The following is a 144,179-nucleotide window of genomic DNA, read 5'->3' as shown; positions in this document are numbered from 1 at the left end:
TTACAATGAACAATTTTAAATTCAATAACCAAAATTATATACAAACTTTCTGGTACTGCAATGGGAACTAGAATGGCCCCATCTTACGCAAGTCTATTTTATGGGCTTATTTGAAAAAGAATTTTTAGATACACAACGCTTAATACCTTTGAAATGGGCTACGTTATATAGACGATGTTTTTTTTTCATCTGGGATCATGGAGTCGATTCATTGACACAATTTCTTAATGATCTTCAAGATTTCTCTTCTTTAAAATTTTCATGGATATATTCTAAAATCTAAAGTTACGTTTCTAGATTTAGATGTTTTTATTGAATCTGGATTTCTCCAAACTAAATTACACATAAAAGAGACTAACACCATGAATTACCTACATTTCTCCCAGCTGTCACCCAATGTACGTCAAAAAATCCATTCCAAAAAGTTTGTCAGTAAGAGCAAAGAAACTATGCAGCAGCCAATCTGATTTTCTTAAACTACATTGAAAAAATGGGTTAAAACCTTCAAAGATTTGGATTATCCCGAAAAAAATTGTCAAAAATCAAATTAATAAACCGAAATGTCCAAAAAATTCATATGATTATTCAAAAGAACCTAAATTTATTACTCAATTCTTCCCTGGTCTACACAAAATTAATTCTATTATAAAAATTGGATTTAATTTACTTCAAAGTTCCCCTGACACTTTCAAATTTTATTTCAAAAAGCACCTCGAGTAATTTTTTAGAAGACCTCCAAATTTGAGAAAAACAAGCTTGTTAACACACTAGTTCCAAAATCTACTATCAAGTATACAAGAAATGGATGTGATCCATGTAAAAAATCACGATGTGGAACATGTAAAATTATGACTTCTTCAAGAGAATTCAATAGCAGCAGTACCGGAATGACCTATCCTATAATTGGCAAAATTGACTGTAATTCAAAAAATGTAATATACCAAATTAATTGTAAGTTTTGCTCCAAACAATATATTTGGCCAAACATCGAACCATTTGAGAATCCGTATGACAGGGCATAGTTTGACATATTCCATAAAGATGAAGATAAACCATTGGCAAGACATTGTCTAGAACACAAACAAGACAAAATTGAAGTGTTTTTAAAATTAAAAGGAAATACACCAACTACCACAATGCCCTGATGAAAACTACAACAGATTAAAATTAAAGCACATGGAGCAAGCTCATCAAATTATGTTTGAAGACAAAAAATCCATATTGGTCTAAATTTAAGGTAAACTTTTTAAATAATTTTAAAAACATTCTCAAAATTCGCCATAAATTACAAGTTGCATTCCACCCTTTATAAAAATCAACTGTTTCCAACAAGATTGAATTAGAAAAATTTCACGTCAGCTGGACTTTGTCAAATGTTATGCACTGTGTTTTACATTTATGTTTTATTAATTTTTGTTTACAATGTTATAGTTCTGTATTCATTTTTTATTTAAAACTTCCTGAAAGACGGGGGTATTAAATCCCCCGAAATATAGAAGTGAAAAATAGTTCTTTTCCTTTTCTTTCTATTCAACACAGTGATTAGTATATATATATATATATATATATATATATATATATATATATATATACCACCATCACGCATAGATGTCGAGTGCGATAACAATATTAAGTACCTCCGAACACAATATTAGCTTGCCTAACACATAAAACTGACTTAGGTTGATTCGTAATTCGTAATGGTAGTATCTCAATCTGTTGCTATTCAAAGTTACATTATATCATTTTTCTATTGCCTTTAACACGATTCCGAAAGCATATGTGTACTTCTTCCCTTTCTAAATTTAAAACAGATTGTACTCTATAACAAAGCTCTAGGTTCTATGTTTTAGGACGATGTACTGTAGTAAGGCATGAATTCACTCTAAAACTGAAGTTTAGTTTTTGGTTTTTATTTGTTAAATCCTTATTAGAATATATATATATATATAAACAAATATATGTAGCATCTAGCTGTTTGTATTGTGACTCTGTGTATTATTGTAAACATGTAAATATCATGTATAGAGATATATGTTTGAAATGTACTGACACCGTAGTATTTATTTAATCTGGACTTTTCAATGCGTACCATTTTTGTTACAGAAATAAGGTACCAATGGAGTAATTTTCATTACTGTCATATAGCATTCTGCTAACTATCACTGTAGTTGTAGCGATGCCCTGGGCAGCTCATGGTAACAAAGGCGATGACGTAAGCAAACCATAGCCGCCGGTGTGTTCTGTCAATACACATGCAAATGTGGCCGGGCATCTGAGCTTCCAATATGCATATTATACATTGGATCTGTTCCATTATCTGGTACCTTTATAACTTTTTATGGCTTTTTAATATCTATCTATGCACTTTGTTATTAGGTATTGTCATATGCATGTTCGATTTACTGCCAAGTATCCAAAATAATAATAAGTTTAATAACCGGCCTTAGTCATTTTCCTCGTCTACAAATAAACTTTGTAATAACATTGATACTGTCCATACCGTGTAATAATGCTACAAGTAAAAGTTTGAGAAAATGTACGTAAAATTCGTTGGTTAATTTCTCCAGATAAAGTTTCCAATTTAGTTGCAAGTAATACAGTTTATTATTTTAATCTGATTCTGTTGAAATTATTTCACTGAGAAGAATAAAATTAATAAGACATTTTTCCATCAAAATATCCTCTTAGGTAATTGATCTCAGAAACTGTTTTGTTGTCATCAAATCAGTTAATAATTATCATCAAATTTTATAGTTTTTATCCGATTTGTCTAACTCTTCACTGTTATCATTATTTCCGAGACGAATATCCTTTGCTGCTATTAAATGTTGTAATATTTATAGAGCCACAAAAACCAAAGGATGCGTTACTTTGGAAAATACGAGACCCAATTTTATACATTTCTAATGAGTAATGTTTTCCTGATAAAGAGAGAACTTTACTGTGATGATTCTGATTGACTTACATTAACAGTTTTCCAAAAACTACTTAAGACTTTATAATCCAGGAGCTGAGAGCACATTTGCATTATGAAAGCACACAACTTGTTCGTCCTTCAAAAAGACAAAGGAGTTTTCCTAAGAAAGCAATCTATCGTCATCAGCACACAAGGTTTTAGTAGAAGTTTAGATGTGACGGTATAAAAAAGATTTAAAATATGAAATAACTTTTGTTACATCAAATTTTTCTTAATTGTATACACCTAAAACTACCCTTCAGACGCTTAAACAATTTGAGAAATCAGTTATTAGTTGAAGGTTGCGTTTATATAAATTTGATCGATTTGCAGTTTAAGTTCGAATTGTTCAACTGTTCAAACTAAGACTACATACTCGTACATATTTACGACCTTTATTAAATACTATTGCTGGTACTAGGCGTACTTTTGAGAACCACCAATGTGCGCTAATATTAATTCCAGCTATCCTTAAGTACCAAAGTTGCAGATCTTGTCTTTGAACTGAGTATGAATACATTTCAGAATGAATTGTACTTGATTTGTAATTATATACAATTAATTACAACTATCATATTTACTTTATTTCCGTCTCTATGTTGATACAAAACATCACTCAAAAGTTACTCGGCCTCAGAGGGTCTACGTATGTTTGACAAACAGCGTCAAACTTGTACTTTATGTTTATGTTGGCTTGTGTGCACCAATAACTTACAAACAAACTTCAATCACTCCACTCTCCGTGGAATCACTTGTAGATTGAATTTAGCGGTAAACTTGGACTCGGTATTGATAACTAATTGGACATTTTAAAACAATATAATCATCATTATGTTACATTTACCAATCGTCTAATTGCTCATCTTGTTAAATTATAATAATATTTATGTGAAACAGTTGAAACGTATTAATTATATTCATAGATGTTTGTCTAGTAGTACTTTATAATGTTTATAAAATATAAGTAATTAATAGCAAATGTGCCTTGAAGGTATTAAGTAGATGAATGCGGTAAATTATATATTTAATTACTAGGGGAATGTTTTACGTCTTCACAGTAATAATATTATTCATGTAAGACAATAATAATGTAACAATTACCGTAAAAGGCTAAGCGTAACCCATATACAGATCTGTTTTGTTATTTGCAAAAACGCTTATTATAAACGCAGATCAAATTATTTATAACTATCAGTAACAATCTGCTTTGCACGGGATTTCCTATTGAATAATAAGTAAATTACAAGCATGTTCTTTTTTAAATGGCTTAGTAAAATAATTAATGGCTGCTGGAGGATACCCCCGTTCCCTCATTCGCTTCAGAATTGGAGTCTATGTTTAAAGTGCAATGTTTTGGGACTATTTGTTTTTGGGGGGGGGGTTTATGAGTACTAATGAAATGCACAAATCTCTCAGCAAAATTCCATAATTTTTAAATGAATAGCTCTAATAATGTTAGTACCACTTGAAATATTTAAGGACAGACTGCAGGAATGTTAAATCCAATGTAGTAATATCAATGAAAGCAATAGTGATATAATGTGATAGACCCCTATAATAATTTTCAATTTGAAGTAGACATATTTATGGTACTTATTATTTCAGAGTTCATTGTTAAGAGGTTCAAAAGCTATGCAAAATTACCACGAACCCTTATTTGAGGTTTAACGTGTGAAGAAGCATTTCTTGTTTGAATGAATTACATTTAACACGCAACAGTAGAGTTTGCTTTGTTGCCACGATTAATAATATATATTATTAGTGTTTTTGCGACTAAGAAAATATATTAAACGTTGGTCTAAAAAGTCTAGTTCGTTCAAAAAGTGTCAAGGTCAAAATTTACTTCCGATGTCTAATTTCCATTGTTGACCCAGTTAAGAAAATATATAATACTTTGTTTCAAATATCACACTACCAATCATTTTAATATACCATTGGTGTAAGATATTTTCAAATACCGTAAGTAGTTTAAAATACCCGGAAGTACTTATTTTGTTATATAAATTCAATTTTCAGACTAACTGTTTATATATTTTTTTATCAGAACTAAAACTACTATGGTGCCAGAAGTATATTACAATACCTGGCATTTCGACCAAAGAAGACTTTCCAGACCTGTGTTTTCTTTGTCTGGCCAACAATTCAAACTCTACTATGCACAAAAAATACCTAAACCGGAAGTAAATTAAAATGATCGAAAGTTGTAACTTTTATACTAAAGCAGACTTTTTAGACCAAAGAATTATATATTTTCTTAATTTGTTCTTAATTTGGGTAACAATTCTTACCAGTATTTTACGTACATGTTTCGTTATACAAACGTTTGGCCCTGTTATGATCTCAAATCCCATACGTCGGATTGGTGGGCGATCTTCCTGATCTCTTACTGAGTTATAACTAGAAGCTGCCTTTATATTTCTGAAGGATAGGATAAATACCCTGCAGTTAATCCTTAGCATCTGTTGAGGCTATCTTAGTCACTTTACTATTATATAAAACAAGTATACAAAGGTTCCTCGTAGAATCTCAAGAAGAATTCCCTACACAAACGTAATGTAATCTCGGGTACTATCAAACTAAACTCTCTTAAGTTCAATAGAACTCGATTTTAATGTTTGTTTTCTTTCCAGATCACTTTGAAGTTAATGGAAAACCTTTTCCAAAATATTGTTGATAATTGGCAAAATATAAATTGAACGGTGATTGCTCCCCAAATGAAAATCTTATTTTTTGAAAATAGCAACAACTTTTGCTGTTTTAAAAGATGTTAGCAACACATTAACCTGAAACAAGAAAATTTACCTATGTCAGAAGACATACACAATTTACATAAAGAATTTTTTAATCAGCCACATTTACATTTCCTTAATGTTGCAAGATCTCTTCATTTCAACCGTAGCAGAATACCAGTCACCCCAACCTGCATGATAATAAATTTAATAATAATGATAGATAAATGACATCGACGTTGTAGGAATGCGGAACTGTGTCCCGTATACCATCAGATGATGGATATGAAATTGATCATCTGATGGTATAGGTCAGATGAAGCTTCAGTAGAGAAATATTTTGTAAACTCGTTTGTATTGTTTAATATGACTTTATTACACATTTTTCTCGTAATTAAAAAAATACTATAAAATCTTCATTTCCTATGTTAGCAAAACTGTAATGATAAAACTTTTTACTGGAAAGGTTTTTACTTGATATAACAATACCATGATACTCAGGTAGATGTTAAAAATGAACTCGAAATATCTAGGTAACAGTCATTAGTTGAGTCATTAGTTGCACTCAACATTTTACTCTGACAATGAAATCCGTTCAGAATATTCAAGTTTTCATTCGCAAGGTTAGGGTATCGTTGTCTAATTGGTTGAGCATTGAAAAAATAAAATTGATTTGTCAGGTTAAGGATCCCATTTTAACAGATTATTTGTGGGCTTGCACACCGGATTATTCTCACTAACCACTACCTCCAGAGCGAAGTTGTCGGTAGTGAGCTGTATCTAACCCAAAAACACCCGAGTGTTAATCTCATTATCGCTGGTCGAGTACGTCGCGTGGTGCATACTCCTGCAGGTGAGTTCGCAGACCATTTTAAATTAAAAGAATGCAAGATATCACACGGCCACCACGTGTGAAGGTCGTTGTGTCTATTGTAGTAATAAGAATCGCTCATTTACATACAAAGTCTAAGCCATGAACCTCGTCTCGTATGAATTTATATCACCACCCTGAAGCATTGTGTACTTGGAGTGATACAATACGATTGTCTAGTATGTGTCTAGGCAGGGCAGTGTCAATATCTCGAGCTGCCTGAAGGATCCTCTATACGACCCTCTGACAGCTAAATTACTGATTATTCTAATGGATTTGATTTAGAACTAATGATCTTTAAAATTATAATTGGCACATTTTCCGCACAGTGTATGCCAAGAAATAAGTACACAATAGGCTATATTTAATATTGGTTACGTACAAAATGTTTAAACATTTGTCGTTAAAAAATATACTCTAAGAACTTTTTGCAAACTTAGTCTACAGTTTTAACTCTAAATTTTCTCAAGATAAATCTCGAGAATATTTACACAACTAGCCTAGCCAGTGGTTTCTTACCAACGAGTGAGTTTGGTTACGAATTTGTACTGATCGAAGTGACTTTAAAACGTTGTTAAAGTTGATTTTCTTTCAATTATCTTTAAATGTTGATATCTTATGATGACATTTTTATCAAACAATTAATAAAATCAATTTTACCATTTCACATGTCAGTAACACAATACGTACGGAGTAGAGGTGACAAGTAAGTAGGTAGGAATACCCATTGGTAGCATGTTCGTCCGGGAAATGGTAGATCCGTGTTCGAGTTATGTCGGAACATTTACTTTTTATGAATCACTGTTTATTGCAATTACATTAGGCTAATAATATTGTAAATTCATGAAAATTCATTGAAATCAGGTATTTGGTCTTCCGAACAATTTAGGTATATTAACTTTGGGTATAGAAACTGCCATAAATAAAATACTGAACGCCAAAAATAGAGGCTCTTTTGGTGTAGTGGTAGCATGCTCCCTCGGCGAGTATTATACTTGTCAGTATCAAACGAGTGAGGTGTGTTGCATATCTACTGACACTGAGAAGACTGTCAGATGTTCGTGGTTCGTGGCCCAACAATGCACAATTGTACTATACAACCAATATTTATTTATAAGTACCAAACTCGTTTTAAAGTTGAGATCTGTACTCGTACTAAAGCAGTCCGCATTAAGACAGTTCTATGGTGGCTTGTGCATCTAAAGCTCCCCTCTACACCCCGCGCCCAACACTGTTGCCAGTTTTACGTGAATGGGAAATTACTGATCGGCCTCATCATTCTGTTGCAGGAAACAAACAATCAGTCGTTACCGTAATCAAAATAAATATGTACGATTGACCAGTCACTGTTTTTCAGACAATATGGAAGTAAGGCAGATATGACAGCTATGTTATAGCGAAAACCGCTGGTGGTCAGTAGCGATTTGGCAACACCGCTTCAAATTTCATAGGACTATTTTCGTGCAGGCTGCTCTACAGAAGAATCATTCAAGTATATTTATAAATACGGTACAAACAATCAACTTATATTTAGTTGGCAAGAGGCATAAGTGTGTGTTCTCGAGCAGCTCATCTTTGTTTTAGTGATCAGTTGTTTTAAACTAAAAAAAAAATACTCTTTAACATTTTAATACAACTTTAGAACCACGTAAGGCAAAGGTCTATAGTCTCAATCCACTCTGATATTCTTATACTTATAAAACTAGTGTCACTGTATAAAACTTAAGCAACAGTAAATAAAGATTTAAAGCCTCGTGTATACCGTACAAAGTCTTTTAAACAATTGACAATGCAGCAATGGAGTGTTTGCCTCGCTTAAATTGACATAAGTGACGGTTGTAACAGCTCCTACAGCTTAAGTCTGTCACATGTATCATCTTGACTTACAGGGGCGCACCTGAGTCCTAACTGCCGACTCCATTTGTTATAAGCAATTTCCTGAAAAATATTATAAATTGCCTAAGTTATAATAGGGGAATTTGTATCCGTCACAAATCTAGTGGGGTTTTCTTGTCATAGTAATATTTTAAAACCATAAACTGACGTATAATATTTAAAATTAAATTATTAATATATTTTGAATGTCCCAAAAACATAGTTTATTACATTTGATGTTTCGCTCCTTGGATGAAATATGTCAGTGAACCTTCACTGGATCAGTTTTATACAAAGCGATGTAACTAAGGTAACACTAACTAATTAGGTACCTACATACATATTTCATTGACTAAAATGCTGTAACAAAAGTCGTTTGTTGTTATTGGGATTTTAAAATAATTCCAAGGTCAAAGGCATGTAACAGTATTCTAGGTTTATTACAGGAATTGATGTCGAGCACTAAGACGTATCAAATAAATATCAATAATTTTGTTTCAGATCAGATTATTTAGCTTACCTTACTTAAGCCAATTAGACACATAAACAAAAGTTAAATCAGCGTCCCTTCCCCAAATAATAGCCGAGTAGTTGGCTGGAAATAGTTACAGTCTTTAGTTATTTTTTGACGCTGATCACTATAACGTAATGAAACGTGTCGGATGGTTGAATCTAAGTATCATACACTTTTAGTTTCTTTTTAATTAAATAACATTTCGCTTTCGACTCAACCAAAACTAGTACGAGTGACGATAAACTTATTTCTTAGAGAAAATTTATCTATTGATTTCACAAAAAGTAAGCTGTGTGTTCGTACGGTGCAAATAGTATCTCGACTCCTAGACTAACGGCTCTCATGTGTTACTTTGTTGAACTTATTGTGCATATTCTCACAATCTTTAATAGTTAACGATCCATACATAAAATCAATTCTTCTTGGTTTAAAGCTCATCTTTAACGATTGAGAATTTGTGAAGTTAAGAGCATTTTTTCGAACTAATGTTGTTATAAAATAAAACTTTCGTTAAAAAAATGTCCCACTACCCTCACAAGTGTCTCCATCTTAAAAAACTACCCATTAACAATAAATTATTATCATATAAATATATAATAATATTTAACATAATCCAAATAAATTCAAAATATTATATTGAATATTTGTTATTGGAAATTTATTAAAATTGATTTTTTTCAACAACATATTTATGGTTTCATAAGATTTCATGAAATTTGACATGATAATTTAGTAAGACTTTTGGAATAAACTAACAAGAACTTCTGGTCTTACAACATAAGTGTTGCCAAGAATCCTATTCATAGCAGAAAAATCAAGGATGTAAGCTAGTAGTAAAATTTGTCGACAACGTTAAAGTCAAATTGTGTGCAATTAAAATTTGTCGAAGGACGAAATAAGTTTGTAATATAAGAAAACAATATGTAAAAATAGCATTCTACTCCGAGATCATATAAGCCTTGTATTGTGTGAGGCCAAGCAGAGGGTAGTAGTGAGTAAATAACCAGGGCCAAACACCTGGGACACGCACCGTTGTGTGCTGAGCTTAGAACATCTCCGCAAACACATACACAAACACACACACACACACACACACACACACACACACACACATATGAGCGTACAGTATACATAGATACACACGCCTTATCTTGTTCATATCACCACGGATCATGGTGTCTTATCTTGTTATCAGGATAAACACAAGAAAGTGTAACTACGTGATTTTCTATCCACGTTATTACATTTCAACAATGCCTTGTATTAAGAACCCGACAAAGCTATCTTCAATAATATTATTATTGCACGTTAATATGTCCGTCTATACGATAACTCTTGAAAGATCCTAGAGACATAAAACTTGGTATATAGGTTCCTCTTGGTCCAGGGAAGAACCCTATTGATTTTGGGATACAAAGTTAAAAAATAGTCCTTCCGTCTGTCTGTTTGTCTGTCCTTTTGCGATGCTTGGTAGAAATACTCTAGAGACTAGAAATTTGGTGCATTTGTTCTTCTTGGTCCAAGAAAGACTGTATTCATTTTTGGAGTCAACATGTGCAAGGGCTCTATAACTCTTTCGTTATATTCTGTCGGTTTAAAAAATATTATACCAATCAAACAAACCTCAACCAACAAAATTCGTACACACACCATGACAGTAAGGTTTAGGACCAAAACATAGGGCCGGAAGCGGCTTGCCCCTAACCTCTTCCCCCTTCTAACCATTGCCTTCCATCCCATTGTTTCAGAAGACACGACGCAGTGCCGACGAAAGACATCAACATTCTTGATAGTATCCCGCTTTAGCCTGTTCTGGTGTGACTTTGATTCTCGTACTCGTGACTTGTGCTCGGGACTAGCAACCTGTGCAGTGACGATACCTGGACTCGACTCCAAGCAGCTTTTTGTTATGTTTTTTACCCCTTTTCTTTTCCTTCTTTACTTCTTTCTGTTCTTTATTTATGTATGTATTAATTCCTCCCTCAACTGACGAAGAAGGTAGATACTAATCCTTGAAACTGTGTGTTATAACTTTTGTAATATATAACGATGGTATATGTTCGTAATCCTGTTATCCTTTCATAATAAATTCTGTACCTTATATATTGCCTTCCATCCCATTGTTTCAGAAGACACGACGCAGTGCCGACGAAAGACATCAACATTCTTGATAGTATCCCGCTTTAGCCTGTTCTGGTGTGACTTTGATTCTCGTACTCGTGACTTGTGCTCGGGACTGTATCAACGAATACATGTTTCTCAAAATAAACTATAATTTTTGTAGTCTATTGCAGGAATAAGGTGGAGAAGGCAAAATTTAATATTTTAGATATGCTTATTAAGTTACAAATCAAAACCTCGCACAAAATTGTGCAACTAAAGGCTTAAATTAAAATAAAAGCGGTACTTTCATTTAGTTGGCACCATGAGAAAACAATCAAACAACAACAGCTGTTTCGGTACATATATTTTTAATTAAACTACTAAAATTTGAATGTGGACAAAGGATGGAATTTTTGTATTTTTCAAACAAGGCCCAGCTATGTGGTATCAAAGATTTATACCGAAAAGGAACTTTCCTCATTCATTCTAAAGGATCAGGCACCGAATGGTCATAAAAAATTATTTAAAATTGCAATTTTCATCCCATTTGCAAAGGTTTTTGCCTTTGTTGAAGTTCGAAAAAAGGTTTTAAAAACTACAAAAGGTTTTATGTTACAATTTTGTGTGTTAAATATTAAACTTTTATTACTCTTGCAATTTATACTAAATTCAAAATTAGAGAAATTTAATCTCAAGGTTTTCGAAACATTTAGTAACTTTGTTTTTCTATTAAAAATGTGGTGTTTTTTCTGCCTTTTTGGATGGGAGCGAAGGGGCAAACAACTCGAGGGGCTGGAAAATAATATCCTAGACTGGAAATTTTACTTCATGCTTCATTTCTGTATAAGCATCACTCCATGAGGTTTGGCTGAGCATTAGCAAAATTTTGTATATTGGTCTTATGGGTAACCATGATGCAACGAGAAAATTGCAGAATAGATATATTTTTAAACTAACTAGTAGTAGCGCATGGAGCATAATAAAATGAGCTTTAGACTTCATGCATCCTCAGCAATGGCTTTTACACGACACGTTGTGTGGTGTACTTTTGCCTTGTATTTTAAAGTGTATAATTATTAGATGGTTTTAAATAGCACCCTCAAACAAAAATTCATTCTTATAGCAGTGAGTTGAAAAGTTCATAGAGGTTTTAAATCTTCCATTGGCCAGTCGGTAGTAGGCATGTACATGTTTAAACTTGTTATGCTATGCTCGACCCGACACGCCATTTAAAGTCAAGGGTGGTACTCATCCCGACATGGTCACGTTCCCGCTGTTTTTTATTTTCTCGTAAGGTCATGGAGGTGCAGAGTTCAAACTTGAATACATCACTTGGTGAGGGCAATTTCAGGAATGTGTCGTACGTGTGTTTAGAGTGTCGGTGAGGGGACGGGAGGGAGGGACCCTTACCGCGAGACCACCTGCTACACGTCTCTTACATATTGGGCGATATGTCAAACCGACTTTTATTGAGGCTGGTTTGCTCTTAGAAACGAGAAACTTAATGTAGTTTACATGTTAACGCGTAACGTGTTTTTACTGCGCTACGTGCGTTTGTACATAAAAGCTGACGTTTATCATCCTTCATTTTAATAAAAGCTAAGTGTCTATGCTTATATAAAAATTGAACACAGAATGTGTTTTCGGTTGTATATAAATTTATACAAACAAACATTGTTTCATAAATCAAAATTTAAGGGTTGTAAAACATGTCAGTGTTTGCTCAACTATACTTACAAGTAGAATCAACATACTGCAACATATTTCATACAATTACTGTACTCCTGAAATCATCGTTTAATTTTGCTACACAACTTAATTTTTTTAAATTCTAAACGTGCAAAATTAAATATATTACAATATTTTACAGTGTTTTTGCACGGGTTTACAAGGTAAATGTAAAAACACTCAACTAACTTTCCTCGAATATGCTGCATTGGCAAATGCTGTTTTGGCTTTAGTAACATTTTAATTGAAAATTCACTATTAAAACGTAAAGTATAACGTAACTACGAGGAAATGGAGCATATTTTCGTATGTAATATAAAATTATAATTTTACTCAACGTCATTAAATTTATGTACATTATTAAGAGTATGAAATATATTAAATTATTGATGAACAGAATAAAAAACTGGTTTGTGCAGTATTGCTGCTTTCTCACGTCTGTAAGTAAAAAATATCTATCGTCTAGTGACCGGGAAAGTGACCTAATGCGTGAACCGTGACTCGTTTATTCGTCTGCTTACGATATCTCTCTAGTTTCATACTGGCAGAGTACAATGATCTCTTCCGTACCTAATCCGTCAACATGAACTTGTAATACTTTACTACACTTATGCTGGTGTACTTATGTTACATGTGATCGCAAGATTAACATCTAGGCGCTTCAGGCAGCGTAGTATAACATATCGCTGATAGTTATTTTTGTAAAATATTCACAGAAGGAGCCCTTGTTTTCAAAGAGAGCTTCGTTATTCTATTAACAAATGAATATGGAATTCCTCTGATCTCTCTACAAACCAGTCACTAAAACGATTGATTTTCCACTATGAGTTAATCAAAGTAAAATAGTTTAGTCAATTAGTTATCCTGTATTTCATTCCATTTCGATGCGCAATGAATTTGCTTTGATACAATTATGCACTTGAGTAGATAAATCTTTTATCTGTAAACCAAACCATCGTTACACAATCGAATTTAAATGTTTCTAAATAGATCCAGACATTGTAAAATGTATTTATCTAGACTAGTTCACAATAATAGCATGTATAATATTAATAATCATATTCCATTTTCAGGTATGATACTAAATCAATCTTGAATACATAAATTAAATTGTTAGCATGAGTATGTGATTTTGAATTGGAATAAAAACATTTTCAAAACATATAAGTGAAATTATTAATATTCGTTTCCACATTTATGCTGTAAGCATAATGCAAGGCTATTTTAAAAATAATTGCACTGTACTTGTAAATATCAAATAAAATAATAATAACATTTATAATAATTAATTTAGTTTAATTTTACAGTTTATCAAAAAAGTGTTTAGGATTTTAATCTAATCTGGTATTCATAAACGAAATCCAAAATATTATATTTTTAATTATGTTACTATTTGATAACTATATAAACAAATATAGGCAGGTATAATTATCGTCTGTTTTTAAATAACCATGGCATAATAATTCGAATGCTTAAAATATTTAAATCTTGATTTGAAACCGCTTGTTAGAATTAAATAAATTACAGTAAATTAGGCTTAATAAGTTAAAAGCAATACACGTACACAATGTATAAATAAATTATTCATTTATTATAATTAAAAAATTAATAAATAGTATTATAATTGTTTCCTGTAAACTACACTAGATAACGAAGATATAGTACTCAAAATGTGTCACCCGATCGGCTTCTAATTCCCCCACGCTCACAAACGTGTGTTAGGATCCTTTAAGGAGTGCAAATATTGTTTCGTAGTTGCGTAAATATCTTACAAAAAGGGTAAAGACGGGAAAATACGGTGGTTATATTACAAAATTAAATTTATAATTTAATGTATTAAAGTTGGGACGACCCTCACCTATTGTAAATATCGTGAAGCTAAATATTGTAAATACAAAAAATAACAGTGGTTTTAATAAAACTAAAATACATCGGCAATATTTATTATTACGAGTAATATTATTTCTAAGAATATATTAATGTTTATTATTATGTATTAAGACAACAAGACAAAGATTTTTTAACGTAAGTATGTTTCAACAAATGAAATATAGCGATGAAGCTATATTAAAAAAGACAATTGTGTGTGTTATAAAATAATAAACATACAGAAGAGTAGAATCGGATTTAATGTAAGTTGTTCAGTTTATTATGAAAACATTCAAATATATCATGGATATCTACTATTCGAGGATTTGTAAATTTGAAATGTATCAAGTTTTATTATAAATTATCATGGTATTGAAGTTTGACACTCGTTAAATTAATTTAAATTTAGAGATGTAATATTTCTTCACTTTGCTTAAGGACTTTTTACATGTGTTTTTGTATCGTGTAAATATATTATTCTGGTAAGCAACAACTACATTTATTAAGAATAGTAAAGAAAACTATTTGTCTTGCAAAATAATTTCGCCACTCTATGATGGATTTCAGCACTATGGATGGATAGTGTTAGTATGCTACACAGAGAACTTAAGCACATAAGTTTCACTGGAACACAATTCACAGAGCGATCGTACGGCCAGAACTAGAACTATAATTTACTGGATATAGCGGAACACTAGTAAACTCTGTTTACTGTTTCTAGTACTAACAACAGTGACTCATCGCGTCAGGACACTATACTCTATAGAACTGTGAATATCATTAAAGAGATATAAATGTTTCAGTTATAGCAATGTAACATATTTTAAAATTCGTATAATCAACAATTAACATTCTTCTAACATATCTCTCTCATATATCTTGGCATAACTTTTGGTTTTTAAATAAAATGACTAAATCAAAGGACATTCTACTTCAATCTAATACAATATTTTATGTAAAATATATAATTCTTATTATGACTATATTTACATACGTACAACAAATGACATACAGTTATAGCAAATATAAAAACAACCTATTTTGTTGAATACCGCTACTATATGGTTGCGGTTAGATCTTGAGTCAAAATCAACACAAAAAGATTAGCTATTACTTCTGCTCTTGTAGTAGACTGACAGACATTTCCGAGATTGTAGATAGGCTAAAGCTGAATACTATGTGTTATTTAGCTATACTATTAGGCGATTTGAAGAATATTATTTTTTCAAAAGCATTATGTAGTGATACCTTTGGAGGATTATTACACTAGATGTTAATCCCGAAAGTTCGAGGGCTATCCAAGAAAGTGACAGACGTTTTGAAATAAAACATTAACCAATTTAAATAGGAACAAATGAAATGTTATTATATACATTTACAAGCTGCACTCTTCAACGAAATCCCCGTTCAAATTGAGGCATTTATCATAAGTTTTTTTATTCTAGCTTTGAATAAATCTGCCGCCTGATATCTTAACCACTGATTAGCGCTAGCGTAAAGTTCAGCGTCACTATCGAAGCGCTGCGTTGCGAGCCAGGTCTTCATCGCTGGAAAGAAGTGGTAGTCTCTTCGTGCCAGGAACGCACTTCACAAGTGGCGGAACTTTCAATTGCAGCTCACATTTTAATTCATCACAGTGGGAAAAGTAAAACATAAAGACCGCGCGACTACAGCTCGATGCGTACTAAACGCCAGAGTATTTTGACACCAAGATGGAGGCTGTAGCCCCACCCACTGCCACACCATTCAAAAACGTCTGTTATTTTCTGGACAGCCCTAGTTTAATGCGTTTATAAATTCCAAAACTTGCTAGTGCATATATCAATTTAATGCTATGTGCTGTAAATTATATTTTAAGATTAAATCAAGTCATTACTCGTATATCTAAAAAAAGTAACATAAAATCAGATTAAAACTGGTATGATGAGCTCTGTACTTTCTTACTGCTACTCCGAGTTGTCTGTACTTGCACATTTGGTGTCTCGCTTATAGACGTACTTTTTTGAACATGCCCTAAATTTATTTTGACGCAAAATATTTACAAGGACTTTTCATTCAAAGTGGTTTAAGACCATTAAAATAGTTCTCTAGAGACAGCAAGGGAGAACATGCACATTGAGAGTTCTTTACCTCAGGTTAAAATCTACAGTCAGGTGTGTACACGACTTATTCATGACTACCTCACCAACAGACATCACTATAAGGCAAATGCTGATTTAATTAAACTATCTTACTAATTTTAACCAGAATTATGATGATCACAATGTTAAACCCATTTACAGAACATCTTAAAAGTTATTATGACAGAATATAACCACGTGTAACAGCAGCAAAGATCATAAATGTAGTATATTTCCGCACTAAAAATATTACAAAACATAAAATTGGGGAATTATTTACGCTTAGTTGAAGGTAAGGATAAAATTAAAGATTACAAATTCTTTTACTCATATGAAGGTGTTCAGGAGAGAACTGTTGACCCAGACTATCAGTTCTACTATTACACCCAAAACTTCTTTAAGAGACATTTCTCAACGTAATGTTATGAAATATGAACTGTTTTCATTCTCTTCAAGTCCATTGAGTGTGTTAAATATCTATAAACCCCAAATATCAGAAGAACTTCTCACGTAACTGAACCAAAAGAAACGAAGAATGTATTGATACTGACTCTATTTCACTAGATAGCTTGTTCTGAGGAACAAGGTATTAAATAAGAAAAAATAAAGGTATATTACGAAAATATATGCAAAATATTAAGACTGCAATAGCCTTTGATGGGTACAAATATTATTTCACAATAAAATATATCAACGAATCACGTCGGTATCATGTAAATAAATCCACCATCTGTAAACTTCACACGTGAAGCAAAGTTTGTTATAAAGACTTTTTCCGTTATAACAAAGAGAACAAACACTAATTTATTTATCTCATCTAAAACAAAATAGAAGAATGTGTTTGAATAGTTATATACGTATTGGATGATGCTGGCATTAATACTGTGCAGTCTGTGAGAGCGTCATATTCTGTTTGCTAGTATATGATAGCGTCGGATTCCAGACGCTGCACAAAGAGGAAAGTAAACCAGAGCTAATATCAACATTCACATTAATATTATAATGTAAAACGTACACAGAATCATTATACGACAGTCATTGGCAAAGAGAGATATGTTATATATTCTAAATTTATTTATCTACCAGTGTAACATAACAACAAAGTACGAGTTGGCAATCGGAAGAGACAAAAACTATCACATAATTTTAATAGTATATAATAGTAATTTATAGTATAAGTAATAGTTTTTCGTTTGAAGAAGCTATATGTAAATCAATTATTATCTATGCAATTTTACAAAGCATGTGCCACAACTAGGATTTTCCAAGTTGGATCGTAACCCGTAGTTAATTGGTCATTGGATATTTGGGGGCTTCATGTCAACTTTCCAATGAGTCCAAAATAAATTAAACTTTTTTTATTGAATTATCGGTTTATATATTCAAAGGATAAACAACCAACCAATAAATACATCTAAGTACAACTATGTTTTCTCAAAATTCAAAAAGGAAAGAAGTAAAATCATTATCAAACCTCAAAAACCACCCTCAGCAGTTTTGCCAAGCAGGTTTCACGATCTACATGACTATTAAAAATGTATATAAGGCAAGAAAAGGACATATGAAACCTACATACTAGTTACAAAATGTAAGTGTCCCTGACATTACTTTACTGATAGTACGCAGTACTATCTTGTTGAAAGTTAACCGATTTAAATTTTAAAAATGTTATAGTTTAGTAAAGCTATAAAAAGTGTCGTGAAGAAGACTGTGGCAGTATTACTTTTTTCAACTTAACCTTAAAAACCTTAAGCTATACCTATATTCTAACCACTTTATTTGAAATTTACTGTAGTTTTATTTCATTAAAAAAAAGTTAGACATCAACTGTTTCAGCAATTTCACTTCAATTCCAACGGTACTTGTTCAACGAAATCCGTCAAGGCGTAAGCGAGCACGACCACTTTAAAGACGCCAAAAAGTGTATATTTATTACCATTGTAATTAATTTCGTTCTGGATATGTTTTGTTCCATAAAAGCTTACTTCTGTCAAAAGACAACTTATATGGGTTTTATAAGAACATTTAATTTATAGTAAAAGATACATAGTCACTGTGTCTTGTATATATCATGCTAAATATGTGCAGTTAAAAGTACATTACCAATTATACTATTTTATTTACGTTTATTTACATCACTAAATTTACTAAACTTAAGAACTGCCATTGGAATGTTAGTTCAAACGCATAGCCCAACAATATTTCACAAGCATAGTTCTTGCATCCTCCTCAAATCAAAAGGTAGTCTTCACAATAAATCCACTCACATCACAGTCATCTAATGTGTTACGACATTTTCTAACTTAGGTTTCTAAGTATATTTCGAAGAAAGAGACACTTACTTCTTAGAGAATTTATATTCTGTAAATGTAAAGAAATCTAAAAATAGTGGTTAAATAATAAAACATATGGTTGCGCTGTCATAAATTAATTTTTACACACATCAGTTCATTACAATTGACAGGGTCTTTCAATCATTACTTCACAACGTAAGAGACCAAATGAGATTTTTCTCTGCTTGAAAGACCCAGTGGGGCGTATCCCGGGGGAATTTTCGAAATATTAATATGCCTATATTCATCCCAGAGACCGTAAGAATGTCCATATAAATTTTAAGTACAATCCGTTAAATAATTTACACATCAAGGCAAAACAAACAACAAATGCACTTTCGTAACTGTAGTATAACTAGCACATACCCGCGGCTTCGACCACAACTTATATGCAAAATTCCGTGTATTTGATTGAATAGCTCCCACAATTTCAGTAACACTTGAACAATATTCATGTTTTTGTTTGTGTAGCGCTGCCACGCTACTTGAAACTGTGGCAGTGTAATTCCTGTCTACAACTCTGTAAAATACCTGTATTTATTCTGGAATAAATCATTATTATCATTATCATTTTAGATCAATGTAGAGAAACTGCAAAGTCTAAATTCATAGTTTTCTTAGTGAAAGCACTTGTAATGTAATATAATAGCTATGATATTTCTAAAGTGGAATTAGTCATATATATATTTATGATTAAGAGGACCAGAAGTTAAGCTAAAGTGTGAATAATTCTTACTTCAGGTTTTACACCTTTAGTTCAAATTAATGATATTTCCAACGCAAAATTGGAGTTTCCCATATTGCTCCGAGAAACAATATAATTCAAAACAGTGTAGTTTTCTTAACTGTACGGATATAGATATTGTTACTGAAAACTAAAAACTAAAACCAACATCAATAATACTAACAGTTTTCATTCCTTAAATTATGACAGTTGCCATTCATATGTAAATATAATACAAGATACTGTAAAGTTATTGCTTCCTTTTATTCATGTTCGCTATATCATACTATTCGGTCCAGTCTAGAACTGGCTCTTTGGATACACATTCGTAGCCCTAGAATTTACGAAATAAGAATATTCCTATCCATGTTCATCCTAGAGATTCTAGGAATGTCCATGTAAAATTTTAGTACAAATTTTAGTACTTTCGCATTTATAACATAATTAGGATTAATTAGTATTACGATATATATTTAAAACTGTACATGGCCTTCTTATGTATGGTTTAATCAATAACTCCTCAGGTATATTACAACTGTAACAAACGTCCTAGAAAGAAAGAGTAGGTGTAAAACTTACTTAATGCTTATATAATACCTATAATTTTGCAATTTTTTAGATAGAACGAACCGCTTCTCAGGTATATATGGCAATATATAAATTCAGCCACATCGTCGCGGACAATTTGAATTTTGGGTTACTGAAAAGGTACGATTGATGCAATGTTTTAAGGAGTTCTTAGCTATAATTGAGAAATAAATTGTTTGAGATGTATTTATGTCAGGATTGCCATTTTTTTATTGATTGAGTACATTAGAAATTAGAGACATAGCTATACGTATACTGGTAGGCTCAATCACAACTGACTAGAGCTATTCAAAACCTAACCTGGGGAATTTAAAATGTTAAAATAGGTAAGAGCATTGACACCTTAAAATTATATTACTGAAATTAATGCTGTGTATTAGAGTATTTTAATTTCAATTTCACTTTAAAAGTAATAGTATAATGAGTAATAGTTCTTGATATATTATAAAAAGATAAATGCACAACACAAGGGCGGTGCATTTTATACAGGGGAAATATATGAGCACCAGTGTACTTGGTCCGACTGTTATAATACAGAGATGAATAATTCAGAGTCCGGAGGACAGTGACGAGCCCCGGCCAGGGGTGTATAACCTGAGAGTGTCCCCAGTCCCTGGGGAGGCGATCGCTGTTTTCCGGCCGACCACAGTCATCCATCCGGTCAGCCATTTGCTCCGTTATATCGCATCCGCTGTGGCTTTCATTGTGCCAATCAGATTTAATGTTTTTCCTTTTCAGTAATCTCGGTACTCACGTTCTTGTTTATTACACAATTTCTTTAGAGTTATGTGTATTTTTTGCAGAATCTTGTCATATTTACTGTTAATATAGCATGTGTGCATATTTTGAGTAGTAACAACACTCACAAATATAAACCTTCTGCTAAAACATATAAATCCAAATTGTTACCCTTCACAAATAAGCAACCACTTACTTACGTTTATGCATGTTTTTAACAAAGAACATAAGTGGCTTATTTTTATACGGAAGCATGTGTAGAGGTTGAGGTTGAGTGGTAGAGAGAGCTAAATAGCCCTCTAACTCCGCCTCTTAAATAAGGTATATTTCATTTCATTTCATGTTTTTTGTATCTCAAACTACTGTAACAGGCCCTGTGTAATGGATGTTAGAAAGTAGGCTATATGCATACAAAAACTATCTTAAGGCAGTTAATCAGGATTTACACTTGATTTGGCATTTAGTTGTTAATATCAAAGATTATTTTGAAAATACGTTTACTGTATTATTAACTTAGAAAAAGTTACCTTCAGTTATATTAATGGCCATCCAAAGATTACCTCTTCATTAAAGGACTTACCTTGTTCCCTCCTTTTTGCCGCCATCTTGTTTCTGCCGTAGCGATTGCCCTTTACTGTTGGCATCTGGTCGGTTCTAGTTAGTTGGTTAGTTGGTAGAGTGCAGGTCTATTGTGATCTGTATTCTTTGGTTCAGTTTTTAATAATTAGTGGTGTTTTGTTTTTATTACGTTGACACACAACATAGTTCCTGTTATTTCTGACTGAGTGTCACAGCGCTCTGGTATGATTTGTTTATTTTATCGTATATTGTTGTTATGAGTTAGTTTAGTTATTCACCCGAGGCTAATATCGATCTAAGGCATCTTGAATCTAAAAATATCGCATCTTCAATTCCTGTCAGCACCATGTTATATCAGTAGTGTACCTCTTCGTAATGTACTGTCCCTCCCCTTACGCTACTTATTGTTTTTTCTACACATGTCTATAGTCTTTGGAGAATGAAAAGATTATGGCTAAAAGGATATTTACCTCTCGTTTGTGGAAAAAATAAATAACAATCATTAACCCAAAAAGTAACAAATAAAGGGTAATATTATACGGGTTCGCCTTAATCAGGTGGTTTACATATTTATAAATCTTAACAAACATCTTAAATCCAGTCTCTGATTCAAAATGTAATCTTTTCAACAACTCTATTGTCAACCTCATCATCTCAAACCATCTTCAATATCTTATGTCGTATCACCTGGACTATAACATCCAGTCAGTATCACTGTTTAGACGTCACTATCATATCATAATTGAATGCATTATCTGAATTCGTTCGGGTCATTCATTTGAAAATACTTTATGATAGGTTTCATTCTCGAATGACTTAAAGTAACTTAATGTGTTTTCATCACCTCCAACGGCAACTTGTCCAGTGAGAAAATATTGCTCACTTCAAAGTTCACGTAAATGTATCACAATCAATAATACAATATTTTTAAAACAAGCAATAAATAAACAGAACGTATAACAATTAATAAAATGTAATTAAAGCCATATAGAAAACCAATATTAATGACAGATAATGTACCTGAATATGTTTATTTTTCCGTTTTTATAGTTTTACTTGACTTCTGAACTAGTATTTCAGCAATAAAAAGCCAGAGTTACTGTTATTGCATAACAATATTCTTTTTTCAGATAATAATATACTACGTAACGTTCACACCCATGTTGTTTGTTTTTTAACTTTATAGCTTGAGGATGCATAAAAACATTACGGCGTGTGTCTGTAAAGCGAGTAACGTCCTCTTACAGCAACTAAAGCCCTAAATCCTGGCTGTGGGATATTTTATCCAGCCCCTTTCCTTCAACCTCTGTTTTTCCCTTGACAAATGAATCTCGTGTCATATCTCTGAGCCATTTTTCTTTGTTAGAGTCATACAAAATGCATTATGAACAAACACTTCACTTTTATATGTATCTTTGAATTATTGTGATTGTTCATGACTATAAAAATGTCTCAATTAGCATACGAAAGGAACTGTTTTACCCAATAACCCTGTTTGCTGTTACTATCTATATGATTAAATAAAAATTAGTTTCTCAAATGTAATGGTTGATCTACAAAGAACCGTAAATCCAAATTATTCAAGAAACAATGTTCTAATATTATGTTATGTTATGTTTTTGACAATTTTTTTGCACGGAATATAGCCCAAAACTGACAAATATTTTAAATGGAATTTTAAATATAAAACACATTGTTTTCAATACGCTTATATTTTTATAAAAACTCGTACATATTATACTTTATGATTACGCAAATATTTATACATTTCAATGTTCATTATCTAGATAAACAAAATATCAATAGTGTACTGTATGTATTTTCCAATATTTTCATCACATTCAAGTGCTTGGAATAAATTTCTATCTTAGTAAGGAGGTCTCTTACTAATTTAAGAACCAGGGAACTATTTCATATAGATATTATAGTTATAGTATATAGATATTAGATTATCACACAAGTAATTAGTTTAAAAATGAAGGTCAACGTGTATTTTTATACTGAAAAATATGCAGCTTACATTAAATTCAGATTAATAACGTCTAAGTTCTAAAAATATACAAAGGCTTAACATTTGGGTAGGCTGAGCACATTCGAATTTTAAATTCTTTAAGTAAACGCTTCACACGTATATGACCGCTACAGTACTTTAGAGAACATCACTTTGACTTATCTTTTAGTGTTTGCTTTAATATGTTCTTAAACAAAAGATATGTTATATTCCAACTATAATTTTTAAAAGCTTTCTGTACAGTCGTAGCGAATGAAGTGGATACCCACTCCTGCAATATACAGTAAACTTTAATATTACTAGCAATGCAGATAACTCGCGTGTGATAATTGTTGAAGTCAGTTGAAGATATACTGAAAATAAGTGGAAGTAACCTATGATCAGGGCTACTATAAATCATAGTGATACAATGACTATGTAAACATATTAAATATTAAAGGGATTTTACACAATTTAGTACATACATTAAAATACTACACATCTCAAAATACAGATTGATAGACAAAGAAGTAAAAATGGCTGTAATATATAAAATACAATAATGATAATTATTTAAATTAGAGGATTGATGAGTAAATAAACTAAATTCCAAAAAGGTGTTTAAATTGAAATGGAAATGGTGTTGTATTTGGGTCCATATAACTAAATGCTTCAATATTTTGTAATATATGATTTATAAATAAAAAGATAAATAGGATATAGATTTGCTAAAAATGATGATGATTTCCAGACTGTTTGTAAAGTGTCTTTGATAGGTGTAATCTCTAAACCTTAAAAGCACACAATGATTAAAATATTATTGTGTCTGGATTTTACAGTGTCTTTTCTTAAGATAAATATATATTCTTAAATTATTGTTACAATTAATAAATGCTCTTAAAGAATTATATTTTGGTAATTAACTTTATTTAGAGTTAATATTTAAATACTTACATTTAGTTACCTAATAAATATTTAAATAAGTGTTTTCATGATAAACAACCAATGGTTGCAATTTACAGTTACATAATTAATTACATAATTAAATCCGAGTTTTCCAAGTGAGTCCATCTAACCTACTTATGATTAGGTATGTAATGTTACATACCGGTGGTTATTTTTGCCTGTCCTTTTTTTTGAAGTAAAGTTTATAGAATCGGAAAAATATGTTGTAAACTTGAGTATCATGCCGATAGGGTTAATCAGTGTTTTGTATACTGCCGCACAGAATAGGATGTGGAATAAGAGAGGGGTAGAAATAATCGGAGACACTCCCTTTCGAGATTTTGAGGTAATCTCAATCTCAACTATAGCTATCTTGAAAATATTAGGGGTATTCCATTCTCCACAAATCTCCAAGAAATATTTATCGTCTCAGATCTAGACTACCAAGTAGTCTCTAACACTGAGAAAAACCCACCCTCTTGAACTGTTATCCTCCGCATTGACCTAGACCTTATGATCAAATCAATCCCTTATCATAGAATCTCTCACGTGAGAAGTGACATACAGTGACATTTAGATACGTGATCGTGTTACGTGGATATAGTTATCCACAGCATTTATATATACGAGTGCATGCTCATCCTTGGACATCGATAGGGTTGCCCAGCCGTATGTGAACTAGGATGTAGATAAGTGCCATTTATTTGTTTGCCCAGACATAGTTAACCATAGAATTTAGATATATGCTAAAACCTATACCTATATGCTGGATATATGTGTCGGGATGTATTTACCAAATACACATGTGTGTGGCAGAATAAACCTATATTTAGAATTGTATCATACTCTTCCATTGAAATTCATTAGATTTGTTTTTGTTGTCATTTAAAACAATGCAATAGCATTATTAATAGCAATGTTCTTGTATTATTAATTTAGTCACTCATAACTTGACTGAAATTAAGTAAGTTTTGGCAGGTGTAATATTATCATTTCCTTATTGAATAATATTCCCCATAAACTACATGGTGGACACAAATATTGAATAATAACTGCCTATATTATTCCCTGAGCCTATCTAAAAGTTTAAAATGAATAATGGATTACAAATCTTCCTAGTCTAATACATACAAGTCTAAGCTAACACTCTATGCTAAACAAAGTAGTCCGTAATCAAACGGTGTAGTTTAAATTTTATTCCTGCTACGCAGCTTAACCAAAATAAATAAATACGTTACCAGGACAGAAGTTTGTCGGATCTTTTATCTTCAACTTTTGGGTACAAGCAGGTGAAATAAAGCATTAGATAAATTACATCACTCTACTTTCCGTTACTTTCCTAAAGGCTATTCAATTTCCACTACACAATAGTGTACTGAAGAATACTGCATTTCCAACACTATAAACTAACCAATAATCACACAATACAAAGTTATAGACACTCATCACGAAATCATATTGCTACGACGACCCAGGTCTTGCAGGTCTGTAACATAAATCAGGGTAGGGGTATTGTCGGGGTATAATCGGTCCGTACTACAAAAACCCTTTGTAGCGGTGTCAGCGAGCCAGGTGTGGGTGTACGGGATGGGGAGGCAGTAATGGTAACTAATGAATGTAAATGGCTCTAATTGCCTGTTAATGAGGATGAATTACGAGCCAGGCTAGAGACACAGATTTACCCTTACTGCCATCGTGCAGCTTTCCCGCTGACTTCACTAAACCCGGTATTTATTTCGTCGCTCCAAGCTTCACTGTAAGATTTTCTAAATAGAGAACGCGAAAAACGCCTAGTATATAACTCAATTAGTAATTCAGTCAATCCATACGAGACACTACATTTTAATGATAGTGTGACACAATAAGAAAGAAGAATTTTTTAGAAAAAAAGACAATATTTTTAATCATATTGTTAGCGATTTAATGAAATATGTTTATTCGGGTAAGGTTTTACGGCATTTGTCAGTGCTCTAATGCATTAGTTAGTGGCAATTAGAATAAGTAAAAATACACCACATTGTAAAACGTAGTATTGTTTATGATATTTTTATTTAAGTTGTATAGTTATTTAACTTAAGTTAAAGTTAAGTTATTTAACTTTACAGCATTTAACTGTTCACGATTAGCCACTATAGGATTTTTTATATATGTCGCCAATATAGTTTCGTTTTGATGAAGATATGTCAAAATCCTCTCTATATTGAAACCACTATCTCATAAACTATCTACTCCTAACGTTATAACCTTTTGTAATTTCCCAAACTCTCTATAGGGTCAATAAATATTTTACTTCGTCTAATTATAATCACAAACTATTGGAAATAATTACATGTCATATCGATAGCTACATACATCTACTGATAAGAGGGAAGGTGTTGATAATTATAATATATTTGTCGAAAAGAATTACAAGAATTTTATTATACGGCAGAATCCGTACTACCCTTTTAATGCTTAGCCACTTTATGCAAAAGCATTGAACATTGAAAGTTGTAATATGCTTAAAAGAATTTGTAAATACAATAATAGCCAAAAAAGTGATCGAAAGTAACTGATTGATAATAAAAACATTATTTAACTAGTAGATAAGGAGCAATGAAAACCAAAGTATATTTAAATAATATAAAATTAAGCAATAAAAACACATGCTTAATATATAATCAAACACTCCAATAAATGAAAGATTTTTATTTTGTGAGGCCTTTCGTGCTCAAAGAACACATCGTCAGATTTTATTACATTTTATTACATTTTATTAAAATGTAATAAAAACACAGTTAATTTAAGCAATGCTACCCTTAATCTTAAATAATATCATAAACATGTAACTACAATTTGTTATAGAACACAGGTATGGTGGAAAGAGTTAATTCAGCGTGAATATTTAGTTTAGCTCCTTCCTCATTTCTCCTTCCGCCCACCCAATGCAGCGTCTGAGATCTAGTGAATGAACGTTTCCCACTTTAGCTGTGTTATGTTTTCTACAACTCGGTTGCTCCGCCGTGCTTTGTGATCGTGTCTAAAACGTAGAGCACCGAATCATGCACCTGTAGAGACAACGAGAACTCCTCTTCATCTAGATTACACTGGATTACTGCTGGGTAAACCAGACGGACAAGTTTTGTCCCTAGGTGCATCTGGTGTAGAAACGATGCAACACGAAACCACCTAAGACCTCATCGTGTTGCCGAGAGTACGTTTTAAAAACTTAACTTATGGTAAAAACTAAGTACTATTGTCAAAATACTGTTCCGGTCTTGCTGGAAGTCTTAAAACAGACGTGGACTTCAGATTCCAGGAGTATAATTTGTGCCAGTTTCAGATCTCAGACACTGCATCCAGGGGAAGGTGAAGTGGAGCTTAACTCAATATTTATAAATTTTTCCAACGTAATATTACAACGTTTCTTAAAATAAAATCTATTTTGAATATAAATTATAAATTAGTAATAACAACAGATACTCCTATTTTTAAAATTCATTAGCATGAGACACTAACATATTCCAGGTGAAACATTTTGGACTTGGTTGAGTTCATATTTATAACACAGTTATAAACTGTAGTGCCTTTTACAAGGCGACCTACCGTGCCCTTTAAATAAAACACGTATAAGTTGTAGTTGTGTTATTCGTTTAAGTTATGATTGCCTTTAAGTACAAATATACAACATCGGAATTATTATTATACCACAAATGATATAATGGATATAATTAATTGTAAATGCAAGTGGAAAAGATGAGGTATATCATTTATCTTCTGAATTTGCCCTTTTTCTATGTCCTGTTCATTTATCGCGATTGTTTTCCTGGTCTTACTGTATTGTTGAACTTTATCATAGTTTACAGCTCGGTGCAGTAACTTTAGCAAAGTTGGGATTCCTCCTTTCAGTTGAAGCTTTAGCTTGCTTAAGCCAAGAGTATACAAATGTTTCCCTATCTAGCTGTCTCCATTCATGAGCAGGATTTAAAACTTGTAATAGACTCTCAGTATTACAGCAGTTACCCAAAACACTAGAGTTGACAATTGCTTGCACTCTGAGTCTCCTTATTGTAACGGCGAGAAACAAGTACTGTAAGTATGTAATATCCTAACCAGTACCTTGGGTAGCTCTTCGGATGTCCTCGTCTCATGGGTATGTGTCTAAACTAATTGCTACGAAGTTATCGCTGGTATGCTGAAGGCAACGTCGACTCGGACATGAAATATCAAATCTGTCAACTCGTCAGAGTGGCAGACATTCTGCAAAAAGTTCTTGGTAAGTTGAGCCCAACGTTTTGACTGCTTCAGAAAATTAACACTACATTTCTCGCCTCATACGATCTGCAATAATTATGAATATGTAGCAGTATTAGCGCGTGATCAGAACTTTACATCAACCTACTCTACGTGTGGGAGTGTGGAGTACATTAGAAGTGGTCAAAGTAACCAATAGAGCAGCAGGTCTTATCCTTCATTCCACTTTCAGTGTTGAAAGGTTAAGTAGATTAAAAGTGGTCAGATTTACCAATAGGGCAGCAGTACTTACAAGTGGTCAAATCATTCTTTCACCTCCACAGTGTAAGAGTTAAGTAGATTAAAAGTAGTCAGATTAATAAATATAAAAGCAGTATTTGCACGTAGTCATAACATTCCATCTACTTAATCTACATCTGGGAGTATTGGGTTGGTGTAAGTGATCAGAGTTATCGAGGGGCAGTATTTTCACGTGGTTAGATCATTCTTTCCACTTTCTTGGTGGACGTGTTAAGTGGATGAAAAGTAGTTAAACTTATGAATAGAGCGGCAGTATTTGCACTTGGTTAGGACAATCTGTTCTCCTACTCCGTGTGTGTGTGAGGTGGGTGCAATTCAAGTGGTCAGTATTCTCGGCATCTGTTCCCTTCCCATCATTACTTTCTTCAACCTTACACGATTCCTTTTTCTGCTCTATTTCTTTTAGGCGAAAATATTACATAAATAGAATTACTCATAGAAGTTTCGTATTTCCATCTCTGATAATCACAATTGTAATGTGATAGGGAGGAGAACATTCTTTGTTTTAATATTGGAAATTTTCTTCTTCCATTATACAATATATGCACATCTATTGCAATTACATTATGTTATTTCTAAAGTTGTATCTTATCCTGTTTTCATGTTAAAAAACCTTTTAAATTTTTTTTAGTTGTTAATCGTCTGATAAAAATTGCGATTCTTTAGAGATGAATAAAAAATATTCCAGATAGTTATGTAAAATACTGAGTTCGGTTGTTAAAAGTATTAATTATATTATAACAATAAAATATTGAATCTTGTGCAAATAAATTGTGATCATAAAGACTATTACAATTTTTACAATTTATTAGTATGCATTTTTCAATCTACAATTATTGTTTAATTTTTCTCGTCATAATATAAATTTTAAAAGTATACCCGTGATCAGCTTTTACAAGTAATCTTATTTTGCATAGATGTCTCAATCGTACCAACAAAGAATATTGCTATCAAGGAAATTGAAAAGCTACTTTTAAAACCAACTGTATAAACATTATTGAGTTATTTTCGTATTCATTTTTCAGATAATGTTTTTTTAAGATTTAGGCTGATCTCATGGTGTTAACGTGAAGGTCAATGAAGTAGTGCTTATTTCACTCTGTAATTGGTTCTTGTTTTTGGTTGAGCCAAACACAAGTTCTTAGTTTGTGTATTAAAGTTTGTGTTAAGTTTGTAGCACGTCGTGAGCCAGTTAAACTAGAGTGGGTGGGAGAGAACATGTGTTCCACAGAAGTGGCAAGCCCACTGGTGCGAGGTTTAACTAACTCCTACTTCAACTTCTTGTATGTTAACTATTTACTAGAATAATGTTTGCAACGTTGGCCACATTCTCTTCTGGGTACAGGTAAAACTTTCAATACAGGTTGAAATTTTTCGAGGAATGATTATTTGGTAATTATTAGTTGGATCGAAATATTTCAATTTACAATTTTAAATGTATCGCTTAGTTTAGTATCAAAAACTGGTTGATAAGAGTAATAAACTAACCACCGGAACCAGAACACGAAAATGAAACACGTGCTGTTTTGTCACTGTTTTGTAAAAGCATCACCAAATTACTGTCAAGACTGATGTTGAGTCCCAGAACGATGTCATCCGTCAGTTGTCATTACAACAGCATCTAACTAAACACTGACAAATGTGTTCATAGTATTAGCATCTTCTTCGCACTTTTAATGAAAACACAAAATTTCTTCTCCTTCTAATGGTTAGCAGTTCTTTACCACTTCATAACAGTTATCATACAAGAAAAAAACTTGTCAAAGTATTAGATAAAACAGTTCATCTGGCTGTCTTGGAATGATGATAATTCAATCTAACGCAATGTATATTTTCTACGCAAGTTTCAACATGAATAGTACACTTCATAACTAGTAACAAAAATAATTTATTTTGCTGGTACAAGTCGTTAAACGAGTACTTTAAAAGATGAGCATTGGAAAGAGACATTTTTTCATGAGTTCTGAACACTATTCTCACGATACCGTATCATAAAATAAGTACTATGATTACTAACCAATATTATATAATTGATTTCAAAACATTAAAATAATGTCATAGGATATCTAGGTTTTGGCGTGATACTCAGCTATTAAATTTAATAAGACAATGAACTAAAAACTTCCCACTAGAAGGGATCACTACATTTCTTTTGTAGAATACACGATAGGAAAATAGTTAATATCCAATTATAAGCAGCAGGTATCTCCCGTTCGACACTCTTTTTAGCGCAAAATACCCTTACACTTTCTACTCACACAATATACTCCACCATCCCTCAGTAGAGTTGAGTGACGGTAAATTTGAGTTATCGGAATAGATTTGTTAGAGTAGTATAGTTTCCGCAAGCCTGTTCGGTGTTCGGTAATGACATACATAAAAATGTTAAAATAATATAAATTAATAGAAGTTCAAACATTATTAGAAAGGTATTGAGAACTGTAATAGAGATGAGATGCTTGGTAGTGTTACGAAGCATAAAAGATTCCTTCTAAAAGTATGACAGGCTTTGTGACCAGCCATCACACTCTTTTCCAGTAGGTATGTCTGCGCCATCAAGGTTTGCCCATCCTCGGGTGACTGGTACGTTAGGATGTTCTGACTGCCAAATGCCTTATTTTCTGTATATCTAGGTACGATATCGTCACGATACCGTAAGTAAAGCAATGCAATTTGGTAGCGGTTATAACCATTTCATGCAACCATGTTCGTGGCTCTCTTGTCTGATTTGCATACTATTAAGGTGTCTGTGTGCCTTGATAATACAAGTTGTTAAGATTGGCTTTGTTTGCGAAACTCATTGTCGAAGATCGTACTAATCCGAACACTTGACGCAGATCATGGTCGCTTCAGAATACAAAATTGTTTATTGGTATTGACGCTTCATTAACGAGAGTTCTGTGAGGCGGTTATATAAAGCTCTATGAGGTAAAGTAGAATAAAATAACCAGGGTTGCGAAATACCAATTCAGGTTTACTGAACCAAGTTGTGTCTATATTGTGAGTGGCAGCACCCGTCATATCTTATCTTTTATAAAGTTTACGTTCAAATTATGGTATTTTGAACAAAAACGTTTTGAGTATTAAAAAAAAACATTTTCTTTCCTCAATAATAAATAACCAGATTAAGAGACGTGCACGCCTAACATGTTCCTTATAAAATGAGCATGAAATAGAATTCGAATGTTCAAAAAACTATTTTTGCCCAACCATTCATATTTATGTCGCATATCTTTTTCGTGTTTCAATGGAACTGTAGGGAAATCCAATTGGGGATAGGGATCTTACACTACTAATCGTTGACTCAAGACCCCCTCTGAGAAAATAATAAATAAGACAGGGTCTTTTAATTCTATGGATTATTGATTACTCAACAAGGATCGTAGCGACAACACCACTTATTACCTATTCAGTTGAATATTTCAAAAGATGGATCGATGTTTCAAATTTGAGTGCTAAATGTTAAAAGTATAGAAAAGTTGTAATAGTAATTAGGAAAAATACTAAATGTTTAACGTAATATATATATATATATATATATATATATATATATATATTTAACTGTAAGTTATACTCAAATATTTATGAAAACGTAAAATTGTTTCTGTTCAAGCGAATTCCTACAACTGAAAACAAATTTTTACACGTTAGTTAGATTCCTTATATATTTTTTAGAAATTCGGTCAATATGTTTATTTTGTAAGATTGAAATTAATCAATACAAATTAAAGTGCTATTAACAGGAAAAATATTTATCTTGTTACACAATCTACGCATACAAATGCATATGAATAGGTTGACGTCATCTGATTTATCGCTGGAAGAACCATCATCTGTTTCAGACACTATTACTCTCCATATCACTATTTCCTGAATTACTAAGAACATTACATTACTAACAAGTTCTCCATAGTTCGTATAGAGGAAACAAACGTTTACAACCTTGACAAAACGAATATTAATAATCTGCGCAGCAGGTAAAGATGACAGCTAAACTAATATACGGAGGGAAATAAATAACTTGGAAAGAACGACATTAGCGCGATCTCTCGGGCCCGCTACTAACTTCTAGAGCGCTCTTAAGGTGTTGCTGTGAACGGGCAAACTTGCAACTAACTAATGGGAGTTCAGTTCGATTTATCTAAAACAGAAAGGGAGATTTGTAGTTCCACGAGTTCACTTAGGTTAATAGTTAGAATTTTGTCTAATAGAATTAATTTACCAGGTTAAATGAAAATAAGCTAGTTAAGGAAAATAAGCTCCTGAAGCCCTTTGTATACACAGAATATGTATTAAATAGCATACACATATTTTGATCGCATTAACAAGATAAACTAAACAATCGTGCTATGATATTGTCCTTTTTTACTACGCAATATACATTAAAATATCCAGTTATTTTATGATAACATAAATTTGTCACCTAAGTTCTAATGATAACAAACTTAAATTAATTATAAATTATTTAAATATAATTAGCATTCATTAGGAAGACTGTTTTAATCTAATATAAACTGCAAAAAGGAAATTTGTTCTAAAGATAATAACATAGTGACAAATCTCAAACTAAGTACAAATTCACAAACAAGGGTAAAATTAAATTTTTGTTTCATAAACGGTGTTCCAAGTATACTTTAAATTGTCTGCAATGATTACTCTAAGGTTCTATGTGTGAAATTTTGCTATTTTACGTATTAATAATTCTATTTTTCTTCTTCTTCCTATTATTTTTTAAAATAAAAAATTGTGGCAATATGTAATAGCATTTTGCTTCGCAGTAAACTTCTTATATTTTAAGATGGAGTTTTGTATGGTTTCTATTATAGCTGTACTTGACAGAGTAGCAGAGTCGATTTTTTCAGTATTAGTTATCCCCGTACATTTAATATTATGAAACAAACCATTTCCAACACCAAAAATCATATAACTCGTAACGGCTGGTCCAGTCAAGAAGAGTTAAATGTATTAGTTACAGAAAAACTTAATCTGTTACTTGATGGAGTATTTTAAATTAAACCTAGATTATATAGAATGTTTAACCGAGATCACCAAAGTAAAGAAGGCATTTGACTTCTTATAAAGGGATCTAACAACTTCTTGATGGGTGTATTAAACAAAATCAAGGACTAAGAAAAATTAGAAAAATTCGGGTAATGTAACATCGTGCGAAGGGTTGAAAGTAAATTTTATTGGAAGTTTAAACCGGAAGGTTGCTGTAAGTAGGTAATATTGAAAAGTCGACTATCTCAAAATAAATTATATGTCTGAGATAACTTTAAAAATTTGTATGTGGTCGTCAAAAGGGTTACAAATAGCTTGGATTACATTTGTCCTATATTGATAAACTTAATAATAATTAGGAACATAAGAAATATTTATATCATCGTCAACGATAAAATAAAGAAACAAGTAAGCTCTTTAGTCAGTATATGGATAGATGACGCACAATTAATATTTATTTACTCCTACATGTATGACGGTTGGTTTTAAGAGTATCAAGCTAAAAAAAACTATCATTTTGTAAATAGTATTTATCTTGAAAAATAATTGTCATTTCATATGTTTAACCATTTTTATTTTATGGTTACAATAACTAGCTGGCTATACATTTTTTATTACAGGAAATTTCTTTATCAATTCCAATAAAACCAGTTGTGTGTTATTACAATAAAAATTGACTCTTGGTTCCGAGAATAGATGGAAAATCAACAACTAATATTAGTTAATGTATGCAAGAACTATATAAGTTGTGAGAAAAACATTGGTGATAAGGCTTTTTTTAATTTACAACTTAAAAATATTTTTATATGTCTTACAATACAATTAAGGTTGAATCTTGATACAAAATTAGCAACATTGACTATATTAATTTGTGATTGGTGTCACACAGTAATTTTAACTTATGTTTTGAGAGTTAAAAATATTAATTCAAAGTACCCCCTTGGTATAAGTACTATTTATCAAAAAGGTAGAAAGCTTGAGGAAAGGATTTTGCAAATATAAAGTGTCTAATGCTTTAAATTTATGTAAATTGTAAGTAAAGACATTAAAACAGAGTAATAAATCTGTTTACACTAATTAAATTTATAATCTAGTAAATATCTTGAGTAATTCCTACTATTTCTGGAATTGTGATTAAAGGCCAACAGATGATGATAAGAATCCAACTGTACTGAAATTGAATGACAGAATGGAGGGGAAGAGTGATAACGGTGGAGTTCGCGGCCTATTTAAATTGATGTATTAGTCCTGTTAGTTGGATAGGAATGGGAATGTTTTAACGCACTCAGCTCACCGATTCTACCTGTTGTATAGTGCCTTGTTTGTCTTAATATCTTGACCAACTAATATTATCTCCTCTTTTATAAATGTTAGACCCAAAAAATATTAATCCGTCTAGATGAACCGTTATTTGGCTTAGTGTTAGCGAATCCTATCACTCAAGGCTTCACATGAAATATCGAGTTCAATGATGATGTATGTCACTCCATGGAATTTAGCTGAGAATTAGCGTCATTCTCACTATATTGCTATATCACTGTACTTAGTCCCATTTTAAATAAACTGAATTCAATAATATAACATTTTAACAAATTAAACATAGTTTCACAAACATCCTAACTAGTAATTATTCGTAAGATATCTCGTGAAGGAATTCCTCTATCAACTTCAAAACTTTGCATGAAACTCCAATTCTAAACAAACAAGCTCTATTATGGTGTGTGTCTAACCACGGAATATGGCTGAGCGTTATTGAAGCCTATCACTTAGTAGGGTGGCAAAATATGTATTTTGTCTGCCAAGGGATATAAAAAATATATTTTCTATATGATGTATGTGTTTCTATCTGCCCATAGGATATCTTGAGAATGAAATTACCTATAGACTTGAAATTTTTAATACAACCTCAGCAAAATTTTTTGTACGATATGTGGTTCTATATTTGTATTGTATTCTAAATCTTGCAACATCTAGTAGGAGTGCGCATACAAAATGGAAGAAAGGAAGCATAATTAATATCATCTCAATAAAGAGGGACTTAACTGAAAATAACCACCAATTTCAATTTGATCCGCTCCTTCCAATCTATTTTTTTATCATAGACTGTTCAATCGTGTTATCAAGTATTACCTTTTCAACATCTGTTTCCAATTAATATTTTCATCTTAATAGGATTTGCATCTACTAAATAATTCAACTTCGAAACAGAATTGCCAAAAAATCAGGCTTCCTGAAAAATAAGATTCTTACTTTTTGTCTCGTTCGTCAACAGTTTACTGATATTGATGATATGGAATTTTTACTAACACTAATAATAAACAACATTGTGCTTATTATTCGAGTATAATTAACAAGAAAACTTCATTATTAAGATTTACGCGTTACTTTTGATTTAAAACATTATATTTTTTTTATCATATTATTTTAATGTGTAGGTCTGATATTTACTATTCCACGTCTTATTTGTAAATTTTACAATATTATCAATCATGGAAAAAATATCAACCAATTATTAGTAAGATCAAGATTTATATATGCTTTTGTTCTCCGGTGCCTCCTAGTAAATTTTTCTGATAGTCTATCTATATAAGTTACAATTAAAACATCACGTAGGTCAAATGGCCTTGAAAGCGTGGCCTCGAAAAATTGTTGATACCGAAAAATTTCAAAATTGTCCACAATGATTGTTAATTTTTATTAATACCCATAAGTTATTTAGAAGTGTCATATACAACTTAGAGCATTTATATAAGTGATTAATACAAGTATATCTAACTAAATGAGCATTTAAATTCACGAATTTATTGTGATCCATATCACAGTTATGTATAATATAGCTACGGTACATTGATTACTTATGATATGATACATACGAGTATTTAGCCAACGCTGGGTTGTCAGCCTGCAGTAATGGCGGCCTAGATAGCATGATCACTTGCATTACATTATTCGAAAGATTTTCACAACTGACCCGTGTTGTTAAAACATCTAATATTCACTATAAAGTGATTTTTACCTATGGTTATACTAGTTGCGCAAGAGATCAAATGGTATAAATTGAGGCAAAGAATAAGTAAGCGCTCGGATTAGCCTCTGTAAAGTGTTCAGGTGGTAAATATTTGAACGGTAATAATCAAAGTGACGTGGCGCAGCTCTAGCGCCGGACCTCAGAACTAACTGAGATAATTCCCGGACCTCAGCACACCTCTTCCGTATGAACGATTTATCTCCAACGTAACCGATACAATTAAAGTTTTTACTGATCTTTTGTTTACTAGTGAAGTACGAAATCAACTTGCTTTATAAGATCAACTATTGAAAACTGATATCATAAATATTCCTACAGGCGACAAAACTTGAAAATATAAACTTCCTTGTAAACAGATTTGTATTTACAGATCCTTTGTATTTACATATTTTTACGAAACTGCAATGAAAAAATAATGTATGATATTTTTGTGACTGGGAAAATTATTCGTGTCAAAAAATGTATTACATTTAAAATACATTTGGCTCAAATCCAGAACTTCTATTCGCTAACGTTAAATTTAATTTCTGTTATAGTTACAAAACAACAAATATCATATTTTTAAGATTTTCACATAACGTTAATCTACCGTCATGTAAGCAAACTGTATCCAAAATCGATTTTAGACCACACCGAGCGTATGACGTAATTTTTTACAACCTTATACCTTATTTTTCTTATTTAAACAATAAGTAACTACTTACTTGATTTGGATTAGGCTTTATGTCTTAGGTGTTATGATTTTCTAAACACACACACACACACACACACACACACACACACACACACACACACACACACACACACACACACACACACACACACATGTTATCTTTCCTGTTGTATTTAGTAACGGAATCAAGTTCAGTGCTAAATGTAAGACTTGATCCTCCAAGGATTATAAATTAATTTTGGACCTGCAAAAATCACGTGTTTGTGTGATACCCTTCTTCTAAAAATTAAGATTAAAAGGATAGATCAGAATTTAAAACATATATGAAATTTATACTTTTAAATTGAGTTGTTCAAAAGTGTTAACACTAATTTAATACAAAGAGAGCAGCAACAGAAGTTTATGTCAATAACTAAGATAAAACTTTTTATCTCAAACCGTGATAAACCTCAAGTCACGCCGAATCAAGCAAACGAAGTATTCTGTGAAAACCATTATTAATCTACCAGTTTCTTTCACGTTGTTATTCACAGTTATTGTTGGCAATAAATTACCGTATCGCGTGATATCGAATCGGATGTTTGATAAACAGGCTATCGTTATGACGATGGCCGAACACGATATGCCACGTGAATTTGAAACGTTATCGTTGTAATCATACAAATTGATGTTGGTTGTTGGTTAATGATGTCATCGTGTTTTGGTACTCCACTTTATCAACTTTTTCCTCCTCCCGATCAGTCAGGTTTTATTCTAAGATAACAGCTCTTTATAGCTAATCTCTAAATAGAATATACCTTACGTATTTATATTTTGTATACATGGTATCGTCATTGTGGAATTCTTTAGTAATGATAGTTCTGGTTTATACTAAGTGTCTATAATATCACACATGTGCACAAAAATGAAATAATAACAACAATAACAATTATTAAACTGAATAAAATTCTTTGCTCTTAAGATTAACCACAATAACAAATATTGTAGTAGCACTAGAAAACTAATGACTAGTAGACTGTAAGATTTTTGAAATTATGAACTGTTTTATATGAGAACCTTCTTTCACAATTTATACCGTTTTAATGTTGTTTTGTTGGAAATGTGTATATGTTTCTTTGTTAGGAAAATTGTCAGAGCTAAGTAGTAAGTAACGTGTTTAAGAGAATCTAAATACAGTTCATTGACAAATCTACATCTCATTGTCACTAAGCCTAAGCCTAAGCCTAAATATGATACTTAGACGTCATTAGATACTGCGTTAATCTGTAAATTATTGTTAAACAGCAAATTTTCGAACTATGTGGGTAATTACCTATGTTATATTAAAATATTAAACAACTACACGTAATATCTATCAGAATATACATAATTTTTCTGTAGAGTAGTTGTAGCTAAAAGGGTGGACAGAAAAAAAATTCCAGCATACATTCAAAACCAGGGATAAATCTTTTGCATTTATCACAGGATTAAAGTAATAGTAAAATCCATATTGGAATGTTTTAAATCATTTAATCCCACTTTAAATTTAGTTAGACCTTTTTTAGCGGAGATGAACTCAAGATGATCTCTGTAGCAGTCCTGGGGTCTAAGAACGCCCGAGGATACAGGCAATCATATCAGCTAGCGGCCTCCAGGCTTGGCTCAGACACCCATTCAATTAGCGCGACAAGGATGGGGAGCTTGCGGCTGTCGAGAAGAGAACGAGACAAGAGATATTGTGTTCAGTCTTCAGATCTGCTCACGCGTGCTCCAATATCTTACTATATTGCTTATTGGAGTCACTTCTTTAAAGTTCAGGTTCTTTTTATATTAATGAAAAATGGAAGTCAATTTCATTTTGTAAAAAAGTAAATTCTAATTTGTTGAATAGACTTTAGACAACAAACTATGAATGATGAGATGAATTTACTAAACACAATAAGTTTCAATTGGTTTTAGTTGCAACGCATCAATGAGACATAAACGCAGTAGGGAAGAAAACTGAGTGAAGAGGTCATTCTAGCAACACGTGGTGAGTTTTTAGTTAGGCTGCGGTTTATTAAATCGACCATATTTTAGAGTGTAATCTTGCCTCCCACTAAGCGTAAGTAAAAAATCATACACACACACAAAAACATATTTAGTTTTAAAACTATTTTTAAATATTAAAAATCAACTAATTTTCTATTCGCCGTTTGATTCACTCAATTTTTGCTTGTGCGAGAACCACAGAAGTTCCCATTTTAAGAAAAGCTTACTCATCCTTCCTCACATATTTTTCTGTGTGGAAATGGCTTTATATAATTAAACACATTTTTATCTGAGTTATTACATACATATGTTTTATTTTATTCTTTAGTCGACAAATGTAACACGACAAATTCCTCTAAATATTCCATTTGATATCAATCCTTCGAATATTCCGCTGTGATTTGCCAAAGTCTTACACTGATAGTTAAGTGCAAATAGAATAGTACTTTTTATCAGTAATTGTAATATTAAAACAATCAATGGCTTATAAATTAATTATAGAAAAACACTGCAACTTTCTCGCTAATTTTAAATTACACTCATTGCTATTTTATAAATCATTTGATTTCACTTAATTGAGTTGATAGTGTTAGCAGGTAGACAGATTACCTTTCAGCCCATGCATTGTTTCTAAACAGGCCCTAGTTGTGTCCCCACAAAATTTAATATTTTGGAGATATCCGTCAAGGGTTAACTTTTAAACAATGCAAATTGTCGAGCACTAAAAGCTTTTGGTTGTTTCGTCCATTAACCTAACAGAGTGTAATTTAGAATTGGGAACAATACCACGGTTCTGTATGATTCAGGCGAGTGTTTCATATATTCATTTTAAATCATTTATAATATTCAACCCATTTGAAACATATAATACATTTGCCTGCTGTTTTTAATTTAGAATTGGGAACAATACCACGGTTCTGTATGATTCAGGCGAGTGTTTCATATATTCATTTTAAATCATTTATAATATGCAACCCATTTGAAACATATAATACATTTGCCTGCTGTTTTTAATTTAGAATTGGGAACAATACCACGGTTCTGTATGATTCAGGCGAGTGTTTCATATATTCATTTTAAATCATTTATAATATGAAACCCATTTGAAACATATAATACATTTGCCTGCTGTTGTTAATTTAGAATTGGGAACAATACCACGGTTCTGTATGATTCAGGCGAGTGTTTCATATATTAATTTTAAATCATTTATAATGTGAAACCCATTTGAAACATATAATACATTTGCCTGCTGTTGTTAATTAAGAATTGGGAACAATACCACGGTTCTGTATGATTCAGGCGAGTGTTTCATATATTCATTTTAAATCATTTATAATATGAAACCCATTTGAAACATATAATACATTTGCCTGCTGTTATTAATTTAGAATTGGGAACAATACCACGGTTCTGTATGATTCAGGCGAGTGTTTCATATATTCATTTTAAATCATTTATAATATGAAACCCATTTGAAACATATAATACATTTGCCTGCTGTTGTTAATTTAGAATTGGGAACAATACCACGGTTCGGTATGATTCAGGCGAGTGTTTCATATATTCATTTTAAATAATTTATAATATTAAACCCGTTTGAAACATATAATACATTTGCCTGCTGTTGTTAATTTAGAATTGGGAACAATACCACGGTTCTGTATGATTCAGGCGAGTGTTTCATATATTCATTTTAAATCATTTATAATATGAAACCCGTTTGAAACATATAATACATTTGCCTGCTGTTGTTAATTTAGAATTGGGAACAATACCACGGTTCTGATGATTCAGGCGAGTGTTTCATATATTCATTTTAAATCATTTATAATATGAAACCGATTTGAAACATATAATACATTTGCCTGCTGTTGTTAATTTAGAATTGGGAACAATACCACGGTTCTGATGATTCAGGCGAGTATTTCATATATTAATTTTAAATCATTTATAATATGAAACCCATTTGAAACATATAATACATTTGCCTGCTGTTGTTAATTTAGAATTGGGAACAATACCACGGTTCGGTATGATTCAGGCGAGTGTTTCATATATTCATTTTAAATAATTTATAATATGAAACCCGTTTGAAACATATAATACATTTGCCTGCTGTTGTTAATTTAGAATTGGGAACAATACCACGGTTCTGTATGATTCAGGCGAGTGTTTCATATATTCATTTTAAATCATTTATAATATGAAACCCGTTTGAAACATATAATACATTTGCCTGCTGTTGTTAATTTAGAATTGGGAACAATACCACGGTTCTGATGATTCAGGCGAGTGTTTCATATATTCATTTAAATCATTTATAATATGAAACCTATTTGAAACATATAATACATTTGCCTGCTGTTATTAATTTAGAATTGGGAACAATACCACGGTTCTGATGATTCAGGCGAGTATTTCATATATTAATTTTAAATCATTTATAATATGAAACCCATTTGAAACATATAATACATTTGCCTGCTGTTGTTAATTTTACTGTTCGTTAATAATTTGAAAAGTAATAAAAAGTTGAGTTATTGTTTAGTGGGTTTTATATCAGACTGTTCCCCAAATATTGCAAGTACAATGAAACTCTATTTTTCATCATGAAACATTGGGCACATTAGTAGATATATCATATATATTACAAAAATATTATACTTTAATGTATGTGAAAATTTTAGAGAAACGTAAAATTACACGTACTAGTATTTGAGCACAGATGATTTATCATTGAGCATTGATTACTCACGTGTTTTAATCGCCCTGGGCGTAAATAAAAATTAAATAACGATACTACTGTAGATATTTTAAATATTCAACCCTTACCCATAATATATTTATCACCACCTCACCACGCATCATCTCTATTGAGCGCAGAAATGCGTATCCTTTTTTATAAAACCCATTTAATGTAATAATTTTATTGGTATTATTTCACTACTTTTTGTACTTCAACGAATTTGTGATTACAATTGTCAAAGTCAGGACACAATCAATAGACCTTTATCACGTTCGCCACGACACGACAGTAAATAATTCTGTTTCATGATGACGCATTGAAAATGACCATAACATGTCGTAAATTCAAAATGTCTTTGACAACATTGTAAGTGTTTAGCAATAAAAGCATTTTACATTGTAACTTTTACAATAATAGTTATGTATTTCATGTAATTATTTTATATTTTGTACATGTATTTTGTAAGTAATATTTGACCCACAAAAAGCATGAAGATTGCTACGAGAGGATGGCAATCGACTACGGGAAAAGATTATTAATAATTCCAAAACAATTCCTGGCGCAAACATTGCTCACTTTTCTACACGTTTTTTACATAAGTCTTAAAGAGTAACTAAGAGTTTACCGATACTAGTAAAGTATTTATTTCGCTTTAGAAATGGGTTTTCTGTCTTCGTTCATCTCAAAAAACCTTGGTAATATTTAGCGTTCAGCAATATCTACAATTGATTGGATTCGGAAAAGTGAAGGTTAATATCTTCAATTATCCAAAAGTAACTCGGTAGACACTGAAGGATAATTGATTACTAAAGGATGAGGTTTGCAGGTATTCAATTATTCAAAATTTTCCGTTCAGCCAACTTAACAAATGGGCTTGGGTTTTATTTGGAAGCCAAGAGTTTACAGTTCCGCTGGAACAATGGCCACTAATGACTATTTTCAGGAATACTTAGGAATATTTTACTCTACCTTCCCATCATGGTTACCCGTAAGACCAATGTAAAAATATTTACTATCGCTCAACCAAATCCCATGGAGTGACATGCACCATTATCGAACTCAGTATTCCTCATTTAGATATAAGCAGTTCGTTAATTAGATATCTTGTGGAAAGACAGGCAGGTAGGCAAACATACAGAAATGAAATGTTTCAGAGTCCTCGTGTGATATGCTGCGCTAACGCTCAGCCAATAATGATTCCTGATGACATTCATTTAAAGGCTTAAAACATACTAATGTGATGCATACATGATGCATACATCATGATGGAGCATGATGATAGTTTCCACCTTCTGTGACTTAAAGGATGTTGACACACGTCACGTGTAATGGTGCAGGAACCCTTGATCTTCTAGGGTAACGCCCGTAAGGATACTTCAAATGAAATTGGCTGAATTCATAGTCTTTCAAATGGTATTCAGATTTTCAGCACTGAACTCTAATTCAACAAACAAGCAATTACCAAAAATACAACATATTTTTTAATTGACTTCAGGTATATATATATATATATATATATATATATATTATATATATATAAAAGATATATATTATATATATATATATATATATATATATATGTATATATCTTATTACTGTTAAAAATATGTATTTCTCGCTATCAGCGATTTTTTATTAATGATTGTCTCTATGTAAATTTAAAATATCAAGTTATTTTATGTAACTGTGTTGAAAAGCTATATAAATCACACTCAAAAATGAAATGTATTCTTCCGATTCCTCCATATAATAAATATTATATTATCAATATCATCCCAAAAATAGTTCCGTTCGCACATATTTTAGTTTTAAATATTTGTATGAAATGCCGTAATAGGATATCATCGTCTAAAACTAAAAGTCTGTCAAGTGTTTCCAGTTGATGCAAGAAAATCAGAAAGTTAACCTATTCCTTTCTGCCGTTGCAAAAGATTTTCGTGTTTTTACTTTTCAGTAACTAATATAGTTACAGGTTATGTTCTGTGATAAGGTTCTCCCTTTTGTGAAGGTTACTTTACTCTGTAATGTTGGCCACACCTCTGATGGTTTTACGGCTTAGTGTAAATCCAGAAAGTTTCGTGCTGCACACAGACCTAAATGCACAGTTATTAAAAGTAGGAATTGTATTTGTAAACATGTTTGGTTTAGTAGTTAAAATTATTCCTATAGCTAAATGTTATTACACAATCTAAATAAGGTATTGTTTAGTTGATTGATATTTTTTTAATGAAATAAGTGTCCGATTCTTTCTGTTGGAACAATAAGTGTGCCAACAGTTCCTAATAAGTACAAATTAATCATTGCTTTCACGCAACTATTAACGACTTTTTATTAATTAACTACTTCCTACTTCAGGATATTTATTTGTTGTGTAACTATTGTTAGTTTAGTAAAAAATCTAAATAATAGCCTGCTCAATTATTAAAACAGTTAATTCTGTTCTCTCTCCAACATATAATAATGTTACTGGAAAAATACTAAATTATGATTAAAAATTGTTAATTCGTTCCTAAAAGACAAAATTTTAAGAACAAAACATCACGTATTTCATAACAGAAAGTAATAGTAAAGGGTTGATAATAATGAAAATAGCCAATTTAAACCAACAAACGAACGCATTTTAAAAGTGTTTAATAGAAGCAAATAAAACAATTCCCTTTCTGAATCTTTCAATCGACTTGAAAAGATACAGAGCTGTTTGTATTGAAGGGGTGCAATATACATTTCACCTGAGGGCCAGGGGGAGGTGGAGGGGGAGGGATGTACAATCAAAGTGGCGCCTGTGTGTCACTGATAGCAGTCGGTGTTCTAGAGAACCGCCACGTCATTCTGTCAGAGTGCGCGGCTCGCTTGATTGCTTGAAAAATGGAAAAAATGCAGTGCTGTGAGCAAAATGTGGAAATTGGATTAGATTTGCATGGGTTAAATAGAAATATTGGCTACAATATGTAAATAATTTTAAATTATATAAACAAATATTTGATAGAAGCATGCTAAAGCTAGTGATACAAAGTAAATATTTCACAACTTTGCATTAATTCAAAGCAATTGCACGTGCAAGTAATATTAATAAATAATTGTTGTAAGATAAATAATTGTAATAAATAATTTGTAAAAAGAAATATAGTCAAAGTACAATGATTAAGTAGAAGATAAATTCATATTTACTATTTTATGTAATTCTTATACATAAAACACTAATGAAATTGAAACTTTGAAAAGTAAAATCGAACGTACTATGCGTACAATAGTATAAATTATTGAATATTATTGTTGTATTATTAAGAGTTATCACAAGATTCATGCACGTGTTTCTTTATTCATTTTTTCTTATTTTGTGTGCTATGATAGTAAATACTAACTAAATGTCTATAAATGATTGCAATTTCAGATCTACAACTAACAATTAATTATTGTTACAACAAACAATTAAATCTACAATTCTTTGCCTATTTTGAATGTTTACCATATGTTATGTTTTGAATTCTAATGTTGATTTAATTAAAAAATAAACATACTTAATAAACATCTAAATTCTTGTCAGTTAATATCAAAAGCTAAATAAATACAGATTAATTCAATGGAATACTGTACATGGCAAAGATGGTATTATGGTTAACGCCTGCAAATACTGTCGGAGCAACCCACGCACATTTCAGTACCGATGTGGTGTACTCAACTGCGACAAAACATCTCAAACTTCAATGTCTCACTGAGTTTTGTTTCGAAGATAAGAGAAATATACAGAATTTGCGGGCGTTTATTTAGATAGTTTATTTTTTTAATGTTCAAAAAACTCACAAAAGGAAGAATTTTTAATTACAACAAGTTATATTTGATAGATTATGTATAGTCAGTTTTAGCCCATAAGCACTGTTAAAAATATTGTTAGCTTGAAGAAAATAAAGTGTAATTAAATATGGCAACTAGAAAAACATTTTTTTTATTGTATTACTTCAAAAATATTAATTATATTTCATTACTTACTATTTTTAGCTGTATTCGAATAGGAATAAACTATCTTAAACTCAGTTTTAATTTTTTTTTGTAAAGATAATCTATTGACTTCGTAACCCAGTACGTAATAGTTTACTATTGAGTGATTAACCTTTGAGTTAAAAGTAAGAAAAGTACGTTTGCTAAATAATATTTTTCATTTCTTAACTTTCTGTGAAATTAGATTATCTAATTCAAGCTTTTTATTTTAAGAATGTTTTATCACATATTAGATTGTTGAGGCATAAATTGTTGAGGGTTTCGAATAACAATTGTAACAAAACATTAAATATTTTCTAGCTTGTAGGAACAAGTGGTTTAATGCTAGATGCAAGCAAACGTCTGACGAATCACGTAATTTACATTGCAGTAAAACTGTGCCCAATTTATGGAATTCAGCATTCTAGTAGATAAACTGCAGGTGGCTTATACCCCTTACCATATATTAATGTGTTTTTGTTGCTACTCTCGGATTCATTCTGTCGTGTTTATAATAGTATAACCACTTTCCTGATTGAGGGCCCTCTGTTTGTTGCCGATGTTATGGATGTTTTGTTGACGACATCCTGTTGGTGGTGCATCCCATTGTCCGAAAAGCTATATTGACCAAACTTCCACTTACAGAACTAATATTTGCCCTGCAATCACGTGGGGGGAGGGCTGTAGCCCCCCTATACCCTGTCCTCCATCCTCCACTGTTCAGACACCCTGCGTATCACTGATGGCAACCGTAGTCAGATAAGGAACACGCCGTGGAGGAGCATCAATTATCATTAAAATCGATAATTTGTTCTCAAGAAACCCTGCGAACATAACGACAAAAAGGCAGAAGAGAAATTTGTCTAGTACTCTTCGTAGTATTTTTTACCGGAGACAATGACACATTGTCAATGAATATTATACTTCTTTTCTCTATTATTTCCATTGCCACACATCACTCTGTGGCTACTCAGTATAAATACATAGTGTAGGTATGAAGTAATACCTATGCGCTACAAGGTAGGAGTACGCCACACAACTTTTCACATAACAGGCTCCGTTCGTTGAGGTTGCACACAGAATTTCAAGTCTATAGATAGTTAATTTCTTTCCCAAGAAGTCTTGTGGACAGATAGACTGACATGCAGAAACTATATCAGCATAAAGTGTGATAGATTTCAATGATGCTCAGCCATATGTTATGGTTAGACATACACCATAATAGAACTTGTCTATGTAGAAATGAAGTTTCATTCAATATTTAAAGCCTACAGATAAATCTTTCTTAACATATATTGCCACATTTTTGTTCATTTATTTAAGTTTCAAAGCAGTATTAAAATACAGTAATAAAAGTTACGGTGAGGTAGAGATGCCACTACAAAGCAATAGTAATCAAATCAAATCTTCTTTTCGACTTTTAACATTGACTTTCCAATATATTATTTCAATTTACTATATAAATAAGTTGCATCTGTCAATATGGCACATGTTAATATCTCATTATGATTGTACTCAGCTTGTTTACAAATTTATTTTTTTCCGTTATTAAAAAAATAAATAAACCCCCGTAATATCAATATAAAAATATAAGCTAACGCTAAACCAAATCCAATTGATTTGTACGCACCATCATAGAACTCATTGCCTATATAGAAATTTCAAATCTATAGATCAGTTCGATTTCGAAATATCGTGATCAACAGAATCAATGTTTTGTTTGAAGTTTGTTTTTGACGATAGAAGGATTTTGAAGGAAACATGATTTTTCTGAACATTTGCCATCGTTCAGTGATACGATTTCCAGTAACCAAAAACTGTGTTGCTGATTTTTTTTTATCACTGAACTATGGCAAATATCCGGAAAATCCTGCTTTCTTCACAGATCGATAGACAGAGAGAAATGAAATTTGTTCAGCTTCTAATTTAAATTGCTGATATTATCTAACACAGTTATCATTGATTATATATTTGTTATCTCTTCCCTGCATTCAGCCACAAGTTTTCTATATGTTGATCGAAAGGTGTAAGGTCTCCAGCAGGAGCGTCATCGAAATATTACTTAGGTAGCCTACAAATGTCACCTGCAACCTCGCACGAAATTTGTGGTAATCATACTGAGGACAACCAAAGATTGACTAAACTCAGAAACTTGAGGAATTTGAAACCAGAAAACTGTGAGACGGACAAAGAAGGAACGGAGAGTCCACAATCTTATGATTGGAATACCGGCTTTCCAAGCTGTAGACAGGAATGAGTTGAGCGCAAAGAAAAGCGTTGAACACATTAACCGTTGGAATTTTGGGAATAAGTGACCACGCAGAGCCTGAGTTTGGAGCTTGAAACCTGGAACATACGGAGTGAACCGTAATACTATAGATGGATCCTGACTTTTGATCGTGAAGAAGAGTGAGAGGTTCCAGAAGCTGAGGAATCCTAAGACTGCACAAATTTGGATTGGTTGAAACAACGATTTTTTAATGCTGACCCAATTGTTTGTACATTAAAAGAATCAGACATTCATCATTTTTAACGTATTTATTTTATAAACTTGAATAGACAAACAACAAACGTATCCTGTAAATTGCAATAAAATCTCAAAGAACATATCAGTTCACAACTATGTAAAGTGATGAATATATTATTACCATACCACATATTAATTCTTGCATTAGTATAATTACAATTTGCATTTAAATTGCAACCGCTTTATTATATATGTAATATTAATAAACCCGTGACACGTATGTACAATACATTACAGCGCATCATAATGAAATTATTGATTTGTTTCAGTTTTTTATATTGTGGATGAAAAATAAACAACTTAACTTTATTTAAAACCTAACTATATGTATTTTTAAATCAACATAAAATATTATTTCACAAAACATTACGTGAGATCTAATTTATTTGACAATATTTAATAAATTGTAGTGGAATACACAATTGCTAGTTTAAATAAGAAGATTCGCGTTTTATTGTAAATGTGTCTAATTACATAGTAGTAAAAATCATAATCATATAAATCTGAAACCTTGCCATATTTTACCTATTTATTTTATACCTCATTTAGTTATATAAAAACTTAAATCATTTTGTACTAAACCAAACGAATTGTAACTATTTTATAAATTTGTATGGATTTATGGATGCAAATTTTGTGTTATTGTAGTTGTGTGTTCTGTATTATTATTTCATTTACACATAGATAGTAACAATTTCCAAAATTTTTTATGGTTATTATGTTGGAAGATGGATTAAAATTTGATCACTAACAAATGCTTGAATTTTTCGGATATAGTAGATATGGATAAATCGGTCTGCATATTAACAAATATTTTCTGAAAACCATGGAACACTTTCTTTTTGCTTAGGAAAACTGTTTATTATTAATAATTTCACCTATAATTATCCTAATCAAAGACCAGTTGAAAGCTAAATAACTTTCTCGGTATTTTTTTATCAAGTGGCAGTTATTAAGATTCTAATCACACTTATTCGATTCTATTATTCTATTCACTCGAACCCGGTATGTTTTGTTTGAAAGTTCAAAATGTAATCAAGTAAGGGCTTTTCGAACAACACACCTGGTTGGAGGCTTATACAGTTTGAAAAACTCTCCAATATCTCGTCACCCTTTGTACATAAGTGTAATGTGTGTAAGCTTTAATTATAATATGTATTACATTATAATATTTTTCAAAGAAACCATAATCATAAACTTTTCTTGGTTTACATTTCTATTTCTATTTATTACTAAACCATAACTAACAAATATACTAAGTACGAAAAACTAAATTAAATATTTATAGTCAATTTATATTTATTACTATGATTGCATCTTGCATCCTTTTATACTAATTTGTAAACAAAAGTTATCGTTTATTTTATATCTCATTTGCTATGTCGATTTGCATGTTTTATTCTGCATCCGTTTATATTCATTTACGATTAATACTAATCGTTTCTTTTACAATATATTCCGGTAAATCATTTAAAATGCTAGTGTCATGCTAGATACCTGTTAAATGTTTCAATATTATGGGCTTTGTTTTATGGATAATATATTAACTACTAGCCAACATGGAATTTTTATAACTAAGTTTTTATAAATTAATACATTTTCATCAGATATATTTCAAGACGATAACTCCACATCAATTTCTTTTCATTGTAAAGGAAGAGATATGAATTTATGTTAAAATTGATTACTTAATAATTAACCAGTGCACTCAATGAACCATTAGGTCTATTAAACGTTACTATAATAAATATCGTACACTTTTCATTTTCCACGAATGCATGGTAAAAAAAATAATATGCATACAAATTACACAGAGAAAGAATCGAGCTGTTTTCAACCTAAGTTGTAAAAGTGATTTGGCGTGCCATATTTAATTTGTTGTTTTTTTTGTAGCCAGAACGCTGCAATTATCAAACAAACATAGATAAGGAAATTGTAGTATTATTGTTTAGAAAAATGTACCAGTGGTCAACCAGTGTCGGTCAGCCAGTGATCGGTCAGCTGCAGGCTAGGAGGCTAGTGACAGACCAGTTACACAGACTGCAGGGCAGGTCCTAATTAATGACGGAACTTTCCGCCAGAACGCGCTGTCGGTCGAAGTCTCGGTGATGAATGTATCAACTTGCAGCAACCCTCTCCATCTGACGTTCCGGGGTAAACGCGGGTAAACCGTCCTAGGTTCCAACAAGGGATTTCCACAGACATTTTCCACAGGGAAATTTTTATATGACTTGAAGGATATGAAAATACATAGATATAGTCAAACATTATGGTTTTAAATAAACTAGAAACCGATACGAAAAAATTAATCACTTGATTAAAATCACAAGTACGAATTCTATAGATAAACAAAAAGTATTTTTTTACACTTCTATTTAATAATGTAAACCGTAAACTAAAAAGCAAAACCGTTAAGCAAAAACAAATGTTCGGCTTCCTCTTAGTGTAGCGCCTAGAGTGTGACGATTTGAATCCTGGAATCTGGAGTGTAGACAAAGAATATTGAAGCATCTTTTATACAGAATTTAGATTTAATAATTTCGTTTACGTAAAAGAAAATTACTTAAAGACTAACTAAACGCATTTCATGGGACAAAAATACATCTAAAGTAAACAGCTCCAAGAAACTTATTTAAACTAAAATAAACATTTATTAAATATTCAATTTGCTTTGTAAATACTAAACAATATATATATATATATATATATATATATATATATATATATATATATATATTGTTGGTATATATAACATCATAAAACATTCGACATGTGTACGAAGCTCTAAAACGAAATGTTAAGTTTACTACGATTTTGAGCATTGTGTGTATAATTTATAATTATTTATTATAAAAAAATTAAGCTGTATTTTCCAAAAATTATACTTCACATAATGTAGATATGGTAGGAAGGTTGATTCAATGTACAGGTTGAGGTTTGATTCAGTTCACCTTCCTCTTTGTGACAATCGTGCACCTGATGAGAGAATGAGAATACTATATCCCTAGATTACACTGTCTAGGTGTCTCTGGTGTCGAAACTACGAAATGAGTTCATTATGTATGAGCTTCTTCGTCGGTGACTATATTTGGATCTGTTTAGACGAACATGACTCCAGATTTTAGGACTCAAGTCTGTGATAGCGTCAGATACCGGACGCTGCACTAAGAGGAGCTAAACTCAACATTAGCATTAAATCAACTCTTCCTACCATATCTACGTTATGTGAAGTAAAATATAGTTTAATTCTTTGACACTAAATAATTGAAAATTATACACATAATGCTCAAAATTGTAGTAGTAAACTATACTTGTCTGATAATATTATTTCTACTTGAAATGTGAAACACTAATAAACATTTTAAAAACCCAGGAACAGAACTAAAAATGTAACGAAAGGATTTGTGTTAAGATACCAAACTCCTCGGTCGTTACTAGAAGGGAATGTTTACGTCCTCCTATGATCCCAGCCGATGTTGACATTGCCGGAGACGTCTGGAGCCTGCTCGCCAAGCGTGCCAATTTAATGGTCCTGATTGTCAATTTGTGATTACAATCGTCACAAAATTGTAACGGTCCTTCTGGAAGTCCCAGAATTCCTCGGTTTGAAAACTATTGACACGTGTTAAGAGCCTGCTGTGCTGGCGGACATGTTGATTCTAGCCCTATAAGAACAATGTTTAATTCACGCGCTTTTACGGCCTTATTTTTAGGCAAATATATCTTATTTTGGAGATATAACCAACACGCATCCCCATACATTTTTTTCGATATTTTTATAGGTTATTCAGAAAACCTCGAACTTTTTTGTACTGCATCGTTCTATATTCAAAAAGTAAACATGGTACCAGGAAAAACTACGTGTGTGTGAATGCGCACTAATATTTATATAATTTACATGATTAAAATGAGACATCTCTTACAAACCTACGATCAAAATAAGGACGTAAAAGTGCAAAGCTTTGTTCTTATGGCGAAAACTCAAGGAAAATTCATTACAGCAGAGATCTTTACAAATACTACTACAGTAACACACATAACAACTAAACATTTATTTAAAATATCAATTACTCACATTTTCTCTCATCCCGACATTTTCAAAGAATAAAAATTAGTTACTTTAAACATAATTTTGAATTAAAAATCACATTGAGTTTAAGAACGCGCAGGTAGCGGACGTATATTTATATAAACTTATAAATAGATGCATGTATAAAATATCTATTTATAAGTAATATCCTGGAATATTCCCAGTTTACGAAAATACTAATAATCACACATAGCAAAGTTAATTTATTGACTATTCAACTAACTTATGAAATCTTTTAAATAAATCTCACGCTTTGCCTTCTTAGGAAATATTTAAAGTGCTCCACCTTTATAAACATACGTACATGCCAGGTGGTGTTCCAAACCTTACATTTCGCGAAATCTACAGAGGCAACGCTTTGTGAAGGAAGAGAAATCTATTCTATTAGTCATTCGGCTTCGAAGTGAGTTCTCCTCTGTTCCTTTACATACAGACAGTGATGTAGATAAATAGTAGCATTAGATCATCAAGATCTGATTTGATAAACCGCTTTTCTTTGTCAGTTAGAGTAAGTTCCATAATATCAAGAGAGAAATATACACACTCAAACATAACTATTTATAGTCTAAAACACTCAAAACGTAATGTGCTGTCCATCCAAATATTCTGTTTTAGTCGAACTTAATTTAGATTTTTAACATTCCAGTTGACATATTATTATTCAATAACAATTTTACTAGTAACAGAATCTCAATAAACTGCCAAATCCTTATTTTGCTATATTTTTATATTACTGTACATTCTATTTATTAAACTAGACAGTTTTGCATAGTAGCCGAATAAATTCTCCGATATTATTAAATGAATACATTTTCAAACATAAAAATTGGGAGAGCAAAAAGAGCTATATTTGAACGTTAATTAATTCCAAAGGAATAATTTGGGAGTTAATTACCATACAAATGTACATTTTTAGCGATATTGGTATTGAATAAATTGTAACATGCTGGGAACAACTCACATGGAAGTTCAGTGTGTTCGATCTAATATTGAATAGCCAATACGGCGTAATCAATGTTCCAATTTTCAGTTAATAAACTATGGGTGCTGTTTGATGACAAATAACACAGTTAGTTTGCAATAGTTTTCACCCTCCGGTAACATATACCAATCACATAGTTCGTATATATGAGTTGGAAACTGTTGTTTTCGCTGGTTTTGAATATTTATTATTTTTCGCTTTGTTCATTAAAGTGTTCTATACAATCAACTAACGTAATTACTACAAAGAATGTTCAACAATACACTATGTAGTCTATACATCACTCTCTCATATTTTATATTAGCTTTATTTCTGACGGTTTCAAAGAAAAAAATATATATTCATTAGTGTTTCTATTAACTGGTTAGCAAATATTCTGGAGGAAAAGTTTACTTAAAATTTGGAAAAAAGTGTTTGGAATCTTAACTAAATCTTAATTAAATTATCAGATTTGGTAATCATACATTATTTCATAACACAAACATTTAAAATGTACTTCAAATCATTGTCTTTGCCTAAAAGTTAGTTTGTTCTGAGAAGGGAATTATGTTATTTTATTTGAGTTCCCCCTCACTTCTACAATCCGTATATTTCCTAATGGACAATTTTAACAAGAGAAATTAGGGCTAAGAAGCCCTCTCTAACACAACCTAGAGACCAACGGCTTAACCGGTGACTTCCGAACCACCACCAACGGCCTGGCAGGCGGGCTGCTTGCAAGGACAGGATCACTTAGCGGTCACCCATCCAAGCAGCAGTCACTCTCGACGTTTTTTGTTCTCTTAGCACAAGAAGCTTATAAATTTCACTTAGTCCTATAAGGACCTTAGCGCCGCTCCCGGATATTCAGGATGGGAAGTTAGGGGGTAGTGGCTGCCTCCTATCGAGATCCATGATGAAGAATTAGGGTACTAATCTCAGTCATGTCACCCCGAAAGAAGGGGAGGCCAGCTCTGAACCAGCCTCTCCAGTCAAAGCAGGCAGGGGTGGCACACCCATGCTGAGGCTTGGAAGAACCTCTGTCACATAGGGAACGAACCCCACCAACTCCAACAGTTATCTCCCGCAGTAGACTAGACCTAACGAATTAGCCTTGCACCCTAGAATCTCAACATTTGCTGTTAGTAATGTGCCGATCCTGGACATCTATAAGGTTGCCCAGATTTAAGTGACACATCGGTTTTTGCTGTACCTAGTGGTAGGTTCAACTGGAAGGTATACATCAGCCAGAAGTGATCCCTGCTGCGTTTCACTCTCGACGTTGCTTAACCTTGGTTATCTTGCGATAACTGTTGTACCCACTACACTGCGACATTGGTAAGTGCATACTGAAGATTGAATACTGTTCAAAACAACCATGAGCACACATATACACTTTATAAATTGAGTCCTAAAACCAGTTGCGTGGGAGAAATCAGCCTTACAGTGATTGCTCATATCCCGTTTTTGAGTTCCTGTCATGAGACTACCCGCCCCGTTAAAGAAACCACCTAAACAATCATGATAATGAAGGAAAAAAGATTTCAATCCCTTAACCTAAATGGATTCTTGAACTCCCGGGGGAAATATAAATGTTTAAAAATGTAATTTCAGAGACTTATATAAGTATGTAAATAAACATTTTATCATCACAATAAGTTCCTTACGCAACTGCTTATCATCAAGAATTTGTAGGTCGGAAGCGAAGTTTACTCCAATATACAGGTATCCTGGAATACATTGGTACCTCGTACAACCCATTAACACCATTAACAAATGAGAATCCTTCTGAATTTGCTCAGTAAATTTTCAAAAGTTAGTCGAGTTAGATAACGAATTAGTATACATTTTCCAGCATGTTTCCTTTTTCAACTTTATGGTTTTAGTTTTACTGTCTTCTCAGGAATATACTTCATTTTGTAGTCGCCCACAGTTCTTGGTGACGTAGTAGGCTAGAGATCTTTATTGATGAACAACGGTTGTTAACTGATAGTGAACCCTTGCATTACATTAAGCCTCTTCTGAATTACGGTCTTCTGAATACTCAAAGGATTCTCAGTCAATGGCACCTGCTAAAGTACTTTTGTTTCAGTGTCAGGCCCAAAATAAGGTCTCTCGGTATTCCATCCCGGGTATGAACATATCACAAACTATTGGAATTTCATCCTCTCTAGCTTTTTGATCATTCAGAAGGTTCACTTGTAAACTCCTGATTAAAAAACTTATATTCGCCTTTTGTAAAATTGAGACATTTAATCTGTTGATTATCATCACTAGAACTCCAAACTATAACGCGATGACTGTTCTATACCTTGCTCTCATACGAAACTCTTGGTTTACTCAGATGTGCTTAGTTTATGAATAACAAAATTAAAAAATGTATCAATAGAATTAAAATATGGGAGCAAAAAAGAGAAACCAACTAAATCTAAACTAATAACAAAAGAGACTATTATCAGTCATAAATTATAGCATTTAGTTGCAATTAGAAATTAATCGTCTTGAAGGCAATAAAGCCATCCTTCAAAGTATCTCGATATATTTATAACCCCACTAAATCTTTAAGATATGAGAGTTCTATAAAGCCAGTCCGTACGAATACAGTCCATTGCCCAAAACCGTTTTGCACGTAGAACGACAGGCAAACAAAAGACAACAAATGACTTCAGCTGACGATCAAGTGGGTGGAAACTGCTTACCTGTGTATTGTGCCTAGATTACCAAGTGTAGTTTGCTCTGTAATACAGAGTGAATTTGGTTACAAATGACAAGACGCGAGGAACAAGTACAGCAAGAGCAATAACATTTGCATGTAGCAATTGCCACAAGCCTATTGACACAGTTATCGGGGCAAACACATTCTCGGTTATTGTTCTTAAACTCCATGTTTACTGTGGCTTTCACAGAACATTATTTTATTTGGCAAACACTATAAACCTGTGTTTCTTTAGTAAGTTGTATTAACCTACTCACTGTCATCTAAGCACCTACTGAACTTACTCCGCATCTTCATCGGTCATAACTCTCGAAATGCCTAAACTACTACTCATCTTAATTGAAGTTTTTAATAAATGTTAGTCTATAAAAAGAAAGTTTTAATTTACTATTAATTAAGTAGGTAAACCAACTTTTCTAAGTTACACGTGTTAAAATAGCTGTTAACTATTAGCTTATATCAGTAAATTTCTAGAGCAAAATATTAAATTTCGACACACCAATAGATAGAATACAGCACTTCTCAAATTTATATCTAGAAAAATATTTTGGCAGATTCTGCCAAAATTCAGGAATCTTCCATCATCTAAGAATTCTCGGGTGCACACGGACTGTAGGCATTTTCTATTCTTTCGGATCCCTCACTAATAGCATCTAAAAGGTTATAGCATATAAACTCACTAAGGACTTCTTGCAGGGCACTGGACACGTTATCCCTCATAAATAAGTGGGTTTTAGAATTCCCAGGCCTTTGACAGCTCTCAGCCTCTATGTCTGGGAAAAAACACGTTTAGAAATTTGTGTGGCAGAATGAATCAACCATTAAGTCTTTCGGACTCTGAGGTGTTTTTTGGAACATTTCGAGTACTGGAAGTGAGCTTCTGGCCTCTGGGAACTTCCTGCTAATGTGAGTTCCCCACCCCTAGGAGCACTATGAAGTTACCCTCTGGGAGCTTTAACAATCTGGGTGCTCACAGTCTCTAGAAACCCGGTCTCTCGGAGCTCCCTCTGAGACTTCTCTGCTTATGAGGGCTCCAGAGGTGTAGATGCTCCTGGTGTTATGATTTGAAACTTTAACTCCAGGAGTTTTGTATCCTTAGAGCCCAATTTACTTCAAATTATTGTTTTAATAGAATTGGAGGAATCGATAACTTCAAAGAAATTAATTACAGCAGTATACTTAATAATTTAAATTATCAAAATCCAGTACTATGTTCTCTATTTTTTGTATTTAAATGAGTAAAAAGAGTAAATTTTATGTTTTATATATATATATATTAAGTAGACTGAGTGTCCTACTTAAAAAAACATATATATATGGTACACTTAATATATATATAACTGTACTGTATAACTGTACTTATATATAAACTTATATATATATATATATATATATATATATATATAAATCGCTAAAAAAGTACTTTGCAGGACTAGTTGTATTTAGCGAATTGTAATAACAGAGTGCCATAACAAAAATTAAAAATATCCTTATAATTCTACAAAACGTTTATTTAAATACATTTCATTGACAATTTAACAATTTTTATCACTACAATAATAAGTAATAACGTATATATATTAGACAATACGTTTGTCAATTTTAATTAATATACGATAACAAATTAAATATACTGCATTCTACCTTACAATACAAATTCAGCATACAATACATACAAATATATAACATTGTATATTTAAACCTATTAAAAATATAATAAACTACAAAATCTCTAATCAAGTAATATATTATTATCAAAAAGGAAATTAAATGAAACCTCAATTTGTAAAGTTAATGTTAGACATTTTGTCATTACACTAATCTATGATTCATGCGATGAATTCATGCAAAAATATTTACAATTTTTTAATCACAAATAATGTGCATGGCACCAAAAACGAACCTTATCATGTTCATAATCTAATTCTACTTTCATAACAAAAGTACACTTGTATCTTATCCATTAAACTCGTTTTTTTAAGTAGGACACTCAGTCTTCGTCGTCAGCGTCATACTCGACGTTGGCCAGGTTGTCTTGTCGGTTCCAGCGACTAAGGCGGTTGCTGCAGTAGTTGTGAGGGCGGGTGCTATTCACTCTTCTTATCACCTCCAGGACCTCGCAGACCGTGGATACAGTGGGGCCCCTCAGGAAAGGAACGTCCTTGTTATGGTACCTCCAGGTGAGGCCAGCAGCTACGTGCTCTTCCTGACTCTTGTAATATATGCTCTCCACAGTACCCTCCCTGATCTGCACAGGAAACAAGTAAAATTCATTTTCAATTATACAATTGTGATATACATTTAGCGCATACACAGAATTATATTAGCTGTGATTTACTTACTCTCATTACTCAAGAATTTCAAATTCAATGCCCACAGATGAGTATAGGAAAAATCTAATTTTAGATGCTTAAACTTGTTTAATGTAAGAGAAATTGGTATCGAAGTTTAGGGGATCTGATGGCCGAGCGGTAGTAGTTGTATTTTATATCTTAGTTATAGATAGCGTGGGTTTTAATCCTGTCTGTGACAGTTCCATCGACCTTATTACGTTATTCTGCTTGATAAGATCCTCACACTAGGCAGTGGGCCATCAAAGATTTTATTACGTTCTTCTGCTTGATAAGATCCTCACACTAGGCAGTGGGCCATCAAAGATTTCGAAGCTATGTTGTTTTAGTAAGCATCAATATTACTCTAAGAGATTTCATTATGAAATGATAATTTAATACGTCATCAAACAGCGACGAACTTGTTAAGACTGCTACGATATAATAAAATGTAAAAATTTGGCTTTTATATATATATATATATATATATATATATATATATATATATATATATATTCTGCACGTTCTTACGATAACTTCACGACGACTTAGGCAATGACGGATTTCGTTGAAACAAGTCTCTTTGGACTTGTAATGTCACTTGTAATTGGTCAAATAGTTAGTATCAAGTAAATTCTCATAACTATTTTTTTTTATTATTTAACTTTAAATATTTTCAATAGACGCCATTTTGTTAATATTATAGAAAATAACACAATTATTGTTTTTATTTTTCATTTATCTATTCAAACATATGTGCCAAATTTGGCTCCCTTGGATTCAATAGCTCTATAGATATTGATTTTAATACAAAATGGCGACTAAACGACACATTTTTAACCTATATCCATAGGACATTTTTTGCCTGATTTGATGAATACCCACAGAAGTTTGTGACACCTTTTTGTGAACACTCTATATGTATAGTAAGTCATTTAGTACTTTTATTTAATGAATGTTAATACAATAGTTGAAAAACTGCAACTTTAAATTTGTATTTTAGCCATTATCAACAGTAAAAGAATTCTAGTATTCCACTTTAAGAGACATATTAAAAACGACCTGTTTACTTTCAATAAAAATCTGACCTTTAAAATTGTATTTTTATCTCTTACCTGAAAACAACGTTAGAAAAAAATGGTTACATCATCTATAGAGATAACAGAACAACGCGACATCGAATTGGCGCTGCCCCGTTTGGGCGTTACCACTTATCTTATCTGTAAGCAGTGCCTAACGATGTTAAATAATCTTATATTAAGTTATTATTAAAGAAGTGTGTGAAATATTGTATTCTTTATGTTTTACAGTATTCCAACCTTATTCTTCATTATTTTAGTCAACGTGCAGAAATAATTTTATACCTTTTCTTTCAGCTGTTTTTGGAGTTTATCGTGGGCGTCTGTCCATCCAAAATAGGGCTTCCAGGGGATTTTTCGCCAGTCAGGATGGAGAAGTTGCGTCCTATTGTCATGACCACATGGGTTATCGTTCAGCTGATTCACATTGATAACCTTCGTATTCTCATTACTGGATGACAAGAAGGCCTTATTGTAGTTATTCTTGGCCTCGACAACGTTCGCTGTCGAAGGTAGTCTGGTTTCGACCAACAACTTGGGTGGCACGGATTCGGACAAAGTGAGTTTTTTCAACTTATTGTTGATGCATGAGAGGTTGTTGGTCTTTTGAGGCGTCTCTTTGTTGTTGTTTCTGTCAGCCTGCCCGAGGACACGAAGACCTCGCTCCTCTCCGTACAGGGTTAGGCTGGTGACCCCCACAGTCAACCGGAGAACATTGGGCCGACATGAGGTCTGCAGATTTTGCAGTTTTCGAGAGTGGGGAAAACTGTGAGGGAAGAATGGCTGCACGTGCAAAGTCGACCTGTAAAAGAAAAACATCTTTCTTACAAATAGACCATACATTATTTCTTCTCAAAAATACTGCATTTAAAAAAAAGGTACCGAATGACAACTCAGAATAAACTATTGTTGCCTCTTGTGTTTTTAGTATGAAAAAGAAGACAATTACTTTTCTCGATTCTAAAGATGAGATTTTTCATATGAAAATCAGCTTTGTTCTTTCAGAGGCAGCCACATTACAACCCTTAAGGGTATTTGATCTTTGTGAAAATACTTTAGTTCTCATAATGAAGTCATGAGACATACGTGTGCCAAATTTAAACTTTCTGTGATATCGAAAAGGTGGAGAATTAGTGTTAAGTGAATGAAGACTACCTTTATATATAGAGATAAATCAGGCCACCACTTATACTAATGTTAATAAAACTAAACAAACATTACACGTTCCAAACGTGTTCTTTCTTATAATAATTTTTATTAACATTTATTCTTTAACATTTAGACCTTAATTCTTAAAACAAAGAGTTACAATTCATTTTACAACAAGCTTGTTTGGTAAGAGCTTAGTTATTACAAATTATTGCTGCAACTAAACACAAATTTCGTCAAAATTCAACAGTGGCGTAGTTAACAACATCTCTTTAAAGAGCATTGCATTCCTGAGTTATGGAGCATTCTCATGAGAATTAGAGGAGTGCCCTACTTTCATATCAACTTCCAAGTTGTTGAATGTCTCATTTTAAAACCCAGTGGGTTGGAGCTCTGAAGTGGAACTATTTCCGTTATCTTAGTCAGCATTTCTAAGGTAACACGAATGTAATTCTATAGTGTCCCGTGTTATTCGGTAAGTAGTTTCTGGCATTACCTTATCAGTGAGTAAAATCAGTTTTAGGTTTTAGTTTTACAATTTTATATGTATGAATTTCGTGTGAGTATCAATAATATTGCCTTTTAAGAGCAAAAATGATGTGTTTACTTGCATTGGATTATTTGACATGTTTGTCGTTCTCGATTTCCAACTGAAAACCCTGCCTCGCGTCAAATGTTTTACAGATTACTACACTGCAAGTTAAACTCTCAACTTTAATTATATTTTTCTTTACTATTTTCTGAGCGTTTGTTAAGCTTATCACAGGAGAAGCTAGAAAAATATCATTTGCCTGTTTGTCCGCAAGATATCTCGAAACGAGCTGACCTCCAGACTTGAAATCAGTTCGAAGATGGTGTGTGTAGCTCTTGGGATTTTGATGAGGGTTATTTTACATTGGTCTTATGGACAATTCTGATAGCAACGAGGAATTAGCAGAATAAATAAATGTATAAACAAACTGTGTACAATCAATGAAATCGTATCATTGGTTAACACCACACACACTTTTATTTATAGAGTAAAATATATATTACGCTGGAATCGATGTTAAAAGGTGACAATATTTGATTTCAAAACACTATTGCGTTTTAGTAGCCTCTGCCAGCTTAGCGGGACTTTTATTATTTAATCACTACTATAAAACCTAACTTACTAAAAAAAAGGGAGGAATGTACCTTGTAGGAAGCAATCTCGGGAAAGATTTCATCTGTACACTTTGAATTTTGCTTGAAACTTTATTTCTACATATACAAGGAAATACATATATAGAGAACAAAAAAACATGGCTGACTGCCAACATTCTCAGTAAAAGTGCTCTCAAGAAACAGTAAAATAGTGATGGTTTTAGGTTCAATCAACAAATAACCTCTAATCAGCACCTTAACCTGGAAGTACCGTGAGTCCATACACTAAAAAACTTATCACTTACAACACAAGATAAGTGAAAATACTTAACTTATTAAAAACACTTGCCACAAGCTGACCTAATTTTTTGAAGTAAGCACATTTCATTTTTAACAATCCAGATTGTGACAGTAATATTTTCAAATGAACAGAACTCCCATTACCATCTAGGATTTCTGAGAAACTAAAGAGACAAATTTTAATATATTTTATAAAGTAATTAACACTATTAAAAATCACCAAATCTGGTGTGATGTCATAACCAACTCAATGCTGCTAGATACGTCAACTTCCAACACTACACCAGTAGACCAATAGGAGACAGACAGACAGCTAGAGCAAGTGTGTCAAGCAGACGAGAGCAGTAACCTCACCTGCTGACTGTGTGTCTGCTGATAACTGACCTCAGACATCTGCTCGCTATTCATTGCATGGCCACCAATGAAAACTGTTTTGCTTTACCATAACTTGAACTTCTCTTTCAAAAATAATTCATTTTTGTTACTCATATCTTTCTTACTACTGTACACAAAAATGCCCACAAAATATCCATGCGGTAACTGTGGCATTGGAGTTAGATTTTCAGGTATAAAATGTACAAGTTCTTGCAAAAATTGGTACCATGCAAGGATGTCAAAATGTCATAGAAAAAGAACCTGAAAAAAATGGGACTCCCCAGGAAATTGGGAAATGGCAATGCATAAATTGCAGAGCAGAAAATCAGCCTCACCTATCCGATCAAGTATTACCTGAATCACTCTCTTTAAATAGCTCTGATACCATCCAAGAACTAAAAATTAACTTAATTGAAAATAATTTTCTAGAAAATTCGAACAGTCAATTGGATAAACTAGAAATGGCTGCAAAAATAGGATCAGCGTTAGTAGAAGAAAATGAACTCTTAAAAGAAGAAACACTCAAGCTAAAGACCAAAACTGAGCATCATGGAGGAAAGATTTGAAGAAATAGAAAATGAAAGAAAAAGAAATACATAGACAAAATAGAAAAACCTTTTACAGCTAAATGCAGACGTTGAAGCTCAACTCACTAAAGAGAAAAAACATCGCCAAGAAGCGCAATTTATCTATGAGGAACATGACCTAAAACTAAGTTAACTTATTGATGGTCTATGTAAAAAGAATAGCGGAGCTTGAAAAAACTATCTCAACACTGCAAAAGAAAACTGAAAATCGAGAAACTAAGTCTGTCACTTTTCAAGATTCTATGACGCAAACTTCCCCTCCTACCGAAATAATTAAAGATAGTCCCTCATCCCTCCTACTTGAAATGTCAGGTATCAAAACAAAACTTGATCGGATAGAGATAGCTATTAATAACCTAGCTATTAATACTTTAACTTCAGGAGACAGCCAAACCTGCAATGAAAAACTGTTTTAAAACCTTGACAGAATGTAACTCACACCTGACTTCAGGAGCCAGCCAAACCTGCAAAACAAAAACTGGAGAACCCTTTGATAGACTGTAACCCAAACTTGACTTCAGGAGCCAGCCAAACCTGCAAACAAAAAACTGGAGAACCCTTTGATAGACTGTAACCCACACTTGACTTCAGGAGCCAGCCAAACCTGCCAACAAAAACTGAAGAACCCTTGACAGACTGTAACCCACACTTGACTTCAGGAGCCAGCCAAACCTGCCAACAAAAACTGAAGAACCCTTGACAGACTGTAACCCACACTTGACTTCAGGAGCCAGCCAAACCTGCCAACAAAAACTGAAGAACCCTTGACAGACTGTAACCCACACTTGACTTCAGGAGCCAGCCAAACCTGCCAACAAAAACTGAAGAGCCCCTTGACAGGACTGTAACCCACACTTGACTTCAGGAGCCAGCCAAACCTGCCATCAAAAAACTGAAGAATGTTTTAACAGAATGTAACCCACACTTGACTTCAGGAACCAGCCAAACCTGCCAAGAAAAACTGAAAAACACTTTGACTGAATGCAGCCCACACCTGACCTCAGGAATTGACCAAAGCTGCAAACAAAAACTGCCAGGACGGACAAGGACATGGAGAGCCAAGTCTTCGGTACAAAATAACAATTTAAATACTCAAGCAAGAGCATATGCTCTCCAAGCAACCGAAGGCAAGAAAGGAAATATGTTTTAGTGTCTCCCTTCAAGTGGCAAAAGCTGGCAGTAAATCAAATACTTTGGGACTTCAAAAACCTGCCAACTTGGACGTAAAAATGAAGCTAAATAACTCCCCACCACTAAACTCAAAATTAAAGAAAAGTGGAATGAAGATTATGAGCAATTCTTCCTAAAATACATTACATTCTACATGGAGCACATGAAGAAACACTATGGCTATACTGGAGTTGTGTGATGACCTATCACAGTCCAACCATAAGTCTCAGTCCGTTTCAAACCGAAAATCAGTCACTGATGCCCCCCATCCCCTACAGGTGCTTTGCAAGACCAAAACACAGTCCATTTTTTAGAACAAAGACAAGTAAAAAGAAAGCAAATTCAAAAATTGAATAAAAGTCAAACCAGAAGCACTTCTCATAAAAACAACAACTACAGTATGTCAGTACTTCACCAAAATATCGATGGTCTTCGTAACAAAATCGAAAGACTAACTCACCACCTTGAGGTCCTTACACCTAGTGTTGTCATACTTACCGAACATGGTCTAAAAGAAGAAGAGCTCAGAAACATAAAGCTACAAAACTATACTTTATATTATCTGCCTTCTGTAGGAAAAACCCATGCTAAAGGAGGTGTAGCAATTTACATCAAAAGTGCCCTAGAACGTCATGACAGAACACATAGACACAACATCTTTTTGTGAAGAGTTAATTTGCGAGATAGAACTGTGTCGTTTAACTTTAAACAACCTGCAGTTATACATATTAGGCACATACAGGTCTCCAAGTGGACAGCTTGAAGATTTTCAAAATATTATGTCAAGACTTTTAGCGGACACCAAAGCATACAGTACATTTCTCATCATAATGGGTGACGTAAATGTTGATATGCTTAAGGAAACCTCTGATAACAAACTAATTAATGACATGCTATTAAGTTTCAATACCATAAGACTACCCCTGCAAGCTACTAGGATTACCAGCTCCACACAGTCCTCTATTGATTGGGTGTGCACAAATAGCTCGGAACTTGTTGTACAAGTGGAAGTACTACAAACTGGACTCTCTGACCACAGAGCTCAGCTGTGTACCCTAAACACCCCTACAAAAGAAAACCCAACAGTTTTCTGTTACAAGACGCAGGTTCAATGATGACAATATGGCAGTGCTAAAATCTCTCTTACAAGGGCAAAACTGGGACAATGTCAGGAATGTACACCACCTACAAGATGCTTATGATTACTTTTTCTAAGACCCTAAATGTTATCTTGGATATGGCATGTCCTAAAAGAAAATTAGATCTCGAAAAAAAGCCAAGCCAAAATACTATTTAAATGACGAAGCACTAAGCCTTTAAAAGGGACTTTTTGGAGGCTCAGCACAAATTTGAACTAAACAGGCTCTGTAACAGACAAAACCAACATGACAATCAAGAAAAAAGCATACGATTTTAAACTGAGAGACATGAAGAGGCAACACATAGTGACTTACATCAACCAAGCTCCATGACAAGTCCAAAGCAACATGGAAGGTTATAAATGACGAAAAGACAGGGAAGAATTGACAATAACTCAAAATTAGAACTACTTGTTGATAACAAAAAACTTGAAGACCCTCAGAAAATTGCAGACTTCCTGAATGAATACTTCACTAATATAGCAGATAACACTTTAAGAAAACAAACCAAAAACCATACAAGACCAGTATTACCTACATTAGTACCTGTTACAAACAGTAAACTTGAAGTATTTCATCCCACGTCAGTTAGAAGAGGTGCGAAATGTAATAAAATCCTGAAATCGACTCATTCAGCTGGTCTCGATGAAATATCCTCAAAGATATTGAAATTTTGTTGTGAGGAGCTATCTGAACCTCTGTCATACTTAATTAACAGATCTTTTCAACAAGGAATTTTTCCCCAACAGCTGAAAAAATCCAAAGTTTATCCAAAACATAAGGGTGGAAATAAACTGGAAGTCAATAATTACAGACCAATATCAGTAATTTCAACAATTTCCAAACTGTTCTAGAAGATAGCCCTCAAAAGATTATTGGATCACTGCAAACGAAAATGAGTTGATGACACCTAACCAACATGGCTTTAGGAAACATAAGTCTACAACAACGGCCTTAATAAGTTTTGCTTGAGGAGACTGTTGACCATATAGAAGCTGGCAGAATAGCAGCAGGTATTATGCTAGATTATAGCAAGGCCTTTGATTGCCTCAGCCATGACCTTATCCTCACCAAGTCACAATCCCTTGGTATTGTGGCAAAAGCAGCAGAATGGGTACATAACTATCTGGCTGATAGACATCAGCTTGTGGAGCTTCTGTGTCAAGAAAAGAGTACTACCAAAAAAAGTTCTTTCAACACCTCTACCAATAACAAGAGGGGTACCCCAAGGTTCTGTTCTGGGCCCTGCTCTCTTCATTCTTACCACAAATGACCTACCAGCATATTTAAGAGACAGCTGTACCCCAATAATGTACGCTGATGATACCACCCTAGTGCTGGCAAAGAAAGTATAGAATCACTTCAGATAAGCGCATTTATTGCTACAAACCTAGCCACTCAATACTGCCACGAAAATGACCTAGTTATAAAACACACAAAAAACAAAGCAAATCATGTTTGGTAGAAGAGGAAGGGAGGAACCAGCATTACCTGAGGTGGAAGTGGAAGAGACCGCATGCTTCCTGGGCATTACCATCGACAGTTCCTTTACCTGGACAGCCCACATTGACAGTGTATGCAGGAAGTTGAACACTGGCATATTTTTAATTCGAAGAATGACGCAAATTGGCACTCCAGAAATAGCAAAAAAATCATTTACCATGCTTTCTGTGAAACTCACATAATGTATGGCATAGCCGCATGGGGTGTGGTACTACCAAGACCAATATGAACAGGATACTAATATTACAAAAGAGAGCATTAAGAACTATACTAGGCCTACAACCTATGGAGAGCTGCCGGAGAACATTTTAAAAGTCTTAAAATCTTGACTGTGTATGCAATGTACATTTGTGAGGTGGCACATTATGCATCAATCAAACAACCAGCTCAAGGATCAGCCCTTCACAACTATAATACAAGACATGCAACCCGTTTCAAACCTCCCAGCTCATCGAACTTCTCTATATGCAAGAAAAACCAAATATATGCCGGTATGAAAATCCTCAACCACCTACCACAAGACTTCAGACAAGAAACTGGGGCAACACTAAAGAACAGACTGAAGAACCTCTTGTTGGACAATCCAATCTATTCCATGGATGAATTTTATCAAACGACCTGGACTTGATGTTATGTATTGTATTACAATTTTATGTGTTTACTCATATATTGTATACAGTGTAGTTTTGACACCATTGCATTTCTTAAAGAAAATTGTAATAAAGAATATTCTGACTTCTGATAAGAGAATGAGTTCTATGATGGTGCATATTCAACCATGAAATTCGGCTGAGCGTCATTGAAGCCAACCGCTCATTACGTATACACAATTTATCTTTTGTTCGCCAGAGAAATGTAAATATCTCTTATCTGCATGATGGTTTGTTCGCAGGACATCTATATCATTATATAAGCTATATAGATATGAAATCATGCATGCGTTCTTAGCAAAGCCTCGTACGTCACACGTGGTGTGGCGTAATTTTACCTTATTTGTAACAGAAGACTAAACTAAATAAAAAAATAGTTATTAAAGTAATTTTGTACTTTTATATTTTGCCTCAGCCTGATTTAGTTTCAATTCAAAGCTCTTAACCATCAGACGGAGATCATTTTAAGCAAATGTACACATCATATTTTCATTCAATCAAATCTAGTTAAACTTCATTCTTAGAATTGTTTTAGATCAAATAAAACAATTATTTCGTTATTTTAATTATTTCAGATTATTTAGGGACGAATTAAAAACCTGTCTGTTGTATCACCGTAAATGGCAAATGAAAGCACGTCATCCGTAATAGACTTAACCTAAACTTTATTATGTTTATAGAAAAGGACATTGTCTCACACAATTAATTTTACAAAAATACATAATATTTACCACATTCAACCATTTTACAATTCAGTGTTTTAGTATAAGGATTTCCTTGAGAAAATTTTTTTTTTTCAACATAACATTTTTACGGACAATCCAATTAGTTTATAAATGCTGTCTCATTTATTTTCTACAGTTTCAAAGAAGTCTTTTCTGAGAAAAAGTGTTTCCACGTCGTGTCGTAGCCCCACTATATATGTTTTTAAAACCTTTATAATAAGTAAAACAATAGAGTTCAACGGGAACATACTTAAAATAAAGATAATAACAGACAAACAATATATTTACTATCGAAAAGCATCAGCGTTAGTAACAACCATATAAATATTAAGTTCTATGAATGTGTTGGGTGTTTGTTATTCTATGGATTAATAAAACAACATAATGTTAAATCATTAAAAAATGTTTTAAATAAACCATCGTTACTAAAGTTTTCTGGTTAGCTCAAAGGAAAGGCCAGAATCTTCCATGAAATATATTTGCTACATATATGTTTGCTTATTTCGAAAATATTGTATGGATGTTCAGTAACAATCTCTGTCCCTCTAAAATATCCATTTGCTGCATCTTTTGTAAATATACTTTTTATTAGAAATTTAGTACCAGCTGAATATCCCTCATAGCGGTATACAAGTGGTATGAGGGACAAAATGCGCTACAAATTAAGTAAACGCAACTAAAAAATATCTCAATCTTCTGAATCGTAACAGTTTGGGTCCCTGAATTGATTAGAGTGAATCGAATTTTCTAAATCGTATTTCTCTGCTATATTATCCATTTATTTAATAGCCCCACGATTTCAGTAATTGTTGAACTATTCTAAACCGTTTTGGAGAAATTATAAAGTCAAAGTTTCTTAGGGAAATTACTTATGATGTTATACGATGAAGACCTATGATATTTTTAAGTAGGCACAAGTACTATGATCTGTTAAACGGAAGTAGGCATATATTAGGTACATATTCAGGTTCAATAAAAAAGATACTTTATTAATGACAAACTTAGTCTAAATACTTTCTTTCAATATAATCCAAGTGTAAATAAATGCGTGGCTGATGAACAAAAAACTTACTACCTTTATTGTTAGCTATATAGAATACAGCAAGTTTCACATCCTGAAAATGCCTATTTACTAACTACAAGAGAGAATTCGTAAACTGAATTTAACTAATGGAATAATATTACAGTATTTAATAATATAACAAATAACACGTTTTTGTAATAATTTCAAAGTACAAGAAAATATAAAATAAGTAACAAAATAAAAGTAATCTTATAATATACATATTGTTAAGCTTTATGAATAAGCAAAACGGCGAGTGGCTTTAATTTCAGGTTTTACGCTTGTAATAGCACTTTCGAATTAATTATATTTTCGACTATTAATTTCATTTTTCTTTGCTATGTGTAAAATGTTGCAGTAAGGCTACATGTAAATTCAATACGTAACAGAAAAATCAGTAAACATGTTGATATTTCAAGATTCAAAAACAAATTTTGCATCAGCTGGTATGTAGAATAATGTGTTTCGAAACAGCAATACAATCTAAATAGCAGTAACAAAGATTGATCTTATGTTTAACCACTTGGTTGTCTAGAAATTAAAATTAGCTGATTTGCGATTTCAACGTTTTTTATTTCCAATTATTGTCATTATTTGGTTCTAAATAAATCCTTTCACGCTATAACAATTTTCAAAATGGTATTTATGTGTGATTAATTATTCCTAATCTTAAAATCGGAATTTTTTCGTATTATGGTCCTTGGGGCAAAACTTACTTGTGTGGCTTACATACGTTGGACTGACAAGCCTACTACAGTTAAAATTCATCTAAAACCATGCTTATATTCACTCCGATATTAGGAGTAGAGTGAAAAATTATAACTCCAATATTCCTCTCAAATAGACATTGGAATTAAATATATTCTTTACAAGTCAAATGGGTTTCGAGATGATGTGTAGACAAACTTATGTGGGCATACACACAAATACACAAAGACATGAACTTTTAAAATTGTCCCTAATTACTAACAATATTTACGATTAGATTAATTCCCTAAAATTAGATGTGTGTCAAACTTTCGGACAACCCAGCTCACTATCTTTGATTGTACCCTCGGTAGTTTCAAAGATATGAATGTCTATTAACCTGACATAGTACAGTATATACTCTCGCTTCCAATCCCTGTTGGCTATTCATCCTATTTCCTTGGCTTATTCTAGGCATTATATCAGCATTCATATACCTAATCAGTAACGTATGCTTCATCAGTGAAAAGCTGTTGCGATTTCCTCTTGACGATTTTCTATCATAACAATTAACATTCTATATCAAGTGTATTACTTTGTGATTTCTTTTGCTATGATCACGGGTTCACTGTACACGATTGGTAATTAAAACTGTAGCCAATGGAGGTATGGTTAGTTGAATTTTGTTATTTTATTTCCCTGTCCCTTCGTTTTTGTTTATTCAGTTACTATAAATATGCCGTCCCACAACGCCAAAGGAAACCAATTTTACTACCTAACATGTACACGTACTCAATTTCGTTCTTTAGTAAAATCCAGAAAACGCTAAATAGTTTGAGTTTGTCACTTCTAACCTCTATAATAAAAGTTAGGTAAAACTAAGTATCATTACTATATGCCTCATACAATTACAGGTGATAATTATTCATGCAAATACCAAGTGATGTCACTTTGCGTTTCCGTGACTATCAGCTGTCAAAAAATATCGCCTATCTTGAAAATAAATTGTCATTAAATTACTATTGAAAGTATTTGTGAGTGGTAATTCTAAATAAAAAATAAACCTATTTTAAGTAATTAACATGTCAAATGTAATCCAAATCCGTCCACTAGGTATTGTGTGATAGAGTATCAACATCCAAACATCGTGATGTATATATATTAGGATTATATTATTATTTTAATATACGACTTGAAATGTATACTGTACATAAATTAATGGGAATAATAACTATATTGATTGCTGTACTAAGCTACACGAGAAAGATACAATAACGCAAAAATCACAATACAGATTTTATTTTATTAAAGAAATAGTTGAGTTAAATAAAATACCAAACTTAGCTTACCTTTAGATACTAAAGTACAAAGTATAAAATTCATATTCATCTGGTATATGTAATGGAATAAGTGTCTATTTTTAAGTGTCTTAGAATTTATTTAATTGCGTTATTTGCCCCTAAAACACAAGATTTTTTAAGCTACTTTAGCTACTGAAATAGAACTAAGCAAAACCGTATTTTAGGTTATTTGAACTAGTTTAGAAAGTAGTCGTAGTTTTCAAAAGAATTGACCGACAGTGACCCCCAGACATTAGTGTGGGATACAGCATCGTACTCTATTAAAATGGCGAAGATCGGAAACACCTTTCAAGATAATACTTATCATGTAATAGAAAATGAAACTCTCTAATGTATGTTCAGGAATTCCTGAGAGAGACAACAAATAATACAGACTTGCCTAACTATAATTTCCTACAAAAACAGATTATAGGTTCGTAGCAGATAACGTTATCTAAGAATTAATACACTTTCATTCGATAAGTCACAAGATGTGATAACTGTTTTAAACCTTTATCTTTTATGCTTTATCTTAGAAAAGTTGAAAGGGCAAGAGTAGTTAAACATATACTTTATTAAATATTTTTCAAAGCATTTGGTTTCGTTTTCATTATTTTAAAAGATTGAAATGTGATAATACTCCCCTCCCCTATTTTTGTTTACAAACAGTAAACTGTTATAATGAAAACTTTGTTAATTCTGTTCGCAATCTTACGAAATTTTTTTATTGACAAATCTGATAACTACACTTATCTCGATTTGGTGCAACAAGACACAATTGCCTGACAAAACATTGCTATCGTTAGTGACTGATTGTGCAAGCAAGTAACGGGTCAGCCCTGACCCAACTCGCTGTTTGTCCACTCGATAGGGGTACTTGTTTATTTGACGGTCACAAAGTCGATAAAATCTGCAAGTGTGCAAATATTGGGGTTCCTAGCTGTAGACGTGGCCAAATATTTGTTTGAGATAGTGTTCAACTATTTCTCAATATTACAGTAATTTGCGAAACTTCCTCATAACTTTGTTTGCTATCAGTTGAAAGTGAAATTTTGTTTAGCAAACAAGTCAAACCTCACTAAAGTTATGTCAACATCAAACATACGGACCTAGACGATATGGTAAATAACGAACTCCTTTGCACCCTTGTTTATTAATTTGCCTGTACCCACAGTCGGTTTCAAATATTGGTAATGTTCTTTATTAATAATAAATATGTTTCATTGGCAACCGTAACACTTTTCAGAAACATTGTTTTTAGTTGTTAATACTTTTTCATAATTCCAATTATTTTTTATTTTTAACCTTTGTTTCAGTATATATGTTCTGTGTTGTTTTATGCCCATACCGAACTAATTTCTCAATTTATTTTACTAATCCGAACCCAAAATATGCAAACCTATTAGCCTATTAGCAAACCAATAGCCCCTTCGTTAGAGGTTCTGTCCTACAAAACTTTATAAAATAGAGCTAAAATTCGACATGATAGCCTTAGAAGTTACATACATAAAGATTTACGGTCAGATTCCGTTATATGCCCCCAACGCTTTTCAATGAACTTTTTTCAATGAACTTAGAACGTTATAAAACGATTTAGTTGAGTAACAGAACTAACATTATGCCTCAAACGCTAATTTTTCATTTAAGGATGATTATAATGAATTACAATTGGTTACTAGCTAAGAAAAAAGGGTACTTACGTATTATATCGACCACACCCCTACATTTCTCCAAACACAAAAATTCAACAAAAACAAACATTACCAAACAAAAACTAAACTCTTTATTGAAAAAAACACACAAAACTTGTTTTTATTCTTGATCACACTCCGCCACCCAAAATGCTTGTGCCTCCGGCCAGCAGCGCGGGCTTTGGCCCGAAGGTGCTGCCAAAGCCCGCGCCGATGTCAACGAAAGAAAAACATACCTCGAGATAGTACCTATCAGTAAAATATCAAATTTTAGAGGGACTGATCAGAAATATAAATTGAATTGTAATGGAAAGGCAATTATATACTGTGCAAAAAAACTTAAATAATCATGTGATGCCGCGCGGCCTGCCGTAATCGGGATTCTTGAGAAAGATAAGATAACAGCGACAACAATACCGATCGCAATACCTGGAAATACTTGTTGATTGATGGAATGTTAGTTCTGTTACTCAACTACATCGTTTTATAACGTTCTAAGTTCATTGAAAAAAGTTTAAGCGTTGAGGGCATATAACGGAATCTGACCAGATTTACATTAATCTGATTAAGTTTGCGTTTGCAATGAAAAGGAAATAATATTTGAATATTTCTTAAATTCTGATAATACCTAACAAAAATTCATTATAGCAAATCCAATATAAAGTAAAAAGTATCCTAAATAATAATGTTATATCAACAGTAATTAAAAGCGTTTTACTATATTTTTTCTGCTGTATACACAAATATTTTATATTATATCTTGTTTCTTCACTTGTAAAAGTCCTTATACAAAAATATAAAAGTGTAATATTTGTGGAATTTTTAAGATGGATTTTAGAAAATATAAAATAAAATCAATTATTGTTTTGTAACCTCACACAGTAAGGACGATGTAATGCTAAGATTTAGAACCTTTCATCATACAAATCGATAAGAAAATTATGTTGTAAACTCAATCAACTCTGTTGATATAAAATCTACTTACATGGTTGAGGGTAGCGACGAGAACTGACGAGCGAGCAGTGAACCGGTCACTGGAGAAAGTCGATCTACGTTATCAGTGATCAGACAGTTTGTATTGTGACAGATTGGCAGGGTCCACATTTATTGGGCTTATCACATCGTCTCCCAGCGACCTCTGGTATCTGTTGTCGCGGACATACGTATTTAACCGCGCGGCGCCGCCTGCACTGATCCTGATCTCTCTTGGTTGACATTTCTACAGTAAACTATCTCGTTAGTTCTTTACATTATTACAAATATATATATATATATATTAATATAACGCAATCTGTGTGTGCAAACGCTGCTACAGTACTTATATTTTGTATTGTTACATTACAATGTTTATTTGGCTATTATTCCGCTACCAAAATCATCACCATAATATATTAATATTTTTGTATAATAATTAAATATTTCTCAACCTGTAAAAGCATGAAAATCTGTAAAATTATGTACCATCGTTTAAAACCTTATTTGGTGGGTATCGAAATTGGAGACTATCGAACCGTTAAAAACATTTATACAAACTTTTGTGTTCAGTGCATACTTTTTAACTTAACACGCCTAAAACCTTAGACACGAAAAGGGTTAGGCAGCATCAGTCAAAAATACAGAGTCAATACAATATTTGGCTGAAAACTGTGGTTTTCAGTCACTCTTTCTTTGACAGTGATATTATTTATGTAAGTAAAGGTTCACTTTACGTTTGCCCATGAAAAAAATATTAACTGACAAAAACATCTTTAAACTTAGGATCTTCTTCTCCAATTTATAATGACGATAACGACCTTGTGCAGTACGGAGAGGATCGATTTCTTTCTTAGGCGAAATTCTCGTTATCGATATCAGGAAAACCTCAGTTTGTGTGCTTGCTTATGCTATACAAGTTCGATCTCTTAGACTATTAGAAGTTTCGTATGTGATTAATGTTTTGGTGTTAAAGACTAACATCGTGCGCAATGTAATTGCGAAAACATTTTTAAGCGTGTAATATTATGAGAATAAAATTGTGGAAATGAGTCAATTGTGGAAAAGTTATGAAATCCTCGAAGTCTGGCAAAGCCCAAACAAAGGTAGTCAGCGAGTCAAGAAGCTAGATTACATATTGTATATGTTAAATGTATACTACATATCCAGTGTATATATATTTTATATGTTAAGCTACAAGACTCTAAGAGCTCTCCGGGATTTGGAGGTTTCAATGCCCTCCCTGAGGCCCAGAGACTGAAAGCATCCAAGGTCCTGAGGCCCAGATACTGAAAGCATCCAAGGTCCTGAGGCCCAGAGACTGAAGGCATCCAAGGTGCTGAAGCCCCAGAGACTGAAAGGTTCCAAATACCTGGGGCTACCATATTCCAAACGTTTCCAGAAACACATACCTTCCAGAAGTCGCTTCCGGGACCTCATACAGGCTTAGTGCTCTCAGCGTCTGGGCGCTTTCAAAGACAGGGGTTTGGAAGCTGCATTTTATTTAACAAACCGAGAAATTAACTTAATCATGTATTTCATAAATTACTAGTTACCCATTAGATCAATTTATAAATTATTCCAGTGTTAAAACTATCACTATTACTTAAAATAAAGTTTGTCTGAGGTATATGGTACGCCCTAGAATCACGCCACAATATTTCAGATATCCAAAACCCTTATTATTCTAAATGTTTAGGCAAAATACTCTCACTATATGTCAAGATCCATTTTGTAAAATTAGTCCATGGTGGGCTTGATTTGTTGACAGCAAATTTTTGAAAATATTCACTATAATGATCTACAGAAGTACCGAGTCAAAACAACATTTTCTGAATTTAGTTGTAGAAATTCCCTTTAACTGTTCAGTAATATAAGATTTCAATAATAATATTATTTTCCACGTATAACTTCTAAAGTTTTGACTAGTGTGATTGAATCACAAATAAATTATATGTGTTTTTGATATTTTTCTAAAGTAACATATAAAACATTAATTAGTCATCAGCTGGGGTATGTTGTACAATATCAGCTCTGCACATAGCACAGTCATCCGTCCACCTGACACACGTAGGTTACAAATTGTTAGCGGAGCAGCAGTCTACAGCAGTCTACTTTCTCTATTATCGGTAGACACTGCCTTTGACTCCATCACATAATGGCTCCATTGTATTACTCGCTGTAAGAGCCTCCTTTGTACGGCTGCATTATTGAAGTAATTTCATCTTTTGGCAATATTAACTTCCCGAATATTAGGACTTTAATATACACTTACTTCCGATATTAAAGGTTTCCTGCACCTCCTTTGAAGGATCTTTATAGTTGATTATTAGAAATTTTACCATTTCAATTGAAAATGAACCGAGCGTATTTTCGTGTGTGACAAATGTCTCGATTAGGCTACTCATCACATGAATGGTTGTAAATTTGTAAAAATATTTGTTTATGTTGTTTATTTTAATCTTCGTTGTTTAATGACAATTTACAAAACCAATCTGATCACAACGTAGATATATTCCTTACAAAATAGTTGGGTAGTTGTAAATAAATATTGTTTAAAACAAGTCACATTATAATAATACACAAATATACAAACATACATGTTGTTGTTGATACAAACGTACATTTTCATAATCACTTCACCATTATGAATCTTAAGAAACTGATAAATAGATTTTATCGCAAACATCTAATGTACATTAGAAGAAGTTTCTTATTTTTTGTGCTCACAAGCGTAAATATCATGAACATATCAAGAGCTTCAGCAATCAGGCTTTTACGTAACTCAGATCTTTAGCTCTGTTGAATTTTTAGATTCTAATAATTATTCTGGATTGAAATGTTCTAATTTCTTTGGTTACATAATTATACAGTAATTAATCCCTTTTTTTTGAAAATCATTTTTTCTTTCTAAAATTGTAAATATAAAATCTCACAATTCAATCTATAAGAAAGGTGTTACGTTTTATTAAAGAAAAATAATTACAATTTTTAAAGGCCTTAACTTTTCCTTGTTTAAGTAGTTCCTAATGATTACATTGGATTATATATTCAACTTTCAATAGAGAGTAAAATGAGAGTAAACTCCCAGAATGCCTAGTTTACAAAAATATAGGTGAAACTTTACAAAATTTAAATCAGAAAAGTAATACAAATTTGCTCAGTGTTAATGAAAGTAATAATGTGCAGAATTCAGTATAATATTACTGTGTAGTGTTAGTATTGATTGGGAAAACTATAACATAGGATTGGGAGGTAATACGTTGAAAATAACTATCATGCAAGCATTCTGTTATTATCGTAACAAATCGTCCACGATTACTTCATAAAACACTTGAAGCTAATTGATATACCGTTCTTCTATTTATATACAACTATAATTATTGGAATTGCATTAATTACTAGGATGTGATTTTAATATATCATGGATATACATATGGCATTGTCCCAGGTAGCAGAGTGGTTAATGTCGTAACTTGTCACTAGAGACTCTGGTTGGGTATTCCATGTTCGCATGCTGACAAATAATTATATCAGCCTATCTTGAAGTAATGTGATGAACGGTTCAGGGCTAGCAAAAACTGTAGAGTTTCAGCATTTTCACTCAAAAATGCATAACCAAACATGGCGAGTATTGGATTTTAAACTTATATACTCAACAAATAGGAAGTATTTACGGATATGGGCAGATCTTCTAAAAACCATTACGTCATGAGCAATCAGAATGTATGAGGTAAATGATAATACGAAAGATTCAAGAACAATTAATAACCAATACGTTTGGGAACTTGTTCCAATTAAGCAATTCTATGTTCCGCTAATGGTAGTCACTAGGTCTGGCTGTCGGATTGGCTAACCGATTTTATATAAATAATTTAACAACAATTATTTTTATGGTTGGATTTGTTACATGATTGATGCATAAAACGTTATCTAACAAATCTAACAAAGTACAAATATTACTATAACCCACCTCTACTAAAACTAATCATATGTTCTAGGTTTATCTATAAATAATCTAGAGGAATTTAACGTTGGTGATAATTTGGAGAGCTTATAAGCTCTGGCTATTAAAATTATCCTTCCATTTAACACTTACTTTTTTCATTCCTACTAGTTGAAATAGAGTGTCAAGAGACCGGGATAAAAGCCCGTTTGACTGTATGTCTATACACTTGGTAGGCTGTACAACTTATATCAAACTTATTGTTCAGAAATTGAAAAAAGGATAATGCAAGGAATAGAATCGCTTTCTATTTTGTCACCTATATGTTTAAATAATGATCGCACGTTAAAAGTATAATTCTGACTAAATTATAAAAATATTTACTTTGATACATTAGTTAAACACAAAGCAGGAATTGATTCAAATAAGTGTTTTAATATTAATTGTTTCTTATCATCCTGAGTGTCCCAACTTTAAATTCGTACATTTCATTCTTTCTCTTTAACTTACTATACTTATTTACTATGTTAATATTTATTTGTTTCTGTATTTAAAATTTTATCTATTATTCTACTGAACAAATATTTCAAATTGTATTCAACATTAAAAAGTTGAAAAGCCATGAAAATTGTTCTCGTTTATTTGTGTACAAGATGTGTATAAAACAAACAGTAAGTTTAAATTTAATTTTCTTTTGTGTTTTCTTACTTTGCTTAGCCAGCCCCTCCTCTTATTGGTTTTTATATTATTTTCCTGAACTCTGAGCAAGACGCTAGAAGTTATAACCATCATGTTTCGAGTTTTGCAACCAATAATTAAAAATATCCTATTGCGGAAATAGTAGACCATTAAGATTGAATAGATTTTAAGTTATTATTGAAGGTGAAGCAAAAAAAATTAAACACTTTAAGAAAAAAAAATAATATACAGTTTAGTGCTTTTCAATAATTTTCTGTATGGTATGATCTTTGAGTACCATTTATACCAAAAGTCATTCAATTTCGTCGATTTCTTTTGACTTATCAGTACTGTATCTAAAAATAATTTAGTAAATATCCTCGCTGTATTTCAAGAATTTTTATGTGCACTATTAGTTTACTAATATTACAGGTGTTTGGCCCTTTGCAGTACACTACTGTTAAAGTTTAATATTGTATTTTGTCTAAGCAACAATAAAACTGTTTTTGTAATTGTAAAAATTTCCAACTTACCACATTATTTATTTCTGTTTATAACTCTATTGTAAAACTGTTTATAACTTGTATATAGAAATAAACATCACTCATACAATGGTATGTGAATATTAAGTTTAACTTTGGTTCACCTTTCTCTTAGTGCAGCATCGGGTATCTGACGCTGTCAAATATTTGACTCCTGGAATCTAGAGTCATGTTGGTCTAAACAGATCCAAAAACATTTGGTGATGAAAAAGCTCAAAACGAAAACTTAACATATTTCTGACATAAAAAACATCTAGACTAAAAATTATAAATATATAGTGTAAACCACTTGAATAGATAGTATTCTCATTGTCTTATCAGGTGCACAGTTGAGTTTACTAAGATGTTTCTGGCACGATTTTAAGCACGATGGAGCAACCGAGTGTACTACACATAACGTAGCTATGGTTGGAAGGGTTGATACAATGTGAATGTTGAGTTTAGCTCCAGTTCATCTTCCTGTCAGTGTAGCGTCTAGAATTTGAATGAAACGATTTAAAGAGTTCGTTATATTTTGAGCTTCTTCGTCGCCGACTCTTTGTGGGATCTTTGCAGACGAGCTTGAGTCGAGATTCGACGAGTCGAGCCTGTGAAAGCGTCAGATTTCAAACGCTGCAAAGAGGAAGATGAACTGGAGCTAAACTCAGCGATCACTTAGAATCATCTCTTTCCACCATAGCTATGTTATAGGTAGAAACTTGTTTTTTTTTTTATGTGGACATTTTAATATACTCACTCTCTGTCATCAAAATCGATTTGCCCTAAAGGGAGGAAGAATACTGAAAAGTTTAAACATCATCTACAATGAATGAAGAGAGGTGATTTATTAGACCTCCTTTGATAATAAAAAGCCTTTCAATCGCTCATGACGTGGTATTGAAAGTGAAAAGTACACTCGCATTTTAAATGAAAACAGAATGTACGCTTGACCAGTCTTCATGTATTTCTGCTTCATAATAAATGCTAAAACTGGCCGCGATCGAATGTTGGCGGGCGCTGTGTATAAATTACAAACAACTACCATCAGTTAATTAACATCCAATTGAATCGTTGATTAAACATTACCTTTACTCCAATATTGACTACAACGCGAACAGATTGTCATTGTGATACTGCACTGACCAAGTTCATTAATGCTTGCTTGGAGACGCAATTTCTTGGTAAAAAAAAATTGAGACCACATGTTAGTGTGTATTAACAATTAACTAACTAAAACTAAAATCTGTTAAAGGTTACGATTGTAAACTATTATTAATAGCTCTGCTTTGAATTCCTACATTTTATAAGGTCTGATGAAAAAATAAAGAATCCTTACACGATAATTCCTTTGTGTAACATCTTTTTCTGCATTTAGGAGTTTATTTTTATTTCGAAACCATTATATTACGAAAAATATTGTGTTAATAATAATAAATAGTTATTTGATAATAATTGACTAATAATATTTCTAATGGATGAATTGACCAGAAACTATGTTTTTGTGCATATCTTAGAAACACTTAAGTTAAAATTTCCGATTATTCCAGTTGTTTAGTTGAGTGCGAAATGATAGAATTTGACATATGTTTCCAACTTTGAATGTGGGGTGGCATAGAGAATGAATAGTTTAGTTTTACTGTATAATAGACGGAAACAATTATTCACTAACAGTGTGAGCCACAAATTGTTTCAATTTATTTGAAAACAAGTAAGTAAACACAAATTATTAAATAATAAATAAAAAATATGAATCTAATAGTTAACATTAAATTCAACGAAGCTTCATATTTAACGAATCTAATAGTTAATATATAAAAACCATATCTCTTTTTCATATGTTGGGTAAAATTACTTCTAATTTATGTCACTATAAATTTCAAAGATTTTTTAAATTTAAGTTCAGATGCAAAACTGCATCAACTTGTAAAAATACTTAAAAATGTCTTTTAACATCGTACAGTTCAGGTAAATTGGGCCATCAAGTAACAGAAAGGCTTTAATAAGAGGAAATATACATAAGGTGGTGCAATCGATTTTGGATTTGGAAAATAAATTTTATAGTAAATTCATAGATCTTTAAAATACTTCCCTGAATAAGATTTTGCCACTCCTCATTAAATTATAGGTCTTACAAGTAGGCAACATAGGGCATGTAATTTGTAATCCGACCCTAAGGGTAAACATTTTAAATTTTAACTAAATGTATAAAGTTGATTTATTTATGACTCAAAATAAACTTTTATTAAAAAATAAAATTTGAATTAATTCTTTAAATACATTATATAGTTGAAATAACTGAAATGATTTGTATTTTATTTCTTGACGAAATTATATTTTTATATATAAAACCATGTTACTGCTTGAAACTAAAACTCATGTAGGCTTCTTTTCTTGTAAGTTTATTTATCAATTCCAACTGCTGTATTAACGCTGGGTTGTGTTCATCCCTATAAATACTAATGATAACGAACGACGAGTAAGGAACGACCTGTAAACCCTCAGCTTACAAAGGCGAGGTGATCGTTGTCATTTATACTCATTACTTGGCAATTAGTTCTACTTAGAAGGCAACTATAACATCGCTACTCACCATGGTGTTACCGGCGTTACTGCTAGTGTTTCACTTATCCAAGTGTTCTATGTAGCAATCTATGTAATTTATGGAGATGGCGGTTTTAAAACCAATGTTTCAATTCAATTTGGATTTTAATCGTGTAATCCTTCCTAATTTGTCTCTGTTGGGGAAAGAAACACAGTAGTTTTTTTATAAAATCATCAGGTTACATCATAATTTATCATGGTTGAAATAACTTCGAGATACATATCTAATTTATAATTATGTAATTATAACTCAATTAATGTTTTTCTTATCAATTTCTTTCTTATATTTATCATAACACAGTTCTTTGTCATATTGAACTTTTGTATGAGAGTATACTTGCAACTGTAAACTGCAAAATAACTTAAATAATCACCCAACATAAGGAATAGTGTCGTGATTGAACTAAAGAGAATTATTCGCAAGAGGATGACTAATAGATTTGGATATTCACAAAGGAGACGCCTCTCAATAAATTCCTAAGGATGAGCTTGTGAGGAAGACCTTGCAAACATAAGCGTATTCCCTTTTCCTGTTAGCACAAGTCATTTTTATTTGAGGCGCTAACTTTTCACTTCTCTAAATATATAAAGTAAGGGAGTTTTAAACAAATTTGTAGGATAAATTTCTAGGATTAAAGTTCTTCTCTATAGTGAGATGAATTTACCTCGATTATAATAGTTATTAAGATCATCTAAGTATTGACAAGCTCTCAATTTTAGTTATCTATCAGGCACATCTATCAAGAATAGTTATGTCTGGCTCTAAAGAGAAACATTTACACGTAAGCAATATCAACATCTATACACGTATCCTCGAGATATTTTTGTGAATATTAATTTCCATTAATAGCACTGAATATTGTTTTGGTGAGTAACGGTTCCAATCCAAGGGATTTTTGCGTTGTTTCATGTTCCATACACGTATCCTCGAGATATTTTTGTGAATATTAATTTCCATTAATAGCACTGAATATTGTTTTGGTGAGTAACGGTTCCAATCCAAGGGATTTTTGCGTTGTTTCATGTTCCATACACGTATCCTCGAGATATTTTTGTGAATATTAATTTCCATTAATAGCACTGAATATTGTTTTGGTGAGTAACGGTTCCAATCCAAGGGATTTTTGCGATGTTTCATGTTCCATACACGTATCCTCGAGATATTTTTGTGAATATTAATTTCCATTAATAGCACTGAATATTGTTTTGGTGAGTAACGGTTCCAATCCAAGGGATTTTTGCGTTGTTTCATGTTCCATACACGTATCCTCGAGATATTTTTGTGAATATTAATTTCCATTAATAGCACTGAATATTGTTTTGGTGAGTAACGGTTCCAATCCAAGGGATTTTTGCGTTGTTTCATGTTCCATACACGTATCCTCGAGATATTTTTGTGAATATTAATTTCCATTAATAGCACTGAATATTGTTTTGGTGAGTAACGGTTCCAATCCAAGGGATTTTTGCGTTGTTTCATGTTCCATACACGTATCCTCGAGATATTTTTGTGAATATTAATTTCCATTAATAGCACTGAATATTGTTTTGGTGAGTAACGGTTCCAATCCAAGGGATTTTTGCGTTGTTTCATGTTCCATACACGTATCCTCGAGATATTTTTGTGAATATTAATTTCCATTAATAGCACTGAATATTGTTTTGGTGAGTAACGGTTCCAATCCAAGGGATTTTTGCGTTGTTTCATGTTCCATTGTGCAGATGATCTTCGCTACGTGTGATAATAGATGAATTTTTTTTATTTTGGAATGGAAATATAGTTATTTACTGAAACTCTTTACAAGTAAATTACTAAGGGAAGCTGTGCTGAAAGATTGTCTCTGTAATAAATGGCATTTTAACACAACTGTTATTTCTATTTATCGTATGTTTGATACCATAAACACAGTTTTTGAAAAGTAGTATTAAAACTAAATATGTAACGATAAATATATTATGTTTTACTCTATATTTAACTGTCAGTTTTAGTCGTACATCAAATAATAATTTATCAAACTGATTATTTTTTTACGTACAGGTGGTTGCTTTATTGGACCACCAAAAACCGGTTATATCGTTGATGGTAGTGTTAGATCATCCGCAACGAAAAACTCTTTCATTGAAAAGTACACCCTTTCGCCTAAAATACAAGCCTAAATGCTTGCCGGGAAACGTCGAAAAGTATAACAAAACTCATTTTGTTTAAAACTTAATTAAACGATAAAAAATACTCCAATTTCGTGAAGCTATAAATCCCAATAATTAATTTAATTATGGCTTCATGTACCAATAACGTAATTTTACTTAACTGGAGAAACCATAATCCATAATCCATTGTAGTTTCATGATTAAATTTAACTGCTGTGAAAGCAGTGTCCTCAACACATGGAGGGCATGCAAGTGTCTTGACTAAGCTATAAGTATAATTTCCAGTGGTGGGGATACTCACGGGCAATTCCGGTACAATGAAAAGGGTGCAGCACACATATTTGACTATCTGTCTATTACAGACTAAAATTAAAATTTACCTTCTGTAACACTGACAAAATTGACTTATAAATAAACGCTGTATACATAGATAATCCTTTTAAGGAAAGAAATCAACATATATGCCAGCAAATACAGTAAATGGGTTCACATTAAGTTCTATCTCATTCCTGCTGTTTGTATTCTGTATTTAAATCATAATTTTTAATAAATAGTTTAAAATAAACTGTACTACTTCAGTATTCTATAAGTTTTATAAGTTCATTTTTAGTTTATTAATGACCAAGACTAAATTATCTTGATAAATATGTGCTATGATTATGTCATTTGCGTATTGGTATTACGAATATAATTAATTATAATACTTTTGATTTACATCCAAACAATTCAATTTATTTCCATTAACTCATTCTACTGTTTAAAAATATATTTAGTACCAACTAATTATACTGTGGGAGAAACATTTTATTGGATCCTTAATATCGTTTTTTAACTCAAAATAAAGAGGTAAACCAAACTTTCTTTCAAATCGTAATATAGAAAAAGTTATTCTTTATAATTATAAGATTCTTTATAAAAACAAGAAAGCAAATTTCAGAGTGTTATGATTCCCTAAAACAATTATACGAGCATTTAGGCAAAATGTCTGAAAATTGAGTGACAGTTTTAAGAAATTCCTCTGGTGAAAGGCTTGGAAATTTTTGAAGAAAATCACCTGGTAGCGGGAGAGTTTATAATATAGCTCTGATTGTGTTCGCAAAAAGGGTTTTCCTATAGACAACTCACAACTTCAAAAGAAGTGCTCTTGGTTAGAGTTTCTTGCATACAACGCAAGAAACTTATCTATTTGCATATCTATTTGTGTTTAAAATCTATGCAGTACAGGCCTGCACAGGTAGTTGTGTAAGAAAGGATTTCTTAAACTTAAGCTATATTATCTTCGTACCTAATGCAATATATTATTAGCCTGGGGTCTTTGTTCCAAAACCGTGAACACCAGATTTTTCTTAAATTCGTAGACACTTATGAGGTCCAGAATTATTTTGAAATAATTATTCAGCCCCAAGATATTTGCCGCCTTGGTTCCAAAGGGTCTCTTGAACTATTCTTGGTTCCATAGAACGTGCTTAACCAGCTTCATCAAAATCAGTGCTTTCATCCTTTACGGATGTGCTGGAACCGTGTTTGACCTCGAAGCTCCGCCCTCTTGGCTCATAGGGCATCAAAAGCCATCTCGGGATGACGGCTCCATAGAACGTGCTTACCGAGCCTTATCACAATCAGTGCGTTCATACGTTACGGATGTGCTGAAACCGTGTTTGACCTTGAAGCTCCACCCTCTTGGCTCATAGGGCATCAAAAGCCATCTCGGGATGACGGCTCCATAGAACGTGGTTACCGAGCCTTATCAAAATCAGTGCGTTCATACGTTACGGATGTGCTGAAACCGTGTTTGACCTTGAAGCTCCACCCTCTTGGCTCATATGGCATCAAAAGCCATCTCAGGATAACATGATGGTTCCACAGAATGTTGCATGCCAATTTGGTTACAATCCATCCAATTAGAAAGACACTAGATTAGAAAACTACTTTGGACCTGGCGCTTCGCTCTGATTGAGCCATGCCCTTCGGTCCAACTAGATCAACAAACAATAAACGTATCTTGTTATTTACTTGTAGAACGTCTATGCCTATTTTTATAAGTAGGTTATAAATCATTTTTAATTTTTTATGAATTAAATAAGTAATTTCATAGAGAATTGCACCCCCAATCGTGATTATACGCAGATAGAGAAGTGTTACTTCAAACACAATGCAAAGGTAAGATTTAAAATGTGTTATAAGAGGGCTTAGTTACCTCGTAATTGTTCTTTTTTCCATTACTATCTAATTAAATTGCAACAAAGCATTTATTAACTATGACTGTCTTACTTACACTCTAAAATTGTATTGTTTTATTATAAATATAATAAAAAACATATCTTTAATACAATTTATTAAACTTAGGTTTGACTTTATACGCGAAATATAATCATCTCTAACTATCTACACACTCTGGCTAACTTATAATGGCATGAATAAACCTATTCAGAATAATGTATATTGTGTGTGGATAATTTTGAAATATCGCGTATAGCACATTAAAAAATGGTATTGACGTTTATAGCGATCACCTAAGCTCATGCCACAATCCTCTTCAATCTTACAATATACCTTGTGGCTAACATAACAGTTCTGTAATAATATCTTACATAACTACCACTTAATGGTAGCCAAGGGGATGATGTAAATAACGACACGAGTCTTGATAAAAGCTTGTAACATGTAACGTATAAATTGGCAATTGCTATAACTGTATAACTTAATAGCATGTTCCTAAAACCTGCATGAGATTATTAATAAATATTTCAATAACTTTAGCGATATCTCTATTCTATGTTTATTCAAGATGTAAGCTGTTTACCAGCTGATTTTATAGAACATATGAGTGATTGAAAGCTGTTTTAAGCGGGATATAAAACCTTATCAAAATAGTAGTAGATAGTAGGTAGGTAATTAAACTGTTTATTATTTGTAATCGTGTGGTCTTTTTTCTTAGAAAACATCAACACCCAATACCCAAAAATACCCAAACACCCAAATAACTGAACAAAATGTATGTATTTATTACACAGTAATAGAACAAAATACGTCATTTAAGCTAAAATTTAAATTTGGTAAACTTTGAAATGTCCTTAAAAAATCGTTTAGTACTGTAAAATCCAAATTTACCTTCTTGTAATTTTAAATGCCGTGCTTTATTTAATTACATATCTTATATATTCTAGAATAACAACACTCTTGAAGACTTTTTTTTCTAAAACAAAAGTTTTCACGAGTAAATGTTATAAAACTTTAATTAATTTTCGATTTATATCAATATTAGTCTATTATGAAGTACGGTATTAAATACAGGAGAAGAAAAAAGGTAACTAATAACACATTACCTAGGTTGGATAGGTGATACATGATATCAAGGCGTAAAGCTATAAGCTAGGTATACTGTATAAGCCAACAGAACCTACCACAAAATATGCCATACCGGCACGGCGTGCAAGCTAGTCTACGAGAAGGTGATCTTACAGTTCATATATTTCTTTCTACAGGAAATTGTGTTTCAAAATCTGAAATAAATCTGTGTTCGGTCCAGTTATAATAAATTTTATCGACTGTTCAATTATAATTTCATATAAACTGTAATGAATGTTAGTAAATTCTATTCATCATAAACACCATGCTGCACTATAGAATGGTGGTATTATTAATCTAGAAAACTATTACATCACAGCTATTATTAGACATTCAAGCCAATAATTTATGCGCAAAACGATTACGGTATAATTGGTTGAGAAAATAAACTGTGTTGTTAGTGTACGTCTCCACGCTTGAATAACCTTTTTACTAAATGTGTACTGGCGTTATAATACCTTTTATCAAAGTGCCATTTGTTTTACGGATTTTTATTTCATTTTTTTAAAGTTCGTTTTTATAGCTTTTATACAGGATATATTTGTTTAATGCTTTCTTAATAATCAATATTAAAAATAAGATTTAGAAGCCATTAGATTCTAAAGCAAAATATCACATGTTTAGTGAAATAATTGTTTGCCGGTTGTAAGAGATTGATACTTTTCTAAACTTACTTTATCATTTATAATCATTAATAACAATTATTACCTGTTATGAATACCAGTCAGTGGTATTTTCCTACTAATGACTATGAATAAAATTATTTCCACTCATGTTAAACCAAATAATGAACAAAAAATTGCATGAATAGTAAAATTTTTCGTTTATAAGAAATAAAATGAAATGTAAAATAAAATTAAAACCAATATTTGAACATTTTTGACTGGCCCACATTGTAGTAACATGGCTGATCTTGACCAGATAATTTATTTAATATATCCTGATTACGGCAGGAAAAGGATCTGCACATTAACAACAGTCTTTTCAGAACCTCCAATTTGAATAATGTTACGGTGACATCTTGAGAGTACGAAGGACACTTATTCACATCTAAAGACATCCAAATGAGATAATATATTTATTAAATATGAATAGCCACATTGTACTACACAGATCATTGTGGCACCCAGAGCTGAAGGTTGCAGGGTATCATGTAGTTTAGTATATACCCACATGTGTGATAATGGTCACTATAACCCTCACGGCATGTAGTCCAGTCTCTGTTACTGCTCATTTCCTTCCGTATTTCGATCTTTTCTGCCATGTATTTCTGTATATATTGCTACAAATTAAGTCCAAAGCAATAAGTATTGCTCGGTTTTACCGAAAATGTCCAAGTTCAGTTAAACTAACCTTTGTAGCCTACGCCATTAGTATTTATTAAACGTGAACCATAGCAAATCTGCATGGATAATTTCAATCATGATTCCATTTTGCCACTATTTTTTATATCAACAGTTATCAAAATAACTGGTCAATAAAAAACTAAATTAAAAGTACTAGATTTAATTAATAATTAAACTAAAAAATAAAAGAGCAAAAGGTGAACAATTCTGCTCCTGAGGTTAATTTTGTACTTTTTTGCCTAATTTAATCATACAAACTAATAATATCAACTTAAGCTGGTAATACTGAGAAGGTATGAGTAGTTTAGAATAAGTATTTATGCCTAATTCTAGTCAGTCTTACTGCTCTTCTCGCCATGGATAGATGTAATGCACCATGGATATGGTTGAGTTGCCTCTGTGAGATACCTAGGAGCATCGTCCACCCGTTGCTCTCTGGTTTCTGCAGCCATTATAAGTTCTGTTCAGTTAGTGACCGATAGCGAGAACTGTATTTACTTTTTTTATCGCCCCAAAGCAAATCCACAACGAATGTTCTAAAATACATTTTAATTTGATTATAATACTAAAATGTTATAACGCAGGTGTACATTTTCCAAATAAAACCAACTCGATCGATATTTTTGTAAGATGGGGATGGAATAGTCTGAATCTGCATTATCGACACCAGTTCGGGCAAAACCCGTTAGAGAGCGCGTTCTGTGTTGAGTGCTCGACTTGCACTGGCATTGTTGATTACAAACAGGTTTTTGCTACGGTTATGGATGAATACTAAAAGTAATTGTTTCCGAACATAATTATTACAACTGTCCTCTTTACTAAGTTATAGCTGTATCATGTTTAAATCAATCTTATTATGCTATGATTCATTACAAATATTAAAATTTTTAAGCAAATACACGCACACAATGTAAAATGTCATAACAACGAAAAACCCCCTTACAAATGGAGTATCGAGAAACCCATTGAACATGACGAAATTGCAGGTCGTGATAAAATGTTCCACCTTTATATGAAACCAACCAATACAACAAAGTAAATAAGCTCCTGAAAAATCTTCTATGCTATAATTTACAACATGTTTCTTGCCTTCAGTGTTTTCTCGTGGTCATGGTTACCTCTAAGACCGAAATAAAAATGTTGAATTTTAAATAATTTTATTTTTTTCTGTGCTGCCCTCTGATCTATTGATCCTGAACTCAATAGAATTTTTCCCATGGACCAAGAGGAGCCTGCATACCAAATTTCGAGGATCTTTCCATCAAGAGTTATCTAGCATGAGGATGTGCAGATAGACAAACTGATTACGACGCGATTCTAAGGAAATGTCGAATCCTTAACAAAGATAAATAAGCTTAACGTCAATAAGATAACGAAAGAATTTGACAAAAATATCTTTCCTATTCAGCCCTGCGGCTACAACACGAACGAGGAATTATAACTGAGCTTACTTGTAATAACTTAACTTTGCAGGAAATTACTTGGAAATAAAGATAGTTTTCATCGTTGTATAAACGGTCAACTGTGCTGGCACTGATTCCACTGTGAGCAAATAACAAACATCAGCCATCAGTTAATTAACAGTCAATTGAATCATTGATTAAACTTTACCTTTGCTCCAATATTGACAACAGAGTTTTACTGAATTGCTAGTCAGTTAATATTTAACCAGAGTTACGTAAATGCCGCTAAGTTATTTTTAGCAATAAAAAGGTTCTTGCAAATGGACTGGAAATATAATAGGCTTATATTTTCGTATAGTATAATAGTAATAGTAAAAATTATAGATCACAGTTACTACTGCATACTACTAAAGTAATTTTTACCGAAACAAAAACATATGAGGAAACTTTTGTCAATTTAGGTTTATGTGTTGAGAAACTAGTTTTCCAGCTCTTTCACTACTGTAACTTGTTATTTGTTATTTAACGAGTATTTTATGTTATTATGTTTTATGTGAATGTTATGTTGTTATTTTATCATGAACAGCAATGGTCTGACAGGTCGTTCTTTGTATCGTGTCATTGTCCGGCCCGTTTTTGTGATCATATTTATAGAAAGATCCTAGGCTTGAAACTTAGCACATTGGTCCATGGAAGAACTATTGATTCGGGGATTGAAACGTCAAAATTAAAAGCAAAAATAAAACCCTAATATTTTGAATAGGACTTATTTGTAATCATGATGGCAACGATAAAAATCAAAGATGAAACCAATTTGGAAACAAGTTAAGTATACCATGAAAGTTGTTTGTTGTGGTTGTAGATTTTTTAGAAAGTTGCCAAAACATTGTGAAGGTACTTTTTTGGATTGGTTAGTACAAATTTTCCTTACGTTCTGTTCTTCGATACTCCGTTATTCAGTTTATTTGACTTCTTAATATTTTATTTAGATTTTTGCCCCTTTCTCAAAATTTGGAGAGTAGATTCAAATTGCCAGTAATAATTATGTGACGTATCAAACTAAGGAACTGAAGATAGGAATCCTAACAGCGTTTACAGAAATTTATTTTGCCTCTGCACAGAATTGTGAACCATTAGAGATTTGGTATTCATCGTATTTTAGTTAACTTAAAACGTGTACACCATTTTTAGTTATTAAAATGAAAAAGTAAAAACAATTTCACAGATAATACATAAACATCAGACAACTTAAAGCTTGTTTGGATTATTTTTTTATTTCTTTCCTTTTTTTGAACTGTAGATAACTGACAACTAAGACTTTTTATTATATAATTTCGTATCCATTAGAACTAAAATCGTTTAAATTCAATATTGCTTACTATACGTCTCCTTGTTCATATAACGAAATAGAGGTAATCAAAACTTACATACTCTTAATTTTTCTTTTACGAATATACATCACTCGTTATTAGGAGGAAGAAGGTTATATTTTAACTTTAAAAATTGAAATATGAGGTAATATGTTTTAAATACTCATTCGAACATGAATCATTATGATTTTAGAAAAGACTATGTAATATTTAAACTAAAATACAAAATTCCAAATGCCCACTATATTACTGGGATAGGATGTTTTTTTAAATTGTATTTTAATTGCCTTTTTGAGTTCTTGAGTTTTATTGTTCATAAGAATGAGACCGCCGTATTCGAGTAAACGTTTTGAGTGTACCCAACCTTCCTATTTTTGGAAAAGGTAATGTTATAATAAAACCTATACAGATTTCCATAAGTGTAACTACCTAAAAACTGTTCAACTTATTACTAAAACATTAAAAGATACTGTTAATTTATTTTCAATGACTCAAAGCTAGTTGTGCTGTCCATGTTACTTTAACATTAATATTAGTTTATTTGTTCCTTGGACCTTTGCACTACTCTCAGACACTGTAGCTAACTTTTAATGGATATTGAGTCATTTATGCTATATTCTTCTTTTCTCTACCTATATTTCACTTCCACTTCCATGTCACAATGTCACATTTAGTAATTTAATAAATTAATAATTTCTTACTTTGGGGAATGAACAAAGGAATATTTCATTAGTACATGTATTAACTATGAACTAATTACAGTAATTAGGCTGCTTTTGATCCTCTAAATGTTTATCATACAAAATTAACATAATAAACGTGCTTGTTGCTAATTGGTTTAAAAATTAAGTAATATCTATTATAATTGATTTTGTCACATTATTAAACTTATGACATGTAAAATCTCAGGAATAAACGATGATTTTTTTGTGTTTTGTAGTTCGTACACACCTTTGACCTGAAGAGACAATAAATGTATACTTCTTCTCCTACATTATACCATATTTTGTAGGATACTATAGACCTACATTATACCATCTAGGTGTCTCTGATGTCGAAACAGTGTAAAGAGTTTATTTGGAGCTTCTTCGTCGTCGAGTTTTTCGGATCTCTTCAGACGAACATTACTCCAGATTCCATATGCTGCACTATAAGGAAGGTGAATTAGAATCAAACTAAGTATTTACTATATTTGAGCATAGTCTGGGTTTTTTAACGTTTTCCAAACATTTTATTTTTTAATCTGTAGGTACATTTTTCTCGTGAACTAAAACAATAGCTTATTTTGTATTATTTTACAGTTTACATTAGCTCCTAATTTTGAATAAAGGATTTGACAATATATAAAGAATGTTGTATATTTTATGATAGGTTTTATTACGTTTAAAAATGCATATTTTTTAAAATAAATTCTATTTATTTCTTAATTGGAATAAATTCTATTAGACATTAAGTTGAAATGCCTTTCATTCAATTTAATTCATTTAATGTAAGTTTAAAAACATATTTTGGAATATTTAGTAATTTCTGCGGATGTACCTAAAGTTAACCAAATTAACATGTGCTAGATACAACCATCCGACTCCCATTAATATAACTCTTCTCCGAAGACAAAAAAAAGTAGAAAGACATTTTTATCATTCCACGAGGAACTACAGGCATTTAAAGTAGGATATATAGTAACCAGGTCAAAATAACAAACTGCTAAACATAAAAATTAGATTTTTTTAAGTATATATGAGCTATCGCTTTGTATAGTATAGTGACATGCTTTTTAACAATTTATTTGTAAATAAATATTATTCAAATAAATTAAACTTTTTGAAAAGCTATTTCTAAAGGTTCTTAATATTTCATTTATCATTTATCATATTTTTTAAATTAAATCCATGCAATTGCCTCCAGTTATCCTTTTTAAAGTGTACATATTGTAAACTGTTCATAGCACTTATCTCCAACAGTTTGAATTTTGGTCTGGTTATAAAATGTCCCTGAATTCTGTAACAAATGCTTTCCACTCATCATAGAATAATCAAAAAGATGTTTTACTGAAATCAGTAAAACAATCTTAAAGGACTGAGGTAACTTTTTTATTTTAAAATTCAAAAAACATTATTCTAATCAAAAACCTATTGAACTATATTAATGTTACGAGAACCTGATTCTATGGATATCACCAGAAATTACGGAACTGTAACTTCTCACACTATATAACTACATACATACTATATACATTGTAGTATTGAAGTATATTACTATGGTAACCAGAATACTCGCCTTCGGATTTGTAGTCAACGCTAAAATCAACAGTACACAAAAGAAGCGAAAAAAAGGAGTTGCTAAAAAGAATAAACACATATTCAAACAGAGAGAATGTTATGGCAACTCCTCTTCCAGGCGTAATTCAAAAAGGACGTGAAATTTCTCACAAAGCTCTTCTTACTATAAACTTTCAATTAAATATAAAATATACTCCTATTTTAAAATCTTAAACTGTTGAATATTTCTAAATGTTACGCTGACCTCAAAAATCCCTCTCGAATGATATTTTTATCTGAAAGTGGTAAATTAAGCAGGTTCAGGTCTCGTTGCTTATTTTGTATATGATAAAAAACCAAATAGAGAAATTTTATAACATAAGCAAACACCCATGTTTAGTTTAAAATCATAAAAGTAAGCAAGCAAATAGATTGCGGTTTATTGGTCGTCAAGAATTTACTACCATAAAAGTAAGATTTTTTTCAAATTTTGTACACGAGACATAACATTCATGTGCACTCTAAATGTATAAATCAGTGTTTTACCAATCAGATAATACTTCAACTTGTAGTGATTTTTTTATTTAACCTTTAACTGCTATTTTAGCATTATTTAAGTATTTATTTTGATGCCTTATGTAAAGATTAGTAGCTGTATTTAATTGAAATAGAGAATACAAAAATAATATTAAAAGAATATTAAAATAAATCAGTACTAAAGTTTTTAATCTACTCAAAACATTGAGTGGTGATTAGTTATTACTCCGTTCTGAAATAGTCTGTTTTAACACCAGAAATGCTATAACCTGACTAAATATAAAATTCTAACTTCCCATCCAGCTGCTGTTAGAACCCAATGGGACTTGCTTTCGTCATAAAATAAAATGAGAGTTCCGTGCCTATTAGTGCTCAACCCTAACCGTCAGTACCATGAGGACATAACAATTAAACGGCGAAAGGAAGGTTTCATTTCCAGGTGGCTGCTCCCCAAGGGCTTACGGCTAATGTTTTGTCAGTACATGAAAATACATGTACCGGAAATGCCGGTCCTCCTCGTTTCGCTGACTGGTCACACCGGAACTGTTTCATTGTATTACGTGATTGAATGCATAAAGGATTTATCCCGAAAATATAACAAGTTCTATAAATTTTTGTATTTGATTAGTTGCTTATATTTATTTAATAATAGTCTATGTTAACATTAAATACTCGTAACAACGAAAAACTTGATTCCGCGGTTAAACTTAAAGCGCTTTTATTTTAAAAGCCATTAATTCATTATTATGACCTGGCACATCTTCAAAACTAATACAAGTTAAAAATAAAGTTTTTTCTTATCACCAGTAATGTTACTTTCCCTATCTTAATTTATAATTTCCGTCAAAGGTCATCTAGGCCGACGAAGTAGGTTTTACTGGCGAACACGTCAAGAAGTGTTGAAATTTCATAATTACTTATAGTTTTTTTTTCTAAAGAAGATGTGAGAGAGGTTGCCGGAACCCGCGTCCCTCAGGAAATAAATCTTTTTTTATAAATAAGGAAAGGAATCTTCTTTTAAATAAATAACTGCAATAGTATAAATATACTCGTATGCGTGGTAGAAAATTGATTAAATTATCTTATTTATAAGTCTATAAGTTAACGTAGTTTATAGTCTCCTATACTACATTTATGCACGTAACTTATTGTTGTTACATATACAGTATAATACAATTTTTATTAAAGTTTTCGTTTCGTTTTGATTAGACCTTTCATATTCTCTATTACAACAGATTATATGGATGTCAGTTGTCATGGTTAACTGATTTAAATAACACCGAATTCTTAAAAATATTTTCCAAAGGTTTAAAACACGATTAAAACCCCTTAAACTTTGTTCTCCTCTCATTGCTTAAAAGATTAGAAGTGCTATCTATAATAGTTGTTAAATTAAATCCTTACAGAAATGTCTGTTTCTTTTTCTTCAGTCACGAATATCTTTCTGTCTCTTTATGTACTTAACTAAAAAATGCATAACTCCAAAACGGCTCAAGCTATGTTTTTGCAATTTTTTACATAAATTTCATATTAATTATTATTTGGTCAAAAATACCGACTTTCACAAAAAAACTAATTGACATAGTAATGTTATAATCTATTACGAGTCTTAAAACTAGCTCCTGATAAGACGAAATATGTAGTACCATTCTTATGATCAGGTGAAGAATAAAGACAAATATATGCAGTTTTACTGTTAAAGTTAATATAAATCCTATATAAATTTACAGACATGTTATTATCCGATCATAAAACAATAGACACTAATCTCTTATTTTTCGATGAACTAGTTTTATGTTTCTTCAAGAAGTTTGGATAAGTTGACATAACACTGGTATTAAGTTACGGTTCTAACCTTTTATTGCTATTTCCTTAAGAAAAAAGGAACAATAAAATGTTTGGACAAACTGTTTTTGTTTCTTTGATGAATAGGGTGATCCTTATCTTAACGCAGAGTAAGATAACAATTCAACTCGATACACCTTTTTTAAATAAATTGCAAAAAGTTAATATAACTCTTAGAAATTAATATATGAAGAACAAAACGAAATGTTCAATTACTTCAATATCAGAATCGAGGGATTTGGGCTTTTAGGAAGAAGAACCAATATTTAGTATTAAAATTAGAAAGCTCGTAATTATTAAATTTGGAATAATCAATAAAATATTAATATTATTAATGGAACGAGGTCACAGACACCGATGATGTGGTAGAGTTGCTCGAAGTCGAACGATGGTGGCGCCGATTCCTCAGATGGTGGTTGGTATACACTTCCGCGATGTTTGATGACCTTTGGATACTGTGTGATGATTGACAGGTCAACTGCGTTCCACAACAATGATGAGAAGATATGGTAGATTATAAGTTGTAATTCAGGTAATGTCAGATTTAGAAAAAGAGCGGCACAAATCAGTAAAGGAATAAATGGTATTAAAATTCAAGATTAACAAATTGTTTATGCTTTGAAAATATTCAAATTGGATAAAAAGTCCTAGGATATAAAATAAGTGAACTAATCGGAATTGAATAATTATGGTGAATCGAAAGAAATATGATTCTGATACCGTACTGTATAATTACGTCAGTAATGGTAAAAATAATTAATATTTAAGATGATTTAATATGCATTATAAATGAATATTTTTTAATCTAGGGTGTTCATTCATTTATTAATATTTTGGGAATTATAAATCAATAGTTTGAACAACCAAATAAAATAATTTGATAATAATTTTAAATTTACCTTTTATTTTGAACGAACATTTATTTTAGAAGTAAATGTGTATTTTAATTGTAATTTAAATTCCCCTTGATGTAAATGCTGGTTTGCAATCAGTTATTCATGCACACAAATCATCTAAATGCATAATTATGTGCGTATGACTACAACAAACACGCGTTTGATATTTCAATTTGCTGCATTAATCTCTGACTTGTTTAAACGGCACCGGATTAATCTAGTTCTGGTATTGAATACTGTGTTGGAAAAGGATTAATGTTTGCCCTCAGTTGTAAACACATGTATTCGATAGTGTAGTAAGCATACGTGTGCTTTAATTTTATAAACATTATTGTGGATGCTATTCTATTACGGTAGAAAAACATATACTATAAAATCCGTTAGCTATATAACTCTAAAATAAATGTATGTATTTATTTGAATACAATCGTTTTAATGTCTGTATTTACATGACTGCAATGTCATGTGCCATTCTGTTTAGAACGTACATTTATGTATACAAAAAAATGTAGTCATTACTTTAGACATGCGTGATTTTACAAACGTTTATATCCATCACATTTCTTAACTAAGACGAGAAAATTTAAGCATTTTTTTGCTGTCACGAAAATAATTAAGACTTCTAATCTTGGTTGTTTCTGTTGAATTATCTACAGATGGTACAAATTCTCAAATCTTTATGACCTTAAGTTTATTTCTCACCCAGTGACAATGGTTTGTTTTTTTTACGGAAAATATATAATTTTGATTATAGCTTTTTACTTTTCCACTGATAAAATTTTGTGAGGTTATACCTACATATATTTCTGATGCTCTGGCGTACGATTTTCAATATATGAGGAAAGCGTTTTAGTTAAATGTTACATTGTTATTTAATAAGGTCCATGATTCAACCAACAATCATGTATGGTCATGACTTGGGGGAGACGATTCTAAGAATACGTGTTCCAGTGAACGCGTACAAGTTGAAACAGGATGACTCATTAGAGAGAAAACATTTGGAGAAGTAATCAAAAAGCTAAAAATAACTTGTTACTCAGCTTAGAGCGGTACAAGCTGTTACCCTCGGCTTCGCATTCATTTCGCGAGGAGTAGAAATGGCATATATGCTATCTGTGTTTCAATGTCATTCCATACATATATGAAATGTGTAATATCAATGGTAGATATCCCCATCTCCGGAATAATGAGATCGGATCTCAACAGTTGAGAACTTAGCCGTGTTCTATAACGCAGTATTGCTTTTACTATTAAGTTATGTTTTATTGGTTTTTATCAGCATGGGAACAGAACCTCTAAATCAGAGAAAGCAGCCATTGTTAAACGACCACTTTGGGATTACTGCTTACTTTATTACTTAGTTTAAAAAGTTTATTTACAGTTCACGAGAAATTATTGATGATAAAAAATGATTTTAAACTGCTTCTGATACGCTAATACTTTGAATTTGTATAAGTAAACAACTCAAGAAAGTTTCGTTTTTTAATCTTATAATGAAATAAAATATCTGGACCAGCTGTACTTTTAATATTTAAGAAAATGTTGATATCTGAGCAACTAAAATGTACTATGATTACTGTTATATTTAGTTATTTGAGCCATTCATTGACAGAGCTGTCATTCCTTTTAAAATTATCTTTGACTTATGGAATACTATGGGTACAGATATGAGGGGCTTTTGAATCTTCCGATTATAATACGCTAAGTAATGTAATCTATTTTTTGGGGTTCCGTCATTAGGGTGATTAAAACAGCCTTATTTCTACGGCAAGGTGAAGGCAAAATTCGTTAGTTCGGATGCTGCAGAGTTTTTACTCTATACGAAATTCCACATCACACTGACCTAAAGTTATACATTGCATTATTTTATGGAGTAAACCATTTTGACTGCGCAATAAACTGGTCTACTAAAAAAATAGGTTTACTCTAGTTTAGTTTTAACGTATAACCCCTTCTCAAGGCGGTGTTCTCTTTTTTTATACGCAACATGATTTGTAATCATGGTTTTCTTTGTTTCCCAGTATCATGTATGTGGCGCCCACTGGGTTGCAACTCAATGACTCATTGAATGTTATTGGGGACTATAACTCTTTGTATCAAATTCTAAAGTAATACTTTGGTAACTCTTTTCTCTAGATACCTCTAAAACTCAATATTCCTAGTGCAAAAGCTATATGTAAAGTGCCTTTCACCTCAATTGCTGCCCAATTAATACTCGTACATTCGACACAAATACGGGTAAGGGTCTTATTTCTCTTCTCTCATCTTCATAATATAGTTATGTAATGTAACTTCCAATACGAACAATTCAATGCTTCTAACCTTCAATTCTCTTACTGCTTTCTAATTCTTAATGTGTCTAATGTATCTTTAAACTTCATTACTGACTTTGATCAAGGTATTCATTGGCTGAGCCAATCCTAAACTCTCCTTAGGATATTTCGAGAACATAATAGGCTATAGACTCAAAATTTTGCATGAAACTTCATTCTGCAAAGACAACATAGCGGTCGTTGATGGTACATATTTCATCATGAGATTTCTTTGAACATTAGCGAAGGATAACTATCCGCAAATTATCTTTAGCACGAATTGAGATACAGACGAAATGCTGCATGAATCTTGTGGAATACTTTTGCCTTTATTATTATTTAATAATTCAGTACAGAATTTAAAATGTGTTTGTTTTTTTTTTCAGAAATGTTAGAAACTTTCCCAGAATGTTTCACGTCATCAAGAAAATTTGTGCACTGTACTTTCATATAACGACATGATTGCAAAAATAACATCACAAAACTGCGATTAAAACTCGTATATATCACAGTTTTGCTACCAGGAACCTTTAGGCTACAACTGTTTAATTTCAATATTTAATTCGTTTGATCTAACCACTGATCACAAATTTTCTTCAAAGTTCCAGTTATACACAAATTTATTCTTTTGAAATAACTGTAATTTTCTAATTTGTTTTAAATACATACTTTATTAAACAAACACCAAATACCTTCATTGTGTTTTTAGAGATCACTATATAACAATTCTAGCAATTACTTGCTACCCTTGGAATTATCAGTCAAGCATTAGGTTTAATTATGCGTTCACACACACAGCTTCATATATTGAATACGGGTTTTAATGATTATATCAAACTCTTTACTCAAACTCTTAAAGGAAAATCTTATTTAACGTTTATCTTTTACTATTCTAGAAATATCATTTAAAGCCTAATTTTTAAGCATTTATTGTTGAACTAAAGTAACGATATCGTACAGCAACTTATCGAAATTTGCAATTAAAATTTACAGTATATAATAATATAAATTTTTAGGATACCATTTGAAAATGCAAACAAAGCTTAATTTATAACCAAGTATAAAGTGTTTGTAATAATTTTCAAAGTATAAAACTACAAGATTCTAAGATGAAGCTATATTTTAAATATTTTTATTTTAAAATAAGGAGTTGTAATATAATACTAGAACAACAAAGAATTTATATATACCATAAACATATACAAACTTAATTACTATACTGTATTTAAAAATAGTAAATTTAAGAAGTACGGTATTAAAAATACTCCCATAAAACCGCATTAAAATACAATATAGAAATAAATTAAATGGGTTTTATATTATTTTTAATTTTGTGTTTTTACAAAAATGTAAAAGTTTTATTTACATTTAAATTTGAGCAGAATTATGTTTAACTAATTAATTCTGTAGATGCACGATCTTTGTCAAATGATTTATACTAACTAAATAAAATAATTTGTAACCGCATTTATTCCCAATCAGTAAAACTGAGCAGATTTATTGTCTACACTGCTTATCAGTACAACTGTCCGGATAGAGAGAGAGAGTGAGAGAGAGAGAGAGAGAGAGAGAGAGAGAGAGAGAGAGAGATAAGAAGCTATTATTGTCGTCATGAAGATACTATCAGTGCTTGTCCTGGGCACCCCAATATGGCTACTGCTGGGGTATAGTACTATTGACCCACTAACAACCGCCACTGATTACAAACTAATGGACTCTAAGATCGTAAAACGTATGAGAACATCTAAAAAGGAGATATGGGACGATATGGTGGACGATATCGTGTTTTACACTCACAGTTTGGTGAATTTCTTGTGGTCATTGGAACAAAACCACACCGGAATCCTGGAAACGGCGATTAGCGTGTTGGGTAATGGCCAACCACAATTCATTAATCAAGAAGTTAATGAAAAGGTTAAAAACAATTTGAAATTGGATGAGTGGGACTTGTATAGATTTACGACGTTACGTACAGATGCACAGACACAGTGGCAAAAGTTCGTTTTATTTGTTAATGAACTCAGATTGAATCAAACTTTACAGTAATGTTATAAATTTTGATTTGTGGGTTAGTATTATAGTTTTTATTTAGTAACTTAAAAATGAAGAGAAAATGCACTATACATTTATAATTATAATTATTTATAATTATCTAATAATAAATCTATTGATTAAGGTATTAAATACTGGAAGTACAAGAATTATACATCAATTCAAAATACCAATCATTATTGCAATTTAAAACTTGTCAATACATAATGTCATGCAAATTTAAGTTTTTAATTTAAATTTCATTAAATAAACAAAAAATAGTGTAAATGTCATAATTTTTAATCACCATCCGTAATCATTGATTCAGTTTATCAGTTGTGTGTGCTGGCATCTGCTTCCCTCATGGTATTAATTAAATGATTCAATGTGCTAGCAGTTAAAAAGCGACTTCAATCAATTACAAAGAAAATTCCATTACATAAGTTCTAGGCTTATGTAAAATGTTCTCTACAAAGAAGTGATATTTCGTGTTATTTGGAGCAATAATAATATTTTTTGACGTGACAACGTCTTAAATTAGGTTGCGGCTCGGAGTCACTCATGAAAAAGTGTAACGCCCGGTAACGTTACGATGCCCGTCCAGTGGGTCCGCCGCACGGGATCCGCACGGGATAAAGCAGATAACTATGTTTATTCGTGAAAATGTGGAGTGCTTAGATTCGTCATTTACAACAACTACAACAATAAAGGTAAATAATTGTACACTGATATTTCATTATCGTAAACTATGATTGATTGATTAATTGTTAGATTGACACAAAAGTTGAGAAACTGAGTTTATAGGTTATGTCATACTATTGACAAATGTTGATAGTGTTAAGTAAATTATTAGTTTAAATCACTCTGTAATCAATCGTAATTCAGTCGATTGAGAAGAAACAGCGCGTATTGCTAGTCAAACATTTAAAATAACAAATTATAACCTCTAACATGTCATAACAGTGCGACCAAGCAAACGAACTAAACCGACCAATCACCACGCGCGGAGTTAGAATTTAACTGTGTTTAGCAAGAATTTCAAATTCCAATTTTAGTAAATGTTTTATTCAACTTTACCATTTACAATAAAAAATTTTAATTAATTTCAAATTATGTACAATGTTTTAGTAAACAAAATATATTTCTATAGTTAAAATTTGTGCAATTCTTATTTTCATTCAATTCCTTGTGCCTATTGTGCAATTTAATAATATTCATATCAATAAATATTCTACCGAGAAAAAGACGTTGTCACGTAAAATCTTCGCCCGTAAAACCGACTTTACAGGCAACCATAATTTTTTTATAACGTATATACTGATTATTATTAATGTTCGTGAAAATTTCACTTTGAACATTTTCTTTAACACGAGTATTGAATTTTTTTACTGAACTTGAAAACTAATATAGTAGTTTGTTTACTGTACGTAAATATTTTTGCTTATACAATTTCTCGTTTTAACTAAGCATGGCGGATAACATACTATCCTATAACAAACATTTTAGTAAAATACTAAATTTACGTACAAGTCTTCCACATATTATGGTGAATTTTTGATCAAACTTCAGTGTTTCCTAAATTGTAAGTGTAATCCAATTGCGTTTTATCTTTGTTTTCTTGCTAGATAAGATAACAAGTTAGATAAAAAATACCTAGTTTATTATAACTATCGCTCTTTTTACATTCTTTCAAATTCATATATAGTTAGTTAGTTACGGACTTAGTAGCAATTTGTAAAATTATTACATTTGTTAGTCTATTACCTGTTATCAGTCGACTAGAAGCCACATTGCCCCTTAATAAGATTCATGGTTACCTCATTGACTCGTCGACATATAGTTTAGGTGCCACCGATTAACTATTATCAAACATTTATCAGTCATCATAAATACCCCCACATCATTTTAAATTACGGAAATCGTACATTCATGGCTGTCATTGGAATCCTTATTGGACGGAACATCTGACATCAGTGCTGGTCATTATGGCAATTCTTCATTGATGAACCCCACCGTTTTCACTACATCAACGGTGCATCATAACCTCCAATTATCATCATTGGGAAAACTTATCTTTTATGGTGATACCCTCAAAGAATCTCCAAGTGTCTGAAAGTCATTATGAGAAAATCGTGTTCAGGCCGTATTACGTACTGAACTAGTACACAGTATATGAACTACGTGTAGGTGTTATAAAATAACACGATCGTTTTATTTATTGATGAGCATAAAATATTTGCAAACGTTGGTTGTAGATTGGCTAATCAAGATTGCATGAATTGCCTATGAAGGTTTTATTTTGTTTTACTCTACTACTTCTATCGCATATATCACAGGGTGCTAATGGCTAATATGTTACTCTCACCGAATCTTAGGTTTAGTTTCCCACTAACATTGCTTTTTGTCAGTGCAGTTGTGTGTCGTGACTTTATGAGAATGGCTGTTGACTATGAGAAATTGGACAACGATATCGTTGGGTTTATCCAAAACCCGACAAACAGCGGCTGGGAAGACAACTTGCTGGACATGTCTTTCTACGTGAGAAGTCTACAAAACATGGTTCGGGAGCTGGATGGCAGCCTCACGCTAGGAACGTTCAAAGAAGCTGAAAGAATTTTTCTCAGAGGAAAACCAAAGTTTATTGATAAAGTTGTTGAAGACGAAAAGTTTATAATGGATTTAAAAATAACAGACGAGCAGCTTGAGAGGTTATACTACATGCAGAAATTTGCGGGAATCGAGTGGGAGGATTTTATTCATATAGTTAAACACAAAAAACAAATGGCAAATTTGTTATTATAAATTAACTGATTAGTTTAAAATATATATTGAGTAAAAATACTTCGAACAAAGATAGGTTGTTGTAAAATATTTGTTTCTAAGATTTATTTTATAATAAACCCCTATTATCTAGTGAAGTATGGTACATAAATTTCTTCACGTTTATTTTCTGTACTGATTAAAAACCATTATCCTACACAAAATCTATTATACATGAATGAATTTACAACAGCGTTGTTAACTTTTAACTCATACGTAACACACATGTGTGTATATTATACACACAGAGAGATCTTCAAAACACAACGCGCGTACACGCCCGTAAACACCCGCTATCTACATTACCCATACAACACGTACAAGTACATATCTCATGATTCATGACTCAATTCTACGCTGATAAGTTGCATAAAGTAACATTTTCCATTCACAAAATATTATAATAGTATTTTATTATAGTTTGTTTATAAGAAATACGATTTATTTCAATAAGTTTTCACCAACTTGTAATAATTCCCTATGCACTGAAAATCCAACTAGTTCAAAGTTCAATCAAACAATATACGTGTAATAAAACTTTAACTTTATTTTAATGTAATGAGTATTAATTGTCTCAATAAATAAATGTACATAATAATATAAATTCATAGATATTTTCTGTACAATCCTATTTTTGAAAACAGTATCTTAATTTCAACTTTATGACCTGAAAGTTTTGTCAATCAATAATAGTCGTGAATTTAATTCATTACGAAATTAGACATTTTATGTGAAATCTATTAATTATGTAGCATTGTTACAGCTTTAAAAAGAGATATTACATGCATGTAATTTTAAATTCCAAGCAGGTCCAAGTGAAGTCCTTTTTTGTAGAGGTGCCTGCACAGAAATAGTCCAATGGGAGTTGTTGCATATCAATCCCCCGCTCTAAACCCAGCGCCAAGCACTGTTGCCAGTTTTACGTATATGAAAAATACCTGATCCGTCGCATCATATGGGGAACAGCTGGCAGTCAGCAGCGATGTAGCAACACCGCCTCAACTGTTATCAGACTATTTTGATGCGAGATGTTCTAGTAGTGAAATGATACTGCAAAATGAATACTTCCTCTGTTCATTACAGGGAATACCACGTCTCTTAAAATTACTATCTACTTTCTTCATAAAGTAATAGTAAGCCATTCAGTTTCATTGTCCAGTAATTTAGTCCACTAAGTATAGTTCTGATCTTAAGTTTATTATAGGCAAACACACTAAACAAGTTGCGTGTTCTCCCATGTCAGAAAATAAGAGTGCTCTGCTTCTATTGAATTTGTTTGAAAATATCTATCTATATGTATATTAACATTGCATATTATAGACAGAAACTGTCTTATTGTGCTAATAAAACGGACGGGACCATAACCTAACCATAATATTAACTACCATAATAAATAGCAAATATTTCATGATTGCAATTTGTAGTTTAGTAACTTTTATTGTTAAATTTAAAGTTTATTGTTAATACATAACAAGCCTTGTCAGCTTGCAGTCTAGCAATTAATGTATTAACTGTGCATCCACACTAATAAAATTTTATACTTTGACTTTATTGAGAATTCATTAATTTCGTGAGTAGCCTATTAAAGAATTTCAACATCATATACGGGAGTCTTTGTAATGATTCTTTAGGCATGTGAGAAGTTCAGATTCGAATAAATGATCAGTTTAAATTTCACAATAACATGAGCAGAGTTCAGTAAAATCTCTCTTGATAACTTAGAAGGACATGTCATTAATTGATTTATAAATAATTAGTCAACATTTTAAACAGCCAAATAATTCTAATCAAAACTTAGTGAGAGAAATGTTGGAATAATAAAAGCAACAACTAAATTACAGTTATATTGATAATTCATTAGAAACTATTACTGCCTGAGCTAATCGAAACCCGTAGATCGGGTCGATCTAAAGTACTGCTTGTGTACGGACGTACGTTGGAATATTTACGTGGATTCTTCCACACATTATCTCGAGAAAGGTTTTTCGCACAACGTAATAAGATATTTAGCACCAAATTTAATCCACTAAGGCAGGTTCAGAAGTTGGGAAATTTACTCCACCGGAATTAGATTGTTTTTGAAGGAAGAATGTTTCTCAGACTTATGTATATAGGCTATACATTTTCTTGATCGAGGTTAAAAGGCAAACTGAAATTCAAATGGCACCAGAAATATATAGACAATTTATTCCACTTCCTGAACACCACAAAACCGCAAATAATTGACAGAAATCACCAGGTACAGATCACTTAACTTCGCAGTCTACTACAGGAAGATGAATCTACTTTGTTTTATTTCCATATAGGCCTATCATTGCCTCTAGTTTTAAGCATGTTTTAGTGATTACTTTATATATTCCATACATATTAGTAGAGTAGGTGTTAAAGTGTTAAAGGTATTCGATTTTTTATTTTTGTTAATAGTTCATAAATTTACAGTAGATGTTTAGTTCAATCTTGCCTGTGATATTGCATATTAATTATAATTACTCTACAGTCTATACTACAAACTGCAGTTAAGAAGTAGTGTTAAGTTCGATATACATAAAATGCATGTAAAGATTTAATACTGCTGTGAAGTCTTTTCTGAGGAACTCATTTTCCTGAAAGAATTTAATATAAGATTGATACATCAGACGGTTTCTCAACTAGAGCTTCTAAATGAGAATATGTTTTCAATAAATGAATTACAATCTAATTTATAACATTATAATATTTGTTTTATCATCTCCAAATCTTAAATGCTGCATTAAATAACATTTTAAAGTCTCACTTTTTGAACCCAGTAATTGACAGGTCATCGTCATACTAAACATATCAAATGTGACAAATTGGAATAAAATATAATTTTAACAACTCCGGGATGTCATTTCAAACCTTCACTGTTATTTGTTCGCTGAGTTTAACTCTCTTCATTGGCTTGCAGTGCACAAAATATCTTGTGGAGGTGGAGGATTTTAAGAAACTGGATGAAAAAATAGCATCATTTTTGAAGGATCCGAGCAAAGAAGGATGGGAGAGTAATCTTAAAGAAATTGAATTTTTTGATAGCAGCTTAAAAGATATGATAAAGACATTAAATGCAACATTCGATGGACTGACAAAAGAATATTTCCGGAAAGCCGAAAGGTTTGTGAACAGTGGAAAGCCAGTATTTATTGACACTGACGTGGTAGAGTTGGAGGTTCAGCCAAGAATTGGTGTGACCGATGACCAGCTTCAGCGACTTTACTGGTTGAGGCTTCACTCGGAGAAAGACTGGGAAATGCTTATCGACATGGTCACTCTCAAGAAGCAAATAGAAATTATGCTTCCATAAAATGTTACAGACTGTGCGAAACTAAATTACTAAGATCTTTGTAGAATTGAATAAGACAGATTCTTCTCCTTTCCAAAGTATGTTTAAAATATTCTAAGACAGAAGCTGTCCACATTTGTCGATAAAGGTTAGTGTAATTGGATTATTAAATCATTGTAATTAGATGTTACAAAGTAAAGCATTTTTATAACCATCATTAATATTTTTGCCTAATTACAAGAACATTTTGCTATATTTTATATAAATCTGCTCATTACAGTCTTCCTTATTATATAATACCAGACAACCTTTAGTATGATGTCCATGATATATTATATCATGGACATCATACTCCAAAACCAACTCTTGTTCAAAAATGTTTGTAATGGCATTGGGGTTTGTTTTAGTGTATAGCACTCATCATCTGCAAAGCTATGTTCAAATTTTTAGGACTACATGAAGTTTTAGGTTTGAAGTGAATTAGTTAGAAATTTATTTTAATTATAATTTTCACAGTTACAAATGTGATAACATTATTGTTTTTAACAAGAGTTAGATATTATACATGATATATATTTTTATTTGTTAAAAGACTTATATTAATGAAAATTAGACAAACATTACAGACTGTTCTTTATACAAATAATGGTGAATATTTTTTTTCAATTCAAGCAGGCAAGGAGTGATATACACAATAGCTTGTACAAACAGAGATGAATTTTTGAAAATTACATCAACCCCAAGGATTCAAACCTTGGAACACTTTTTTCTATCAAAAACCAAATCAGAAGCATACAGTGTTCCTTAATACCTTTACAGCAAAAACCTAATATATTGATTTTTTAAATATCTATTTCACCAATCCACAACCACTTTCTTCCCTGAATGGCGAGATTTTCTGAAAAATCTTTTATTTATTTAAGCAGCTTTCAGGTATAATCCATAAAAATTTGAGGTAGGAGTTATTTTTTATTAAATTTCTTCCCAACCCAGCCAGCAATATCAACCTTCGGCAATCACCATTCTTTAACATTTTGTTATATAGAAAAATTAATCTGTGAAGATTAAAGTTTCAATTTCTATTAATCAACCTCACATTGTTTCCGACATGACAGCTGTGCATGTGACAACTTTCAACCATATTTTCAACTATGCCGGGAAATGTTCTATGTTCAAAAATCTTAATTTTGAATTACTATTTATTCCAAACATTTTGAAAATTACCAAACCATTGATGTGTATTTAATCTCAATTAAATACATTCATAAAGTAAACAAATTCATACTTGACTTCAGTTCAGAGTGAGTGAGTACTTTAAGCATACAGATTTTTACTCCTTTCACTCATACTAAACTAATTCGCTTCTCCATTAACCCTTATAAAAACTTAGTATAAAAAGTTGTCTCCATGAAGCCGAACAAAGAACTGATACTCTCTTTTAGCAGATCTTCTTGTACAACACCAATAGGATCCAACCATGAGCCCTTTGCTCACAGTAGTATGGTGACAAACTGGTTTGATGGCAAAATTTATTTGTTACTTATATCTGAGTAATGTAATTGATGTAATTTTAGGAATGACTAATATCAATTCTGCTGTGATGAATGTATGTGTATTCAGGTATGAGATATAATCGGTGAGGCCCAAGGATTGCCATGGGGAGAAAAGCCTAAGAAAATCCATTACTCCCCCTAAAGGATAGTCAATAAAACATAGCTTTAAGGTTTAGTGGTTGGATCTGAATGGTGTCCTTATCTTTTGTTTACATTGTATAAAACATGAACAGAAAACAAACAGAGAAATTAATAAAAATAACGGTGGAAAAATTGTGTGGTTAGTGCTGACACCCAAAAACTAACACATAACTCCTGTACGTGGAATAGGTGAACACACAGCTATTGGTGTTCGTCGTGGTCTACTTTAAGAAATTCATGGCTACCTTGAAGGGTTCTAATGTTGGTTCTCATTGGCTTATATGTAATAATTTTGAATAATTAAGAACTATACTCTGCACAAATTCCAAGAACGGATTGATTTTTTACAATGAAAATTTAGTGTTTTGTGTGAGAGTGCAAACCTTGAATTTTCAGGGCAGAGCCAGGATCTATATCTGGTTATCCACTACTTCTGTAACGTGCCAATGACTCAAAATGGAAACTTACAGATTGTCATCTGCTCTATATTTGTGATTTCTTTCAGTAGTGTCTAATTCTTGTGGCACAGTCTAATCTAGATAAAATAAAGCCATCATTATTGTGTTGTATACAGCTTAATGACACTTGAAGTAACAATGCAATCTGTGGCAACTTTGTAATATGAAGTCTAATTCAATACAAGTTTGTCAATTGCTGAGGCACTGAACATCTAAATGTCTTCTTTTCTGCATAGCAAGGTATCAGAAAAAAAATTTAAAAAAGAATTTCTTCTCTAGATTTCTTCTGTAGGGTCTTGATTCTTGTTGAAAGATATTTGATAGAACTGTGAATGATCCGACCATAATCCTAGCTTTAGATTGCAAGCAAAACAGAATTCTTGCTTTCCACTTTTTCTGAGCTCAAAACTACGTCAACCTCTGGGTAGTACAAGATGTGCATTAACTTTCTATATTCTCAGATATATAACTTTATTCCTAATATTTACATTTTTATTTGAGTCATTTTTAACTTGCAATAGTTAAACTAAATATTCCTATTCTTGACTCTGATGCTAAATACTAAAAATACTATGTTTACAAAATGAACTGTCATAATATTCATTAGTTTAGAATTATTTCCCACAATGTAATCAATGTAATAAACTGCTCACATTACATAAGACTGGGTAGCGATAGTGATGTATGGGTCTTTTGTTGGATTGATTGTATTGTGTCTAATTTCCTCCTATCACTGTCACTCCATGGTTGCTGAATACAAACATTTAGATAAAAAAGTCATAAATATCTTATTTAGACCCGCGTCAGAGGAAGATTGGGACAAAATGTTGAAGACTGTTGAATACTACATCATGAAGCTCATGAATCATGGGCTCCGAATATCTCAGCAGATGGAAACTGACAGGCTCATGGTAAAAAAAATATTGAATAATGGCAGACCAAAGTTTATGAATTTCACTCTTAACGAAAAAGAACTTGTTGAAGAAATTTTTATTCCAGAAGAGAAAATACAGACGTTCTACAACCTGTGTCAAGAATTGGAAAGAACTTGGGTTGAGTTTGTAAAAATAGTGAAAGCAGTGAAGTGGCCTAAAAAGACTAAAAAACCATATATTCTGCAAGGAGCATTTCATGGTAGGAGATTGGGCAGAAGGAAAGGAAGGAAAAATCCATATCCATTACAAGATAATAAAAAGAAAGAAGAAACTATTGAGTTGTGTGAAACAAAAGAATCTACAAGTTTTGAGGAATGACTACAAGCTGCAAATATTTTTTTACATTTATTATAATGTAACCATAATTCTACAAAGTTGAATTAATTGATGTTCATATAAATAATTAATTACATCTAGTAATTAATGAAAAATTGAGAGCTACTTGTTTGTAATTAACTATAGCTACAAAATGTTAATTTTGACAGCAAAACCTTTATTAGTTTTTTATAACTTCTTGAAACAGATGTGTGATTAGTTATTATGATCTCACAGAAATGACATAGTTGTTTTTATTAAACATATCAGTTCTAACCTAACTCAAAAAACTATGTGTCCCTCTGTCGAACAATACATACTTATTTTTAGAGGTTCATATTGATAACCTGTATTTTGTTATAAATGTATTATTTGATTTCAAACTAACTTTACTAATTGAAAGCATGTTTTTGTAATCATAAAAAATTGATTCAATTTATAATCTTTATAACACATTATATCTCAAATAAAATCATACTAAAAGCATACCTACAACTGCTATTGAATAACAAAATCTTACATGCACAAAATCTTTATATGTGTTAGTTTATTAAAATTGGTTTTATTATTTAAATGTATATTTTACAGTTAAATATTCAATAACTATGTCTATTACTATGTAGACTATGCTCAGTGCTTGATAACCAATCAATCTAATCATTTACCAAATGTTTAGTATTTCTTGGAAAGCATTCTCTTGTAGCTTACAAAAAATTAAAAATTGGTCCAAAAAGTGCAACCAGACAAACAGTTTTGGAATATTGCCGGTTAGAGATTAGTTTTATTCTCTACTTATGACGATAAAATGTATTATAATTATTACGCCATGGATATTTATAAAATATTAAATTTCAATAAATAATAATAATAAATTATTTATTTATAATTAATTATTTATTTATTTGTTTTGTTGTTTTTTTGAAGGACAACAAACAAAAAACAAGACAGAGAACTGAAAAATAAGTTCAACATTGAGATTCTCACAGTTTTTTGTGAGAGCATGGGTCAGAGGTCCTTCCTTACTCATGAAAGTAATTTTTTATCATTTTTAGTTTATTTTGTTAACTTTATTGCTTTTGTGCTTTTGACCTGAGAACAAACTTATTTAATTTCATGATAATGGAGAATTTTTATGTACGTATGGAAGAAGTGTTGGAATAGAGCTGTTTACAGTTTGTTGGAGTACAATCCATTTTGTTGAGGCAATGACATTTACGCTCTCCCTACGTTCAAAAGGAGCGTAAATGTCATTGCCTCAGCAAAATAAGTTGACTATACTACTGTAATTGTAATTAAATGTTAAGATTATGTTCATGCTTAAATCATGTGTTAACTACCAGACAAAATATAAATGACAACAGGAAGGTAATATTTATATTTCTAGAGATAAACCGGTTTTGCCATTTATCAGCAACAGCTCAATTAATTCATAACTGCTTCGGAACTCCTATAAGAACTCCTATGAAAATTCATACATGATGCTACAACAATGTCTTTATCGTTAATTGAACTTTGCATAGACGCAGTTACTCTGTACTGATAAGACGGAGTAAATCCAATATACCAATTACCAATTTTATTCACAATTGACATGAAAACAATTTAACACTCACAGAGTCAGTATTGAACAAATAAGCTGTCAACAATTCTCGCTATTAAAAACACTTATCAAATTAAAATAAGCAGATATTAAATGCTTAATATATGATTTCAAAACACTCCAATAAAATGAAAAAGTTTTATTTTGTGAGGCCATTTTTTTCGTGCCTCAAAGAACACATCGTCAGAGCCCACAATAACTGAAATACAAAGTAAAGTAAATAATACAAAACAAATTTAGACTTAAATAAAAACATATGTCCCTTGAAAAATACAAAGAGATTCAGATTTTAAACGGCCAGGAAGTATGATCTACTGTATATGTAAAAATTTATAATTTAATTAGATTAAAGGCTGTAACGGGCGAAATTTTGTAGAGGTCCAGGCCATCATTATTTACTAGAAAATTTAATTTTGAGTTCTTCTGCATACCCTAGGACCTCTACAAAATTCAACCGTTGTTTGTTTTAATTATAAACTTTACTTTTAATTCAAGTTATGAGGGTCTGATGATGTGTTCTTTTTTGAGCCACGGAAAGGCCTCACAAAATAAAACTTTTTTCATTTTATTGGAAGTGCTTTGATCATATATTAAGCATTTAGAATTTCCAATAAGAAGACCGCTGGTTAAAATGTATTCATCGACACTCACTCAGTCCTCTCAGACTCTAAACTAATCTACATCAAACTGAAACAAAATAGTTAAGGCTTATTATCTAATGATATACAATTTTTAAAAAAAGTGTGAAGAAAAAACCTCCCCAAAATATATTTTCCTAAATTTATTCTAAAATATCGATTTCCTAATAAAGAATTCTGTCTACAGAAAAAAGTTCCTTCCATAATGCTAAAATTAACTGGTTAAATCTTGAAATTTAAGTCTTTAAATTCTAAAACCCAATGTTCAAATTTTGAAACTTCAAGCATTTGAAACTCCACCAAGAAGATCACTAAAAATTTTGAGAATAGCGTTTTAAAGTTTCCCATTTTTTAACATGAAAATAATACAAATGATTCTAGAAAGTATTCTGAATACAAAACCACAAACATAAACTAGAAAAAACTTGAAAAGGAAGTTCACATATTTCTGCTTGGCAAAAATATATGCCACAAAATACTACCGGGAAAATAATTCTTCCAAAGATACATTGGTTAAAAAATTTGTCCTTCATACACATTTACGGTTTGCAGGAGTTAATCAATATTGAATATAGGTTTAAACTACGGCAATAAAATGCTTTTAAAGAACAAGAAGATGTAATTTGTTGATGTTGAATGCAACACATAAAATTTTTTAAATAATAAGATCCAAAGAAATGCAATTTGAGCTGATATAAATTTCATGCCTACTTCTTAAAGTCAAAAACTAAGGGCAAATGTAAACAAAAAGTAATTCAAATATCATCTCAAGACGTCTTTAAACATAACAATAATGTAATCAAATCATTCAATTAATAAAAAGCAAAAGATGTTTTCAACCTTTAAAAGCGGACCAAAAGTAACACAATTGTTAAATTAGATGAAAGTGGAATATTATTCAAGAGTGGGAAAATATGCTTCAAGATGGGTTTTTTCCTTACGTAGAAGAATCAACAAAAATTCCTCTTAAATCAACAACATTGCGTCAGTAACAGCTTTCATTAAAAACACTGCAGAACAATAAAATCTCCGAAAGAAATTTCAAAATCACTTACAGTATCAAATCCTATGATATACCAAGATTGTACTGTCTTACCTAAGATACATAAAGCCAGGAAACTTAATGAGGCCCATAAGTTTCTTGTTATAAATTCCGCCTTTCCTTTAATTTATATATCAAAAATGGTTAGTGCTAAGAGTTTCAATCAATTTGAATTCCCCCCAACTTGTTTCCATTAAGAGATAGATCTGATTTCTTAAATTCTACAGAAAAGATAATGATATTAAGATCGAACGAAGACGAATATCTTGTATCATTTGATGTTCAATCTCTTTATCTAATGAACCTATTTAAAGATAGCATTACAAATCATCGAAGGGACTGGCTGATTTCCCATAAATTTAGAAAAAACTTATTGTTAAAGAGTTAACATATAATTTTAGTCCCACTCTTAGCATGTCACAAAATGTGTTTCAATTTCGAGACTAAATATTTCACACACAGTGTTATGGGTTACTGACCATGGGAAATCCCTTTCATGTTTTATTCGCCAAAACATATTTCTCTCAGTAAATTTGAATAACTCATGCAAAAAAGAACACAATGGATTATTTTTCCCAAGAATCTGGAAGCGATCTGTAAGAAGATATAATTTGCTGTTTTTGACAACGAAACAAAATCTTCAAGATTTTAATTATTTCGCTTAACTCATTTTATCCGTTCTATGAAAATTTCTACTTGTGAAATAGACACATAACATATCTAACTCCCATTTCTAGATATTTATTAATTACAAAAAAATACAACTGGCCATGTTTGAATTTGACCATATATAGAAAATCAACACAAAAGACACGACAAGATTTATCCCATATGAGTTCATTTCATCCCCCTTCACAAAAAAGAGCAGCTTTTTCACAGTTGTAATCCACAGGCTCTTACATACCCCTCTATGCAATTGCAAAATTAAAAAAAGGAAGTAATAGGAAAATTAATAGAAATTGTATTATTTAATGGTTATCAAAATTGAAATGATTTGATAAACATGATAAAAAAAGAAAAAGAAAATTTAATTGAAAGAAATTCTCTAGATAACAACTCTCTATCAAACTAAAAATGCAAAGAACCTGAAAAAAATGGATATTCTGTGTCTTACAACACATTTAACTACAGAAATTTACCTAAAAGTTTTATAAGCACATAGCCAGTTATTTTAATGTAATCCTCAAATTCCAAAAATAAAACTAAAAACATCATTAGGAAATCCCAAAAGAATTAAAATAAGATGATTGATGAAAAATCTGGTAATATATCAAACATTAATTGTGACAACTGTAATTTAAAAATATATTGGCTCCAAACAAAAAGGAAAATTAAAAAAGAGAGTAAAGGAACATACAAGCATGTTCTGAAGTATCAACAAGAGGAAAGATCGGCACATGGGCGAAACCATTGCACTTCATTTACTGGGACACTGCTTTTCACAAGTCAAATTATTAAAAGAAGTCCAAAAAACCAACAAATTCCCTTATGATGCTTACGAACCTATCTTTTATTGCAGAATAGAACCAATAATTATCTAGTAGTAAAATAATGAGCCTGGACCTCTACAAAATTCGCCGTTACTTGCCTTTAAATCTAATTAAATATAAATTTTTTTACATATACCAGTAGACATACTTCCTGGCCTTTAAAAATCTGATTCTCTTTGTATTTTTCAAGACATCTGTTTTTATTTAAGTCTAAATTTGTTTATTATTACTTTATTTTTATTTCAGTTATGTGGGGTTTCCTGACGAGTGTGTTCTTTGAGCAACGAAAGGCCTCACAAAATAAAACTTTTTCATTTTTATTGGAGTGTTTTGATCGATAATATTAAGCATATTAGAATTTCCAATAAGAAGAACGCTGGTAAAATGTAAGCAGATATTATATTATGTTACAGTATATTACTACAGAACGCTATTTAAAATTGTTAATCTGTTAATTGTTATGTCTGTAAGAGAACTAGATGATGATTTTGGCATCACTGATGGTCAGGTTAAAAGACACATTAAGGCAGGGGTTCCCAAACTTTTTTGTACCACGCCCCCTCTGGTTATTTGGAGACCCCCCCACGCCCCCCCTACACATATCAATAATTGTACGTATGGTGAAAATTTAAACAAGTATTAATTGAAAAAACGAATATAATAACTGATACAAAATTTAACATTGTAACACAGATACATTTTCAATTTAAGGAAGGTGAAACAATAGGCCTACCTACTTACAAAAACAAAACATAAAATGTAATTTAGTGAGATGGGTGCGCTTGCATGTTCTGGATAAGCTGACAGATCCTGGGTTGAGTTTCAGACAAAGCACAGCGTAGGTCACTTTCGACATCAAGTTTGTTGCGGTACTTGGTTTTTGATCGCCACAAGAGTTGAAAACGCTTTTTTCGCACATGTATGTTGTTGAAAAAGGCAAGTACATCCGAACAGCTTTCCCTGAAACACTGGGGTAAACTTTAAGTACTTTAACCAAAATGAGGGCTTGTCCATTTTGTCAAAATCGTATCTTGCAGCAGAGTCATTTTTTATTTCTATTCCCTTCTCTTGCAACTCTTCTGGCAGCAAACTGTATGTCCATGTTGAACGGGTCAGTTGATAGTTTGTACAACTCCTCTGACAAGTTAGGTAAAGTACCTGCTGAACTCCTCCTTGAGTTCTTCAAATGGTCAATTATCAAGTTTTTCAAAAGCGGTCCTTCAAAAACGTCCTCAAAACATACTTCTTCTGAGACTGACACTACTTTGCTGAAACTTGAATAGTTGCTGAGGTTCATTGACACTTTACGTATCCAAAGTTGTAGTTTCTCAACGTACATCTTGATTGCATCCCGATGTGTTACTATACAGTATTTGAGTCTGCACCTTGCAGTCTCAAGTTTAGGTTATTTAACGTGTCAAAAAAAGTCTGATAAATAGGCCAAAATCACTTGGTTCCAGGGTTTTTTGAACTCTGCACTAAGCTCGTTTTGTTTCTTGCTGTGCCAAAAACGTTATCACGGAGTTCAAATAGTCTTCCCAACATATTGCCTTTTGATAGCCATCGTACTTCTGTATGAAATAGCAGCGTTTTGTGATCACTTCCTAAATCTTCACACAGAATTTTAAACAGTCAAGTATTTAATGCACTGTTCTTAACGTAGTTGACTACTTTAATACAAAGCTTTTAAAAACAGCATTGAGTTCGTTAGGAAGAGTTTTTGCTGCCAAGGCTTGGCGGTGAATAAAACAATGAATCCCAACCACATCAGCATTCTTCTCTTTGACCAACTGCACAAAGCCTGAACGAGAACCCAGCATTGAAGGAGCACCATCTGTGCATACACCAATAAGTTTTTGCAAAGAAAGTTCGTGTTTCTTAAAAAAAGTCTGATACTGCTTCCATCACATCTACAGCTTTAGTAGTGGTCAACAGCTCAGTAGAAAACATCACTTCATCCTTCATTCTTTCATTTTCAATGTAAACGAACATATACAAGCAAATGAGAGCATTGTGGTATGTCTGTAACTCTCGTCAAGCTGGATAGCAAAAAACGGTGATTTTTTTATTGCATCAACCACCTGGTTTTTAATGTCCTTGGCCATATCAACAATGCGGCGTTTTACGGTGTTGTCTGAAAGTGGTAATTTGTGATAGCTTTTGCCTACTATCAGTTCCAAGGACAACATCGGCTGCTTTTAAAATGCACGGTTTTAACAAACGTTTCACCAATAGTGTGACTTTTCTTTTCCTTAGCAATAATAAGAGATAATTCATATGAAGCTTCAAGCACTTTTAGAGATGACTGAGCAGCAGATCCAGTGCTATCTAACTTCATGCGCTTTAAATTCTTAGATTTTGCAGCGAAAAACTCTTTAGGTTTGTCCTTTAAAGAGGCATGTTTGGTTGACAAATGTCTCAGAAGACGATTAGGCCTCATCGCGTCATTGCTTAATACCTCATAGCAAATAACGCACTGAGGGTGATCAACATTATCTTTTAAGCAAGGAAACAAACCCATATTGAATATAATCGTCAATATACTTGGCGTTTCTTTGCCGTGTTCATCTTCTCTGATTCAGCTTCACACAGAACTCACACAACACAAAAACAATTACTCCAATTCAAACGTCGCAGCAATTACAGAACACACCCACAATACAGCAAACACGCTGACGATAATTCACGGAAAGCACTGTTGGCATAACGGACTGGTGAACGGACTAGTTACAACGCAAGCACTGAACAAAGTGCAAGGTTATTGACATTGGATTGAAGATGCGGGTGGGGGTAGTGGTAGGCGGGGCGTGGTAGGGGTGGAGGGACACTCGCACTCACGCCAAGGCCAAATGGAGGTAACGGGTGGTGGGGGTCATGGATGGCGGGAGGGGAGTATTATTATGAGGAAATTATTTTTGTAATTTTTTTTTATTTATTTCATTTGGGTGTCACGCCCCCCCTGGACTTTCTCCACGCCCCCCCAGGGGGGCGCACCCCCCAGTTTGGGAACCGCTGCATTAAGGCATTAAGGTCAGTAACTAGGAACACTCATTAGAATTTGTTTCTATTAGGGTGGCTTGGTTCCATCAATGTAGTACTAAGCTTGGTCATTGGATAGCGTTCTGAAAGTTCACCAAGTATGTTTTCTGTGGTCAGGTTGTAGTTGAATACTAAATATTGAGTGTTTTGCAAGCACAATAGGGCCAAATGTTAAGACAACAGCCTTTGAAGCTATCTGAAACTACAGAACATTATGCTATCCAGACCAAATACTGTCATTAACGGAACTTAGTGTAACAATAGCGAATTCCGTTAACTAGTCCTATTTACTGACCACAGAGAGATGTCTAGGGTTTGGATGATCTTTGGCCAGTATCTGCATCTTCTCATTACACATATCTTATATACTCTGGTTGTCGCTTAATAAGTGTGGCTCTCAAATCACTAGACTCTATCACTATATTACAGACTTTAATAAAGATTGATCATAAACTGTAGCAATTTTGTGGGTTTGTTGATATTTCATTCATTTTACTTACTAAAATCAGACGGATCAAATTTATCTGGAAGTTAAAAACCAATATTCATTTGTATAAACACACAACCTAGTTTCACATAAACAATATCTCTCAAGAAAGAATCAATCATCAGCTGCACTAATTTGATTTGGGGTTGGAATTGGAGGGTAAAATAATATTTTGAAATACCAAATGATAAACTTTACTCTGTATTACCCATCGTCAAGTGTCTAAATAGAATTTATATGAGCCTCAGCCAATAAGATACAGAGGCTAAAGGTTACCATTTTCAGGCAAATAGTCGGTCTTTATTACTTTGCCTGACTTTGATGTAATTTTTATTTATATATCACTTTAAAGTATTCTAAGCCAAAAACATTTGAACTATGAACACTAGTGCCACTAATAATAAATAAATAATTCCTTGATAAATTCATTTCTTATAAGATAATCCTCATAAGGTTTCATAATAATTAAAGAATCTTACTATGCAAATCAGCTCCTAGACTAAAAGTAATTGAATACCATAAGTACTATTATTTCTATCTTCTAACTTCTATTTACTTGCTGTAAATGTAAAAAATAGCTAATGTGACACTTAATAACTTAACAAAATATGTAACTATTTCATTGATATCTTATGATGAGACTATCAAGATTGATTGGTGGAAGAATACACTGTTATTGAATGCACTTAGTATTCAGATGGGTGATGTGAACTATGACAGCTGGTTACATAAGATAATCTTCCATCCATATTCCCAGTGTGATGAAACTATTTCTGGTGAACGTTTTTTACTGTTTTCTGTTATCACGTGGTTTTGAGTCATCTAGCAAGGACTATAAGCATCTAGATGGGAAAATTGCAAAGGTAATTATGAGACCAACTAAGGAAAAGTGGGACAAAATGTTGGAAACCATGGAAGTTTACATAAAGAAACTAAGAGATCCTGGCTTAATACTAGCTGAAGACTGTGATAAAAACAAAGCAATAATATTTGGGATCTTAAAAGACGGCTGTCCAAATTTTGTGAATTTAGCTGTGGATGAAGAAAACCTTTTAAATGAAGTTAAGTTAACAAAAAAGCAACTATACCGGTTTTATGAATTGAGGAGTGATGCTAAAAAAACTTGGGGAGAATTCTTGTTAACATGTGCCAAGCAGAATGTAACTATGTAGATGGAAATCACTTTCAGAAATAATTATAATTTATATATTGTGTTTAGAACTAGATAAGGGTAAATATCCAAATATGTCAGATTATAAAATGAGAAATATTTAAAGACTCTGATATAACATTAGAATGAATTAGTCAGTGCGCTTAAAAAGATATTATCTCTTTAACATCTTCCAAATTTAAAAATAGTTTATAAGTGGTTATTAAAATAAATATAAGATTTTAAACACTCTTAATTAATAATACTTCTAATGTGCATAACATTTTTTTAGCATTTATATGTGTTAGTATATTTTCAAACTATACTTATGAAGATTTTAAATTTGTCTATGTTGAAAAGGGGAAGACATTTATTTTTATTAAACATAAAAAAGTATAAATTGAGGCAAATGTCATTAAATTGTTTAGTAAAAATAGTACTGTTACTATATATTTGTTTATTTTTTTAATTTAAATTTAAATAGCTTACATGTTTAATTTTTAGGCTAACAATATCAACTAGAGTACATTATTTAGAAACTTTAAGTCCATAAAACTTAAATTTGTATTTGATTCAAAATTTTATATAGTCATTAATTACAAAATGTATATTATTTAGTTTTTTATCTTTAGTTTTTTTAGTTGTTACTGTTGTATACTGTATTCCACCAGTATTCAAATAAATTAAAAGATATAAATATAGCGATTTATAATTGTCTAAAATTAAGCATAGTTTTGAATATTATAAAGTTGATGTTATCAAGCAGATACAGTAAAAAGTAAACCTAGACCAAAGAATGACAATTGAGAAACACCAATAATTTTCTTCATCAAAGAAAGACAAAGAAATCCTCAGTTACATCAGGGTAAAGAATTGCTCAGTTTATTGAATAATTTTACAATAATTATAAACCAACTTCCTGGTTTTGATAATGTCTTATTGTGTAAATCATAACAAACGCTTTATAAAATATTAAACACAGCAGTTAAGGGACATTTCTCAGTTATGAAGAGAATGAACAACACCAGATTTAATTTTAGAGTTGATTATTTTCTAAAATCATGTTAAGTTTGGAAAAATTCATTTTTAATACAGACGTAATGTTTTTCTTATTGTTATATCAAACATGATTTTACTAAAAAAATACATTAGTTTTTTTAGCAAGAGGAACGAGAAAGAAAATATTGTGCCTTTTATAATTTGGCTAAATAAGATTAATATAATATTTTTGGTTTCTTTTTTATTTACTCAGTTTATAGTTATTTCACGTACCCGGTAATAGAGGAAACTATTGCGAGTATTGGGGCAAAGTAGTGAACATGGCCAAACAGATCACGAAGCTTAACCCCTTCACTATGACCCTACATTGAGAGATCTTGACTAGTCTCAAGAGGCCAGCCAAGATCTCCATGAGGTATCTATCGCAATTAACGTGTTTTGAGACAGTTATACAGTGTGAATGCGTAACAAGTGTGTCTAGCAGGTTAAATGTACTCAGCAGACCATGAGTTAAATGCATTCAGCATTCAAATTGACAGCCAAGGAATATATAACTTTTATATATTAAGACCTGCTAAAAGGCTAAGAATCTCTCTTTCTAGGATCCAGCGAAATGATGATTTGTCTCATATTAATGCTAGGAAGAACTAAAGGTTCTATACATCAGTAATTCTAACACAATGATGCTACCATAATGTGGTAATAAAATGTTTCCTTCTTCTCTACATGGTCATACGCTGGATATTTGGGTGAATCTAAAATAAATTGTATTGTAAAATGCACATGTATTGTAAGAGATTGTAGTTATCCTTGCATACTCTTTAATTCCTCATAATTATTGGCTTATTTATCTTATGAAATTTAATTTGTAAAAAGTATTTTAAATTTTCAAATATCATTTCACTCTTAAATTATTAAATAGAAATAAATAATATTTACTTACTGATGTCTGTGTAGTTCTATAAAGCTATCATGTCTTGTGAAATTTAATCAGTAATTCCTTCTCATTTTTGTTAAACTTTGATAGTACGATAGTACAATATTAATCCAGTAAGTGGTCAATGGAAAAGTACTTTATGGTCTATTCTTCATTTTAATAAAATAAAGAATTCATCAATATTTTTTATTAGGGGTTATTTATTTACTTTAAAACATAACCATAACATTATCATGTTTGAAACAAAGTATTCAATTGGAAACAATTCATTCAAAAAGAAATTACATAACGTTTAATTTAGTTGAATTTTCCTGAAGTCCATTAATAGTCATAACTATAAATTTCAGAAATAAGTTCGAGCTGCTCTTTCATCATAGTATTCTCATGTTATGTACTACTTGACCCTCTTGTGCGTGCTCTTTGTTCAGAACGATACACTTCTTGTAAATAAATGGAAAGAAATGGATAGGAATATCTGTTCGGTACTGAACACATCTGATCATGTGGGATGGGACAGAATGCTGGAGACCATAGAGAACTACACAGAACAGCTCAACAACTTGACATCTCAGCTACCAGCCAGTGTACGAGAACTGTGGCACGAGCTGGATCCCATTGTACGCAACGGGAGACCCAAGTTTATCACTGTGCCGATGTTCGGACCTGTCTTGAAGAGGGAACATAACATGACTGATGTGCAGATATACAGACTGTGGGTAGTCCGCAATCAAGCAGACCAAGTGTACGATCGGTTCATACAGCGACTCACTTGGATGAAGCAGAATAATGTGTTAGATTTTCTAAAAGCCACTGATAAGTCTAAATTAGCTCATCAGATTAACTCTGTATAGAAGTAATAAATGTTTACTGTTATGTACTCACTATTTATATTAATCTGCATTACTTACATTTTACACCGATATTCTAGTACTCATTTCAAACTTAAAGTAATTCTTCAAATAATTTTCTAAAATATCGCAACAGTTATTTATATGTAATATATACTTAAAAGTATTAAAATAACAATGAAAATTAGTAAAATCAACTTAATAATAACAATGCATTATCCGGCATTAATTTCCACTTTTTACAAAAAATGTAATCTTGCTCTGTTTCACATTACAAAAATAAATGTATGGCATTTTTTATGTTGGATAAGACTGTTGCAATTATAATTATTCTGAAAATATTTTTCATTAAACATGAAAAAGTCACATACCTATAAATATATTCCACTGATTTTTATGAGAACATTTGGATGTATTTAGTTTAAAGTTCTAAACTCTTGGCAAAGGTATGTGTGGTTGTAATCATAGGTAAAGTTTTAAAAGCAGGGCAAACATGAAGGTGCAAGTGAAAGATATAAATTTTATGTACCTATTTATATTATGTTTAACAAAAAGATATTTTATTTTAATAAGAACATGAGTTTAAACAACAAAAAGTTGCCGTTACTCATAGTTGGAATTCATTACACATTTTTGTTTGTTTATTTATTTTGGTCCAAGGCATGATACACATTAGTTCCCCTTTTGGTATGAGTTAAAAAGATGTAGGTTTAAAAAACCAAAATGTTTCCTTAAAAGACACCAAAAATAAAAATTAATTAGCAAAAGTTAAAAATTTCAAAATTTTGTTTTAAAATATTTGAGGTACAGGCCAATGGTACTCACACTTCTTCAACTCTGGATGATTACAATTTTATCTCAACTATGCTAGGAATTGTAGTATCATCTATAGTATGATGATATTTGGATCTCTTTTCTCTATAGGTTTCAACAAATTGTTCCCAAACAGTGTTTGAGTCTGTCCTTAAATCAGTGAAAAACGTAATATCGTCCAATGTCCACTGGAATAGCCTAACGAATCGTTCTGTGTTAAATTTAAAATCAATGAATCTAGGTTTTCCATGAATATAAATCTCCTTTGACACATGCCACAAATCCTTTGCCTGGTATGGTTCTATCATCTGCCACACAACTCCTGCCATTTCACCAGTATAGAAACTAATAAAACGTTCCATTCGGCTTTCCTCCTCTTTTGTCAAAGCGTTGTCCATCAAATGAGTTATATTGTTGTCCAAACAAATTATTTCTTCTACATTTGTCAAAGCATGCAGAAAACTAACCAAGTACAAGAGTATTAGAGCTGTGCCACTTAGTCCAAATGACATTTCATAGGTTATATACTATGGTAGAAAAGAGTCCTCTACTCAAACTCTAAAAACTTTGACAGTCATCTCTATATTATTTAATTTGTCAATTCATCAATCACTTCAGAAAAAGCCAATTAAAGGGACTATCAATTAACTATTGACACATTTTTATAAGACATGTATTGTATCTCATTATAAGTTTTATTTGTGCTAAACTTGCTCAATCAAAGAAAGAAAAGTGATACTTCTTGGTTAAAGTAATAGAAAAACAAAACACTATTATCACATTTATGTGTTTAAACTAAATCATTTTTTTACTTCTAAAAATAGAATGGTTAATAAAGTTCATGATTAATAGGTTATTCAAAAGTTTACATTCTGGAATAAGATCATTTAAATCATTTACTTTGAGACATTTTGTTTTTACGTGAATTTATAAGGATCAACATTTAAATTTTTTAGTAGTTAGGATGTTACACTTAACATAAATACAGCATTTTACATTCAATACTAAATAACATTATAAGTGTCCATATTCTAAAATGTATTGTGCCAACATTGATACTTCTGTTAATTTATTGTTTAAGTTATAAATATCTACATTGTACAATGTAATTTGTTAAACTATTATTGTTAAAAGACTTTTAGTCTCCTCTTGAGATTTAAAAACTGTTCTGAAAAGTAGTTCCATGCTTTAAGAGCATCTTTTCTAATGTAATTGAAGTAATCAACTGGTCCATTATCCTTCCACTGGAAACGAACCTGCATATGTTTGATGTCACATTTGTGTTCTATGAAAGGCGGCTTACCAAAAGCAAAAATCTCCTCGTACACTCTCCACATAGTTCTAAAATCACTTAAGGTCACAATATCTAATGTATTCTCATTCATTCCAACTGTATATTCACTTATAAGGCGCAATATTTCATCCCCGTGCTCTTTTTTGCTCCCCTTTGCTATCAGCTGTAGTATAACTTCATTGGAAACCTTGATTTTTGCCACATTGTAACCAGTGTTCTTTCCCTGTTTTGCCTCTTCATCCAATAGCTTTGAGATCTTTTCACTTGAACTAGTTAAAGCACTAATGTTAAAACTCCAGCAATAACCAACAATAACAAACAAACATGACAGTGATTTATATAACATCATCATAAAACATATACTGCTTTATGCATATGCTATAACACTTTTAAAATTCCACTTGATTAAATTATTGCAATTATTGAGAAATACACACAAACTTATAGTTTTTACATAGTTTTATATTTTTGGTTGGTTGGTTTTACAATGTTTTTTTATTAGCACTAACTTCTTGTAATAAATAAAATTACAGGCTGAATTTGTAAGTTTGTATTTTATATTTGTTTATATTATAAAAATCTGTATTTATATGATTGCTAATATGATAACGTAATATCTACTTGAAAAAATCATTTTTATCAATTTTTTTATTTGTTATTAACAATTAGTTTCCCTATTTGTAAGACGTTACTAATTCAACAAACTATTTTATTTTCATATCATTCAGAATATACACTTAACATTAAGAATTAGTAAACAATAATAGTTATTATAGACATAGTTTAAACCCTGCAACTTACACTAATTGGATTTCCAGTTACTCTTAACAGTTAATAAAATAAAACACTAATCATTTACAGTGGCACATCCAGAAATCTTCTCTGGGGGGGTGGAGGGGGTGTCTAGAACACCCGGGAGTCGGGGGATTGGAAAATCCTCCAAATCAGTAGGGAGGTCTGTGAAAATTTTTGAAATATTAGGCCCTAAAATCATTATTTTATAGTACTTCTGAACTAATAAAAGGAGGGCAAGATTAGACCAGATTGTATAGTTTACAAAAAATCACTATATCACCAAACACCAGGAAGCTTATATAGGGATAATTAAAATCTTCTGCAAGAAATACGGTTTATATGAAATGTATTTAACTAAAACAAAATTTAATCATACTATTGACAAAATAGTTAAGTTAAAATGACAAATCAAGACCAAAGCAAAATCTTGATGTTTATTCTCGGATCAAAAAGTATAGCTATCCGAGTTTGAAAGTTGGTCACAAATTAACCAATAAAGTTACAATAACGAGAGTTATATTGAAATTTAGTTTGTTTATTTCTGCATTTTGATGTATAAAACTTGTTTACTAACAATAACTTTCAGTGTTTGTAGCAATAACAATGAAATAACAGGTCCTGTTTATTCATTACCTCCCCCCCTCCCCTAAATGGTGCATCCCTAATCAATGGCCTGTAAAAGAAGTTGAAAGTATTTCACCATGACGACTTGCTAAAAATCTGTTTTTATTCATAAGCCTACTTCTTTGGCTGTGTAAAAATAAAGTAGTCAAGGAAGGGATGGTACAAATAACACTCATTACATGAAACATTGCAGTTAAACATCAGTATTTTCTTACTTTTTACTTAAATATAATACAATCCTTACTCCTGTCTCTTTATGAATGGAATATATTATACTAATCTGTGATGGTTTAAAAGAGAAAACAATGTCAAAATTAAAGGTAAATTATTAACGCTCATACTTTAAAACTTATTATATGCTCAAGACTACAAAATCATCCTTCCTTAGATGAAAAAAAACTTGAACTATGTTAAAACTGTAAATGTGTTTATTTTGTTGTTTATTTTTTCTTCCCTAAAGATCTTTACCGTTATCATTCGTTTTTGATAGTTCAATTAGAAGAAAACATTTAAAATTCCAAAGATCAGTTTTCAAGTCATATTTGCAATTTTGTTGGTCTGAACCAATAAAACATTGTTTTTTATGTTTAATGGGTAAAGAAACATAGAAAGTACTGAAGCAATGAGCTTTCTGAAAGATTTTAGTTTTTAAAAACAAATTCCATCGTAATATTATAGGTTATGGAATCACACTATAGAAATGATGACAAAAATATCTGACCTTTCATTGTGAAGCAGACAACTGTCAAACGTATCTATCCACAGTTCATATTTATTGTAAGATCAATGAGCTATTATTGTCAATATACCACTTCCTGTGCTATTTTACTCTTTGTTTAAATTTTGTAATATTGAGGATAGATGGTTTGAAAGGATAATAGGATTTCAGACATTTGCCATTGTTATGTATTACAAAATGTATAACACTACGTTTTGAGGGTTGAACTCGATCATCTTCTTCAGATGCAAAAAACTTAATACATAAACAACCAACAATGAAACCTAAAACATGTGGCAATGGACTGCCACCCATAAAACTATTTTATTGTTCACAGCAAAGAGGATGGTACGAGTATTTTTTATAACCATCAATGGTCTAAAACTGTATATATTACTTTAAGATTTTCTGATTTTCTTGAATCATATAGTTCTTTACTTCTAACTAAAATTGAAACTTATAATAAAACACAATATTAATTTTTATTGATAAAAGTAATTAAGCCGTTTGAAAAATAAAATTAGATACACATTGTAGTTTACAATAAGATTTTTTCCTTATTGTTATACTCTAGTACTTTAATTGCCTCTTGATTTTATAAAACACCTCAACAAAACAATCAAACGCTTTAAGAGCATCTTTCCGTAGATTGGAAAAAAATTCAATGTGCTCATTCCCCCATTCAAATCTAGATTTCATGCTCGTTAAGTTACATTCATGTTCAATGAACTTGGGTTTCCCTAAAGAAATGATACTCTCATATACATGCCACATTTCTTTTAAATTCGTATAAGTTATTATATCCCTAGAGTTTTCACTTATCCCTACTGTATACAGACTAATCAGTCTCAGCACCTCCTCCCCATCCTGACTGTTTTGTCCATGATCCATCAGTTTTATTATATGGGAACTATAATTACTAACTGTTTCAACATTTATACCTTCAGTTTCACTTCCTTTGGTTGCCTCTTTAATAAATTTTATAATTCTCTCTGGTGTGATCCGAGAATCGCTCATGTTAAAAAATCCCAAAGCATATTTTAGAGTAAGTGAAAACACTAATAGATTGTACGTAAACATACTATAAGTAATAGTTTCACCATGTGTACTAATTGTTTCATACAGCTGTGTGCACCAAAATACTTGAACATTCATTAACCATTCTTAATGAAAATTGAGAGATTTGTAATGAGTTTTAAACTGGCATACTGATTAGGAACAACATTGATATAAATAACTAACATAAATTATAATCCCCTAATTACTCTCTAGCACTAATTTCACTATGTGTACGTAAATTATATATATATATATATATATATATATATATATATACAATCATATATATATATATATATATATATATATATATATATATATATATATATATATAATTTCAATCACAAAAAGTAATTTCAGTCCCGGCGAAGCAAGTACTTTTTGTGATTCAATGTTTATTGAAATTAAATTTGGCTATTGCCATTTATACAAATTTAATTTATATATATATATATATATATATATATATATATATATTGTTTTTTATTTTTATATTTGTTAGCTTTGATTGAAATAATTACAGATTATTAACTGATATCTACATATATATCTATGATAATTATTCAGATGTTTATGCTCGTCTAAACACTGGTATTTGATCAATAAAACTTGGTTGTTGAGTCTTGACTGATAAGAAGGTTTACAGTGCATGTGTACATTCTCTCTAAATTGAAAATAGGCAAAGAGCATGTGGACATTCTGCAAGCTGATGAATTGTGCTTGGTGTGTGTGTTTGTTTATTTTCCCTACTTGTTTACTATTCATCCCAATTTCTGTGTCCACATTTTGATCCAACACAAGTGTGAAAACTTTGGGGTAACAGTCATTGTATCCCGGTATGTCATCCACTGAACATGCTCTGCCAGTGTATGTATCATGCATTCAGCGTACACAGCATACTAAAATGTTGGCGATCCTAGGATCTAGTATATGTTCAAACTCAAATTTTACATTGCTTCAGTGCACAATAGTATTAATAATTGCTATGTCATAATAATTTTAAATTGATTAGAAGAAAACACTTGAACCAATTCCACTAAACAGCACAAAACATTACAAATTAACACGTATTACCTATGTGTTAGTGCCAAATTCAATATACTACCTCCCAATACTGGACTCTCCCTCTGATATGTGCCAAGTACAGACTCCTAAGCAAATATCTTCTAGATTCTAGAGCCAATCCTCAAAAACCATTGCTTGCTTAACGAGTCTGGTTATGACTGTGTCCAGTTATAATTTTTTGATGCTGCAAAGCATTTAACTTATTTTTTTTGAAACATTACCAACAATTTGAATGGGAAAACTTTGGAAATAGTAGTAGAAAGGACAGTAAATATAGAAACGTACTAGTACTTACAATTTTGATCCCTGTTAATTCACATAACTTTTACACTCGAGATGGAGACAGATTGCAAAACCTGCACAGCACATAGCTTTGGAGATTAATTTTATCAATTAAAACATTTTAGTGAACACTTGTGGTCCCCTATGCAGCTTAACTTGAAACTTGAGCTATTAACAATTCTGCGCTTTGAGAGGACCAGATTCCACAAGTGAAATGGTGAATGGTGAAGTGAAGTGGTTTCACAAGTGAGTGGTGGTGTGGTGTTTTTGTTGTTCACACCAAAAACTATTGTGTTATTAATGCTAATATAATTTCCAAACAGCCTTAATGCCTGGTTATTCTAGTACTTTGATAACTGTTGAGAACACACAACTGTCTTCCTTGATAATCTTCAATCTTTTGGTTAATAGGACTTTTTCATTGCTAAAAATTGTTATTCTTTCCAGCAAACCAGCTGACTTTCAACCAATCAGCAACAAAGCTTTTTCTATTCTATTCCTTCACTTAAGTGGTAGTTAAGCATATAACCAAAAAAATGTCAATCTTGCGCCTTTGACATGCCAACTTGTTTGATTTGCACCAGCACTGATTTATTATTGATTACAGATTAGACTGAAGATAACAACAACAAAATCAGCAGTATTTACTGATATCATTTTTTAACTATTACCAGAAGAACCAAAAAGAAATTCAAAAGAAAACCTTCATTAAAAGAAATGGTAATTTTTATAAAAATGATAAATTTCCTGTTTATTTTTATTATGGAAATTTGAAATTTTAGTTAATACTTTATCATATCAGGAGTCATGTCAAGTCTAAATCATATAGTGGAAAGAATTGTTTATATCATTATAGAGATATGAACTAAGAGGAATTATCCAGGACAGGCAGTATTTTAGTAAATCTGGTAGAATATTTTACCTCCCTTAAACTCAAAACAAATCAAGCTAAGTAAATTGCTAACTTATTTTAATAGGCATAATTTTTACTACAAAAATAAAGCTATAACCAAATGTAGTAGCTGCATCATGAAACAAAAGCAATTTTAAAACTTTAAGCATATTTTTGTTAATAGCATATGTTATTTTGTGTTAAGTTGTTGACATAAATTAATAATACTGAGAAGGAGTATCTTTATACGCCAGTGAAAAAAATATTCTTTAATATTTTTTTCACTGGCGTTTCACTACAAACAACAGCAACAATTATTTGTTTATTTATACTTTGAATATAGTGAAAATTGATAAACAATCTAACTAAATGAAACTTTTATCAGGAAAATTCATGTAAAATGTAAGATAAGTTCACCCTAATCACAGTATTAAATAAGCATGTTAAGTTTTACATAATTTTTAGTCCTATGAGGGAGAAAATTTTAATGATGGTAATTTCTTTAAAATATATGAACATATTTGATGCAAATTATACCATACAAGTTGTTAATCTTAGTTTGAATGTAGACTTTTTAATTTTTTAAATGTTTTTTCAAACTCATTCCATGCACTATTTGCATCACTTCTTATATTATTGAAAAATATTTTATCTTCTTCATTCCAGTTAAATTGAGCACTTTTCTTTTCCCAGTCAAAATCAAAGTCTAGAAAATCCGGTTTACCAAATTCATAGATATCTTTACAGGTCTTCCACACGTGATCTTCTGTGTTAGGCTGTTCTATACACAACCTATTTCCACACATACCACCAGAATACAATGCAATCATTCGTATCATCTGTACACTTTCATTTCTTTTACTCCCATGAGTCATTAGTTCCAAAATATTATTGTTCAGCATTTTAACATCGGTCACATTAAAACTTAGAGTAAATTTCAACGAAAATATGAATATCAGTATCTTGATCATCGCTATCTCAACATAAATCAAATACTAATACCTTACTCAATCGAGTAATGAATATTTACTCTATTCTTATGTTGTTATGTTGTAGTTTTTTAAAAGTTTAGCATAATTAACAATGTCATAATTTTACATAAATATATCACAGAGCTTTATTAACTTGTTCAAGAAGGGATCTTACACAACCTCAATATATTACATAGCCCCATACTATTTATTGTACCATCTGGTATTCGCAGTAGATTATAACACAGTATTCTAAAGCTAGATATAATGATATTTGATAAATAAAAGATGTAGTAGACTGCAACAATAACAAACAACTGTTTTGTAGTAATTAATGCTATGCTAACATTAAATCCAAATGCATAAAGAACAGCTTTACAAACTAACAAAACACTGGGCCATCACAATAAAAATGTGTCTACATCATGAAAAGATACATGTAACATACATAACTTTACACAAAATGAATATAATATTTCAACTTAGAATTAATGTGAAACTAAACATTGTTGAAAATCAAATGGAATCACTGGTTTGTCTTTATTTTGGTTATAAGCATCAACAAATCTTGTCCATGTACTGTTTGCATCTTTCATTACCTTTTTGAAATAACTCACATCAGGTAAATCCCACCCGCAACTTTCTTCTAATTCTTCTACGCTATAACTTTTATTTAAAAATCTAGGTTTCCCACTTTCAAATATGTACTTCCCAACCGACAAGCTCTCTGTTTTGTTGTAAGAATGAAGTATTTTCAGCATGGTTAAATGCAAACCTCCAATAAACATTCGAACTTGAGCTATTAATTCGTCACAATCTGACCTTTGTACTACGTGGTCAGCTAGATGCAGAATATCCTTGTTTAATTCCTGTACTCTCCTCACATCAAATCCTATGCACCACCGAGAAAGTCCAAATGCACAGACAATATAAAATATCTTAATGAACATGTTTACATATCTTTCTAATTATTCTTTTGTGGCTTTGTTTCTTATGACAATCACAATCTTATCTGTAATCTTAAGCGAAGTGACGTTAAGGTGACGTATACAGATAATAGTATGATATTTCGCGTAATTGCAAATAGAAAACAAGTTCAAGGTTCCTTGAGCAAGGTCATCAAGTTAAAATTATATATTAATTAACCAAACTGAGATTACTATAAAGGATAAATTAGAGCTAACAACATTTCCTTTTGTCTGATGTCATGGATTGTACATAATGAAATATAATTCAAGAAGCTGTCACACAGAAGGTGCAAGACTCTGATGGCAACAATTAATATTAACCAGACCACTGTAGTCATTAAAATTGTGCAAGTGCTTCTTTGTTCTTATTTTTTTATTTCATAGTCACAGTCCTGAAAAATACACTTCTTGAAAATGGAAAAGTATTTAAGAGTTGATTCACTGTAGAAGAAATAAATTATAAAAATGTATGGTATTAATTTTGGGCAATTTCTTATCATTGGCTGTATGAAAAATGTCTAAATATAGGTACATATATATTTTAGAATTATAAATGAATTATGGACTTAAAGAAATATGACAAAACCTATTATATGTTTCCAAAGTGTTTCCATTAAAAATTAAATTAAATTAGTTAAGAATGTTTCATGTTTTATTACATCTCAATCTCTCCAGCCATATAAGTAATACATACTATAAAAATTTATATCCTTACCATCATCATTTTCATGAGGGCAATATTTTTGTTAGCGATTTAATAATTGATGACTCAGTTAGGTATTGAAGGCTGTGGCAGCTGCCTGTGTGAGTTGTAGTAGAAGAATAGGATTCAAGGCAAGAAATAATTTAAGGCTGTATTTGCGGTCATCTTGGTTTTTGTTCTATAAGAACAATGCTAAATTTCAAGCATGACGTCACCATTACTATATGCACAAGTAAAAGCTAATAATAATTTGAAATTAAAATTAATAAGTAACAATAGAACAAAATGAAAAAGGTGGAGTTATAAATAATAAATTCCAACAATAACTGGAATATATATAAATCATATTATATAAAGTAATAACAAGGAGGGTATTAGTATTCACAAGTGATGGCTCTTCCAATTCAACTGACACTCACTTAACTGTAGAACGACATGATATTGTCAACAGGCCCGTTCTCAGACCGGTTCTTTCAAATAATTTTACCAGGGCCCGCCACACTTATATGGGAGGGGGGTGCTGGTACATGATGGAGCCCGGCCAAATATATTTTCCGGGGCCCGCCAAAGCTGAGTACAGCCCTCACTGTGTATAAAAGAGGAGAGTTTAGATGACAATTCACTATCAATGACTGAGGGAGCATCCGAGGGTAACAAGGGGGGAGTTCTGAGAATATTCCGAAAATTAAGTATTGCAAAACATGTTTATTGTGTTTTAAGATAAAATAACTATCAATTCAAATTATTTCCTAATATTATGCTTACAAATCACAAATGTTTTGTGTTTGACCAATTGCTTTTATATTTAAACTTTAAATCGCAAAACCCATGAGCCAGTGCCCTTGTATGCCCAGTAAATCTTTGTATCCTTAGTGTTCAACTACATTTTATAAAAGTTTACCACTGATAAAAAAAATCATAGGAACAGGTTTAGCATTGGTAATCTTTAAAGGATGCAATAAATTTGCAAACATAAATACCTTTGTTGTCATATGTGATTCTATCACAAAATTTTCGTTAAGGAATTTTTTTAGGAAAATTTAAAAACAGAAGTATTTTTTTCTGGCAACAATTTCTTGGAGTGTATTTTGATGCTAAAAATACGGTAATCTCTGGATAAAATTCTGGTAATAAGGCAATCCTATGTGGAACCAACTTAAATTAAGCAGCCCCTGCAGTTCTGGTGGACATCACTTTCCACCTACTGAGAGTAATAAAGCTGCTCTGGAGATATCTAGTCTTGCATGTAAATAAAGAGGCAAATAATAATTAATGTTTTGTTTAATTATATACATTTTACACAAATCACAGGTTTTAAAATAAACTATTAGAATTAATGATACTGTAATACAAATATAACAATTATCATAATTCTTTACCTGTTAAGACTGAATACATTATCTTTTTGAATTTTTAAAATTAAAGCTGCATAACATCAATGGTAGTATATTACAAACCACTTCTCTCTGATTTCATCAAAACATAAAGGTAATTATGTGGTCTTGTATCAGGAAACAATGATGTGAGTCAAGGCTAGAGATTGACAGTATAACATAATTGGATATCCTATGACCAAAGTATGTATATATATGTTATTGATTGGGACAACAAGGCAGAAAACTGCATCGGAAAAACTTAGACCGGAGGTATATTACAGTGTATGAAAGTAGGAGCTATTTTTATTGAAAAAACTTTTAATTGCTATGTACGTCTATATTTTCTTGACCTGAGCATGGATCCAAAAATTAATAAGGCACCAGTAATACCTAAGACCAGTAGACGATTAGTATGATTGAAGTTGGTTTTTCATATTTACATATGTATAATTTTTTGATCGTGAAAACAAGACAAATATACTTTGACATCTGAAATACAATTCATTTGAACCAGAAGTGTTTTCACTTGTGCAAAACCAGAAATAAGAACCAGTAGCAATTCCATTTAACTTTGGAGTCTCTTGCTCATGAATATTAAAATAACATATACCTTAAAAACGTCTACTTCCAACTCATAATTACATAGGGCTCCATCATATTTCATCATCACACTGGCCTAAAATAATTCAGTTTTTGTTGAAATTGTTAGAGCTATTAAAATACTATGAAATGTTACAGAAAATATTTAGTACTTTATTAGTACCCATAAAAACAATTTCACTCTCCAACTTCAGGTTCCTAAAACATTGCTCCAATATTATTCTTAAATAAATCAAGAGATTGGAATATCTTCCAGTAACCATACATAATTTTCAGGATATTTTATTGACCCATTTAAAATGGATATATCTATGACGTACGTGTTAATCAATAAAGAATCACATACAAAGACATGGTTAACTGCTAGTCTAACATAAATATTGAAGGCTGGCTATTAGACTACACTGCTTAGCAGTGTTAGCTGAGTTTCCAACTTTAAAATTAAAATACAATAGCTGAAGTTAAATAAATGTATCCATAAGAAATATAAACCAGCTTAAATCACACTTTTAAATCAAATTTGAGATGGTTACCATTAAGCCAGTAATGCTGAAGCAGCATACATCTTGTTTAAAAGCATTCTTCTACAAAACTCAAATATAACAACAAAGAACAAAGCTGTAATAAAGTCTCAAACAATAAAAACAACCTTCAGCAGCTTCTGTTGACTAGAACATACTCTAAAGAAACCCAAAAACCCAAGCAATCGAATAATGTTGATGAATTCTCATAAAAAATTATGAACACTGTAAAGAAGGCCTAATAAACTTCTAATTAGCACAGTAAATAAATCATAACATGATAGCCAGTTTCCTTGATCTTTTAAAATAAGAATGTGTATCGAAAACATAAAAAAGAGATACAACAGAACCCTAAATTTATGTCACCGAAAAACTACATTACTCTTGAATTATCTCATGCTACAACACCTTGTAACTGAAAATAATATAGACTTTTTAAATAAAACAACAGTCTCCACCATTTACAATGAGACCATTGCAAATCAAATTGACAAAAGGTTCCTGAATTGACTACAAGGGCAGGTGCAGGTTGTATAATTGTAACTCAAAAGTACAAATAATTTCACTCCACTATTAATAAAACTAGGTCTACTGCAAGGATTCTACTGGTCTTGGGACAAGTTTTATTTATACTGTAACAAATATTTCCTAAATATATCCGAAATCCAAATACAGGGTGTATGCAGACAACTCAAAAATACTTCCACTACACAAAAATAGAAAGCTACTTTACACAGTTTGTACACAGACACAATAACTCTGAATAAAGCCTATAGTGCTATAAAACAAATGAACCCTTCTACGGCGTCCAAACTTTCCTTCAGCAGAAATAAATCTCTGCTAATCCAGGCTGACACTAGATAACAAGGTTTCCTATGAAGAAAAACCACTTATACAACATCTGCAGTAAGGTCAGTTTAGGAATTTTCTGTGTGCCAAGGATAGTCAATGGGTGGATTTTAATCCGCAAAATCATATTATTTTTCTTTGTAGAATCCTCTATGAGATACAATTTATAGTATGAAGAAGAATATCACCTTCCAACTTCAACTGAATCTTAGTTCTTATGCTACGGCCAGTATCATATCTAACAACTAAGGTTTCTGGTTTACACCAGGTCTAAACATTTTTATATATAAAGTAGTTAATTATTTTAGTCTTTCTGTGGAAAGCGTGTTTAGTCAACAAATGTTCTGGTTAGACACATGTTTATTAAGGATGGCTCTCCACTGCAAATCCAAAATCTTTTTACAATTTACTTGTGTAAAACAATGTTTTCCGACAGGGTGAACTGGAAAATGTAGGTGTTAATCAACCAAATTCTTAAAAAAACACAACCAGAGCTCTTGCAATACAAGTCTTGAACCACAATAGTTCTGTTGACAAGCAATTACGTTATATAAGTATAATGACTATACTTCGAGTATACAAGTGGTCACAATGTACTCTGACAAGTGAAGTGTGTTGAGATAAATCTTACTTAAACATTGCACAATCCTCATGGAAAAGGCACCATTATATGCTGGACAGAGAATGCAGATCCTGCTACCACCAACCCTGAGAAGGATCTCTCTAATGCCTACTACAGAGACTCTTCTATACCTTACAAACCATACATAAATTAATAGAAATTTTACGTCATTGGGACACCATGTACTCGAATTTAATACAGCTGTCTATTTTAATACAACAAATACTTGTACTTGACTTATACTGCTAATGTAAGTAGACTCAGTCATGTACCTTGATGATATTGAATATATAAAGTTTTTGTGCTTAAATGGCAATCAACAAATGAAAAATACCAATAAAACAATTAGTGATGTTTCATGGAATGAGATCAGAAAGAGAGAGGAGATGAAATTTTAGATTTTAAAACATTACCCATTTGGATGTCAATAAGTGTGTTTATCACAAGGTTGTTTAGAATAGTTCTCTAAAAGAAACCTCAGCTATGAGATACAAAAGTTAAGCTTGTCAAGGATCTGGTTTATACCAAAACTTACACATTAAACCACCAATTTCACTTGCATTAGTGGACACCTCCAAATTATTCTTCAATGGTGTATTACTATTTTACCACTTTACACAAAGTATCAAAAAAGTTGAGTTTTAGAACTTTGCAAACAAAAATATATAAAGCTGATGATTTCAATCATGTCCCTAAAAAAGTCACTAAGAAATATGAACAACAATCTGAACAATATCAATATTCCATCTAATTGATAAGATCAGTTCTTCAGATACTACAGCCAGATCTAACTTGGAAATTTATATTCACAAATACATGTGAATTGACGCATCAATTTGATGTCAGTTGTGAATGAAAATTTTTTAAAAATCTGATGTCTATTTCTGCATTAATAACAACACTCTTTCAATTACAGAGCGACAGAGAGATTTAAGATTTTAACATTAAAATCTCAGATTTTCCCATTATCTTAATTTTATTGACTTCTTAATGGAACATAAAACTTTTAATTGAATCGTATCAGTATTTCAATATTTGTAAATATTTAAAATGTATAATAGTGATTACTCTGTTGTCAAAGGTCTTCTAAATTTTTTGTTATATAACCAAAATGTGGCTGACATGAAATGAAAAGTGTTCTGCTGCAGTAAAATGTGCTTTTACGGAGAATCAATTCAAGATAATGTAAAATGGCATTTTAATCACGATAAAATCAATGAACACATACATTTTGTGTTTTTTGTTGTTTTTGAATTCAGTGCACACAGTGAAGTACTACAACATATTGCAAGTGGCTGACAAGAAGATTCATCAGATGTTGATAGAGCCATTGTTCATGTATGGTGATAAACTCCTGGAGGACATTCATGAATATAACAATCGTGTCATGGATCTTATTTCAGATTTGAGGAAAGGGACACAAGATGGTATCAGAAACTCCAAACATTTATACAGGAAAGGGGAACCCAAATTTGTCACTTACCGTTTTGACGCTTTTATAGTGAAGACTAAGTTTGGATGGAATGAAGATCAGCTGAGACAGTTTATCAAATTACGAGAAAAAACAAGACAGATATTCAAGTATTTTTGTCAAAACGTTGAAAGTTCTAGAATTTTGGATGATAAGGCAGGGAAAGTGCTGTTTTAATAGCTGTATTACACATACACATTTTCACTTCTGTAATTGATCCCGAGCAGCGTAAATTAACTAAAGTATAAAGAACTAAAATGTACTCAAATTTACTTATATATTTCAATATCAATGGCAGTCAATTTGGTTTATTTTACAGTATTTTAGTAACATCTATTAAATCAAAGGCTACTTTTTAGTTCTGGAATCAAAAAAGTGCATAACTCAAACTATTAAGCTGCTAGTAATATTTATTAATAATATCCTGTGTGTAATCTGAAGAAGAACACACTGGAACGGTGGTCCAGTATCTCTCTCTAACAGTACTGATATTTTGCGCATGAAACTTGCTTTTTAAACTCAATAATATTGTTTTGAGATTTCATATTTTCTAAATTTTCTGTAGGAGGAACTCTAGATCTCCCTTTATAGGAGATATTCCATACCTCCTAGAACCATGAGAGTTGTATTCCATCACAAAATTCTAAAATTCAAGCACTGATTATTACCAAAGTACAATGTTTGTTGTGTGGGTAAAAAAATATATATACACAAAACAACTAAAACAAACGAAATTAAGAATAACTTTGAATTCAAACAAAGTGTTTTTGTTTTTTGTTTTGTTTTGTAACTATTCGAATTTTAATTTTAGGTGTTATTTAAAGTTTTCCAAGACACCTTGTATCTTTAATAAATTGCTCAAAACTGTTGTATATTATTTACCATATAATTTAATATGAATACTTTGTTGATTATATTCAAAATCCTACCATATAATATATAATAAGGCTAATATTGTAGTATGACTAACTAAAGAAAATGTATAGGCACCTCAATGTCAATTCTCTAAAATTATATTTTTCATTCAGTAAATAATGAGTTTGTTTCATTACTGATGGTAAAGGTAGTTGTTGTAATTCCTGGAACAATGAAATACACTAATTTTGACATGTATTCAACATCTATCAATATTAATAAAAATTTGTTTGCAATAGAATCATATCTGGAAAACAAATTTCAAAAAAACAAAAGTTTAACTAATAGCAATTTACTTATATCTTCACAAGTTATTACATTCCAATATTTACTTACATAAACACTTTCATAAATGCTATGGGGAATAAACAGGAACAATAAAATCAATAAAAAAATTTGTATATTTTTCCAGACCAGATGATGTTCTAGTATTTATCACACCAGATCTCACACATCGATACTTTACTTTATTGAAGTAGATGCAAACATTTTCATAGAGTGCTAATCAAACATCAGAGTGAAGTTAAAAGGAAAGGAATTAAATTCTTGCTGTCTCTACAATTAAAAAAACTAGATTCTTAAGAGTACAAGGAAACAAATTTCAATAAAATTTTAGTTTATATTAAGCTTTATATTGAACACAAAATTAATAGTCAGTGATTTATGTAATTTATATTCCACAACTTAGCATATTCCTAATTGTTTCCTTTAATATACCTGTATTTCTTTTAACACTCTCATTGCGACTCCAGTCATGTACTGACTTTAGGACAGCCAGGATAGTAGTAAGCTGCATCTGCCGCAGTCAGTCTTCAATTTTTACAAAATTATGATTTTTTTAAATATGGATTGTTTTTCTTATGTTTTTATATTTTGTTATTGATTAATTGTTTTTGGATGACTATGCATCTTCAGAACCAGTTTTCTATACATTATTCACAGTGAATTAAATAAATAATACTGATATTTTTAAGGAATAGATTGTGACTTTTTTGTGACTGATTAACGTCATCTTTTTCTTTACTGTCTATAATTTTGTAGGGTAATGATTAAATTCGTCATAACCTCTACTCCATTTCTGCAAGTTGTAACTAAATTGTCAGAAGATTAATTATAGGGAAAATTATTTCAATGAACTGTTTTTAATACTCCCTTCTTCAGTAAGATTTAGACATAGGAAAAATTCATAAAATTGTTACTTTTACAACTATTTTAGTGATACTAATAATCTATTTTCACAAGGGATTTTACTACTAGTTTGTTTAATTTTTATACAACATTGTGATATAATATTTTAATATAATGTAGTGCATAAAACTGAAACAGTTTCATTCTTAATGATACTGGTATGTTCAATCCCCAGCAGGTGGCATTGCATACCAGTGGCGTAACTAAGTGGTGGATGAGGGTGGTAAAACCCCCCACTAAACCGTACAAGTTAAAAAAATAGTATAACAGTAATCCAGCTTGCTTGAATTACAATAGTTAAATGTTTACATATAAGCTTATCTAATTTATCCCAATTTACACTTATTCAGATTTATTACATACCCCTGCTGTGGTGGGATCTTCAATCAGATTCATCCTCCTCCTATAAGCCAAATCCTAGTTACACCACTGATATTATGTTCTTATTAAATTAGAAAGAAATCATCACTGATTTACTGAAGTGTATCATAAATGCTATTATTTAGATTCAGTAAGTAAACAATTTGATTTAATTTATTGTAAATCACATTTCTGTCAAATTCTTAAATTACTCTACTAATTTTTTAATTAGTCATAATATATAATTTAGTTGCTATTCATAAGAACACACAGTATCTTACTGTATATATTGTTACGTAGTGAAATTGCTGGCAGGAAAAGGGAAGGTTAGTTAAGATGTACTGTAGAATTTATATTTAGCTCATGTGTTCACAATTACACCTTTGTAACTGAAGTTAAATTATTACATTTTTATGTTTTTATTTTTTTACATCGTCCGTCATCTAAGTAGCATTTAAAAATGTAAACACTGTTTATTTAGACTAACAAATGTACGTCCTTTAAACAAAATTTAAAATTTTGTAATTAAAAAATTATATCTTTTAATACTTATAGTGCAAGAATTTTTTTAATAGATGCAAAAATACTTGTTACACTAAAAATAAAAAATGGATAGTTGATGTACGGATAGTCACCAAAAACACACCCCTGAATTTGTACTTAACAGACAAATAAGAGATTGAGTTAATAAAAATGTAAAAAATGGTTCAAAAATGTATAAAATTCCCGCAACAGTTAACGAATAAACTATCTGATGAAGTTAAGCTATTAAATAATACAAGTTTTAAAACTAGTTTTGAAAATGTCCTGTTAAATAGTCCTTAATACAAAGTGTTAGAATTGTTAACAAAAACATGAACTGATTTTACAATTTTGAATTGTAATATTAATATAACACATACTTTGACTAGCAGTGTATTTATTGGGATGTATCACATCTAATTAACCTACTCTATTCTATTCATCTGGTAAAAATAATTTGGCAGTTTGTCATATATACAAGCTATAAATAGACTGATACTAATTGACAGATCCAGTAATATTATATTATGTAACACAATGGATATTATAATTTATTTTACAGCAGTAGAAAGAATAGATTCCTCAAATTTCATTCTATTTCTATTCTATACAATATTTTTTTTTAAGTGGTCAAGAGCAGGTTTTATTTACTGCATAAAATTATTGGTTACAGTACTTAAAAGACATGAAAATCGTTATACATACACAATCGTGAAATTAAGATCTTTATTCAGTATTTTTATTTATAACAACAAACATTTAAAAAAATTATGAAATATATCACAATTTTGTCATGTTTTGTTCTCCACATTTATTGCCAGACTAATAATATACTGTCCGAGTTCAGTAGTCTAGAAAAACAAATTTCCACGATACTGGAAGATCCTAGTCTTAAGGGAATCGAAGAGGCAATGCATTTCATGAATTTATATTGTATGGAAATGAGCAATCTCAGCTTAAAGCTGGACCAGGATATGGCAGGCGATATGATGGAAGACCTTATCAAACTCTACAAACAGGGGAGACCCAAGTTTATTGACATCGAAATCAATGATTATGAACTAAAAAAATATTTACTTGTGAAAGACAAGACTTTGACAAAGTTGAAGGTGTTGCAGTCTGATGCACGCTCGATTTGGGATGAATTTGTGACGTCACTTATCAAGAAGAGTGATAAACCCATATAAAAAATATATACAAATATTAAAAACATGTTTCTTTCCATGGAGATATATGAAATATTACATCTCAATAGACAGTGATCCGAATTAGTTAAATATATGTAAGCTTACATTTAAGTTGCAAAAAGATTTATTTATAAACTTTATTTGAAGTGAACTTCCAGATAAATTACAAAAATGTGAGAATGTAAGTAATAATATTTTTTTTAATCTAGAAATTTTTAACATCCATTTAAGAAGTTGTTTGAAAATTGTTTATTTGAAGTAATTTTTTGTTACTATATATTGAATTCATGAATTAATTGAACTATTTTCTTTTTATTATGTCTTTGAATTCATAAATTAAATATTTTTAATATTAATTATATTAAACACTTACTATAACAATTTTACAAATATTAATGTATATTATGATTTATTTAATTAATTCAGGCTAAGAACCCTTCTATACAACTAGAACCTCTGGACTTACAAGAACACAATTTTTCTTTTATAAACAAAACTTTACAAAATTACTGTAAAATTAAATTTTAGAAAACTAATTAAAAAGTGTTTATAAAATAAATAATAATCAAATATAAGGTCAA

At 31.6% G+C, this 144,179-nt stretch overlaps 2 protein-coding genes and 1 long non-coding RNA gene across 3 annotated transcripts in view; all 3 read right to left on the bottom strand.

Moving 5' to 3' along the window:
* Positions 1-58,415: 58,415 nt before the first annotated feature.
* LOC124360363 lies at positions 58,416-74,977 on the bottom strand. Its single transcript, XM_046813929.1, has 3 exons — positions 74,827-74,977; positions 60,623-61,139; positions 58,416-59,176 (listed from the first exon to the last, which is right to left on the bottom strand). The coding sequence occupies exons 1-3, from the start codon at positions 74,943-74,945 to the stop codon at positions 58,919-58,921; spliced, it is 894 nt and encodes a 297-aa protein (XP_046669885.1). The 5' UTR covers positions 74,946-74,977; the 3' UTR covers positions 58,416-58,918.
* A 7,336-nt stretch (positions 74,978-82,313) lies between these two features.
* On the bottom strand, positions 82,314-103,949 carry LOC124360358. Its single transcript, XM_046813916.1, has 2 exons — positions 103,818-103,949; positions 82,314-86,683 (listed from the first exon to the last, which is right to left on the bottom strand). The coding sequence occupies exon 2, from the start codon at positions 84,265-84,267 to the stop codon at positions 83,359-83,361; it is 909 nt and encodes a 302-aa protein (XP_046669872.1). The 5' UTR covers positions 84,268-86,683; positions 103,818-103,949; the 3' UTR covers positions 82,314-83,358.
* Positions 103,950-131,839: 27,890 nt separating this feature from the next.
* LOC124360352 overlaps positions 131,840-144,179 on the bottom strand; it is a 12,671-nt gene continuing 331 nt past the window's right edge. Inside the window, exons 1-2 of the long non-coding RNA XR_006922240.1 lie at positions 138,491-144,179; positions 131,840-133,676 (exon numbers count right to left, since the gene is read on the bottom strand). The exon at positions 138,491-144,179 is cut by the window's right edge and continues 331 nt beyond it. This is a non-coding gene — a long non-coding RNA (uncharacterized LOC124360352). The remainder of the gene's footprint in view (positions 133,677-138,490) is intronic.

Source organism: Homalodisca vitripennis, chromosome 1 (assembly GCF_021130785.1).
Source record: "Homalodisca vitripennis isolate AUS2020 chromosome 1, UT_GWSS_2.1, whole genome shotgun sequence".
Lineage (NCBI taxonomy): Eukaryota > Metazoa > Arthropoda > Insecta > Hemiptera > Cicadellidae > Homalodisca > Homalodisca vitripennis.
Note: the sequence above shows the minus strand (reverse complement) of the source record. Positions and strands in the feature narration are given on the sequence as shown.

Excerpts from the sequence above, each read along its gene's own strand:
- LOC124360363 (XM_046813929.1), bottom strand. The coding sequence starts at position 74,945 with ATGTGGACCCTGCCAATCTGTCACAATACAAACTGTCTGATCACTGAT. Across the intron at positions 61,140-74,826 it reads TCGTCGCTACCCTCAACCAT|GTCGACTTTGCACGTGCAGC; the intron begins GTAAGTAGATTT and ends TTTCTTTTACAG. Across the intron at positions 59,177-60,622 it reads AAAAACAGCTGAAAGAAAAG|ATCAGGGAGGGTACTGTGGA; the intron begins GTATAAAATTAT and ends TTTCCTGTGCAG.
- LOC124360358 (XM_046813916.1), bottom strand. The coding sequence starts at position 84,267 with ATGAAACAACGCAAAAATCCCTTGGATTGGAACCGTTACTCACCAAAA.